The sequence below is a fragment of the Capricornis sumatraensis genome, chromosome 6, assembly GCF_032405125.1.
Source record: "Capricornis sumatraensis isolate serow.1 chromosome 6, serow.2, whole genome shotgun sequence".
NCBI classification, from domain to species: domain Eukaryota; kingdom Metazoa; phylum Chordata; class Mammalia; order Artiodactyla; family Bovidae; genus Capricornis; species Capricornis sumatraensis.
Window position 1 is genome coordinate 91127700 of NC_091074.1, and position 144179 is coordinate 91271878.

A 144179-nucleotide genomic window follows, 5' to 3' on the forward strand; every position below is an offset into this window, starting at 1 on the left:
ACCAGTCAATCCTAAAGGAAATTAACCCTGAATATTCATTGGAAGGACTGTTACAGAAGCTGAAGCTCCAATACTTTGGCCACCTGATGCAAAGAGTAGACTCATTGGAAAAGACCCTGATGCTGGAAAAGATTGAGGGTAAGAGCAGAAGGGGGCGGCAGAAGATGAGATGGTTGGATGGCATCACTGACTCAATGGATATGAGTTTGAGCAAACTCAGGGAGATAGTAGTAGACAGAGAGGAGCCTGGCGTGCTGCAGTTCATGTGGTTGCAAAGAGTTGGACATGACTTAGTGACTGAACAACAAATGATGGTAAAAAGTCAAGCCAGAAAGATCTTCATATCTGGGTAAATGATGGGTACCTGAATCTAGATTTTTCTCTACATATACTATACATCTACTTCTCAAACATAAAATCACCAAGTAGCACACACCAAAAATCCCACACATAGCCCATACCTTCAACATTACTAGTACACCGAGAATAACATGACCTTCATATTACCTGAAAATAGAGAAATAAAGACCAAATTTCAGGTGAATCCCACCATCACCTCAAGCCTGTGAATGCTGAGTAGAGAGATGGAGACTTAAGTGACCCACAAAAAAGTAAGAGACAAAAGTAAAAGGTACATGAAGTATAGGCAAAATCACCCCAGAAAAGCCTAACAGTAAGGGTCAAAAATACTGAACCCATGTCTGGACTTGGTAATTCAAAGTGCCAGCTGCTGCAGAGGGGTTTCGCCTGAGCAGCCCTGGAAGTGGAAGCCTTGAAATAGAGAAAATTAAAGATCATGAAAAAAACAAAAGAGAAACAGGATGTTTAGCAGACACAATGGCTATGACCCTGTATTCAATGACATCCTGGTAGTCGCTTGAAATGCACTGTGGAGCACGGAGGGAGTATGCACACCTCAATAACTAACAAATGCTACAAATCAGGCTGCTGATCCTTCTGGAGATCTGATTGTTAAACATTTATCAGCACACTGTTGCACCAAGTTATCCCCTTTCTCTACCACCACCATCACAACTGCCAAGAAAATCATCCATTAAAGAAAATGCATTTCAATAAACTGACATAAGAAGGCACTGCAGGAACCCTGCCCACAAAATGCTAATAAATTAGAAAAAAAAATCAAACTGGTTTCCTATGAAACAATTACAAAAAGAAAACAGAAAATGTACATCATAAGATATGAGTTGATAAAAATCCTCCCCCCACCCACTGCCAAAACCATTCATAAAGCAGAAAGAAACAACACAATCCTGCAAACTGAATTAAGTATCCCAAAGCAAATATATGGAGATAGAATTTTATTAATCTTAGAAATCATAAATTAAGAAACTAAGAACATAAATGGATGTAAGACAGAAATAAATGCAATATAAACTGATTAAATTCAAGAGATATATTGGGGAAAAGACTCACTTACCTCAGAAATTAAGAATAAATTACAAATTTCAGCAAGGGACACTAAGGAAAGCAAAACAAACAATCAAGAGAAAGTGAAACAAGTAAGTTAAAAGTGTCTATGAGAAAGTGGCTGAAATGGAAGGCAGACAAAAAAGGTCCAAATATGAATAATTGTAGTCCCTGAAGAAGCAAGCAAAATATTGGAATGGGATTAGTATTTAAATGTATATTCCAAGATAACTTTCTGGAAATAAAAGAAAAATTCAATCAATATATAGAGTAGCCTACTATGTAACTCTGAAAGTCGATGAGAGACAATGACATATCTTTGTTAAACTATTAGACTTTAGGATCATTTCAGTTCAGTTCAGTTGCTCAGTCATGTCTGACTCTTTGAGACCCCATGAATCACAGCACGCCAGGCCTCCCTGTCCATCACCAATTCCCAGAGTCCACTCAGACTCATGTCCATCGAGTCAGTGATGCCATCCAGACATCTTATCCTCTGTCGTCCCCTTCTCCTCCTGCCCCCAATCCCTCCCAGCATCAGAGTCTTTTCCAATGAGTCAACTCTTCGCATGAGGTGGCCAAAGTACTGGAGTTTCAGCTTCAACATCATTCCCTCCCAAGAAATCCCAGGGCTGATCTCCTTTAGGATGGACTGGTTGGATCTCCTTGCAGTCCAAGGGACTCTCAAGAGTTCAAAAGCGCCACAGTCCAAAAGCATCAATTCTTTGGTGCTCAGCTTTCTTCACAGTCCAACTCTCACATCCATACATGACCACTGGAAAAACCATAGCCTTGACTAGATGGACCTTTGCTGGCAAAGTAATGTCTCTGCTTTTGAATATGCTATCTAAGTTGGTCATAAGTTTTCTTCCAAGGAGTAAGCATTTTAATTTCATGGCTGCAGTCACCATCTGCAGTGATTTGGGAGCCCAGAAAAATAAAGTCTGACACTGTTTCCACTGTTTCTCCATCTATTTCCGATGAAGTGATGGGACCGGATGCCATGATCTTCGTTTTCTGAATGTTGAGCTTTAAGCCAACTTTTTCACTCTCCACTTTCACTTTCATCAAGAGGCTTTTGAGTTCCTCTTCACTTTCTGCCATAAGGGTGATGTCATCTGCATATCTGAGGTTATTGATATTTCTCCCGGCAATCTTGATTCCAGCTTGTGCTTCTTCCAGCCCAGCGTTTCTCATGATGTACTCTGCATAGAAGTTAAATAAGCAGGGTGACAATATACAGCCTTGACATACTCCTTTTCCTGTTTGACTTTAGGATAAAGGAAAGAAATTCTTAGAGCCTCCAGGCAAAAAGATCCAGTTACTCACAGGAAAAATGTTAGGCATGTCATCAGCTTCCCCTGAGACTCACACAGATTAAGACAGCAGTGAAGCAGCATGTTCATGAAACTCAAGGAAAGTGCTAGTCAAGAATTTTATATCCATCTGTGCTATTTAAACCATGCATGGAATATTGTACATGTTTTCTTTCTGAAGAATAGGCTAGAGAATGAGCTTCATTCAGCAAAATAACCAATGGTGAGTCAGAGTTTGGTGATAGACAGGGAGGCCTGGCATGCTGTGGTTTATGGGGTTGCAAAGAGTCGGACACGACTGAGCAACTGAACTGAACTGAACTGAGCCTTTTATGTAGTTAATTGTAGAGTTAGGAGTAAAAAGGGGGAGGGAACATAAGAGGAAAGCATATAAAAATTATTTTTTCTGATAAAGTAGAGAGAATACAACTGAAAAATGGAGGACACAGGACAAATGTAAGGGAAAGCATAATAAGACCATTGCTTTTTGTGATAACTGGGAGTCAAATGATACCATTGATGGGTTGGATAATAAAAGGTTCAGTAGGAAAAAAGGAGCCAGGGAACTATAATATATATATTATATAATATATATATATATATCACAAAGGGAATAACTAGAACAAAAAAATTCTTAAATACAGAAAGAAACTTTAAAATGAATATAAATGATTTTCTAAACAGTAAAAGAGGCATAGGAAATAAAATATAATATACACTCTAATTATAAAATAGTGTGACAAAATTGAGACCAAACACATGTCATATTGTGAAGGTGCTCTAATTTGTCTATATATATGAAAAGATCTTCAAATTGTCTTATAACATAACCAACTCTATGCTGTGATCAAAAGACACACCTAAAGCATAGTGATTCAGAGTAAAAATAAAGAAATGGACAAAGATTTACCAGGCTAATGGAAACAATAAGAATTCAAGGATTGTTATTGTGATACAAGACAAAGTGGAATTTAAGTCAAAAAGCATTAAACAAGATAAAGAGAGACAATTACTGAAGTTAAAACCATAATTCACAAAGGACTGGAACCTATATTGGAAAAGAAAATACTGTAAAGAAAATTATTGGAGCAATTGTCAAAACTACAATATGTTGGACTGTGGGACTGTATTTTAGATCAAAGTGTCTTATCAAAGTCGATTCTTAGGAAACACACTCAGAATTATTAAGATGTAAAGGTACATGATGTATACAACTTACTAGTAAATGGCTAAATGTAGTAAATCTGGGTAGAGGGTAAATGAGAAATCTTTGTATTACTTTTTGCTAAATTTGGAATTATTTTTTATGAAAGCAAATTGTATGCATTTGTTAAAACTCATCAAAAGAGGTCCACTTCAAATTTGCACATTTTACCACATATAAATTTTATTTTAAAAATTCTATGTCATAAATGAATGTTGAATTCAAATTAATTGATGTATGTTGAAGTGTTTAAGGGTGATGTCAGCAATCTTAAAACTCTTAGAAAATAAGATGGCTTGATGGAAAGTGAAAGCCGCTCAGTCGTGTTGGGCTCTTTGCAACCCAATGGACTATACAGTCCATGGAATTCTCCAGGCCAGAATACTGGAGTGGGTAGCCTTTCCCTTCTCCAGGGGATCTTTTCAACCCAGGGATCGAACCCAGGTCTCCTGTATTGCAGGTAGATTCTTTACCAGTTGAGCCACAAGGCAAGCAAGAGCAATGACTTAGATGATGACTAATGCGAAAAAAGCAATACAGCAAAATGTTAATTACAGAATGCAGGTGGTGGGTATGGGTATTAACTGTATGATTATTTCAACTTTTTCTATATGTTTGAAAATTTTCACAATAAAATGATAGAAAAGAAAGGTAAATCGGTAGTTTGATGCTATGGAGATTTTACAAATAACTAGAGGACTGATTAGATTTTCCACTTTTCAGCACTTTCTTTTTACTTGGTCTCTTTTAGAATCTAACATCTGGTCCAGTCACATAAGTCCTGGAAACACAGGGAACCACTACTTGTGTCTTACTTGAGTCCTAATGCTCCATGGATGGGCAAATTTGTTCATTAATAGAACCAGACCTCACAAATCAAACTCCAATTTCCTTTTTCTCTAACCTAGAATAAATTAGACCAAAGTTCTTCATACTTTGAATTTACTTCCTTTAAAACATACTTTGAATTTATTTCCTTTGTGGGTGCACATGCATCACACACACACACACACACACACACACACACACACACCTGTCTTCCCTGGGTAAGGCAGAGCCAGTTCCCACTGCTGTGGAAGTCTGGTTCTGGTTTATTTTTTAGGGTAAGAAAAAGGCCATTAAAATTCTCTCTGATGGTTGAGTCAGTCCTTGTAGGGGGAGGGGAGGGATGGAGACAAGGGAAGAAATTTCCTGGTAAGCAAAGCCCCACTTAAAAATTTTCCCGTTCTTTCTTTTTGTTTCTCCTTTTTTCCCTCTTGAAGCGGCTCTCTCTGGAGTCAAAGCATTTTACAAAAACAAACCACTCCAAAGCTTTCAAGTCCAGGGAAAGCTCAAGCAAAGTTAATTAACATGAAGGTTCTCACAAAAGTTAATTAACATGAAGGGACTCACAAAAGCTGTCTGTTGGCATCTGCTCGCCTCCCATGTGCAGTGGTCCCTTTGTCTGATGGCAGACTCCAGCCCAGTCTTGCCTGCTTTGCAGCATCTCCCAGGGCCCAAGCTGCCTTCATTTCTCCCAAAGCACGTCTGCATCCTTCACAAAGTTACATGATATTCTAGGAGGCTCCTTGCTTCCATGATGAATCACAGCTGCTGTGAGATCCTTGAAAAACTTCAGTTTTAAAAATGTTAGTTTGAAAAAGAAAAGAGGAAAGAAGTGTGGAGAGAGAAGGAAAGAGGGGGAAAAGCAAATGAGAAGGAAGATGATAAAATCTTTTTCAAAAAAGTGCTTTGTAACAGAAAGATGATTTTTTTGTAGACAAATTAAAAAATATAGATACACACAAAATATGTCACCCAAAACAATAATAATATGATGAAATAACAATATAATAATTAATAATGCAACATATTAATTAATAATATACAACTATCAAATAATATTACATTAATTTTGACAGGCAATATTGAATGCTATTTGCTATTGAATAATATAATGAAAATGTTCACCTTCCTCCAACTTTGCCTCTGTTCTCATACAAAGATACTTTTTTTCAGAAACAAGATTATAATATACCAACTTTTTGTAACCTGTTTTTTAATTGATTGATAGATCATGAACTTTTTCAGTGTTGGTAGCTATTGGTCTCTGCAGGCCCTCAAGCATTTTTCTGAATTCTCAGATAATCAAATTGTCGCAAATAAATATGTATATAGGTTTTGCTATATCATTTATCAGCCCTCTAATGCATATACAGCTAAATATACTATATGTGTGGTATTTATTGAACAAGCCATGGGGAAAAAGGTTATATCTCTAAAGAAGGGCTTACTATATATGGATTCTTCCTTAGGAAGAACTGTACATTTTTTCAGATTTACATATTTTGAAGTTATGTATCATTTACCTAGAAATTTGATACTGGAAATGTTTGTTAGAAATGCTGATTTGATTTCCTTGAGAGACTTTAAAATGTCCATTTACAACTTCCTGTTGGATATGAGTCACACTGCTGCTGCTGCTGCTGCTAAGTCACTCAGTTGTGTCCAACTCTTAGCGACCCCATGGACTGTAGCCTACCAGGCTCCTCCGTCCATGGAATATTCCAGGCAAGAACACTGGAGTGGGGTGCCATTGCCTTCTCTGATGAGTCATACTCAGTTCAGTTCAGTTCAGTCGCTCAGTCGTGTCCGACCCTTTGCGACCCCATGAATCGCAGCACGCCAGGCCTCCCTGTCCATCACCAACTCCCGGAGGTCACCCAGACTCGCATCCAACGAGTCAGCGATGCCATCCAGCCATCTCATCCTCTGTCATCCCCTTCTCCTCCTGCCCCCAATCCCTCCCAGCATCAGAATCTTTTCCAATGAGTCAACTCTTCACATGAGGTGGCCAAAGTACTGGAGTTTCAGCTTCAGCATCATTCCTTCCAAGGAAATCCCAGGGTTGATGTCCTTCAGAATGGACTGGTTGGATCTCCTTGCAGTCCAAGGGACTCTCAAGAGTCTTCTCCAACACCACAGTTCAAAAGCATCAATTCTTCGGCACTCAGCCTTCTTCACAATCCAACTCTCGCATCCATACATGACTACTGGAAAAACCACAGCTTTGACTAGACGGACCTTAGTCGGCAAAGTATCTCTGCTTTTGAATATGCTATCTAGGTTGGTCATAACTTTTATTCCAAGGAGTAAGCATCTTTTAATTTCATGGCTGCAGTCACCATCTGCAGTGATTTTGGAGCCCAAAGAAATAAAGTCTGACACTGTTTCAACTATTTCTCCATCTATTTCCCATGAAGTGATGGGACTGGATGCCATGATCTTCACTTTCTGAATGTTGAGCTTTAAGCCAACGTTTTCACTCTCCTCTTTCACTTTCATCAAGAGGCTTTTTAGTTCTTTTTCACTTTCTGCCATAAGGGTGGTGTCATCAGCATATCTGAGGTTATTGATATATCTCCCGGCAATCTTGATTCCAGCTTGTGCTTCTTCCAGCCCAGCGTTCCTCATGATGTACTCTGCATAGAAGTTAAATAAGCAGGGTGACAATATACAGCCTTGACATACTCCTTTTCCTATTTGGAAGCAATCTGTTGTTCCATGTCCAGTTCGAACTGTTGCTTCCTGGCCTGCATACAGATTTCTCAAGAGGCAGGTCAGGTGGTCTGGTACTCCCATCTCTTTCAGAATTTTCCACAGTTTATTGTGATCCACACAGTCAAAGGCTTTGGCATAGTCAATAAAGCAGAAATAGATGTTTTTCTGGGACTCTCTTGCTTTTTCCATGATCCAGTGGATGTTGGCAATTTGATCTTTGGTTCCTCTGCCTTTTCGAAAACCAGCTTGAAAGTCAGGGAGTTCACGGTTCATGTATTGCTGAAGCCTGGCTTGGAGAATTTTGAGCACTACTTTACTAGCGTGTGAGATGAGTGCAATTGTGCAGTAGTTTGAGCATTATTTGGCATTGCCTTTCTTTGGGATTGGAATGAAAACTGACCTTTTCCAGTCCTGTGGCCACTGCTGAGTATTCCAAATTTGCTGGCATATTGAGTGCAGCACTTTCACAGCATCATCTTTCAGGATTTGAAAGAGCTCAACTGGAATTCCATCACCTCCACTAGCTTTGTTTGTAGTGATGCTTTCTAAGGCCCACTTGACTTCACATTCCAGGATGTCTGGCTCTAGATGAGTCATACTGACCATGTGTAAACCTTTCTTCATTCAGTAACTGCTGAAGTAGATGGTGACGGTTCTTTGATAACTTTGTGCTGCTACATAGATGTGCCTGCCCAGGTGTGTTCACTTCGATTTATTTACAAATTTTGACAAGTCGGACTGATGTAGTTAAGACACAAAGGCTGGGAATGTTTGCTTCTCATTGCACATATTTCTTATTATCATTGTCAGAAGTTTTTTTTTAATGCTTCTTATAATTCCAAGCATCACTAAGACCACTGGGCTTGATTGCCCAGTAACTGCTTTGCTGGCTTTCATAAACAGAAGTGTTTTGAAGTGACTGGCTCAGGAAGAAAAGAGTGCTATACATACTACAGCCTTCCCAAACCTGAGGTGATACGGACAGGCTAGAAACAGGGTTGATTGCTTTTATTTTCCCTGGTATAGGCTGTGTCAGAAAAGTCTTCAGGTGATGACAAAAAGTATGGAGGTAATAGGTAAATGCAAATTTAGAGACCAGAAATATTTGTAGGTAAGTCCCAGACAACAATGAACCCAAGTCTGAAAATGTAAGAAAGAGCATTCTGGATCTTGGAAAGAAGTACACTGTGGGGATTAAGAGCATGACCTGAGTTTGAATCCTGCCTTTGCTCCTCAATGGCTGAGATGGTGGTGCGCATAATTGTGGTGGACCGGTGCCCTGCATCCAATCCAAGGTGAAGAAATAAAAACACTTTCCAGACTCCTTTGCAGCTAGTGGTTAGGATGAGGTTTCATCCCACCCATTCAGGGCAGTCAGAGGAAGCAGAAGTGAATTTCAGGGCCATATTTTTGTGGTTTCTGGTGTTTCTCTTGGAAAGCATGGTTGTGGTGGCATGGTGCCAAGAACTTTCCAGTGTGCCTGGTGGCTTCTTGATCTTAAGAGGCAGAAACCCTTCTGGCATTATGTTTCTGTGGCACTGACACTGCTTTTCAAAACTCAGCCCACAGCTTTCCTCTCTGGTATTCTCAATAATTCTGTTATTATTCTCAATCATTCATTACCTTGTAATACATCTCTTTTTGCTTAAACCTGCAAAGAATGGATTCTTCTCTTTGTAATGGAGCCAACGGAGCTGCTTAAACTCTCTGAGATGGCTTCTGGTGTGTTTCCTTGACTAGGCTTAACTGCAGTCCCCAGCGTTCTATTTCCAGTGTGTTCCTGATTAGGTTTGTTCTCTTTCTAGACTTGGAGCATGAAAGGGAAGCAGTGGCCATTCTGTAGCTTGTACACACAGCTGACTCATTGGAAAAGACCCTGATGCTGGGAAAGATTGAAGGTAGAAGGAGAAGAGGACAACAGAATAAGATGGGTGGGTGACATCACCGATTCAATGGACATGAACTTGGGCAAACTCTGGGAGATGGTGAGGGACAGGGAGGCCTGGTGTGCTGCAGCCCATGAGGTAGCAAAGAGTTGGACATGACTTGGTAACTGAACAACAACACCACCACCCACCTTCTCACAGGTGTTCAATTAAACACTAACATAGGTGCTCCTGTGAAGGAATTTTGCAGATGTGGTAAAAATCCCTACTCAGTCACCTTTAAGTTCATTAAAAAGAAGGTTATCAGGGGTGGGCCTGGCCCAGTGAGTTAGAAGGTTTAGGCCTACCTCAACTTTAGAGGTTCTCTCCTGCAAACAAGTTTCTGCTCATGCCTGTGGGTTCTATCTAGCCTGCTCATGATCTTTTTTCCCTGTCTGCACAAAGAAGGACCTTGGATTTGCTCAGCCAGCTTCATAATTTCATAAGTCAATTTCCTGTAATAAATCTGTCGATCTGTCCATCCATAAATATATCATGTATCTGTCATTTATCTCTCTCTTTTACTGCCTCTGCCTCTCTGGTTGAACCCTAACTGATGCACACGCTGAGCCTCAGTTTGATTGCATCTTGGGACTTACTGTCTCGCACTAGGCTTGCTCTCTAAGGACTGCACGAGAGAGTGAATGCAAAGCACAGCACCTGGCAAGATGTTAACTATTTTGCTCCCATCCAGTTCTGGACATTGATTCATAGGGTGACTATAGCTTTACCAGATATGTAACCTCAAAAAACCAGTCCTCTCTCCCCAGAAATACCAAAATGACGGCCAGTTCAAAATGATGCTTCCTGCCTCTGAATTTCTAGGTTTTGTTTACCTCTTCCTGAAGATTAACCCCTATGTTCCTTCTAGTGTCCTTTAATCATCTGACATGGGCTTCCCTGGTGGCTCAGTGGTAAAGAATCCACCTGCAATGCAAGAGACTGCCTGCATTGCAGAAGATGTTAGTTTGCTCCCTGGGTTGGGAAGACCTCCTGGAGAATGAAACGGCAACCCACTTCAGTATTTGTGCCTAGAAAATCCCTCGGACAGAGGAGCCAGGAAGGCTACAGTCCATGGGGTCACATGAGTCAGACACGACTTAGCAACTAAACCATCACACCACCATCATCTGATATACTACATTATGCATCATTTGTTCCCGCCCTAGCTCCCACTAAAGTACTCAAAAAGATTGGGGTAGATGCCGGTTAAATTGAATCCATCTTAGATATTTTCGTAAGCTGCGTAATACTCTTTGCAAGCGAAATATGTGTGTTATTGGGATCAATGGACTCAACCTATTCTTCCTTTCTCGCTCCACCACCAACAAGTGGTGATGGGAAAAGATGAGTATATGGTTAAATTTATGGCTACTCTGAGAACCCAATGGGGCATCTCTTGGGTACTAAAGAATTAAAATCTCAGAGGTTAAGTTACTTCTTAGGATGGTCAAAATTCTCCAAGCCAGGCTTCAGCAATATGTGAAGTGTGAACTTCCAGATGTTCAAGCTGGTTTTAGAAAAGGCAGAGGAACCAGAGATCAAATTGCCAACATCCTCTGGATCATCGAAGAGCAAGAGAGTTCCAGAAAAACACCTATTTCTGCTTTATTGACTATGCCAAAGCCTTTGACTCTGTGGATCAAAATAAACTATGGAAAATTCTGAAAAAGATGGGAGTACCAGACCACCAGACCTGCCTCTTGAGAAATCTGTATGCAGGCCAGGAAGCAACAATTCGAACTGGACATGGAACAACAGACTGGTTCCAAATAGGAAAAGGAGTATGTCAAGGCTGTATATTGTCACCCTGCTTATTTAACTTCTATGCAGAGTACATCACGAGAAACGCTGGGCTGGAAGAAGCACAGGCTGGAATCAAGATTTCCAGGAGAAATATCAATAGCCTCAGATATGCAGATGACACGACCCTTATGGCAGAAAGTGAAGAGGAACTAAAAAGCCTCTTGAAAAAAGTGAAAGAGGAGAGTGAAAAAGTGGGCTTAAAGCTCAACATTCAGAAAATGAAGATCATGGCATCTGGTCCCATCACTTCAAGGGAAATAGATGGGGAAACAGTGGAAACAGTGTCAAACTTTATTTTGGGGGACTCCAAAATCACTGCAGATGGTGACTGCAGCCATAAAATTAAAATACGCTTTCTCCTTGGAAGGAAAGTTATGACCAACCTAGGTAGCAGGAATCCCTCAGAAGAAATGGAAGAGCCATCATGGTCAATAAAAGAGTCCGAAATACAGTGCTTGGATGCAGTCTCAAAAACGACAGAATGATCTCTGTTCATTTCCAAGGCAAACCATTCAATATCACGGTAATCCAAGTCTATGCCCCAACCAGTAACGCTGAAGAAGCTGAAGTTGAACAGTTCTATGAAGACCTACAAGGCCTTTTAGAACTAACACCCAAAAAGATGTCCTTTTCATTATAGAGGACTGGAATGCTAAAATAGGAAGTCAAGAAACACCTGGAGTAACAGGCAAAGTTGGCCTTGGAATGCGGAATGAAGCAGGGCAAAGACTAATAGACTCTTGCCAAGAAAATGCACTGGTCATAACAAACACCATATTCCAACAACACAAGAGGAGACTCTACACATGGACATCACCAGATGGTCAACACTGAAATCAGATTGATTATATTCTTTGCAGCCAAAGATGGAGAAGCTCTATACAGTCAACAAAAACAAGACCAGGAGCTGCCTGTGGCTCAGATCATGAACTCCTTATTACCAAATTCAGACTCAAATTGAAGAAAGTAGGGAAAACCGCTAGACCATTCAGGTATGACCTAAATCAAATCCCTTATGATTATCCAGTGGAAGTGAGAAATAGATTTAAGGGCCTAGATCTGATAGATAGAGTGCCTGATGAACTATGGAATGAGGTTCGTGACATTGTACAGGAGACAGGGATCAAGACCATCCCCATGGAAAAGAAATGCAAAAAAGCAAAATGGCTGTCTGGGGAGGCCTTACAAATAGCTGTGAAAAGAAGAGAAGTGAAAAGCAAAGGAGAAAAGGAAAGATATAAGCATCTGAATGCAGAGTTCCAAAGAATAACAAGAAGAGATAAGAAAGCCTTCTTCAGTGATCAATGCAAAGAAATAGAGGAAAAGAACAGAATGGGAAAGACTAGAGATCTCTTCAAGAAAATTAGAGATACCAAGGGAACATTTCATGCAAAGACGGGCTCGATAAAGGACAGAAATGGTATGGACCTAACAGAAGCAGAAGATATTAAGAAGAGGTGGCAAGAATACACGGAAGAACTGTACAAAAAAGATCTTCATGACCTGGATAATCACGATAGTGTGATCACTCATCTAAAGCCAGACATCTTGGAATGTGAAGTCAAGTGGGCCTTAGAAAGCATCACTACAAACAAAGCTAGTGGAGGTGATGGCATTCCAGTTGAGCTGTTTCAAATCCTGAAAGATGATGCTGTGAAAGTGCTGCACTCAATATACCAGCAAATTTGGAAAACTCAGCAGTGGCCACAGGACTGGAAAAGATCAGTTTTCTTCCAATCCCAAAGAAAGGCAATGCCAAAGAATGCTCAAACTACTGCACAGTTGCACTCATCTCACATGCTAGTAAAGTAGTGCTCAAAATTCTCCAAACCAGGCTTCAGCAATACATGAACCATGAACTCCCTGACTTTCAAGCTGGTTTTTGAAAAGGCAGAGGAACCAGAGATCAAATTGCCAACATCCACTGGATCATGGAAAAAGCAAGAGAGTTCCAGAAAAACATCTACTTCTGCTTTATTGACTGTGACAAAGCCTTTGACTGTGTGGATCACAATAAACTGTGGAAAATTCTGAACGAGATGGGAATACCAGACCACCTGACCTGTCTCTTGAGAAATCTGTATGCAGGTCAGGAAGCAACAGTTTGAACTGGACATGGAACAACAGACTGGTTCCATATAGGAAAAGGAGTATGTCAAGGCTGTATATTGTCACCCTGCTTATTTAACTTCTATGCAGAATACATCATGAGAAATGCTGGACTGGAAGAAACACAAGCTGGAATCAAGAATGCCAGGAGAAATATCAATAACCTCAGATATGCTGATGACACCACCCTTATGGCAGAAACTGAAGAGGAACTAAAAAGCCTCTTGATGAAAGTGAAAGAGGAGAGTGAAAACGTTGGCTTAAAGCTCAACATTCAGAAAACGAAGATCATGGCATCTGGTCCCATCACTTCATGGGAAATAGATGGGGAAACAGTGGAAACAGTGTCAGACTTTATTTTTGGGGTCCAAAATCACTGCAGATGGTGACTGCAGCCATGAAATTAAAAGACGCTTACTCCTTGGAAGAAAAGTTATGACCAACCTAGATAGCATATTCAAAAGCAGAGACATTACTTTGCCGACTAAAATCTGTCTAGTCAAGGCTATGGTTTTTCCTGTGGTCATGTATGGATATGAGAGTTGGACTGTGAAGAAGGCTGAGCACCAAAGAATTGATGCTTTTGAACTGTGGTGTTGGAGAAGACTCTTGAGAGTCCCTTGGACTGCAAGGAGATCCAACCAGTCCATTCTGAAGGGGATCAGCCCTGGGATTTCCTTGGAAGGAATGATGCTGAAGCTGAAACTCCAATACTTTGGCCACCTCATGCAAAGAGTTGACTCATTGGAAAAGACTCTGAAGCTGCGAGGGATTGGGGGCAGGAGGAGAAGAGGACGACAGAGGATAAGATGGCTAGATGGCATCACTGACTCAATGGGCATGAGTCTGAGTGACCTCTGGGAGTTGGTGATGGACAGGGAGGCCTGGCATGCTGCGATTCATGGGGTCGCAAAGAGTCGGACACGACTGAGTGACTGAACTGAACTGAGATAGCATATTGAAAAGCAGAGACATTACTTTGTCAACAAAGGTCCCTCTAGTCAAGGGTATGGTTTTTCCTGTGGTCGTGTATGGATGTGAGAGTTGGACTGTGAAGAAAGCTGAGCTCTGAAGAATTGATGCTTTTGAACTGTGGTGTTGGAGAAGACTCTTGAGAGTCCCTTGGACTGCAAGGAGATCCAACCAGTCTATCCTAAAGGAGATCCGTCCTGAATATTCATTGGAAGGACTGATGCTGAAGCTGAAACTTGGCCACCTGATGTGAATAACTGACTCACTGGAAAAGACCCTGATGCTGGGAAAGGTTGAAGGCGGGAGGAGAAGGGGACGACAGAAGATGAGATGGTTGGATGGCATCACCAACTTGATGGACATGAGTCTGAGCAAGCTCCAGTAGTTGATGAAGGACAGGGAAGCCTGGGGTGCTGCAGTCCATGGAGTTGCAAAGAGTCAGACATGACTGAGCAACTGAACTGAACTGATGTACACTTTCAGCGGGTGAACTGTATGATATGTGAATTATTGCTCAATCCAGCTATTAACAGTAAAGGAACCTAAAAAGTAAAGAAAATTTATTCAACAGACACATGCTATGACTTTTATGTTTCAGCCAGCAAATACACATGCTTCAAATATACCTGTCTTATGCCCAGATTCCAGGGTCTTTCCCTAATTAAATGCTCATCAACTGATGAACTCCTGCCCAGTTCATTGGCTGTCACCATTTTAAAGGTCCATATCCAGAAATGAGTTAATACAACTGTTATCGTGGGATTTGCAACTCTTCCCAGTTACGCTACTTCCTGAGCTGTTCCTCATTTCTCCCTTTGTGGGTTCCTTTGCTTCCTCTGCTCCCGACGTGGGGCACTCCCTGGCTCCACCCTCCCTTGTTTCTCTCTATCTAACCTCTTTTTTGGCAGGTGCTTATCAACTATGGTTTCTATTCCAGTGGTTCCTGGATTGACATCTTTCTGAACCTCGGGGAATAACATCTTTTCAAGTGTTTAAATAACACTGGTTCAAAAGTAAATCCATGTCCTCCCTGACTCTGTCTGCTTCCCGTCACTCCCTCATTTCACTTGCAGGCATCCATGTCCTCACAGCGGCTCACCTAGGTAGCACACCTAGTTGCCAGTCATGCTGGACTGCTCCGGCCGCACCAGACTCTGCACTCCTTCCCCAGCTGCGGGACTGTGGGTGGCTGATGTCTGGGCTCATTCCCTCATTGGGAGTTGCACTGAATGGAAGAAAGACAACTGGCCCTCAACTGTGCCGTTTTCCTGGTGGCAGCCTGCACCCAGTGACTGTTCAACGTGAGATGTGAAGCTCTGGCCTCTTTGCCATAACTTGAGCCAACTCTGAAAGGCCGCATCCGCTTGGGACCAGCTGCATGGCGGCTTGACTTCTGCCTCTGCTGGTGCTGCTTTTGCTTTCCCAGGTTGTGACTCTGGGAGCACTCCCCAGGAAAACTCTGTACACATATCTCCTTCTCTGAGTCTGCTTCTCCTGGAACTCGACCTTCAACACGGTCTGTCACTTTTGACATCCCCAGTCTCTTCTCTTTTCAATGACAATCCAAAGCCTGTCAGTGGCCTGTGAATCTGTGACTCCCACATCAAGTCCAATGTCATGGCTGAGCCTACATCATTTGGGACACAAAACCCGATTCCATTCAGCCTGAGCATAAAAAGCCTTTCCAGAACTGAAAATTTCAGGCATAGTGTTAGATACAGCTTGATCCGGGTTTGAAGTGATATAGCCAGCCTTGACTTCATCTTCTCCCTTCCTTGGCTATGCCTTCTGCCCTACTGACTCGTTTCCCAGAAAAACTCTCTACCCCTCCCACATTCCTATGGATAGACACATCTTGTGTCTGCTCTTAGAAGTTTCAGAGAAAGCTTCATAACACCTAACAGGTTCTAACTGGTTCATATTCCCATCCTTGGACCAGTCACCGTGGCCAGGAGATGATGCTCTTGTCAGACAGTCTGAGTCACTGATCCTGAACACTGGGATGAAGGCAAGTCTACTTGAAGCAAATAGAGAGTGGCGAATGGGATGCTTCCTTTGGAAGAAACTTGGTTATCCACAGAGTGATTGGATGTTGGAGAACATCAACCGTAGGTTGTTTCTATAGTTCCACTTCACAGCCACTGCAAAAGTTTCCTGTGGCTTTCCTGCTTCACCATTCTCTTTCAGCACAGTTCATCCTTCCTTCAGAGCTCGAAACCACAGACATGATCAGCTCTCTGTTCAACAGTCTTCAGGGGGGGCGTCCCTGTTTTGGTAAACAGGTAAGACCGTTTTCTTTAAGCTTGCTTTCAGGGTCACTTTCTCCCAACGTGCCTTACATGCAGTGCTTCTTCAACCTTCAGTAACTTAACAACCACCTGGAGAGCTTATTAAAATATAGGTTTCTGGGCCTCTGTTCCAGAGATGCTGACTCAGTTATGTTGAGCTGAGTCCTGTGAGTTTACATGATGAGCAATTTCTAATGTTATGCTGAAGATGCTAGTCCTGGGACCACATTTTGAAAACCATAGCTCATGGGTAGCATTTGCTCCAATGAAGCAAGCCCTTCATCTTCAGATATATTCCAACTTTCTTATCCTCTGGGACTTAGTCTCTTCCTTCTGTTGATAATGCCCTTCCCATAATCTCTGTCTGCTGAAGTTCTATCCTTCCAGGCCATATTCAAATGCCTTCTTCTTTAGGACCTCTTTCCTGATCTATCCATCCCTTGTGCCCCATTTTGATTAATTTATTCCTTTTAGAAAAATGAGTCATTGTATTATATATTATAATATTCAGTTGTTTATATCTCTTAATTTATCTAACATTTGTCTTTAAAATATAAAAAAAGTTTGTTCCTTTTTAATTTTATTCTGGATAATTATAGAAATGTTTGCCTCAAAAAATAGGAGAAAATAAAAACACAAAGTCATTTTGAGGACAATCAGGGGAATTTGAATATGAACTAGGTATTACATGATATGATGGAATTAGTGTTAATTCTGTTTAATGTAATAATAGCCAAAGTTGTTAGATTTTAAAAGTTCTTGGTTAGAGATGCTTATGAAAATATCTGCATATGAAGTGGCATATTGTCTGAGATTTGTGTTTAAATACTCCAGTAAACAACCAAAAATTGGAGGAGGATAGACAAAACCTAATTGGGGAAATAGATGAATGAATTGTTGCAATAGAGTTCATTTTATGCTATATTTGTGTGTTGGAAATTTTTCCATAGTAAAGCAAAAACAAATAACCACATATATGTGTCTTAACATTTACACACATACACACACATGTATAGAGGGAAATCAATTTTAAGGTCCTTCAGTTCAGGGATTGTGGTCATTTTTTTTTTTTCAGTACTGCACAGAATATAGAGTAGTGCCTGGATCTAGGTAGGATGCTATACCTAATAACTAGCTGTGAAAAGAACAGTAGAGGCAAACAGCAGCAGTGGAAACAGTTTCCGTAAGTAGTGCTTAAGCCTTGAGGCTCAGGAGTCCATTACTAATTCTCCTCCTTACTAGCATTGCAGTCCCTGGCAAGTTTTTTAACCTCATAGGGGTCTTAGGGTTCTCATCTGTAAAACAGAAGTAATTAGAGTAGTTACTTTGTAGAGTTCATTTCTTTAACAAATACTTTGGTTAAGGGAGAACTGTGTTCTAAGCACCCTTGTAACTGTTAGGGGTACAGTTGTTGTTGTTTGGGCACTAAGTCGTGTCTAACTCTTTGCAGCCCCATAGACTGTAGCCCACCAGGCACCTCTGTCCATGAAAATCTCCAGGCAAGAATACTGGAGTGGGTTGCCATTTTCTTCTCCAGGGGATCTTCCTGACCCAGGGATCGAACTTGCATCTCCTACATTAGGCAGATTCTTTAGCACGGAGTCATCAGGGAAGCAAAATTCCTTTCTTCAAAGAGGTAACAGTTGGCAAAATATACAGGATGTTGCTGTATTGTGCTTAATCGCTCAGTGGGGTCTGATTCTTTGTGACCCCATGAACTGTAGCCTGCCAGGCTCCTCTGTCCATGGGGATCCTCCAGGCAAGAAAACTGGAGTGGTTTGCCATGCCCTTCCCTAGGGCAGCTTCCCAACTCAGGGATCGAACCCAGGTCTCCCACATTGCAGGTGGATTCTTTACAGTCAACCACCAGGGAAGCCCAAGAATACTGGATTGGTTAGCCTATCCCTTCTCTAGGGGATCTTCCAGACCTAGGAACTGAACCAGGGTCTCCTGCATTACAGGCAGATTCTTTACCAACTGAGCTACCAGGGAGGCCCATAGAGGATGTTAGAAAATGCTAAATGCTGTGAAAAAATTAGGCAGAAAAGGGAAATGGGATGTGCTGGGGTAGGGGTGGGGATTGTATTTGCAATTTTATCCTGGATTCTTGGGCAGGGTCCCTGAATAGGTGACATTTCAACAAAAATCCGGATTTGATAGGGAGATAGTAATGTGTCTATCTGGGAGATGAATGTCCAGTCCAGGCGGAAGAGAGGGCAAGTGCAAATGTCCTGAGGCAAAACAGTGCCTGGGGTGTTTGAGAACTAGCAAGTAGCAGCATTATTTGTCTGCACAGTGGCTTTGGCGTGGAGTCATCATACGCTAAATCAGAGGCAGCACACTTTTTCTGTAAATGGTCATATAGCAAATAGTTTTGGATTTGTGGGCCACGTAGTTTCCATCACAATTACTCAACTTTGCCATTGCAGCATGAAAGCAGGCACAGACAATACGCAAATGAATGAACATGTCTGAGTTCAATAAAACTTTATTTACAAAACAAGTGGTGTCTGGATTGGGTCTGCAGGCCGCGGTTTGCTGACTCTTGCTCTAAATACATCTTTCACTCTAAGATTTTGGAAAATGAAAGGAAGATGAAAAAAGAAACACGTAAAACAAAGGTACTGTTTCTTTATAATTCGTCTTCTAACTTTGGTTTTAGAGCACCACCACGTCTGTCAAAAAATTCCTTTGGTGTATGGTGTGGAAGTCCTTTCATGGCCTCAGCTCTGTTCGTATCTTCTAATTCAGGCTTTGCCTTTTCCTCTTCTCTTAATTCATCTTCATAATTTCTAATTTCTCTGCTGCTTCACTCCCTTCCTCACTGCCCTAGCCTTCTCTCTTCCTCAAGTTTTCCATTTTTATTTGCATTTTAGCACTCTTTCTGTTCATTTTCAGTCCCTCTTTCAGTTCAGTTCAGTTCAGTCGCTCAGTCGTGTCCGACTCTTTGAGACTGCAGCACGCCAGGCCTCCCTGTCCATTACCAACTCCGGGAGTTCACTCAGACTCACATCCATCGAGTCAGTGATGCCATCCAGCCATCTCATCCTCTGTCGTCCCCTTCTCCTCCTGCCCCCAATCCCTCCCAGCGTCAGAGTCTTTTCCAATGAGTCAACTCTTCGCATGAGGTGGCCAAAGTACTGGAGTTTCAGCTTTAGCATCATTCCTTCCAAAGAAATCCAAGGGCTGATCCCCTTCAGAATGGACTGGTGGGATCTCCTTGCAGTCCAAGGGACTCTCAAGAGTCTTCTCCAACACCACAGTTCAAAAGCATCAATTCTTCGGTGCTCAGCCTTCTTCACAGTCCAACTCTCACATCCATACATGACCACAGGAAAAACCATAGCCTTGACTAGATGGACCTTAGTTGGCAAAGTAATATCTCTGCTTTTGAATATGCTGTCTAGGTTGGTCATAACTTTTCTTCCAAGGAGTAAGCGTCTTTTAATTTCATGGCTGCAGTCACCATCTGCAGTGATTTTGGAGCCCCCAAAATAAAGTCTGACACTGTTTCCCTATTTATTTATTTCCCATGAAGTGATGGTACCGGATGCCATGATCTTCATTTTCTGAATGTTGAGCTTTAAGCCAACTTTTTCACTCTCCTCTTTCACTTTCATCAAGAGGCTTTTTAATTCCTCTTCACTTTCTGCCATAAGGGTGGTGTCATTTGCATATCTGAGGTTATTGATATTTCTCCCAGCAATCTTGATTCCAGCTTTTGTTTCTTCCAGTCCAGCATTTCTCATGATGTACTCAGTTCAGTTCAGTCGCTCAGTCGTGTTCGACTCTTTGCAACCCCATGAATCGCAGCACGCCAGGCCTCCCTGTCCATCACCAACTCCCGGAGTTCACTCAGACTCACATCCATCGAGTCCATGATGCTATCCAGCCATCTCATCCTCGGTTGTCCCCTTCTCCTCCTGCCCCCAATCCCTCTCAGCATCAGAGTCTTTTCCAATGAGTCAACTCTTCTCATGAGGTGGCCAAAGTACTGATGTATTCTGCATAGAAGTTAAATAAGCAGGGTGACAATATACAGCCTTGACATACTCCTTTTCCTATTTGGAACCAGTCTGTTGTTCCATGTCCAGTTCTAACTGTTGCTTCCTGACCTGCATACAGATTTCTCAAGAGGCAGGTCAGGTGGTCTGGTATTCCCATCTCGTTCAGAATTTTCCACAGCTTCTTGTGATCCACACAGTCACAGGCTTTGGCATAGTCAATAAAGCAGAAATAGATGTTTTTCTGGAACTCTCTTGCTTTTTCCATGATCCAGCGGATGTTGGCAATTTGATCTCTGGTTCCTCTGCCTTTTCGAAAACCAGCTTGAACATCAGGAAGTAAGTTCACAGTTCACGTATTGCTGAAGCCTGGCTTGGAGAATTTTGAGCATTACTTTACTAGCATGTGAGATGACTGCAATTGTGCGGTAGTTTGAGCATTATTTGGCATTGCCTTTCTTTGGGATTGGAATGAAAACTGACCTTTTCCAGTCCTGTGGCCACTGCTGAGTTTTCCAAATTTGCTGGCATATTGAGTGCAGCACTTTCACAGCATCATCTTTCAGGATTTGAAACAGCTCTACTGGAATTCCATCACCTCCACTAGCTTTGTTTGTAGTGATGCTTTCTAAAGATCTTCACGACCCAGATAATCAGTCCCTCTTCGTGTCATATTTAATGGGTTTGTTCGGTGAAATACATTAGGACCTGAAACATACTGAGCAAGAAACCGTGGTTTTATTGCTAATATCACTGCTACCCAGGGTGGAGCTCCACTGTTAGCATCTGTACTTTGGATAGACTTCTGTTGCCCTTGATGGTGAGAGTCTGACTCCACTGAGTGTTTGAGGGAACACGCCTTCTTATGGGAGGGAGAATGAGAGTAAAGAGGAGTAAATTTGGAAGGGGTCAAAAGTTGACAGGTCAGGGCTTACCCAGTGGCTCAGTTGTAAAGAATCCTCCTGTAGTGCAGGAGCCACAGGAGATGCCGGTTTGATCCCTCAGTTGGTAAGATCCCCTGGCAAATGGCAACCCACTCCATTATTCTTGCCTGGGAAAAATACCATGGACAGAGGAGCCTAGTCAGCTGCAGTCCATAGGGTTACAAAGAGCTAGACTTAGGGACTGAGCATAAGCATGAGCAAAGTTGATGGGCCAGGACTTCCTATGTATGTGCATATGTTTGGGCAAGTACGTGGAAACACTATCTGTGTTTTGCAGTCCAGGGTGGATGCAGGCTATGCCCTCAGCAGTGGAAGAATACAGGCATCCTCCCTTGCTTACACTTTGAAAAGTCTACCGTAACTGAGTGTGCCTTATGATTACAAGCGATTAGAGACCATCAGTAAATGAACTATGAGATTTCAATCATGAAATGCAAACTCTCTTGTGAAATGCAATCCTAGTTTCACATATTAATTGCTTCTAATTACAGAGGAATATTTTAGCCAGTTAGCTTTTGGAATTTAAGTGTAATCAGAAGGATAATTCAAAGATTTGCTAATTGCTTCCCCAATTGCAGCTGCTTACATTTAGTGCAGACATATCCTCTGTGTGCATGGTTATGCATGTGCCCATAGGGACTGAGAGGCCCAGAACTCCTCTTTTACAGTTGTGTGGACAGCAGTCACCCATCCCTTTGAAATTATCATGTGAAAGAAATGCAGGTAGAATGAGGGCAATAAGAGAGAATAAGAATGTTAGATGTTCTAAATCTGACTTGACGGCTGAAGGTCTTGGTTTGTGTTAGGCGTGTCATGATGTCTCCAGATTTCTTGGATACAAGACGACTATGGACTCATATAGCTTTAGTCTTCCGCATGTGCTTGTGTGTGTGTTCAGTTGCTTCAGTTGTGTCCAACTCTTTGCAACCCTATGGACTATAGCCTGCCAGGCTCCTCTGTCCATGGGATTTTCCAGGCAAGAATTCTGGAGTGGTCGCTGTGCCCTCTTCCAGGGGATCTTCCCGACACAGGGACTGGAACTGAGTCTCCTGCATTGCAGGTGGATTCTTTACCACTGAGCCACAGGGGAAGCCCTGGTCTTCCATGATTCATGGCCGACTCCCAAGATTCATGATAACCTGTCATGATTTCATGGAAGGTGGGATCTGTACAGGAAAAGATAAAGCATCCGCTGGTAGAAGGGCCAAGTGAGATTATCAACACTGCAGCAGTCAGAATATGAATGTTATGGTCTGGCAACTGCTCTTGTAGACTATGGGTGTTTGACCACCTCTTGACAATTTTTTCCACCCAATCTTTTTCATACCCCTCCCTTATTCTCATGGTTTTTCCTATAGGATTTGCCTCACTTTCTGGACATCTGAGTGTGTCCCTCTTTTCTCTTCTCTCTCTTCTAATTACGGAGGTAGCTCTTTTCTCTCTCAACTCATAGCAGAGGGCCTCCTGCTTTTCTCTGTTCCTGCCTCATCTTGCTCCTTCTCTTGCTCAAAGGAGACTCTCAACAGGAGTCTACCTACCCATGCTACTGACTGAATTTTGTAATTAGAAAGATTATTCTTTTGGCATCTCAAGCTAAATGCTGCAATCATCATTATTATATAACAACTCACCAGTCAGAACTTGCTCATCAATTTCTCTTCCTTCTATATCTTTTTTCTTCATATAGAAAAAAAAGCTTTTCTTTTTTTTTCTCCCACCCCTCTTTCCACAAAATACAAGCTGTTGTACATTGTGTACAGAGATGGTGCTGTTGACAGAGGTATTTCATGGGCTTACTTCAGTGTGAACTCTTATTTGGCTTTGTTTTTTGCCCTGTTGGTAGCTTACATCACACTTCTATACACTCAACCCTGTGGATAGGAAGGAGATGAAGAGAACACTTTCCAGGGAAAAAAAGGATGTCAAGGGATTTAACTGACTTTGAGAAAGATGTGTTTGTGGTTGCTTCTTCTTGACTCTGCTTGCTGGGGTGTCTCATTCTCAGGGCAAATGCTGCCTCGACAATATGGTTCCCTTCACAGCATCTTGGCTGAAAGTTCTCATTACTTTTGTCCAAAGAAAGGAAATCCCTAAGGAGAAGGCATAAATCAATGATAATAACACTCTGCCATGTAGAATTTATTGCTTTGGCCACATCAAGCTGAGTTTGGGGTATCTCTATTGGTCACTTCTTTCTGTAGCAGAGTTCCCTGGGTCCCTCTGTTTTCCTGAGGTCCACCATGTTCCCAACAGACCAGAATGTCCTTGCAAGATCCTTATTATGGCAGTTATTGTAATTTCCTATCAGGAAACCTATGTAGAAAAGATGTCAAACATGCCTTCCATAGTGACAACGTGAACAATTTAACAGATTTGTGTTCAAGGCATGTTCTCATTAGGTGCAGGCTTCATTAAAAGTAATTAAAACTTGGCAAATATTCTTTTTGGATGATTAATAGGCCATCTCCACTTCTCCTTTTGGGAGGTCAGTTGCCAGTTACCAAAAATGAAACACCTGCCTTTACATCAACGTGGCTGCTGCTCGAAATTTAGCAGCATGCAGCATTCCCGAAGCTGTTAAATATGTCTGTCGTGCCAAAAAAAATGGGGCCTTATGTTTACCTAAGTCCTGAATAAATACGGTGGATTTGGGGACACAAATCTGATTAAATATTAGGCCAATATGAAAAACTAAGTTAGCTGACTTAGGTATATATAATTTATAAAGAATATAAAATTAGATGGCAGTGAACAGTCATTTTAGTGGTATAAAAAAACACATTGAAAAGAAAGTGTCTCTCAATTTGAATCCCAATTAATGTAATTAGTCTTTTACAAGCTCAGTTTCAGGGAGTACAGATTCCCCATGACTTCTGAATGAACCAAGTGAGCATTTTGTATTAACCTTACCCCTGAGGTAGGAAGATGAGATTATATGATAGAAAACGCTGCTTAATACTTTATGATTTTTTCCCTCCCCAGGTAAAGTATCCATTAGAGAGGACATGGTATTATTCCTTGGTCAGTTCACTGCACACCTGAAAACCTCTCCCTAGTTGCTCTCACGTTTCATACATGAGAGGGCCCATGTTGCCTTGGAGGCCAAAAGGTGGTGATTGAACCAGACTCAGTGTGAGGTCCAGAGGTGGTTTCTGATTCTTTCAGTTGACTCTTCCTGTCCCCTCTGGTCCAGACCTCTTCACAACCATTGTTTTCAACCTTCAGAAGTCTGTGAGGGACATGCATTTATATACAGATAAGGCCACAGAGGCCCTGAAGTTTCAAATGACTTGCCCAAGTCACAGTCGGTCAGCTGGAGCCCTCTCGGTGGGAAGGGTGGACGAGGGTCTGGCCTGGCGTGGACCTCTCCCTTCCCCTGGCCTGTTAGGTTATCGGCCCATGGCTGAGGCAGAGCACTGAAAAGGGAATTCCTCTCTCGACTCTCAGGCACAAAGGCAGAGTTCACAGGCCTCCACTCTCCCACAGACGAACATGTGTTTTTGTGGAAAGACCACACAGAGTCGGGATCTCTACGCTGCTTCCAGATCTGGCCTGCACTGGCCCATGTAGCCCGAGTCAAATTATAGAACCAAGGCCACATTCAGCTGGAAGGAATTTAGAGATCGCCTCTGCTGGTGCATCAGAACCACCAGGACAGCTTATGAAAGCAGATTCCTGGGCTTCAGTCCCAAGACTCTGACTCAGTAGGTCTGGGGTGGCCCTGAAGATCTGCTTTTCTAGTAAACTTCCAAAGCATGTGAGTGCCGCAGATCCAGGCACCCCATGTGAGCAACACTGGGCTATGGTAACCTCAAGATAGGTCAGCAAATGTTTTCTTAAGGGCCAGTTAGTAAATATTTTAGGCTTAGCAGGCCACATGGTCTGTGCTGCAACTATTCAGCTCTGCTGATGTAGCTGGTAAGTGGCAGTGGACAATCTCTACATGCGTGGGTGTGTCTGTCTTCTGATAAATCTTTATATAAACAGGCGGCCCACAGGCTGTAGCCTGCTGACTTCTCACCATACGCTGATAGTAACTTGAGTTCTTCCCACCACTCCCTGCTTTCAGCTGTAAAATGAGGATGCTATTTCTAGTCTTACTTTTCTCCAGCCCTATGATGAAGAAAAATGGGTTGCAAAGAGTTGGGTACGACTTAGCGATTGAACAAGAACATGACGAAGACAGGGTATAATCATCTGATAAATACTCAGAAAAAATATTTTGTATCATGTTCAATCAGTCCTATATTGTTAGCTATACTGTTTTTAAATACGATACCTTCCTTTAATAATCACTAAATTGGATTTATAAATATTCCCAAAAGGCTAAGAGATGACAGTTGGGATCATTTTGAAGGCTAATTTAGGAGTTTTCCTGGTGACAGAAAATAAAAATGTAGAACTCCTCCTATGTCAATAATTTCTCCATGAAGGACAAAAAATGAGTATTTAATGAGGTTAGTCAGACAAAAACAACAAAGTTTATGATGACCTGACATGCTGCCTCTGTAAGATATTCTAATTAAAAAACATTCCATAAACAAAGACATAACCAACAAGTTATATTATTTTTTATTCATGTTAGAATTTCTATCAGTGTTTGAACATTAATATTTAGAGAGTTTGTACATTTTTGCCTTCCGAGGTTTAAAATGAGAACCACACTAGGTCACAAATTGTAACTAATACAACACATTCCACAACTGCAAGAATATTCACTCAATCTCACTCTCTTAACACTGTTAAGACATTTTCTTTTCCTTGCTGTACTTTACAATGAAAAGTGTGCCCCACTCATGTCTCAGCAAAGTTCCAGACATTATGGATTCATCACATATAAATTCTTTAAAAATATACTTCTGTCAAAAGACTTGATGACTACTATGTACACTACAAAAATAAATTTTCATATAAATAAATTATATGGCATACTTTTATCTTTGTAATTGAAATGACACAAACCCATTCCTGCCAAAATTGGCAGACAATGAGACCCAGTTTGAATATTTCCTTTAAACTCCTTACACTAAAACCTACCGTGAGTCCTTAATGAAAATGTTATATACTCTGAACTATTTAACATTAGTAAGCACTCTATACAAATAAAAATTCTGTTCAAAAGTAAAACATAGCTGTAATAGTGTTTCCAATAGAAATAAAATCCCTGCATTTTTCTGTTATAAACTGGCATGACAAATACTGTAGGAAAACATTCTTATGATACAAAATTATAAATATCAGCAAAAATTTAAAAAAAAATTAAAACATCCAAAATGAACAAACAAGACAGACAAAATAAAACTATTTTATAAAAGAGAGAAATCCTGGTTGCCTGCCAGCCCCCGAGTTCTCCCTTTGCCAATGTGACTATTGGAGAGAGTTCTATGCTGTGCAGAAAGCAGGGGCCAGGCAAGCAGTCACGCACCACACAAGCTGGGCTCAGGAAAGGAGCGAGGCATGCCTAGAGCCAGAGGGAAGCAGACCTCTGAATTCTGCATCATCTCTCTCCTGAACGTAGGATATATGTTTTCTGAGCAGAGCCTAGTGTTAGGTAGATAGACAGTGTAGCTGACAGAGGCACCAAACAGTAGCAGTGGGGCCACTGGGGCCCCTGGTGTATTAACACATACATCTGCAGCCATAGTCTTGTGGTGAGTTTTAGAGTCTGAGGTCACTACACTGCTGGTACTACTGGGGGCTGTTGCCTTTCGATGAACATTTTCCATGTAAAACAGGAGGCATAATCGGAGTTGCCATTTGTGCACTCCTACAGTAGCTTAGTCTGGGTACCAAGTGCTTCCCAACACTTGCTGGTCTCTGGCTAAGAGCCTAGGAAGACCAAACCTCAGAGCAAGGCAACAGAATTGATATGGAAGCAAATCTTTTAAAATAATGCCTGGTTGAGAGACATGTCTCTATATACATTCTTCACTGGGCGGGGGAGGGTGGTATGCAATTAGCATCTTCCTAGTCTTCAATAAATGTACTAATGATGGTGAGAGGAAGGAGATGAGTTACTTTAGGAAGCGTGCACCTATAATGTTAGTATTAACATGTGGAGAATCATCCTTCTGAAGCTCATATCCTATAGAATTTCTGACTCCATATCACCATATTGGATGTTCACTATATAAAGAGGATGCAAACAAATCCAGAAAGCCCCAAGCAACTGTGCAATTTAGCAAGAGAGGGAGTTTAAATTGTAGGGACTCAAAACATCACCTCTGGGCTAATTGTAGACCCAGAATTAAGAGGTCATTGTCTCCAAAAGACTTCTAATCCACTTGGGTGGTGGTGGTGGTGGTGGTGGTGGTGGTGGTGGTGGTGGTGGTGTGTGTGTGTGTGTGTGTGTGTGTGTGTGTGTGTGTGTGCGCTATGTGTTGGTTCCAAGAGAGGTATAATGAAGGCTGCATACTTAGAGGATATGCTCACAGCCCAGCTGAGGCTCCCCACTAGGGAAGTTTTCTAGGTTTTAATACCAATGAAGATGAAGAGGTGTGAGCTCTGTACCCTGAGGTTCCAACATACACCACAATGGTCCATGCAAAGGAACTCATCTCCTCTGAAGCATGAGCTGGAGTGTCTGGATGGCAGCCAATGATCTGAAGAGATGCCCTGAACTTGAAGCGAATCTGGCAAAAGGATAAGGCGATGTTTAGGGCTAGCCCTCCACCACCACTAGCACTAGAAAAATCCTGACTCTTCGGCCTAAGGCAGAGCCCACCAAAGGTTACAGACAGCAAAAAGAAACAAAAAAAAAAAAAGAAAAAAAATCACAGTACAGTACATTAGGAAATCACACACGTTTTCATACACACAGCCAAACAGGAGAATCGCACCCAACTACACCTAGAGAAGCCACTGGGGTTAACGTGCTTTCTTCATATCTGCTCATTAAACAACAACAAAATTATCACGCATAGCGTGTTTGGAAGTTAACAGTAACATTTCATACTACCACAGGGTTGTGATATGCAAATTTAAAATATTTTAAACAGAAACCTTTACAAAATAATCCTATTACATAAGCAATATTTGCATAGAATTATACAGGTAAATTATACAATATTTAAGCAGCAGCAACATATGCTGAAATTTAAGACTAAGTTAAGCTTGGCTGTGGCACAGAGACCAATGTACACACAGGGAGGGGCCCCTTTGTGATCCCCCCACTGCCCACTCTGGAGGCAGGAGTGGAGAAACCCCAGTAAATCACACTACTTTACATCCATTCCTTCGTATATTACATATGTGTACACCTCTTAAATATTTATAGAAATATTTCACAAAATAATACAATCAGTTACAGTAACGATGAACTGCTCTCTGGCACAGCACACCCTTCTAATTCCGCGTTTCTCTTCAAGCAGTTCTGGTGGGGTGGGGTAGGGGTAGGGAGGGGCTTCCAATCTTTGGCCTCTTTGCTTCAGATTTTACTCACCCTTTAAAAGAAAAAAGGAAGTCAAATAAAGTAACAGGTCTATGAGTTCATATTTATAAAGCACAAACACAGGCAAAATGAGTCTGAGGTATAGAAATCAGGATGGTGGGGGCTGGGGTGAGGGCATGAGGGGCTTCCAGGGGCAGATTAGGATCCCTTCCTTGATCTGGGGGCTGGGGACAGGGATGTGGTCATTTTGTGATGTGCATTCATCAGACATTAGAAGACTGGAAAATAGGCGAAGGGGCAGCTGAGATGCACCAACACCCTCCCCCCTCCACAAGCTTACAGTAAGCGAAGTGAGAAGTGAAGTTGCTCAGTCACGTGCGACTCTTTGCAATTCCATGGACTGCAGCCTACCAGGCTCCTCCATTCGTGGAATTTTCCAGGCAAGCGTACTGGAGTGGGTTGCCATTTCCTTCTCCAGGGGATCTTCCCGACCAGGGGTTTGAACCCAGGTCTCCCGCATTGCAGACAGACACTTTATCCTCTGAGCCATCAGGGAAGCCCAGTAAGGGACAGACCCGATTTAGAATTTCACTGATTCTCCAAGGATGACTAAGCTTGAATAGGAAGCCCTGTCTGTGGGTTAAGAGGTCACTGTTTGTGACACAGGGGCCCCAGGAGGTTGCTCTGTCTGCAGCCCTCTAAGTCTCCGAGAGCATGTGTGCCCAGTTGTGTCCAACTTTGGGACCCTATGGTCTGTAGCCCACCAGGCTCCTCTGTTCATGGAGTTTTCCAAGCAAGAAAACTGCAGTGGGTTGCCATTTCCTATTCCACGGGATCTTCCCCACCCAGAGATCAAACCCACGTCTCCATGGAAGCCGAGGGATCACTGAAGAGCCCCGCCCCCCTGCCCGCCGACCCCGCCCACCTCAGTTGGAGCTGCTGCCCTGGCGTCTCTCCTCACATTCCACGTCCTGCAGCTCAATGACCTCCACCTTGGGTTCCCTCCTCTCACACCGGACATTAAAAGGCACATGGGGGTCCTCAAATAGCCCGTGATCAGTCTCGGGGTAGTCCTCGTAGCCTGGGCAAAGCCCGCTTCGGGGGTTCCGACTGGGCCCAGGCCCAGGGGCGGGGGGAGGATGCACGGCAACAGTCACGGATGCCGAGGCCGTCACGGTGGTAATGGGCTGGCAGTAGCTGGGCATGGAGCTGCCCATGGCAGTGAACGCTGGGTTGTGATGCCGAGGGTTGTGAGAACGGGCTCCCCGGGGGCCCGTGCGGTCCCTATTGCTAGGGCCAGAATGCCCTTCAGTAGAAATTTCGAAAGCGTCTCTGCGCGGTTTATAGGGAGGTGGCCTCAAGCATTCTCTGGGGGTTTCTCTTCTGGGCTGCTGTCCTGGCTGTCCAGGTGACAGGGTCCTTGAGTCCAGCTGGGGCTGCTGTCGAGGATTTGAGAGTGGGTGATGCCTCGGTTCAGGATGGACCACCTGCAGAGGGCAAGGGCAGGTTGAAACAGGCCCAGTGCTAACCCCAGGCTGGGCGCCACCCCCTGCTGTTCCAGCCCCCTCTTCTTTCTTGGCTCTGGATCCTGCCTGGCCACCCACACACAGCTCTTTCTGAACTAGAGCTCAGTCAACCCCACAAGTGGCTGGGAGTGCCCCGGGGAGCTAACAAGGGCCTTCTACCCACAGATGACAAACCCATTCTCTTTGAACCTCAACAACGTGGCAGAGGAGCGCTCTACTTGGACCCTGCGTGTAGGCTTTCTCTGGCACAGCTGGCTGGATGCATCGGGCTGCAGCCCATAAATGCAGGGCTGTGGTCTAAGCATCCAGCTGCCTCCCTCCCACAGTCTGCCACCCCACCCTGCTGGGTTGAGTCAGATCTGGAGTTCCTCCTCTTCTAAAACTGCCAAATGCCTGGCCCTGCCTCACCCACACGCAGGACGTTGCCAGGACTGTCTATACCTACACTGTTGAATACGGCTATTTACATTTAAGTTAACTGAAATTAAAATTTCAGCCCCTTAGTCACACTAGCCACATTTCAAGTGCTCAACAGCCACATGTGGGCAGTGGCTGCTGCCCGGGAGAGTGCAGGCAGAGAGAGCATTTGCATTGTCATAGAAAGTTCTATGGGGCAGCACTGCTCTGTCCTGTTGTTAGGAATCTGGTTTCTGGGTCTCTATACAAAGCACGGAGCAACACAGTGGCCACATCAATCAAAAGGACCGTGACCAACTTCAAAGTCGTTCAGCTTGTACCTATTTTTAGGCTCCCGCTGAACAAAACCAGATTCACACTGCAGCTCAGCAGGCATCGTCACGGGGGGTAAGAGGAGGAAAATTTAGGTTATTTGGTTGGCCTCTCTCTCTTTCATGGAAGGGCAGCTCCGGCCTGGGACTGGAATACCCATTTCCTGGAGGGACAGCAGGAGGCCCCCAGTTGGAGAAACATTAGCCTTAGAACCTTCCTTGGGTTTTGTGTGCTGTGCTCCAGGCCTGGGGGGCTGAGAACATCCTAGGGAGTACAGAGAGGGGAGAATGTAGCTGGGGCTCTCAGAGCCTCTGAGAAGAGGCTCCTGGGCTGCTCATGGTTTTCCTGAATTACTTAAGGTTGGTTCTCAGCTTCTCTGCTCCTTCCAGCCACCTAGAATGCGCGCTTGGAGCCATAAAAGCTTCCGGTAAAGTCTCAGACAATAGTGACTGAAGTAATTTTATACTAAGGGCAATTAAAGGTAACAGAGGTGGAAGGGAAAAAAATAACTTCTGTGGCAATAAAAATACCATTATATTTTAAAATAAGTATCATCCTACAATGTATGTAACTTTAAAATAAGGGTGGGAGGGTGGGTAGGGAAGCAAGGTATGCTTTACCTCTGGTTCTTAAACAAGATATATGGTGATGGATGCTTTGTGTAGTCTCCATTACTGGCCCCTGCCCTTTTCAATCCGTAGATACAACCATATGAAATTAACATTTCTATAGTATGATTCCACCTAACCTATACTTTTTTTTTGGCATCCTGTGCTTTGCTGTTCAGAGCAGGCAGAGGCCGCCTCCTGGGGTGACTTATGACTTACAGTGGAGCGGGCGAAGACAGGGTTTTCTGTGGCTTCCACGATCACTTGGTGGGCAGGGCCCCCAACACCCTGCTGGGCCTCGTAGTGCCGCAGCTCCTCACTGATGCCTGACACTGTCGTCTGAGAACTGTACTCCGAGTCAGAGGAATCAGACCCGTTGTTTGTGTGACCGGCGGGTACAGCAAACCGGACCACGCTGGGGGGTGGCTCAGGAGAAGGTGTGGGCAGCCGGTTCAGCCCATTGGCTGGAGACACCTATTTAAGGGGATTCCGTATGTCAGGTGTTATCATCCATTTACCCGGTGGCTACACTCAAGGTTCAAAGCACAGTACTGTTTAGGGGTCGCTGCTCTCCCTCACTTCCCCATCCTGGCCCCCCACACTACTCTGTATTCACTTAGCCCAATCCTTGCCACATAGAGGACCCTTGGGCATGACAGATAGAGCAAAAGGACTGCCCTCTGCTTTCACAAACTAGAAAGGCAGGTTATGCCCTTTTCATTCCTGTTCAAACCCAGATATTCATCTTGAGTGGAAAATGCTTTATTGATAGAGACCTATAACACTTAGGTTGCCAATCACCAGGTTTCAAAAAACCAAAATAAAAGCAACCTAAACCAAACCAAACCAACACAACATCCTCCAACACTAATAAACTGAAGATAAAAAAGTCTATAGTTATTGAGTTGTTTGCTGAAAAAGTAAACAACCAGAAAATGGGGATAAACCTAAATATCTAAATTAAGACTGACACCAGGAAAAACAGCATACAGATGGCCCGTGGGCTGCACGTGACGCCAGCAACGATTACTGACCTCAGGATACGGTCCGAAGAAGGACAAAAGCACTGGCAGCAAAACTAGTCCATTGAGAACACCCAGGATTGTTAGGATCGCCAGGACAGCAAAGAAGTACCTTAACGATGAAAGGGAAACAGGAACATTTACCATGGCAAGTGAATTAAGGGACCCTTCATGTGCCCAAATGTCAGAGCCCAAAATGAACAAAACCCACACCAATGAAAAGGCTGTTACAAAACTTCAGTTCAAACCCAGCACAGGATTACTTTCGTTTTTCTTTCACCCTTCTGACTTTGAGGACTGCATTCCGCAACCCAAAGTGTTAGTTCATGAAGGGAAGGAAAAAAAAAAATTAGGTTGTTAATTTGCTGAAATCTCATGGCATGTCATGTTATTTATGAATGTGTTACACAAACACAAAAATATGGAATGTGAACTGAATGGCTGAGCAGACTGAAAGCACAAATACAATGCAGAGGGGCCCCGTTCACGAAAACCCAGCAGAAGCAAACAAATGAAGTGAAGGGTGTAGAATTTAAACAATTTAGCCCAGGAGGAAAAGCAGCCCACTTCTGCAGGCAGCTAATCCACTGTGAAATGCTTCTGCATCTTAGAGCAGAATCTCTAATTAAGTCTCCAGTGTATCAGGTAAGGCTTTCCCTGGGCTTTCATTAACCACAACTTTCTGCCTAGAATTCTGTGAGTTCCAGTTTTACCAAATAGCTCCAACTGCGACCTTTTTAGAACACTGGAACCAGCTTTCCGCAAAGAAAACACTGCCCATTCTGTGGTTGCTGGGGCATTTTCGGGGGAGGGCGGTCCACAATGACGGGTTGCTCTGCTGGCCAATCTTTTGTTGAACAATTTAGCATCTCTGAATACTCTTGTTTTGCGTCAGCCAATTCAGACATAAAGGCCGCAGCACCATGAAGAAGAGGAGAGTGCACAAGTGGCCCTGCTTTCCCACCATTGAGGGCTAAGGTCTGGGATCCTTCACGAATACCAAGGTGAACCTGTCAGCCAGGGAGGGTGGCTGGCGGATGTTCCACACAGCTGGAGGCAGAAAGCTACACACAAGCATGCGTTTCTGTAACTATCGGTTTCTAGGGTAATTTTGCTGGAAGGGGGCTGGGGTGGGGGAGAGCTCAGGATGTTCTGGGAAGAGGGAGGGCAAGATATCTATATGTTAATGGTTCTCTTGATCATAAAACGGAACAGGCTCCAAACTTCGCTGTGCCTATATAAGTTTCGCTCTTAGATGAAAGGAGAGAGAATCTCTATAAAAATACAAATACCTCGCAGCTATTGTAAACACTAGAAACTTCTGAGCTGCATTAGTAAAACCAAGCAGCCGATGTCTTGCACTAATGTAAACTGCTGGAACTTTAGGTTGAGGCATATATCAGCAGCAGGCATTAAGACATTTGCATCCCATCCATCTAACGGTAGAATAAACAGACCAATTAGATTTCTGACGGCTTCGTGTATACAATGTCTGCTCATTTAGTCAACCTCAGTGAGGGCTTTATCAGGTTAATCCATCCAGTTCTAGAAAATGGGAAGCCCTTTTAAGTGCTTGAAATAAGAGCCCTGCTATCTCTGGGAGAGAACAAGAAGCCATGGGTTAGATGAGAGAGTTGGGATCCTGCCCTCCACCCAGGTCCCAGATAGTTGCTCTAATCAGGCTAAGTTTCTTCTCTGTTGCTCCCTTGGCATCCCCCCACAAGGCTGAGTTAGATCCTCTGAGATCCCATCACACTCTGTTTCCCATGGTTTTGAATTGCTTGCGACCTTGTCTCTGCCCCCCATAGACCATAGCTATGTAGAGGGGGACAAGGACAAGGTTACTGCTGTGCTGTTGTGTGAAATGGCACTTATGAGGTGTTCACCATACAGTGCTGAATGAGAAATTACACAAAAGAATCTCTCTTGGAAGTAGCGTTTCTACATCATAGAGAAACAACTACTAATGCTCAAATAAAGGAAAAGTCAACATCAAATTAAGAGCTCAAAACAAAGCCTAGACCAAAACCTTCTTCTAGTTTAGGTATATATACCTACCTGATACTGGCCAATGAGGTGTACTAATTGGCTTGCTAATGGACCGATCCTCTATGCTGAGAGGATCAGCAACAGGGCCATCATCTGGGAGCTGGCTAATAACTCAGACTCCGCTCCCCACCCCCGATGAAGTCTGATCTGCATTTACAGAGAGCCCCGATGATTCACGAGCACACTATAGTTTGAGAAGTACTGGTCTACACCTCTCCACTCACTCTCCACCCAAAAGACAGTGAGCCGACCCTGGCACTCATTCTAGGAAGGCTGCATCTCCATAATGATGCCAAGGACCTATCGTCTTTCCTAATAAAGAAACTTTGGCTACAATTTAAAATCCTTAAGATCCTCTTTTTTTCACTTGGAATTGAAAGTCCTATTACAACATACACACCAGGAAAGCCGGTTTAGATTCTCTCTCCAGATTACCAAAGTGTGCCTAACAATCCAGTCATTTCTCACATTCTATTCTACTTGACTATGGTCCTAATTCTGGACTATCTTTTACTTATTGATGATTCTGCCCTCGACCCTCCACAGACCAGCAGGGTTACATCTAAGAGCAGGTGTTTAAAAAAGCTGTGGAGGCTCTTCAGAGAAGAAAATGGTCTCTCCCTGTAGTTCTCGAATTCTTTTTTCAAGAGGAAAACTCGCTCTCCTTTTATACTTCACAAAGTCAAGTCCTTAAATAAATTCACCAGAAACTGCTTGCCATGAAATCCAAATAGAAAGATGTATCCGAATGAGGCTTGGATTTTAAAAATTTGACACCAAAGTCACACAGTAAATGCTTCTTAAATCTTAGTGGGAACTTGAACATGCAATCAAGGGATGCTGTCTTCACTTCTTAAAAGAATAAAATTTCTGAACATTTTAGGTATCTCCATGTTTTCCTTTCTACAGTTTTGAAGGACAATGGAAGGTCAAATCTAGTCAGTCAAAGGGAACCAGGTCATTTCCTTCTGTTGATATTTCTAACCTTAATGCCAAGAGCTGGGATGTGGTGTCAAGCTGTACAGCTGCCTTTGTTTCTAGCCCCAAACCCGCCATCTTTTGTCCTCAGGATATTCCCCAAAACAGCTCTAGAAGACAGCCTGTTCTTATGCCTCTCAGCGTGTGCATGCATGCTCAGCGTGTCCGACTCTTTGCAACCCCACAGACTACAGCCTGCCAGGCTCCTCTGTCCATGGAATTTTCCAAGCAAGGAATACTGGAGTGGGTTGCTATTTCCTACTCCCAGGAATCTTCCCGATCCAGGGATCAAACCCAAGTCTCTTGCAGCATCTGCATTGGCAGTTGGATGCTTTACCACTGTGCCACCTTGGAGTTAATAAACTCAAGAGAAAGTGGGGTCACAGATGGTGACAATCACTTTACAATATGTGTATCAAAATATCATGTTGCACCCCTTAAATATATTCAATTTTTGTCAATTATTCCTCAGTAAAGCTGTGGCGGGGGCAGGCTCAGCAGGGAGTAGAGTCCCAATGAAGACAAGGTGCAATCGCCCAGAGACAAAAGGAAATAAGTTACAGAGAACACATTAGAAAACAAGGCTTACCTGACAATGAAATCAAATTCAGATCCTGCAAGCATCAGCACTCCCAGTAGAGTGGAAACGGCACCATCGAGAACAGGCGCAAACATGTGCTCCAGGGCAAGCACAGCCCTGCGGTTCTTGTCACCAATGGCTGTTAGAAAGGCCTGCGAAATGAGAGTTCGGGTGATCAGATTCCTGGATCTCATTTAGTCAATGGCCAGCTTCGTCTTAAATGCTATAAGCCGGTTTCATCTGACTCCACTGTACCCCTCAGATCTTACTGTCTAGCTATTGGAATGTTTAATTGGGGTTGCTCAACTTGGCTAAATCTAGGCTTACATTAAATTGACCTGTTAATAATAATGGATTGTATTTGGTGTTTATGTAAATCTTGAACAACAACAAAGATGGAAAGCATATTTACTTTAAATTTAAAAATGATGCCAAAACTATATTAAAATGAGCAAAATGTTCCCTTCCTTTTACTGTTACTCACCTTGAGTTCACTCCCCATGTGAGTGATCTAACATTATTCACATGGGAGATGTCTAGCTATGACAACAGCATTCTCCTGATTTTTTGAAAGGTCAAGATCTTACTTTAAAAATGGGCTTAACATCGAGGTGCATATTTCCTCATGGTTATACTGAGGTTAGAATTTCTGTCACTGTGTTCAGACTAATATGTTCGTAGGACATGTAAGTACTATTAACATATCACAAGAAATTCAATCAAGCCTGTTCTAAATATGGGTGGACATGGCCCAACTCTTTTGTGTTCTCTAGGTCTTCTAGGTCAAGGTATTGTTGATACCAAATGGAAACCTTATGTAGGTCTTCGTGTATCACACTACTGGCTTGAGAGTATGACCGAAGACCATTTTAATGTGGGTTAGTTACTGTTACACCCTATCTGTTCCCCGCAGTGGGACCTAACAGGGAGGGCTGAGCCTGGCACAAGCTTGCTCTCTGAAAGTGCAAGCTGCTCTGGGATGTGCTGAGAAGAGGGCCTGGAGCCCTTGCAGGTGGCATATGTGTCCTGGGGAAACACACGTCCATTAAGGACTGCTTAATGGATGAAGAAATAAAACTACACAGAAGTGTACCGAGGTGTATGACTTTTCTCTCAAGTGGGGTCTATGTAAGTGATGCTCTTTCAGAGTTGAGGAGACTTTAGGGTCAAAGTAGTTATCTTTTTCTCCTGAGAGGAAGGCACTAAAACAGTCTGGAACCATGCTGTCTGTGCTGTATTTGGGCCATGAGGCCATAAGGGCCAGAACTGAGTTGATCTTCTTGCATACAACTTATGCTACTGGAAAAATAAACTGCCAGATACCCACTGATCCCTTGATGACTTTCACATACAGGATGTGGTAAGAATGCCATGCCCTGTGTGTGGACAGTCTCTTGATGAAGACTTGGGCTAGTATCACAAAGCCAAGTTGGCTCTTGAGACTCCTTAAATTCTCAGGATTAAATCTTGCATGAGGAGTAGAGGTGTTCCTTCATTGTTTATTCAGCACTGGTATGGATATTTATGTTCCTACTGCCTCAGAGACCCAGGGTGCTGTAACAGTTTAAGAAAAGATATTAAGCATTTCCACCACAAAAATCTGATCTAGGACCACCCTTGTCTGTAATGATAGCCACCAAAAAACAGTGGTTTTCATTCACATCAGAATTAATTGATTTGTGGATTTTTAACTCACATATAAATTTTTCCTATTTTTAAAAGAAATGATATTATAAATAGTGTTTTCTAAGTTCTAAGCTCTTCTTTTTAAAAATCCCCTCTCCTTCTTCCCAGCTCAACTGAGGAAAGTAATCTGGGTAGGCTCAAAATTTAGAGAACTGTTTCTATACTATCACCTTTTTATCATACACGGGGGGAAGAACAGGCTAACTGCAACAAAACACTCTTTCTGAAATACAAAAGTTTATAATCCCTAAGTAGCATAAATATGGCCCTGAAAGAGGACAACAGAAAGTAGCAGACACCCATGTGTAGACACCCATAGGCCACGTGCTGAGCCCAATGCTGGAGATTGCAGAAGCAAGGCTGAAAGTAATCTGATCCAAGTCCAGTGCTAGGCTTCCTGGCCAAGCCTTCCAAACATCAGTATTTATTCAGTCAATAAGTATTTACTGAATGCCAATGTAAACCTCAGGTCTTAGGCTACAAACACAAGTGTGGATGGAGCATAATTTACACATCACTGTGGGGCTTTTAAATAATTCTCTGATAAACGTATACGACGGACTTGTCTCATGCATTAGACTCCTCCTGAAGTTTACCCTCCTTTTTCACAAGACTGGGCCCACAGAGAGAGGGGAAAGATTCCTATGGAGAGCAACACTAGTTTTTTTATGTTCTGTTGTCATGAATTTGGAGGCTGGGAGGTTGAAGGAACTGGGGTGGGGGGTGGTGCTCAGATGGGGAGTTCATTAGCCCCAGGGTATTTCCTTAGCTGCCAGTTCACCTCACCCTCAACTATGCCTGCCCACCATGCCTGTGAGTGTGGTCTCATGTTATTCCCGCTTTATTACTGTGGTTTTAAAGATTGTATGTATTTGTGTACACACATACTTATATAACATCTGTCTAGGAACAGCTCACACCTTTAGGACCCGTGACACAGCTGACAACGACAAATAAGCAGAATCCTGGGCCCACTTGGACACACCAAGGACACTGTCTACTGCTGACACGGCCCGGCTAACTTCCACCTTCGATGACCTGCTTCTTAGATTCCCTCAGAGGGAGAGGAGTCCAGCTGAACGGCAGCCACTCCTGGGGAATGTCTGTGCTCCCAAGCTTTCTGCTGTGATATGTGTCAGATGTGCTCTTTGGTGGTGGAGAAAATGAAAAGGTTCCCAACTTGTAAACTAAAAGAGCTTGCAGAGAAGGCAACCTATCTCCCATACCAGAGCGACATGAACAGTGAATTCCACTCCAATGCCGACGGAAGCAATCAAGATGACCACAGGCACAGCACTCAGCTTGATTCCAATGAGGCCCATCATGCCGAAGAGCTCAACTGTCATCAAAGCCAAGACTGTCACCTTTAAAAAAACACAGAGGATGAGTGGCTGGGCACAAACACACTCTGGGTGTTGCAAAAATTCTTTCCAAACTATTTCATGAGTGTGATCTATAAAGAGTTATACAGATACGTCCTTATTGCTGGCTACAAATTTAATATGGTTTAAAACAAGGTGTTTCCTCCTGTTTTGATCTTAACCATCAGAGACCATCCTTCAACTTGTAACTGAGCTGAAACTTTTTTTGGTTGCCTTGCCCTCCATCCTAAAGAAAGTTGATAGGACAGGCTGAATAAATATTCTTTTACGTAGAAGTCACTTTGCTTTTGTTTGGAGAGCCTGTGGGCTGAGTGAGGATGACTTAGGAGAAAGGGGACGTATGGTCAGCTGATGCGGGTCAGGTTACAGCCCCTTCACTATGAAGAAATGTGGAGTCACTGGGGTGGACAAAGCAAACAGGGAAAAGCTTTTATTTGCCATTCTTTCATCTGCCTTGTAAAAATTTCTAGGGAGATGGAAAGAATCCGTTGAGGTAGACTTTGGAGTTTTTTGGGCCAAAGAGGAGAAAATACAAATAAAACAATAAACTTTACAAGGGAAGGAGAGAATGATCTTTCCTTCTGGGGGTGGGGGACAGCAGGCAGTGAAGGGCGAGCAGACAAGCACAATAAAAGTTCCCTTTGCTTTCTTTTAATAAGCTAATGAAAGATGGATAACATCAATTGTTTAAGTACCATGAAAACTCCTACAGACTAAACATTTACCTTTAAACATACCTGCTGTACAGACTTATGGTGCAGAAACAAGACCTGGTCTCTGTTTTTATAATTTTGGCATTTTGAAGGCTATACCACAGTTCATGGAATTTAAACACTGCCATGATTTTATTAGACTCTACATGAAACTAGCTTCAAACCTGCAAGCATTATAGTTGGTGAAAGAATGTTAAAAAAAAAAAAGATTGGCAATACTTTATCATTTCTCCCTAAGAGTTAAAACAAATACACCACACAAAACCATGTCTAAAATGATTTATCCATATACCACCGTCCAAACTTCTCTAACTATCTCTCCATTTAGAAGAATCTTCTCTATATTTGGTATGGGTGTCATAACAAAATGACACTTGAATTAAAAAACAAAACAATTAGTTATGCTTTGAATGTTTGTATCAATATGCACTCAGCTCTATTATGGAAAGTGTGCTCAAAAACTCCTCTATCTTCACCTAAAAAGTTTAATGCTATAGGAGAAGGGACATAAGATTAAGGCCATTAAAGACTCTACCTAAGCATGAACCTCGCCACCTCCAGTAGAATAAATACAGTATGGATGATGCAATCTATACCCTCCTCCCGAGGCCCAGACATAAACAAAACTTCCCGGCTGCAGAAAGAGCTATGCTGAAAGGAATTTGACTTCCACAAAGACCCTCAGAATAAACTCACAATGATCCCTGCCGTCCAGGGGTTCAGGAGGAAGACGGCGCACACCAGGAACGTGCAGGCCAGCACCACGCTGATGGACAGGAGGAGCCAGTGGCGGAGGCCGATGTACTGCTCCCAGAAGAGGAAGGGGTAGCCGTTGGGATAGCTGGAGAGCCCCAGGCTCGTGTAGTTATTGCAGATGGTTCTGACTTTTTCAATGGCTTCAACGAAGTCCGAGGTGTCACGCAGGCCGTTGAGGTAGAAAGGGAACTGAGCATATTCAATGGGCTCTGCTGCAGGGACTGCACAGAAAAGACAACAGGGAGAGGGCCCAGGAGTCAGGGGCTTCCGGCAACACTGAGAGAGGCAAACAGGCTTCATCTGAAGGTGGAAAAAAGGCAGCAAGTGTCCCACCGTTTGCCTCCCAGACGTGAGTCCCCAGATTCTCCATAAGTGCAATGAGAAGAGAAAGAACTCAGCAAGAAAGTCTGCTTACTCCTCTTCTTTCAATGTGAGGGACAAACAATACCAGCGACAGTCTTGATAGTCTTAAGGTCTTGACAGTTTCAGTCTTTGGTTTAAAAAATTTTAAAAGATAATCAACTTTTGATTTTGGCGGGGGGACATTGCAGGTGGAGGAGGAGACTGTGATCTATGTATTGATTTACCCTTAGATTTTAATCTTCTAGAAGCAGTCATTGTTTGTAATGGGTCTAAACCACTTAAGAATTCAATTGTGGTAACATTTTCTTCTGTTCAACTGACACAAGTGAAAACACTAAGTTCAAACCATTTTACTTAATCACGAGAACAAAATAACTCGAAAGTCATGCTTTACTGAGAAAAATGCTTAACTTATCCTTTTAGTGATCTTACACACTTAAACCTTCCATGCTTCTTTTTTAACGCAATGCTAAGTCTTCAGCAGCAGGGGAAGAAATCCTCACACAACAAGCATTTAGTTACTGCCGTTGTGTGTTCCAGACCCTTTGGGGTCATTCAGCTGACTTGCTAAACATGATTTGCCCTATTATAATCTCAACTATAAATTTTCATTAAGACAAGCCTTGGCTGCTTGCCACAAGGCTCTGAGGTTTAGATACAGGGAAGCACAACCCGCCTGCTCTCCGGCCATGTTCGCAAAGGGACCTGTCTTCTTTCTCACGTCCATCCTCAGCCTCATATCCAAGGTATAAGCAACTAATATCTCTAACATAAATGCAAATTAAATCCATCCAGAACCACCTTTCAAAGTTGGGGCTGAGAGGTGAAAGGAAGAGGACGCCGTTGTATACACACTTTTCTGCTCCGGTTTAAACAGCTTTGACAGAGTACAGGTGCTTGGTGGCTTATAGGAATGACTCAACTTGCCAAAAATCCCTTCAACACCAGAGTTGACAAAGTTAAGATAAACATATAATCCCCAGTGATAAAACTCTGCAATAGTAAAACAACACTCAACCTGGAGGCGTCCCCAAATTTCACATGGAACAGCTGGCATTAAAGAGAGATGCCTGGTGGATGTTTTAGAGTCAAAGGCACAAGGAGAGATTAGAGACTCTTATTTCTCAGTGTGATAGAGCATGAGTTGTATTCGATTACACATCCTCATCTGTCTCCCAGAGTTTGAAACTAAAAGAAATACATTGTTCTGTTTACACTTTTGAACCCTAATTGGTGTCAACGGATGAGGGCTATAACTGAGCTTGGAAGTACAGGGTGCAAGGAGCCCTCACCAGCTTGGAGGTCCAGTGGAGGGCTACTTACTTCTCAGCCTGGTTTCTGGCATGTAGTCGGCTTTGTCATGAACCCACTCAGGACGGTGAGGCCGGATGTTGGCTTGGGAGGCGGCATAAGCCACAGGGTCGTTGCTGACCCAAGCAGTCAGGTAGATGTAGAAAGCACTGGGGTTAATGATGCCATCTGCATCCACCAGGCGCCGTTTAGTCAGCTGCAAAATGGGTAGAACAGGAGGCTTTCAGAGTGGGGGCTTGGGGTCAACACACTCCTGCCTCCAGAGAAGCAGAGCCTGCATCAGCATTTGCAACAAAGAACAGAATGTCTGTTTGCAAGTGCAGAAAATCCCATCAGAACACCTTTGGTTCCTTTTAAAATGCACTTATCAGAGAATGCAATAATCGGCATGTTTATAACACACATACACACACACACACAGTTCGGCAGATGGCCCAGGAATTGACTGAACCAATTAAATCTGAACGCTAAAAAGAGTGTCTGCAGCCAAGGCAGAGAATGAACAATCTGGAGAAACATATTTATAGGAGGGGAAGGGGGAAAAAAAACCTGGCAAGAATCCCCATACACGTCTGTGTGCAGTTAACCTCTGCTGTTAACACTGAAGGAAATGCCACCCAGTAAATGGAGGAGAGCTATAAAAATAAAACAACATCTGTATAAATTTTGCTAACACTAGCCTCCTATGACCTGTGTATTCAAAAGAGGTCCATCGCCAGAAAGTAGAAGGGATGGGCGCACAACCTGGGTCTTTCTGGGAGTCTTAGTCTGAGCGAGGTGGTCACATTTAGCATATGTGCCACGTCCTAAGAGGAAGCCGAATAAATACTATGCTCCCTCTAGAGCTGGTCTGCAGGCCTTGTATAGGTGAAACACATCCAGAGACAAACACACAGACACGCATGTACATATGCATATATTTTTTCCTGTTTACTTCCGATGGAGACCTGGTTCCAACGCTTTTCATCTTTAACAAAATGAAAAACACCAGTGACAGAAGTTAATAGGGAAAGAGTAAAGGAAGAAAGTGGAGGAGAGGGAGAGAACTAAATTTCAGGGATCTGGATTCAATTAATCCACAGGATATGTAACAACTGTATGTCTTCAAGCCGTCTCTGGAATTACATAGTACAGCTCACACGGCCTCCGTGCACACAGCACGGTTTTCTCCCTCCCAGGCAGAGGAAATGATGTCTGGCGGCCTGGCCCAATCACATGTGTTCCACGGTGCCCCTGGTCCCTAAAACCAATCCAGCCCCCAGCATCCCCCTGCCATCTCTCAGACAGACTCCTCTGCCTGCATCCTTGTCAAACCGGACAGCATACCGCATGCGGCCATAAAGCACTAAGTTCACACTCCATAATAACTCTGAACAATGTACTTTGTAAATCTGTCACCTTTAATGCCAGCAAAAATGGGGAGACAATAAACAGAGCGGCTGGGAAGATCATTAGCATGACGGTTTTCTGCCTGAAGGTGAAGCAAGTAAGCTACAAAGAGTGGGAGGAGGACCAGGGGAAGCTACGAGTGGGACTGGACTCCTCTGCAATGTGAAGGGTCCAAATGCCCTCACCAGCATGCCCAAGGAATCAGAGGGGATATGCTGGAATCCAAGTGTCACAGCCAAGAGGCAAATGCAACTGGAGAATATGATTACCAAACAGGGACAGCTCTTCTTTCGGCGGGGGTGAGCACAACAGTGAGTCCACGGAGAGTCCAAAGATCTGCCTTTCCATCTGCCTCACTCATGACAGAGCAATCTGTCTGTCCTCCTCTACCCCTCATGCCACAGTGACCCAAAGGAATCAAACGTAACAAATCCTCCCATCCTGCTAGTAATCTCTCCTAACCCATCCATCACCCCAACTTCTACTCTTGCAAATTTTCTGCTACCCAACTGACTCACCTTTCCAAGTTTGACTATAACCAAGACTGACATGGTGACAAGGACTAGAATTCAAAAGAGAACAATGCAACACAGTATGTCTAACATCTGAAAGAATCTGCACGGCCTCAACTATACTTTGTTCTGACAACTGCTCTGAAGGTAAGTAACACACTTGTCCCCATTCAACAGATGAGCAAGGTGAGGCACTCTGGTTTGCCGGCACCTACACAATTATCCAGTGGGATAACAAGTCCCAAAGCCCTGCTCAACAACTCTCTCTGAAGCTCCCAAGGTATAAGGCAGTGAGAGTACCTGACTGATGTCAATGGGCTTATCACGGCTGCCGGTTTGTACCAGGAGTTTGTAGGCAAGGACCCCATCATCCGATCCATTTTTGTAATTGTTTGGCATGATTTTTCCGGTTTCCCAGTCACTGTCAAATGCATCCTGAAGTCCTAGAAAAGGCAAATGTGTGTAATATATTATAACTCTTAACCAGATTGATCCTGGGCCTAATGGGGTGGACTGACGACAGGAGGGTGTTTGCCATCAACTCCAAGCACCCTGTATTCTGCTTATTCTTGATTTCACGTGATACTCGTGTTTCGTGAATGAACTTCAGGATGCTGATAATCACTGCTTCAAAAGGCAGAAGGGAGGGGATAATCATTTCTAGGAAACAAATACACACGTTTTAACCCAAAACTCCCCCCTCTTCTCCCCCAGATCACAAGAAAGCAAGAGAAAGCTGGGTGAAGAAGATACACTAGGCTGAAACACTGTTTTGTGACACATTAGGTACTAAGCCATGGGTTCTTCAATACAACCAGAAATTCCATTCAGAGCTGGAAAAACACATTCAAACCCCCAACTTCAAACAGCAACTGAGTTGCTTCTCCAGCCCAGGGTGAGTGAACATGATTCTGTCAATTTGTTCCATCTGTTCGACTTGTGGAGCTAACACAAGCTGTGGGATCGGCTGCCAGGTTGTGTAAAGATCACAGCCAACACCTATTCACTCTCGACTGTTCTCTTCCTCTTTGCCACCCTTCCTTGAAGAGGGGGTGTGAAGGAGGGGGAGGACGGAGCTTGTGTGCGTGTGTGTGCAGGGAAATACCTCACAGGGTAAATTTGGATCAGATTGAGAACAGGAAGCCACAGGCCAATACAAGGGGGCTCTGTGAGAACAGATGACAAACCGCAAGGCCGGGGAGGGGGAAGGAAAGAGCTTTGTGGGCTTGGGGGATGGGTGAGCCCACCAGCCCACCACACACAGCTGCGCTTGGCCTCTGTAATCAAAACCATCATTACAGACCTGACGGTTTGGCTACAGCTGTAAAGAGATAAGCGTGCTGGAAGAGAAAACAGGGCTCTGGTGACCCGGCCTTAGGCGCTGAGCAACTGCTGGCTCACACAGTCTCCGCTGACACCCTCACCCCTTTCATTGCCCTGCACCCCCAAATCACCTCCCACGTAGAACTCCAGAGTCCCAGCCCCTAAGCAGCCACATCTTTTGAACAAGCTGCACATGCACAAGGTTAGACGTGGTCAGTAGGAATGGAGGGAGGGTCTTCAGTCACTTCAAAGTCACCTGCCCCCCACTCCTCCCAACACACAGAACTGGTTCTGTTTTTTGTGTTCAAAATGGGGGTTGAAGTTGAGGGAAGAGCAAAGCACAGACCCTCTCTCGCGCTCTCTGTCCCCCTCTGTCTGATCTTCTCTAAACCTTTGCTGTGGGCATTGTTTTCACAGGAACAATTTGGGGATGAGGCCCGCAGGCTCCCTGGTGAAAGGAGGCCCTGTTTGGGGAGTGTGGAGCGGCTGCAAGGCTGGGTGGGGAGACCACCAGGAATGGCTGTGCTCCCCTTGCACACAGACTGTTTTTCATAGCGAGGCATGCACACAACCCTCACTATTGAACAGATGTTATTTTATTACCTAAAGCCTTTTTTTTTTTTTGGTTTTTGAAAAAAACAAACAGGAGAGAAAAAAACCACCTCTACCCCAGAACCCCCCAGAAAAGAGGCCTGTTCTGGTTTCCTCACCATAATAGAATTTTCATCACTTTGTGGCTTCCATGGCACTTTAACCCTTTCCTCTTGACCTGCTAATCCTGAGGAGCAGCTCAGGCTTATAGCGAGTGCGGGGCTGTCTAAGCATTTTACACTGATTACCTCTCATTTAATTCTTAAAACCTCATGAGTTTTTAAGCCTGCTAGTATTATTTTACAGATGAGAAAACTGAGGCTTAGGACAGTGAAGTGACATAAGCAAAGTCACACAGCAGCTAAGTGCTAGAGTTAACCTTTGAAGAGGCAGCCTCTTCCAGAGTCGGCTTGAACCACAGATGCTCTGAACTGCCCTGAATGCACTGCAGTGCCCAGGAAGCATTTGTTGGAGCCTCAAGAATAAGAGAGTAGAGCTAACATGGGCACCGATGATATAAAGTGGCAAACAGGGGGCCCCAAAAATCTGAGTGCTGTTGTCGGATATTTATACTCCTTTGAGTCTTCAGAGTATAAAGACAAAGAGACAAAGAAAGGGTTTGATTTGGGGAGGTCACCCCCACTGGCTATTTAGTTCAACTCATCAGTGACGCTGCTGGCCCCTACTCGCCATTCACTCTACTGGGGCTTCAGGATGAATGAGAAATAATCACTGACTTCACAGAAAAACTAAGTTCTTTCATAATTAGTATATTATTTTCTAACTAATTATCAAAAAACTCAAGTAATAAGTTTTGGCCTAAGTGCACACACATTATACAATCTTGACACAAAATAAGGAACAGGAATTTGCTTCTTCCCTTGGCTAACTCTTCATATTCCAACACATGCCCTGCAAGAAAGAACTGTGATGTTTCACTTATTTTACAGCGAAACATGAAATTTTGGCTAGAACTTTTTCATTTAAAATATTTTATATGAGAAATTATTTCCTACTGTGAAGTTTTGAGTTAATTATCCCTATTGCCAATTTTTCTCTGATACAAGAGCTTAAAAAGAAAATGTTAATCTAAATTTTATTTGTGTAATTCAGTGTGAAATATAAACAAACACCATTTGTACAATATGGTTTTATCACTAAGGCCACCTCATTTGCATATATGTTTAAAGGTGACATTTGAGATACTTTCTGTATTTCAATTATATATTGTTATGAGTAAACCCCTCCTCCCTTAAAAAAGACTGCTAGAATGTTGCTAAAGACTGATGGGATGACATGGTTTTCTAATGAGGGTCCCATTACTTATAACTACCCAAAATGTTCTGAAGGAAAGCTAATTCAAGGACAACTACTTCTTTGGAGGAAATAAATGCTCAAAGACCAAATCAACCACACAAAAGGCCCGCAAAGCATCTAGGCAGCTGGTGGTCCCAGTATCTGGCCTTCTGTGTACAGTGCTCCGCTGGACCTTGGCAGAGTCAGAGGCAGAGATCTGGTCTGGCTGGGACCCAGATCAGGGGCCATGAATGGATCTTACTTGGTCTAGATGGGTGTTGTTCACTTAGCAATGAAAAGAGGATTCAAGCACACCTTTTAAAAAGATTCTCAAGTCCAAATGTTTTAGGTCTTTAAAGGGATGAAAGCATGTGGATAATTTATAATACGCTATAAAAAGGTTAGCTTTCTGCACTGCCTGGAGACAATGCCCTGCTGCCCCCTTCCCAAGCTCCGCCTAACATGCCATACTGAGCATCCAAAGGAATGGCCAAAGACACTGGAATCAATTCCACAATAACCCTTCTTCGCTCAGATACTGGCAGTGCTCTGCAGATCTCTTTGTTATTTGTGGCAAGTTATTTGCATGTCTTTGGCCAAAGGGGGAAAAATGAAAAGCAGGGAATCTCTCAACTTTCTGGGTCCTCTTTTGATTCGTTATCCGAAAAAAAAAAAAAAAAACCCCAAAAACCCACCGCCTCCCATACTACTGTACAAAATAAGACCTGGAACAAATTTAATCTCATGAGCATGTTAAAAAACACTGTTAATCTCATATAGTCCTCTTTGCCTTCCTGAAAAAGAGGTCAAATCTGATATACACGTAAGAACAAAATTCTGGGAACAAGAGTCAAGGCTAGAATCCGTACTGAACAATTTTCAATGGAATTCACATTGTTTACCATTTCAGGCAAACTCACAGGGAAACTGGCTGCTTAATCTTTACATACAAGTGTATTGACTTAAGACCAAAAAAGGCATTTAAATCTGTATTTAAACAAGCCTAATTAAGTGGGAAATTAAGACAATCATTTGGATAACTTAAGCCAAAAAATGTTGGGGCCATAATTATTTGGGTATTTCAGTAAGAATATTTTTACTTGAATTGTGTGTATAATTATCTTGATTCTCCACTTCACTTTGCATGTGTCAACATATAATAAATGAACAGATGTTCTTAGAATTACTGAATACATTCATATTCAGTCAACAGGAGCAAATTTAGGCCCTCTTTCTCTCCAGTTTACTACTATTTCCTAGAAATGTTTTTAAGGACAAGGTAAGAAGTGAAGAAAGACATTTTGAAGCAGAATTGATTATTTATGATATACTATCAGATGCAATTGAGCATTTAAGTTTATTTCATACGCCAAGTCAAGAGATGGTCAAAATATGGAATTTTAAATTATATTCTCCAATGATGCAAACTACTGGTGTAGTAAGCTATGATCTGGCAGTAAGTCAGCCTAGAAATTTCATCAACACTTGAATTTCACTTGGTCACCAAACTAACCACCATTCCAAAAAAAAAAAAAAAGTATTAGAAGCATCCAGCTCCATATTTTATAACCTACTTTTCCATTTCCTACTGTGTACTCATAAATTCTTACAGAAGTTTCTGAATTGGCTATCTGAATTGTTTGCATTGTTTTACAGGTAAAAACCAGATTTGGGAGCTGCCCCAGAGTCTACATAAGATTTTTAAGCAATCCTTAGAACTTAATGAAACATGTCAGTGTTACATTATAATCTAACACTTGAGTAAAGTGAACAAAGAGAACCTGTGGAAATCAAACACACCAAAGACCAAAGGGTGAACGTTCACAAAGGATGAGTGCCCTCCAGCAGCATCTTACCTTGGAGCCAGTCTCTGAAGTAGTGCAGCCACATTTTGGGAAGCTGTTTATTTTCTTCCAACATGACATACTTCACATTACTGAAACTCTTATGAAGGTCATAAAGTAAGTGCTGGATATTCGGGTAATCTGCTTTCTGAGTGACTATATACATGTTGTAGAAAGAAAAGTATTTGAACTGTGCAGCAATAAAGTCATATTCTCTAGTTTCCCGAGGCACAATGTCTGTAAGATCCAGCCCATCACGCACTCGGGTGGTCCCATAAAGGCTGACCCCCAGCAGGCCCAGGAAAAGGAAGATCACCACGACCTGCAACAAAATAAGGGGCCCGAGATCAGACCCAGAAGAACATAACCGACTCTCTCTTGACAAAGATGAGCTGTTTGGTGTATACCTCACTCTTACCATAATACTGCCTGGAAATAGCATGTAGGGGTCATTTTTCCAGAGCAATAAAAACAGAAAATCATGGTAAATGCATTTTAAAACAAGCTCACAAAGAATAAAATGTTAAAAATGCAAGGAGTTGATGTAAATTTGAAAGAAACATTTGCCACATAGAGATTCATGCCTGTAGAAGATGAGCTCATTAAAATGGCCTCCAGCTTTAAATGGGCTGACTCATTAGGAGGCCTGAAATATATCACATCTGAAGAAGCAATCTAATGAATTTCAAAGGCGCCTGCTTTGTTATTTTTTGAAGAACAGAGTCTTCTGTTTTGGTAATTACCTTGGCTTTTGGTTTTAAGAGGAAAGGAGCATAGTGCTTCTCAGCAAAAGATGAAAGTGTCCACCTGGTGCAGGGGGGCTCAAGGCAGTGGAGGCTGGAGTCAGAGAACTGGGAGAGCAGGTCCCTTGTGGAGCTGGTGCTCTCGGGGCTCTGGCAGCTGAGTGTGTCCTGAGCCATGGTGACGGGCTGCACGGAGATCTCGGAGCGTGGCTCAGCAGTGGTGTAGTACACGTGCGTGTGGGGGTCATACTCTGTGCGAAGCTGCACCGTGGACTGCATGGTGATCTGGGTTTCATGGGCGAAGCTGTGGCTGCTGTAGGGGGGTGGGGGGCTGTAGCGGGTGTTATCGTGAGTCTCTGTGTAGGCCTGGGGTTCAACCTGAATCACTCTGCTGACACAGGGGCTGAAAGAGGGGGAATTATATTGTGGTGGGATACTGAAACAAGGAAACAATGCCTTCATTTTTGCCAATGACTGATACTACCTACTTTACACAGTTCTGATTTAGGAACAAAATGTTATCACTGAACTCCACAAACATCATCTGGTTTATCTATCTGGACAGAGACGTAAGTAAGTCAAAGGAGGCCAAATGGATGGTTGATCCTGAATCTGGCTGACAAAAATCAGATTACAAGCTGATGAACCTCTTTAATGCAGAATTCCTTTAAAAAAAGACTCAAAAACCAAACCACCCAAAGGGTGATATTTTTTCCAGATGGTGGTTTTAAACCATTGTTCTGCCCATAGGGATACAACACACTCCCAACGATCAGCAACACTGGTGTGTGATGAACAGTGACCACGCGTATCACAACCTCAGGGCTGTTGAGGATGCTCAAGGGAGGGGACAGACCCTGTGACTCTGACGTCCCCCTGAGAAAGCATCCTCTGTCTATCATCTCCCCTGTGTCCAGCACACTATTAACTATACTTCCTTCCAAGTGCACAGACTAAGAAGTTATCTAAACATTACCACTATGTTCCCAGCAAATAAAGGCCACAGCAGCCAGGAAACGTACCTTGTAAAACAGCAGAAAATATCCAATCTCCTGTCCTCACGTCGATACAAATCCATGCTGAGAATTGCAGGAAAAATCAGCAGAACCATTGCAAAATTGAACACCACTACTACAGCCGCCTGGGAGGAAAAAAAATGTAGAGGTCACTAACACATCTCCTCCCAGTCAGAGGACTGCTCTGAAAAAATAAAGATGCTTTAAACAACATCCTTCTTTTACTTTCTTACTGAAGTATTTAAACCGGAAATAGATGCTGGAATTTATCACTTTGCTTCTCGTCCATCACTAACAGACTATTTGACTATAATAGGAGGGACTCATCGTGATCCTTTCCATCTCTAAATAATTCCTTGAGTCCATGGGGTACAGACACAGGAACTGAACTAAACTAACATCTTCTAGCAACCTAACCGAACCAAACTGACAAAGGCAGAACAAAGAATATACCCGACATTTTACTTTAAGACAAAAAGAAACATTTTCCTCTTAGAATGCTCCGAAGAGTTCACTCAGCCCTGGTTTTACACTTAGAAATTTTATATATGAAGTGGATCGAGTATATCAAAATGTCACCTTTAAAACATGAAATAAAATTTCAAACACATCCCCTGAGGTTTTTAATAGGCACATTCCAAACAGCCTCTGGAGTAGCCTGGGGGGGTGTGTGAGCACAGTAACATAAAAGGTCAAGGAGAGTTAAGCAGAAATTCCTGTGTGTGACTCTAGTGTGCAGAATAAATAAGTGCAGATTCAAAAGTCACTCCATAACCTAGAATAAACATGGGGCTAGATTCTGTAGTGCTTTGGCAAGTCTCCTGCTGACCTAGTAAAAATTATACAATTGGGCTGTTAATAGGGGAAAGTCAGCAGAGGACAGTTGAAAGGCTCTCCCATTCAGAAAGGCACGGAAAGAAGGAGCACAATGAAAAACTGCGAGTGGAATGCTAAGCAACCAAGAAATCATCAGAAATTTGCTTGAAAAATAAAACCTCTTACGAGGTTTTTCAAAGAACTGCTTAGTTGTAAAACCATCTCAAACTGGGTAAATGTCTCAGGGTGAGAAAAGAAAACTTGATTATAAGTGGTATGAAACAATATCAGAGAACTTCGCAAATGTCTTTGGATAGTAATTTTTGAATTTATGCTTGAGGTGAAATGCAAGCCCAAGTTTTGGAGAGATGCTTTTCAGTGATTAATACTCTGTCCAGTCTACAAAACCAAAAAATAACCAAGAGTCTCCTACAAATGACCCAATCCCTCTCTTTTTAATTTGCCTTGAAAACTCATCAACTCAAAATATATGAAACATGTTAACCGGCCACTGTGATAAGGTATTTTAAAGACCTGTCTAATATGTTACAAGCAACTCACTATTTTGACTAGAGGGTTAATCTAATAGGCAAATAATTTAAAAAGTCAGGGCTCCATATTAGCTATGGAAGACACAAAGATAAATAAGACAAAAATCCTATTCTCAAGGAAAGACACAGTTAGAAACAAATTACAGTTTAGGCTGATAAATGTACTAATAAAAAGCAGGCCAGAGTTCCAGAGTGGCTCAGAGGAGGGGAAACAAGCAGCTGGGGGTACACATGGGGGTGGTCAAGAAAGGTTTCTTGGGAGATGGAGAAGACAAAAAAGGATTTTGGGAAAACCAGGGAGGAAGGATGTGTGGAGGAAATTCAATAGGTGGTGTCTGAGTTTAGGAGCTATGAAGCATTGCTAAGTTTAAAATTCTGTTAAGAGTTAGAGAAAGGGGCAGGAGTGATGGGAGGTCAGGTAGCTAAGTTACACAGGATCCATCTGATTCCTGCTGCAACCAGGAGGTGGACATTAGTATTGCTGTCATCCCTGTTATAGTAAAGACCACTGGTGCAGAGGAAGGCCACCTACTTGAGGTTCCCAGTAAATTGGACTCAGACTCAGGCTTGATGTGTCTGTCTCCGGGGACAGACATGGTGACCAGTGGGGTTGGGGGGTGGGGGTGGGGGCAGCACGGGTAGGATTCCTGACCAATCAGAACAGAGGGGAGAATGGGTCTGATTCTCAAGGGTTTTCCAGGAAACCTCAACCTTGGGGGTTGGATCCTTTCAGCTTCTCTTTTTATTACAGTCATGCTTAGATCAGGAGTATAATACAATAAGAAACTCTGGGCATCTCATTTTGAATACAAGTTCCTAGGGATGGGAGCAGAGACTGTGAAAAAAGTTCATATACACGAACATGTATACAGGTGGCCCAGATGTCGTGGCCAGAACAACACAGATGCTTTCTGCAGTGGATGGGGGATGTATCTGATACCAGCCTCATCCATCTAAGAAATGTGATGGGCATCTTGCTCCGTCTCTTTGTGGTAGAAATGGTGCAATGAAAGAAGAAACCCAAGGTGGTCTCCCATCTCAGCTTATTGTCCAACAGCTTATTAAATACACAAGCAGGGTATTTTCTGACAAGAAAGTAGTAGAACTCCAATATCCTCTAAAGAGCACGGAAATGGTAAAAACAGCCAGCAAGAATTTCTCAGTAAGAGAGGAGTGTTACCACTAGAGCAAAGAGCAGTTTAAGAAATTTTAGGTAAATCTGAAAAGCTGATTTTATACCAGCGTTTCAGGGGATGATTTTATACCATCAATCAATTCTAATTGCTGTGCTTAAAGGAAATGTCCCATTCCCCTGCAAAGCATCTATGGGTGGCCCCACTGAGACACTTGCAGAGCACAGAGGAACTGGCCTGCCTAGAGGGGCCCTCATCTAAACCCTCTTACCATCTGGAACAATAAGGCATCCTGTTTCAGGAGTTTTCATTGAAGAACAAATACCAGTTACCAGCAAAACCCTGGTGCACGGCATTGGTTCTAAAAGAATTATAGACAGTGCCACTGCTTTCTGGTATAGAGATGGCATTTGGACAGATGGTGAAGACTGACAAAGAGGTTTCTTTGGGAAAAAAAATCTATTTATCTTGACAAGGTTACACAATTGAAAAAACTTGACAGGGAAAAATTCTAAATGTCAGTTTATTACTGGACAGAATTGTTTTCGATACATCCCTTTAGATGCTTAACCTATAGCATCCTGAAAATACAAATGAATAACCAAAGTTTCAGCTTAACATGGGTACTAAAGGAAAGAGAAATTATATAATGGTCGACTTCAAATGTCAATACATTTTAAAGGGAACCAAGCATAAAATTTCTGATGGCTACTGCAAAAATCATGGCATGCTTTTTTTCCTTACATTTTCCATCCTTTTTTTTTTTTTAACGGAGAATGAACCAGTATCACAGGAGGTCATTTTTTAATAAATGGAGATTCCTAGAAGCTGTAGATGCAGTTTTCTAGATACTCCACTACCCTGGAATAGAAGTGCAAAACCAACAGCATTCAATTCATCTCATTAAGGTGCTTACCTTAGGAGAACTTAGCGAACTGGATTTTCTAAAAGACGTAAGGAAAACTCATGTAGCTTTTCAGACCACCACACCATAGGATATCATTAAAGGAGAGTATGCCTTGATGAATCATCAGTTTGTACTGAGAGAGAACAGGAGAAAATGAGAGAGAGGGACAAGAAGAAAAGAAGGAGTGTGAGGCAGCCAGAACAGCGAGGGAAAAAGCAGGCAGAGAAGGACAGAGGGAAGAGGGAGGGGCCCACAGTTAAAAGACTCTAGAGCAATTTCTCAGTGCCAGAATCTGCTGTATACAAGACAAAAGCAGGCTTTCAACAGATGCTGCATACATGTATGCCTGTGCAAAAGGCATCCTACAATTTCAGCTGTACCAAAAAAATTCATAATTAGTGGGCATCTGTTATTTACCTTTCGTATTACTGAGCAGTTAGATATATTTTCATTTTCCTTGAATTTTGGTCCCACTTTTAGATTTCATTTATTCCTCACTACTTCTATTTTTATGTATTTATAATAAAAACTTAAAGAACCTTTTTTAGTATTTCTCTTTGGGGAGTTCTGGCGGTCATAGTGATGGGCACAAAATTTTACACCAAATATTAAACAAGTGTAGTGTCCACATCTAGTAAGATCACTAGTTGCTTAGTCCTATATAGATGATTAGTGAAACAAGATTCATATCGGAAGGTTATAAAAGAGCTGAGTATGTTAATAAAAATACACATATAAACCTAATCTATGATTTGTCAATTTCTTCTCCTGGTCACAATCCTTAGAACCTTTTGGTGATTAAAAGGAGCAAAGCAGCATGAATAAAGCTGGATGGATGTAACAAAAGTTTAAAAAGTGGCAACAAAATGTTTCCTTTAAAAACCTGGCCATCTCATGAGTTACTATTGCATTGTAAGACACAGAGAGAAAGGAAAGTCACTGCTTCTTTAATCTTTCTTGGACAACAGATGAAGCTTTAAGATTCGAATTTAATTCACAAAACCTCAATAATATCCCTGAGGAAGACCATGTCACAAACTGGTCAAGTAGCCTTCTTTATCTGCTGTGTTGACCAATTTCAGGATGTCCCATGAGTTTCAAGCAGCTGAAGAGCAATGCCCATACCATAGCTGCATCCCCAGTTGAGGGAACTCTTCATTCTTACAACTCAGATGGCTCCTTGGCACAATATCTCAGAGGCCTCTAGGTGTGAAAGGGCCTGGTTTGGAAGGAGCAGAACAAAGAGGGACAAACTTGCATAAGAAAGGGAGAGGAATTCTGAGTTTTTTGGGGCAGCTTGAGAATGGGGTAGGGAACCAAAAGGAAAGAGAAAGGTAGCAAACAAGGGACCACGGAGCTCCCCCAGGCAGAGACTGGCCGGTATCTCCTCACCTGGTGAAGCATCTCACGCTCAGTTTTATGTTCGTGCCTAGCCTGGGCTACACTGCAACCTCATCCCATGTCAGTGGGTCTGCTTTGTGCAGTGGCTTTGTGTTGGGGGTTGCTTTAGGGAAATCAGGGCTTTCCTGGTGGCTCAGAAGGTAAAGAATCTGCCCGCAATGCAGGAGACCCAGGTTCAATCCCTGGGTCAGGAAGATCTCCTGGAGGAGAGCATGGCTACTCACTCCAGTATTCTTGCCTGGAGAATCCCATGGACAGAGGAGCTGGCGGGCTACAGTCCAGAGGGTCACAGAGAGTAAAACAAGATTTAGTGACTAATACTTTCTCTACTTTCATTCAGGGAAATCAAGAGAGGGTGGCCGGCAGGGGAGGGCAGTCGAGCACAGAATTTAGAAGCGGGGTGATTAAGAACTGGCTGCACCAGGGACCAATCCAAGGACTCCTGCTCATCTGCAGCAGGGGCCTCTAGGCGTCCCGCCCAGAGTGGCCTGGTACCATTTTAGTTTAAAGAAAAGGGCAACCCCCTAAGGCAGTCGGTTATGAGGATGCCTAAGCCTCAGGGCTTGAAAGGAAAGGAAAGAACCCGAGAACTTTGTCTCAAAGGGAGTGCCAGCATCACTGTTTAAAGAAGCATCCACCCCAGAAAAGAGAGCCCCAAATGCTGGCCTGCTTCTTTAATTCATGGTGGTAAAACCGTAAGCACATCAGTGGAGAAAAGGAGATGCGGGAGGCTCGCTGTGAGCACAGTGCTCACAGAACTGGTCCCTGGAGACGCACCTGCAGGGAGAACGCCCGCAGAGCGGGAATTGGGATCAACGCGGCCATGAAGAAGGCTGTGACGTTGCTGATGGAGGTGAGGGCCACGCTGGCTCCCGTGCGCTTGAGGCACTCCCCGGTCCTGTCCTGAGAAAGAGAAACCACAGTGCTGGGAGCTGCAAGGTGGGGCCTCAGACAACAAGTTGTCTGAACAATTAACAATTCAAATAAGTGGCAAAAGAAGAGAACTAGTATTTTACAATGCTTATGTGAGGGGACATCTCTGCCTTTCTCTCTAACACCAACCCTGAAAACCTATCTATCTATAGGCATGTGTTGTTCATGGTCATTTCTACCCAAAGCACAACACTGCATGATAATGATTTGAGTAAATTTTTAATATGATTAAAAAGGGGCAAGGAGAAATGAGAATAAGGTGACCAAAAAACTCAAAGAAACAAATGTGCACTCTGGAACAAGTGTCCTAAGATTCTTCTAACTTACTTATTTACAGGCAGTAATGTATCTTCTGACTTGGGACTGAAATAGTTACTGGGCCAGAGTGAGAAAAGGCAAAGGACAAACACTCAAGAACACAGAGGGATTTCTGCTCTCCTCAAAGCTTTCTTCTTTTGTTTTTCTATTACCTCAAAAGGAATTCTTTTATTCTGTCCCGTTTCACTAAATGCATGCGCCAGAAGAAAGACATCATCCACACCAACGCCAAGAGCAAGAAATGGCAAAACCTGTAGTGGAAACACAGCACAGTGACATTAGACAAACGAGGTCCAATTCTGAGAATCCTAAAGCCATTTAAAACATTGCCACCAGCACCCCTAGTAGTTGCCCAAAGGATAGCTTACATGAACTCATGAAAAACTTACTTTTATCTGATAGTTAAATCCCCATATGTAGAAGTTGTAGCTCATAGTAGATCTTGTACATTACTAAGTTCCATGTATAATAATTTTTTAAGTTAATAAATGAAACAGAATCTAACTCATTTAAAGCAGTGATTCTCAGAGCGTGAGCCCTAGACCAGCATTGATAGGAGCTGGCTAGCCACCGCTACCCTAGATGGGCTGCATTAGAAATTCTGGCAATGGGGCCCAGCAATTAGGTTGCATAAGCCCTCCAGGTGATGCTAATGCACATTCAAGATTAAAACCCACTGCTCGAATACATAATATAAATTCCACTGATAAATGAGGCACCTCTGACTAATCAACAAGCCCATTCAGACCTGCCCACTGTCAAGCGGTCTATTTAGAGACAGCACTCTCTGAGGAATGGGGCATCCAAGCGAAAAAAGCCTGGAAGACCCTATAGGTGATACGGACACACAGGAGGCCAAGTAGGCCAAGCCTGGAGAGGGGTGTTTGTCAATGAACAGTGGACGATGGCTCCTTTAGTACCTGAGTTGTTGCAGCATTAAAGGAAATCCCGATCAATGAGCACAGGCCCAATCCTGCAGCCACTGACAGTGCAACCAACAGGACGCCAGCCAGCCCCACGGCACCCTGGGACTTGGAGCAGTCCCAGCGCAGCATGGTTAAACAGGCATAGGCAAGCTGCAAGCAGAACAGTTGGGGCAGGGGTTGGGGGGGAGGTGAAGGAATGAAGGGGAATTGGAGGAGGGGGGAGAGGGAGGGGGAGACACAAAACAAAAGCCAAACATTAGAATGTATAAAGATTCTAATGTTTTCCCCCACCCATCACCCCAAATCAAAAGGTAGAACTTATTAAATCCCAACAACAACAAAAATTTACATTACAGACATCACACGAAATGATACAAGTCAAAGATGGGCAAACTGCAAATGGTAATAAATGCTTTACATGACCACTTTCTAAACCGTTATGAAGCCGAGCTCTCACTGTCTTGGATGCACGTGTGTGTTAAGAGCAGTTAAAAAGCAGGGGCAGTCATGAAAAGGTAAAAACTGAAAAACAAAACCAACCCCCTCCTCCCCCGAAGAAGTGAATTGACTGTGTGTTACCATCAGTAAATAGCCGCTGGCCACTCGGATGACGCTGACATCAGAGAAGGACTTGAGGATGTCATCCAGGGTCGTCGTGGTAAAGGAAAGCACCTTCTGAGTGGAGTTCTGAGCAACACTCTGATGAACCACCTGTGGAGAAATTCCCAGATGGGATTTAAGCTGCAATGAGCTTCAAGAGCACGGACTTCAAGTGACATGTCCCCTTTGCCTAACCTCCACTACTTCTGGATGCCTTAAAAAGAGTTCTACATGATTGGTATTTGGACTTGGATTAACATGAAATGACCTGGGCGCAAGACAGTGAAGGCTATTGCTAATCAAGTGAGAACGTGGAGCTGCAGTAAGCTAGTGAGCCTGTGTAATTGAAGTTCACTCTGAGAGCTCTATTTACTCTGCGTCTGAGATTGCTATTCTCCTCTCCATAACTCCACAACTGATCTGCGGGTCCATCAGTTTCCCCCTAATCCAAAACAACTCATTCTTATGGGCACTCCTCCCCCACCCCGCCCCTTTCATTTGCTGGCCACTTTTAAAAGGTCACATGCAGCTCAGTGGAGGTCACTGCTTGGGAAACAAAGGCCAGCTCCTGTCACATGACCTAACCAAGGGGACTGCAGCTGTGAACAGATTCTATGCCTTGCTAATGTTTTCCAGACACCTTTTCTTGCTAACCAAGTGTTTTTTTAAACTCTGTTATGCCTCAGCTCTGGGGTTCACAACTGGTTCCTCACAATGTTTCAGGGCACTGCAGTTAGAATTAGCATCACCCAGATAGGAAGATTTTCAGTAGAAAGAAAAGGAAAAAGTTCTCATCCCACCAGATTCCCAGAATTACAATCTACTATGAAAATAAATGAGAATGTAAACAATGTTTTAAAAAACATGAAAATGAAGTACTTCGTAACTAAGGGGTTTGTACTAAGGTTCAACGGGCATCAGAACACCAGCCGTATACCTCCACATACGTCCTCTGCCAAGCCTCCAGGATGGCCGCTGCTTTGTCCTCATTCCAGTTGATGTGCGAGACATACTCATAACCCTTGAAGTGTTCATACATTTGCTTGGGAGTCATTAACTGAAACATGGTCTGCAGAGCATGGGCACTGTGATGGGGTGGAAAAGCCACAACATGAGCATCCCCGGGGAGCAGCTCTCACTGTGCAAAATCCCCACCCAGCACCCGTGACTCACCGCAGCCATCCAGTCCTACGTGAGCACGTTTCCATTAAAATGGGACCTGGATGGTTATTTTATTTAATAGATTGATGTACCATATTAAAGGTGTAACCTTACAAACCTTTTACAGATATACCCCCAAATTAAATTAATAGGCAATTTCCTTTCTCAGTTTCTATTCAATGAAACAGGAAGGGTAGGGGAGTAGATAGCTTGACCAGATATGCTGGGCTCAGCGTTGCATGCTTGCTTGTGCAGAAATCCCAGACGACGGCTCTCTCGAGGGAGAAATCTCAGACGGAGTGCCTGACACTTGACGGAGCGGAGTCCATAAGTGCACAGAGGATAATTCTCATTTAGCCGTCAATTGCTGGTCTTTCCTTTTTACAGTCTGTGACAGGGTTCAGCTCATATCACTTAACTCCACATGGTATGACCAGTCCCTCTTGCCTACTTTATATTTTCCCCAATTTTCTATGTAGTAGGTAGATCTTCTAAAACTCTATACTCACTCACTATGGTCTTGATGAAAATGATAAACCTGTTTTTGAAAGTCACCCCAGAAGGTGACTTTTTGAGCTGGTCTGGTCACTAATATTTTCTAATATTCGATTACACCAGACAGCTAGCTAGGAGAACAGTTAAGTATTAATACAAACACACTTGCAGATGTCAGAAGAGAAGTGGTCTCTGAGGAGAGAGCAGGCGGCTTGGGTCTTCCGTGCTGGATTACCTGACAAGCTTCCCAGTGCTGTTCTTCACCGTGCCACCCACAATCAGTTCCTCCTGCCAGTGCATATACTTTCTGGATAATCCATGACACCCACCATTCAAAACAAGGGCCATATCAAGAGGCTGAAATAAACAGACAGCCACATAATTACAGGAATTAGTAGGCAGGTCACATGCCTTGTTAAAATCCAGTGCATTAAGGGCTTGTTTGTTTCAGTGAGAACATTAATAACAAGGCTAATGAGAGGCGTATGGCAAATCTTACAGCAAAATTTAGCTCTTTAAACAAACTTAGTTCCACAGACCAAAAAAGTTGAGAGCAAAATCTTAAAAACAAGAGAACTAAAAATGGGGGCAAATATCAAGTTTTTCTCCCTCCCTCTCCTGAGGAGAACGCAATGGCTGTACTTACTTTGGTTGTATTTTTGTTGGGGGCTGTGGCGGGACAGTCTGGATCAGCTGGATTGAGGCAGGGCCGGTCCATGTAACCATGACCAACTTCAGCCTTATTCAGCATTTCCTCCCAGCTGTCCACTTGATAGTTTATTTTCTTTAACTCTTCTAGGAATTCCAAAGGGTCAAAGTTTGTCCACTGCAAAGGAGGCTTACCTCTGTGAAAGAAATTAGGAGGTGAGACAATGAAAAAGAGGCTTCTAAGCCCTGAGTAAAATAACCAGACTGAATCCAGATTACATCTGAATTGTACGATGCTTTGTGGGGATACGACTATAATTCTGGGACCCTGGAACAAAAATGAAATGCTCCTTTTCAGTATGCTGCTATGCTGTGCTTAGTCACTCAGTCGTATCCAACTCTTTGTGATCCTATGGACTGCAGCCCTCCAGGCTCCTTTGTCTATGGAGATTCTCCAAGCAAGAATACTGGAGTGGGTTGCCATGCCCTCCTCCAGGGGATCTTCCCAACCCAGGGATGGAACCCAGGTTATCTCCCATTGCAGGCGGATTCTTTATGGGCGGAGCCACCAGGGAAGCCCAAGAACACTGGAGTGGGCAGCCTATCCCTTTTCCAGGTGAACTTCCCGACCCAGGAATTGAACCGGGGTCTCTTGCATTGCAGGCGGATGCTTTATCAGCTAAGCTACCAGGGAATCCTCCTTTCCAGTATCCCTATATGCAAACCTATATCGGGAAAATAATTCACGAATGGACATGGCAAGCAGAAAGCTTATAAATTAACAAAAACATTAAAGAATCTTTACTTGCTTATACAGGATATTTAATACCTAAAAACAAAATTAGCCAAATGGGTGCTCCGAAGCAGAAGACTGAAACCCAAAATTCAGGGGGGAGGGGAGGTGGGGAGGAAATCACAAAGTCAAATTAGCATTTGCCAGCCTAATAAATGCTTTGTAAATGTCATCAATAAAAATATTTGATCTCCATTACCTTTAATAATCCCATACTTATGAGTGCTCTCTGACAGCCCAGCAGTCAACCCCACAAGACCCCTGCTGCCTCTGCCATCACCGCCATGAAGGACACTTCCCTCCACACTCACTTTTGAATTTGTGCTGTTGACAGACCAGAAAGGCTTTTGGCTGCCTGTTATGTGGTTCAAACCACACTGTAGCTGCTCAACCAGGCTGAAGTCATTATTCAGAATCTCCCAACCAGAAAACATAAAACCCCTTATTTCCCATCTAAAACTGTACACTGAAGGTCAGGGTATGGCCATTGCAAATTGCTTTTGCAGATATGTGCAAGCTAGAAGAGAAACAATAACCCAAGCACTAACTCTTGCATAATTAACTGAAAATGTCTACATTAATTAACAATTATTCCTTAAATGATGTGGTATACATAATATTCAACTGTGAAGCCTCCCTTACCATGGCCTTCAAAGATAGTAGGTTTCTCTCTTAAATGTCATTAATGTGATCCAAAGAAAGGTTAGCATTTCACTTAACAGGAAGATCTTAACCTTTAACATGAACCCATTAATAAATTCTCTCCTTAAAAAATAAGCTAAACCTATGTAAATGCTAGGTCTGCAAAACTGCAAACATTTTAAAGAGTTAAAAATCACACATACTCTGAAATAATTTGCATTTTATTTGCATATAAATAGGCTGGTAAAAGTGAATGAAATTTAATGATGCCTACAGAACTTTTTTTGAAAAGAGGAAAAACATTCTGCCCTCTCCCCCAGCTATTCACTCAAAACATGCACATGGAATTTCAATGTTTTTATTCAAAACTAAAATAGAATAAGCAATGATAAAGTAACATGAGAAAGATTCTAGGGTTTAGAAATCACAGAGATCAGAAAATAAGATCACACACTTACAGTAGGTATGCCGTCCCAGACTGTAACTTCGCCCCTTCCCAGAAGCAATCCAAAGGTGTAATAATTAAACAAGGGTAAAGATACTCTATTATCTGTCAAAGTTGAAAAGAACAGGCCATGCATTATGCTAATGTATACTACTGGGCTATTTGAGAATTTTTTGCAAACAAAAAGAAAATATATACCTGATCCATGTAACCTGTTTCTGTGATAAGTTCTCCAGATTTATAACACAAATGTTCCAATTTCCACTGCCTATAAAATAAAAAGCAGAGACAAATATTTCTTGTAATAAAGGAAATCTGTGCAAAATCAGAACTACAGAATGTACAGAAAGAACTCCAATTTTGATCACTTTTCAGTATCTGTCAAAATGAGCAGAGCTTTGCCAAACAGATTCAACAAGCTTACTTTAATGAATAGATAATACACAACTGTAATTAACATGTGGGGTGTTTATGTAAATGAATGCTACCAAAGTACTTGAAAAGTCTTGTTTTCTTAAGTGTTCTCCCAATAATCTTGTTTACACCATTAACCTGCTTTTCCACATACATTAAACAACTCTGGGGCAGATAATTCAGACCTGAATTGTCAGAAATTCAAAATAGGTGGGGACTAAATTAGTGAAGTTCATTGACTGGATGAGCAAGCTCTGGGAGTAGATGATGGACAGAGAAGCCTGTCATGCTGCAGTCCACGGTAATGTCCTTATTAACAGTGTTCAAAATGAATGTTTCTCCTCTTAACCACAAATGTAAACAACATTTCCAGGTAGATTGGTTTCCCACTTTACATTCTTCTATTCTTGTCCTACAGAAATTATATTAAATATACTGATCAACAAATACCTCTATTAACTATCATCTGTCTATTATAGAGTTTTGTTATCCCTAAAAGAGTGCTAAATAAACCCAGACCTTTTCCCCAAGTGTATCAGGGAAATAAGTCCAATTTGGAAAAAGAGAAAACTAGGAAACGGTAATGATGAGAATTCCAAGTAAAGAAAAACATATATAAAACTCCCTCTAGACTGCTCTATTTCATTGAGCTCCTTTTTCTCTCTTATACTAGTTACCTAAAAGGGCATTCTGGACTTTGCCCTCTTCCTTATGGAAACTTCCCATATATCTCAGCGCCTTGCTGAAATGCCACCTTTCTGCTAAGCTTTCTTTGATCAGTCCCATTGAAAGTGACCCCTTTCTCTTGAACCCCAGAACAGTGCCCTCCTTGTTGACAAGAGCACCTGCAGGAGAGACTGCCTGTGTTTGCTCCGTACCTGCTTCTCTGTATTGTCTTTCCTCTGCCTAACTATAGGCTGTCAGCTCCGAAGAGCAGTGCCCAACTCACCCAACCATCCATCCACCTACCACTCATCCATCTATACATATACTTACATTTTAATTCCACGCAGCACAACACGTACTATCTAGCACCAGTAGGTTCTCAACATCACTTATCAACTCTTTCTTACACTTGCTTGAGAAGGGCATGGCTATGCTTCAGAAAATCCACTTGGCTTAGAGTCAGAAGAAAGGGTTTGAAACCTGGCACTACTATTTGATAACTATTTGAACTCAGACAAATGCTTTAATTAATCAAATTCTAGTTTTTTCACCTAAAAAAAAATGAAATAGGTTGAATGAGGTATTCTTTAAAGTTCAGGTCAATGCATAAAAGTTCTCTGGTTCCATTGTTGTGTAAGATGGTGATTTCATTGTACAGATGCTCCCACCTTCTCCTTAAGTGTGTAAGGGACAAGCCCTCTTAAGGCAGGGTCCCGTTTTATTAGGAATGCTTTGGGTATGCTTACAGCAGCCCTGGGACACCCATTTCCAGGTTCTTTATGGGCCTCCACTTGCAAGCCCTGCAAAACTGCACTGGTTGATTGCTTCCCCGACAGCACTCCTTACAGACTGAGAGGGCTGTGCTGAGAAGAGTGAAGATGGGCTCTCGGGCCAAGTCTGCCTGACAACAGCACTAAAACCCCTCCTTCCCTTTTCCAGAGCCCTTCCAGACGTCCACGCACCTGATCTTGTTCTGGTAACCTCCTGAGAAGAAGAGCGCATATATGATCACAAACTTAGTTCACAGATGAGGAAATAAAGGTATGCCAAAGACAGATGACTTGTCCTACACTGGGGCCTGAGGACTTGATCTCCAGCTGTGTGGGTTTTACAGTCAATCCAATTAAGACCATGGAACTTGGAGGTTACAGTAGGAGGGACGAGTACAGATTTTGGTTTTACTCTCCACCCTTCATTCTCTTTGGACAATGAATATATCTACCCTGCTGCTTCCTCTTCTCTCCTAGGAGAAACTGTACTTGCTAAGCACTCAGTTTAGAGGTGTTTGATGATGGGCAGGGGCGGGGGGGAGGATAAAGTTAGGTGAATGCCAACCCAGAGGTATTTTCAGTTCTAGGAGAAGATTCAGTTTAAATTCAGCAATCCAAGCAGTTACTTAGTCAAGCAACTCCAAGTGCCTGCTCTGATTTAAGTGCTGAGGTACAAGAATGGATAAGATGTGGTCCCTACACTCTGATCTAAGTGTTGGGGTATAAGATTCGATAGGACGTAGTCCCTACACTCTGTTTAGATAGGTAAGAAAAACGACTGGTGGTTTCATTCCAGAACTCTTCTTACGCTTTTACTACATCCACAGCATTGCTAAATCAGCTACAAAGTTGAAGGGCAGTATTTTGCAAAGGTGTGTTAATCCACCTTACTCTGCCTACCTGTCCCCAGGAATTCATCACAGTACTTCAAACTATTTTTTTGTTGTTTTTGGTAACACACACCAACTGTTCACATCTGTACTGAATACAAAGTAATGAGAAGTAACTTTCTTATTCTTTGTGAATTGACAAAAATGTAACTGGTCCAGAAATATCTAAAATAGTGAAACATCTTTGGAATGGGTAGGCAGCCACCCAAATGGCTGTTTGAAGGACCATACTCATTTGGGTAGAGTGCCAAGATACTTACTGAAAATACATTGTAAAGTAATGTAATTCATATGTTAACTAAACTCTAGAGACAAATCAAGACTTTAAAAATCATTTCACTGGAAAACTATCTGAACTAACTAACACTCCAGGTGTACTTCCAGAGCAACTTTATTGACTAAAACAAAGGAGTCTAAAGGCAGCATGCTCTCCCCACCACCTTACCTGTTATACATATATACATGGACCCGGCTGGCCTGGAGCGCCGAGTCCAGGTGCTGTCGGAGCGCTTCTGTGGTCAGGACGTTAGCACCTTCTTCCTTGGGGGTCTGAATCATGAGTTGAGGATTAAACATAGCCTCTTCTCCAATCTTCTGACGAGTATAATTTAATTCACGACTTACTCGTCCACCAACTGGTAAACATGTAGAGGTTTCAATTAGAACAGCAAAATCCCCAAATTCACATTCCATTATCTCATTAAAAGGAGCAGAGTACGTGATAAATGAGCTCTGGTCATGAAGATGTATGGCTGATGTTAGAGGAGTAACGTTCACTTTATTATGATTGGCAATGTGAACTCTACCAATAACAAACATATTAAAAATACTCACTAAACCTATTAACAATGGTCCTGCCTGTCACATACGCAAACCTAATGCATGCGTGCTTTGTGCACCTTCTAACTAATACACCATATGTATAAGGGGGAGGGGGAAGGAAAACTTGAGACACCTTTTCCTTGCAGACCAGACCAAATACCCCTGTTACAATTTCTTTCACTTGTATAAACAATGTGGCCCTGCAGTGCATTTCAAGATAAATGGCTTCAATTTACACTCTTCTCCTAAATAATCTGGCAAAGGTAACAAGGAAATGTTTCTCCTTGTTGGAAAAAGAAATAAGGAAAGGTGGCAAATGTGTATTTAGCACAAAACTTGCCAGGAGAAAATAAATAATGTGATTCATGTCAGATGCACAAGGGGAAATCCCACTTGAGAGGAACCACATGGATCCGCCATGGCTGTCTTGGGAGGCCCTGGAACCTGCTCTCTCAGACTCACGTGTTCAGCATCCAGAAAGGACAGGTGTCAGGTTCTGAGTCACCTGGGGGTGGGCTGCCTGTGTTCTGGAAGCTTCCCTAGTAAGTCTGAACCCCCACCCCAGAATCTCCAGCAAGCAGCCACGGCTGGGCATGAGAAAAGCCAGCACGATGAAGCTCAAGTAACGCTGTTACTAAAAACTGCTTGTCTTCTTCCTCAGGTCCTAGGTTATACTTCAGTTAGGGCTTTAGAACATGCCGAGCTCAGGATGCTGCAACATATGGCAGAAGGGACTTTCACTTCCCAATGGGGCTGTGTGCGCAGATGGGCCGTGGGCATGGATGGGCGCTATGAGAAGAAGCTCTGAAGAGGCTGCTTTGATTCAACATGGGTAAGTCAGGGCTTTGAGGGAAGGCCCGCAGGGGCAGCAAACGTAAGAGAATCCTGGAGCACCCACACGCTCCAGTTCCTACAGGCACTGTAAGCTGAATGTTTACTGAAAAGCAGGCCTTCAGCTATCTTTCAGAAAGAACCCTCAAGGATCACCTCAGTTTTCCCACGAGGAGAAATCCCTTTTCTTCAAGTTTAGTATTCAAGGACATAAACATTTGGTTTGAGCAAGTAAATAAGTACTGGGAACAGCGGGTTGTTTAGTTCTCTTGGCATATTTTATAAACAAGAGAGCAGGATAAAAAGCAAATAATGCCCTCATTAGGAAAACTAGTCCAGATTTGCAGACTGGCAGGGTCATCTGTGCAGGTTCACGCAGATGGCCAAGGCCACCGCAGTACTCTATGAGGTGAGGTTGAACATACTGTGTGTGTTTGAGAGGGAAGAGGAAGGGGGAGGGGAGGTTAAGTGGGAAGCGGTGGTTGGGAGAAGAGAGGGGGAGAGAGAGGGAGGGGAAGAGATAGAGAAATGATCAGTTGGCTATAGAAACAACTTAGATGCTGTAGAAAATTTTGATAAATGCCCAGGGAATTATTGAGGCCCTAGCAATAAATGCAGTTAAAGACCATAGGAAAACCTAGGAAACAACTTGCAATAGAGGAAGAATTTACATAATGCCACAGGCCTTCTCAGGATCCTCCACTAAAGCTGCCTGCAGGCAGGGTCTGGCTCCTTCTGGCAGGAATCACTATGCATTATTTCAACCAATTAGCTAGTGAACTAAATTGCACTCAATCCACGTTCTCCAGAGATAGAAAAGCTGTTTGAGGCCAAAAAAAAAAAAAAAAAAAAAAAAGCCAATTACTAGTCCAGAGGTCACTTCAGAAAACCACAGAGTTGCACACCAAGGAGCTCCAAATAGCCTTTTCCAAAAAAAAGCAAGCTCAGTCCCTTCCTTTTCTCTGGACATAAGACATCAATGCCCCACACATATCAATCATTTATATTTCTACCTGCCTCCTTAAACATTGGCATAGTACATGATTTCTCATTCTGTTTACAAAGTTGTAGTACTTGCTTTACCTTTACTGAAGCTTAAAATGTCACCTGAGTTAAAACCATGCGGTAAAAACAAACAACATCAAAGTGGGACCACAGACATTCCACCCCCACCCCGGCCCCCACCCACCACCCCGGCCAAGAAGCTGCCTGTAACTATAACCAATACAGTGATGACCTGAGAGGAGTGCACACAAAAATAAAAATCGAATGCAAGATTCATGCTGCTAAGAACTTAAAACTCTTCTAGACGAACCTGATAATGGATCAATTAATTTATCACAGTTGGTTTCAGAAATGATGCTATTTCCTACAAGGTAGGAATTATATAACACCATCTTTTCAGAATTTTTAAGATGTCTATTTAACACCTACATTTTAATAAAGGGGTATACTTGTCATATCTATAGACTTTTTGCTAGTCCACTTCTTTGCTCTAGTGATAAATATGAATATTTCACTAATGTGACAACCAGTTTCAACCAATACTATTCTCACTGGCAGATTTAACAACTAGAGGTGAAGGACTGAATTCTAAAGTTTCCTCAACCGGCTATGCTATGTCCTACTTTTGAGTACTGTTAAATTATTTTTCCATATTATGTGACCTTATTTTACTTAATACTTCATCTTACACAAACAAATATGAATGTTTTTGAAAAACTATTTAGTAACTTTTTAAAAAGTTTAGTTGATACCCACTTGCTTTGATAAATAGTTGTACTATAAACCATTCAGCCAGGGGTCAAGTGCTGTGTGCTACACACCGGGGTGTGTGGTGGCTAAGACAATTCCAAGAGGCTCTCTGGCCAGTGAAGCAAAGAGGCAGTACACAAGCAAACTGATGTGTGGTAGCTTCATGGCATGACAAGTACCAAGGAGGAAATCAAGAAGGGGATGCCCTGTGAGTTACTGGGTGGTGGAGAGCAGGGGAAGGGCCAATTCAGATGGAGTTGCCAGGGAAGACCTAGAAGGAAGAACTGCTGATGTTGATGTGGAAGAGCTGGGGGAACAGCATTCTGGCCAGAAGAACCAGCAATCACAAAGTCCTCAGGTGTGCCTTGCCGCCTTGCCGTGGGGAGAGAAAGAAGACAAGAATGGCTGGAGCTTGGTGAGACCATGACCTGATCACTCACTTGGTTGCTCTGGCAGACTGAGCTCCTTCTCGGGTGAACCTGTGTCATAAACCGCACGGCGTTCACATGGTCTTACGTTAGTATTCAGTCAAAGCACCCTGGAAGAAGCTACCAGAAACAGAAGCCCCTCTGGACAGGGCAGTTTTATGGACTTACTGACTTTTGCTCCTCTAGCAAATGCCTATCCTAAAATCACAGCTCAGTGACGGTCCCTGAGATGATCCTTGTCTTCCTATCTTGGTCAGCATGCACAAGTGTGGAGCTGTGGTCTCAGGAAGCCATTTCAGGTGACCGAAATTACAGGTGTGGTATGGGGGACATGTTTTGCTCCCTTCTCTTTACCATCGTCAAGGTCAAAGTCCTTCATTATTACTTAAAAAATCTCATATTTGTGCAATACTGCATAGTCATTTTTGACTACTGAGCAGAATGACCCATAAGATCCATCATTTGTCATATAGATGTGGGGATACAGCCATGTGAACATGGTTATTACCATGCGGTGGTTTATGAATAATGTTTACCTGCTTCCCTTTGCGGGGGGAGGTTTATCTCTATTTCTTAATCCTTCTGCAAAGAACACATAAAATTAAGACTCCCATGCAACAAAAAGAGAAAAATACCAAAGCTACTTGACAAGCACCTGAATTAAAAGTAAACTCAATGCAAGAATATTATGCACCTCTATCACAGTCTGAAGTCCTCTCAATTTTTCCTTCTCCTAAACTCAACAAAGCAACAAAATAACAACTGAGCTTTTTGAACAAGACTCAGGAAAACTGATACTGAGGATCCTGGGACACAATAAAGTTTCTATGCGTGTGGTGCTTTCCATTTGCAAAGCCCTTCAACACTCATTATTTACTTATCTTTAAACATTTTGCTTAGTGCTGTGCTATGAAGGCAATGGCACCCCACTCCAGTACTCTAGCCTGGAAAATCCCATGGATGGAGGAGCCTGGAAGGCTGCAGTCCATGGGGTCACTAAGAGTTGGACATGACTGAGCAACTTCACTTTCACTTTCCACTTTCATGCATTGGAGAAGGAAATGGCAACCCACTCCAGTGTTCTTGCCTGGAGAATCCCAGCGATGGCGGAGCCTGGTGGGTTGCCATCTATGGGGTCGCACAGGGTCAGACATGACTGAAGCAGCTTAGCAGTAACAGTGCTATGCTTAGTTGCTAAGTCGTGTCTGACTCTTTGAGGACCCCATGGACTGTAGCCTGCCAGGCTCCTCTGTCCATGGGATTTCCCAGGCAAGAATGCTGGAGCAGGCTGCCATTTCTTCTCTGCTTAGTGCTACCCACCCCATCAAGCCGGAGCAAGGTAGGTGGACAGGCGATAGGAACCGAGCTCAGAAGACCTGGGTTCTGAGTCCCAGCCTTGCCACTCAAGGAGCTGAAGTTTGGGATGTAGTTGAGTCTCAGTAACCTTCTCCGTAATGTGGGGTAAAAATGACACTACTAACCTCACAGGATTGTGTGAAGACTGACAATTAGGTGAAGTTTCCCAAACCCTTAACCAGGAGCTGAGCAGCCCTCCATTAGTTTGTCTATTGAAGGGCATATATTGTCACCCATCCTTTACAGAGCAGGAAACACAGCTGCAGAGTTTGGGTGACTTGCCCAAGGTTCCCAGCTGATAGCAAAGGTGGAGTCAACCTTTAACCAACTGCCCTGCAAACCTCAGGGCTTCTGTGCACCAGCCGAGGACATGAGTTGGGGAGTGCCCAATTCCACATACCAGACCACCAATAGAGCTTTTAGAATTACACAGGATGAATAATTACTATCTTTATTTAAAGGAGAGCAATGTTACCTCTCAGATTTTTTACCACCATCAAGGAGATAGTTTTTTTTTTTTTTTCCATAGGACTCCAAGGGCAGCAGTGAACAGGCCCCATTTTCCTGTGGTCCCCAGAGAGGCTGTCTTAGAGGAGCAGAGTGATGAGGGCACACAGCTCTAAGCCTCCTGACCTACAAAGTCTACCATTTCATTTTTCAGAAATCAGAGGCTTAAACCAGTTTTTTCAAAGAAGTGGTGTACAAAGGATCACTTCTGCAAAAAAGTTCTTCATCAAGTTAGGCTGATCCTTCCCTCTCCAAATTCAACTAAGTATAATTTTCCCAGGTGAAGCAGGGCCATCAGATAGGTGGGAAACCCTTCCGCTCAGGGCTCCGGGTCAGTACCCTTCCAGTCCATGGCAGACCTCAGACGTTCCCTGTGATGTTCTGCTGGATCCTTCCTCAGCATGGGCTTTCGCACAGAGCTTAATAAACATCTGTGGCATTCATGCAAAAAGCTTTTGCCAAAAGCGTATTGTAATTCACATAAAGATGTTCTGAAGGACCAACCGAAGTGTTTTTCCCAATAAATTCCAAGTCCTTTCAGGGAGGAACTGTCCGCTGCCCACTCACCTCGGCTCACACTCAGTGTGTCGGATGAATAAATGAATGAACAGCCTCAATACAGAGCCTTGGGAACAGGCAGTCATCTGTATAAGATATTAATTCTCCCCAAAGCCTCAAAAGTCAATCAGTCAAAACAAATGACCCTTTCAGCCTGAAAAGTACCCACTCAGAGTCCAATTAAGAAAATGGGGTCTGTGTATATGCAAGTGGGGCATTTGCATTTGATTAATCCCATGAATTATCTAACAGCCTCTAGACAGATTTTTTCCCCCCTTTAGTTGCTTCAGGTCCTCTTTTAAATCTTGCAATTGGTAATTGTGAGCATGAAAAAGTACAAATCTCTAAAAGAAGAGTGTAACTGTAAAATTATTAGTACCAGCTCATTTTCTAAACTGGAAAAAAATGAAGATTCAGTAATTTGGGCAATGGGCTGAAAACTTCTGGGCTGTGAGTTTCAGTCACTCTTCAACCCATCTCTTTTATTCATGACTAGCCAAATGCTTCTTAAGCTTCTAGGCTGTTGTTTTTTTTTTTTTTTCCTCCTGGTGGGATTGTGCTCTTGGGTATTGCCATGGGAAAATGCTACAGTCATATAGCCCAAAGAGAATCTGTCTTCATGAACAGAGCCCAGTGCCATGAAAACAGCAAAAACAAGACAAGAGCCGGACAGACACATTGCAACGCCTCCCCAGGGACTGCGTCGGGGGACGAGGAGGGCCAAGTGCTGTGGTAGCAGCAGCTCTGAGCATGCGCCTACTACTAGCCCCCCACACCAGCTGTTTGTGGTGCCATCTGTTCCCACCCGGGCTGCTTCCTCTGAATGGCTTTCCTGAAGCCTCCCGCTCGCCCTGTCGGACACGATCAGGTCAGCCCAGCGCTCTGCCCACACTGGACCTGCTGCGTGCACTGCCCCACCCCCCACCCAGTATTTCTTACAGGGCCACCAATTCCCAAGATGACACTGCGTCTGTCAGGAGGCCCGTTCTTCACTGGTCTCTTGCTGCTGCAGTAAATGAGGGCTGCGGTCAACCCCACCTAAGAGGGGCCGAGTGAAGTCAAGCCTGCAGAGCTCAAGATGTCCTTGGCTTCCAGCAGAATGTGGCAGAGTGGAGCCTGGCTCTATCTCTAAGTGCATACTTGCCCAGCTGTGAACTGTCCCAGGCCCTACAGTGATTTCCCCCGACTGCTCAAATGCTACTGCAGGCAGATGTAAACCCCAGGCCCATCCTTCTGCAGGAGCTGAGCAAGCCCAGGAGGGTCCGACACAGAGTGGCATGTTTGCTCAGAGGCAATGCTGGACCGGGAAGAAGAATCAGGGACCAAAGACAACCCGTTGTTATCAAGTTCTAAGTTCTCAGTTTAAGTCCTCCTAATATCTTCATTTAAAAAAATAAAAATACAAAGCAACTGAACAACAACAAAACTGAATGCCTTTGCAAAGCTGCAGGCTCTCTATCTAGCATTCAGGCTGTTGCATAACATTAACCCCAGTTCCCTTCTCCCGGGCTTCTGTGAGGCTGACATCACCTCTCTGCTCTGAACAGTCTCCTTGCCATTATCCAGCCTGAGCTTCTTTTCACTGGCCTCCTACTTGAGCAGCTTGGGGTGGGGGAGACGATATGAGTCCCCATCTTCGCACAGAGGCTCCCTGGTCCCTGTGGAATTCCATCTCCTGCACTGACCCTTCCCTCTTGCATCTGTGTGGGGAGACGCACGTCATTGGGGGCCACTTTCATGATTGTGTTGCCATCAGGATTAGCTGGATTAGGGGCCCGATGCATAAGGACCCCCTGGTGCTGTGAGGAAGTTTCATCACTAGGTCAGCATGGTGTGAACTATATTCTGTCACCACCACCACTCCCTACAGCCACCAACTGAAAAGTGGGGCTGCGGGGAGGTGGCAGAAAAAATGCTTCCAGGGCAAAACTGCCTCAACTCCTCTTAGCAATAAAGTCCCTTGGGGTACATTTCAAAGGACATGAACTACTGAAGACTGTCTCCTTTTTAAAATAAGAAACCTTCCCAATTCTTTTCCTATCCATAAAGAATTTCGTGGGTCTCCCAGTGGCAGTAGGTGGAATGTCACTGAGCAGAGCTACCAAGGGAGCATTTCTTCCAGCCCTTTGCTAAAACCAGTCAAGCAGCCTGGGAAGAGAGAGTGTTGTAACCTTACTATGCTCAAGGTGAACAAACACCTCCATGGTGGTCAATTCTCATTCTTCTAGAGATGCTTGCACTAGCTCTCCCAGGGAGGAGGGGAGGCTTCCCCATTTAATCTGAAGGAAAACACCATGGACACAAGTAGTGGATGGAATCAGGGGTGGGGCAAGCCAGGGGAAATGAGAGGATGGGGGACGAAACCAAGAGCACAACTCTTAAACTCCTTTTAAAAACTTTCACTGACAGAAAAGTTTTCTTCCCGTGAAATCATCTGGCCCATTCACCTACCCAAACCTCCCATCCTGGCCGCCACCACGCCTGTGGACCCTGCATGAAGTAAATACAATTTGTAGAGAAAGTAATGGGATTTCTGCAAGTGTGTGTGAGTGTGTGCGTGTGTTTTATAGAACAGTCCTTCTTGCACAGAACCAGGCTGTTCCATCAAAGCCGTATCTGTTATATTTCTGTCTTTCTCTTCTGTTTGGTGTATTCACCAACAAGAGAAAAGGAGGTAAGCTTTGGCGGCCCTGACCTGCAGCTGGAACACAATACTTTCGCACAGCCCTGCCGACCCCTGACATAAATTTTACACCGCAGCTGGCATTTACACACTCAGCATTACCATATGTATAGCTGCTCGGTGCTAATTATGCTAATCACCTGTCTAACTCGCTGCTGCGAAAAATGGTTGTATTTAGCAGTCCAGTGCCTACCAATGCAGCTTACTGTGTGGCTGAAATGTACATTCAGACGGCCCTGAATGGCAAGATTTTTCCACGTTGCTGGCTACATTCAGGCCTCAGAAAAATTTATTCAAGTCAACTGGTTTCGGTCCGCAACAAAAAAGTTACGAGAAAAAAGTGAGTGTGTTCTTGCCCTAACATTCTGGATCTGCTTGCAAGCAAAATGATAAATCAATTGGTGTGGGAAACAAAAAGGGAGAGAGATTTCTTTTGGAAGCCATGTGAAACTGTAGCCTATTTAAAAAAAAAAAAAAGAAAAAAAAAAGGGTCATCCTATCCCTCAAATCTCTAGAAAGAGCAGTTAATAGATATTTAGCCCTAATCCCAATTCTCTCAAATTGCAAGCTTTGTTTGCAATTAAGCAAGGTATTAAACATGTGCAGCTCTTTTCTGGATCATGTGTGGATTAAAATGATGGTATCATTTTTTTAAATTTATTACAACACTGAATGATTCTCAAGGGGGAAAATCAGGTAAGAGGAAGAATATCTTAAAAGTAGTTTGGGAAAATTCTTGTTTTATCTTTCAAAAAGTTTCTATTTAAAAAGATACTGTGTGATACTTACATCTATTTTGTGAGATTTTCTGGTTTCTCCACTGCAGGAGCAAAGGAAATCAAGGGAGGGAATGGGGGTGGGGAAGATGGGAGAATTCAGAGAAAGAAACAAGAAAAAAAGTGGTTGGGAAGGGAGGGGGGAGGAGGGCAGGAGAGAGTCAAAAAGCCTACATCTTCCTTAATCTCAAAGTTCCTCAAAGTTTTATCATGTTTCTTAAAGCAATTTTCTCAGATCATTCTACAGAATGGATTTATTAAACCAAGGTAATATTATCATAGGTTGTTTCAACAATTCCCAAGCTGAAAGTCCAAGCTGAAACCCCATTTCCTCCTAACCCACAAAACACTTTCCTATTAGTTTTTTAAAACCCTGAGTCTAGTCACTGTAAGCACTGCTTAGTATTTGATTATTTGGGTGTGCAGATCTGTCTAGCCATTACAATTTCCTTGAACTGCCCACAGCACATAAGATACATTCTACTGAAGGGATGGCCTGAAGTGCTTGCTTTCTCACCTCCAAATGATCATAAACAGTAAATTCTTTATTTAAATTTAGAAATTGGGAGCAAACTCGAAGGTCATTCATTTTGCAGTGTAACCTGGGTTACCCCACCCCCACCCCGGCTACAAAAGACCAGAACAGTCTTGTGATAAATCTTAGGTTTACACACAGAAGGTGTACCAACCAGCATAAAGAGATTGTGAAAGAAGCTGGCTTTTCCTTGCAGCAGATAATAAGGGTAAGGCTCATAGTAGCTTGAGGATGCTGCTATGAAGACAATAGCTTTCTTCCTATCAGTTCACCCCACCATTCTGTTCAATTTTATATAAATTTATCTGACCCAATGAAGCAACATTATCCAAGTCACATCTTTCTCTCTTTGGCATCCCAATTCAAGTTGCTTTCCCTTACTTGTCCAACGTATTAACTCATCTAGGTTTTTTGTAGTTTCAAATCTTGACTATGCAGCTAAAAATACAAATGATGGGATCACTACTGTGCTCACTGTAGAAGGCTTACCCCTCTCATTCCCTCTCAGTCTCTCGCTCTTCTTAAACAGGAGGTGGACCACCCTGTCTCATGGCACAGAGGAGTGTTTACATTGCAGTACTTGACTGTGTAATACATCTGGCATTTTTGGGCAGGATTCCTGAGCTAGGGGCCAGAAGCCCTTAAGCAATGATTTAAAAGGAAACAAAAAATCATGCACATTGACTTAACAAAGCCCACTTCCAGCTCCTTTTGTTTACTTTCATATATGCTTCATCAATAACTGAAGACTATCCTGGTTGCTAAATTGCAGAAGTCTACTGTTTTTCATTTATTTTAACTATAATAGATAAAGCTTGTGCTGTGGTATGGAGTTGCTTCTCACTAGCCTTGGCTCCATAGCCAGTGGTGTTTGGGGACTCACATGCAGTGTGGATCATTTGGGCCTACTCACACCTGGGTTTCTGGATTAGAAATAAGGCCCTGCCTCCACATTATAAATCTCTTCAACAACAAACTTGTCACTCATTAGCAGGTACCTGACTGCCCACCAACGAGTTTCCTTAACACATGACAGCTGTTTTTCCAACTACGCTCTAAGCCCCCAGTACAACAAAATGGTCACAGTCTTGAAGGGACTGAGGACAGGAGGCATCTTTCTGTAAACAGAACTCTTAAAACTCTCAACAGTCAAGCAGTTCCTCAATGGCAGCATTCTACTGTTTTGAAAGGCTAGTTATTTCTGTCAAACTTAAAGACATATGGAGAAAAACTGAGATATTGTAGTGAAGGAAATAACAACCCTATATCCAATTAAGAGAAAAAAAATCTAAAAAGTATTACCATAAAGCTCCTAAATGTAGAGTTTAGAAGCAAAGAGTAATAAAAATGCATATACTTTGGTGACCCTGATGATGACTGTGTATTCGAGGTAGGTTTCCACCAAGGAAATCCCAAGGAGCTTCCTCTTTCTGGGCTGCCAGAAATGCCTTCATGAGCAGAGTTGTCTGCATTCCGGGATGTCAACTGAGATTTCTCATGAGGACAGACCATCTAATGCTGCGGCATCAGTCAAAATTTGGATGTGGAAGCCTGTCCGCTTCCATCTCTATCCAGGCTACATGCTACCTTTGGTTCTGATGAGAGTTCCACCCGGGGAACACCTGGGCTGGAATGCCATGGTGTATGTTTCACTTACCATCTCAGAAACACTATGGGGCCCAATTCTTCACATTCATATGGCACATTAAGCACAGGGGACTAGGACTTGTTTCATAGTCCACACATCAGTGGACTCTAAGTGAAAGTGAAGTCGCTCAGTCATGCCCGACTCCTTGCGACCCCATGGATAGTAGCCTGCACCAAGCTCCTCTGTGCAGTGGACTCTAAAGTTACCCCAAAAGCTCATTAAAATGCCATGACTCTTCAATAGGAGAAACACATCTACTGATAAGACCCCATCAAAGAAACAGTCTTGAAACCAACCCTCATACAACCTAAGACCCCTAAAGATGCAGATGGCAGCTCTGCATCTAGCATCTCCCACAGCTGATTTGAAACAATACACTTCCTAATTCCTTCCTGTCAGTTTGTGATTAATCAGATTTACTACCATTTCAGATTTCACACTAGTAATTCCAGAGAGCCACTAGGATTGGATTCAGGCAGTTTATGAATAGGTGGGAAGACGGACAGGTGGGAGGGAGAGAGTAGAGAGGAGGGGAGAAGAGCAAAGATACAGGTGACGGAGGGAGGAAGCAGGATGGAGAAAAGGTTCTGGGAACCGATGAGCAGCAAAGCAAATAACAGTATTTTAATAATAGAATCATTCAATTATGGCAATTATTTAGGGAAGTCTCACATAGCTACAATTCTCTCAACCTTTTTTTTCAATATAGTGTCAAAATAGCGCTGGTAAAATAGTGTATTTTTGCGAAATGGTTTCTATAAAATCTGGTCTCCTTTCAAATAATTTAAACTATTTCCATACTTGTTTTAAAAGCAAAAAAAAAAAAAGTTTAAAATAAAACACTCCCCTCTTCTCAACCAGTTGAATAGATTACTCTTCAGGAGTTAAATCTGGGCAGATTCAGTCCTACTGGTGTGAACAAAGTAGGGGGGCAGCCATATAAACAGTCCCTTCCACTGCTTAACTGTGACCACCACCCCCCCCCCCCCCACAAATAAGAGAAGGAGGGCAGACAAGTTACAGCTCAGCCCGAGTGGACAGAGCTGCAGGGGTCATGGGGAGGTCAGCTTTGAAGGAGAAATCCCAATGAAATATAAACATGGCATTGTGGAAACCAGACAAATCTCCCATAGCTTGTCCAGCCAGCGTTAATCTCGCCATCAGCTGTGGAGCATAATCCAAACAAACTGATCTGGCGGTTCATACATCTGGAAGCTGTCATCTTCTGGAACCTCCAAGCAGCGTTCCACATATCTGAAACACTCCATCACCCAGCCTGACCTCTAAACTTGTCAGAGGGTCAAGAGTGGCAGGCACCAAAGAGATATAAGGATTTAGAGGGTCAGCTGCCATAGGAAGATGGCATCTGAGGCTATCTGTTATTTTTAAAGCACTTATTGTTGGGCATTTATTTTTTGATCGTTTTTCTCCAGATCTGAACGATATGCCACAATTGTTTCCACCTGCATGTATGTGCCCACTGTTAGAATCAATCAATAACTATCTAAAACACATAGTCTTCATTTTAAAAGTGCCTAGGGGACCACGGAGCAGAAAGGAGCTGTTGCCTTTTTTTCTCCTTTGTGAAATGCCAAAACCCCCAAACTGACAACCCCAGAAACCAGAAACTTGGCTGATAACCTTGGCAGTAAGAGCAGAGCCTGTGCACCGCTTGCCTGGCAGACAGGCTTCAGTCCCTCGTTGTTTCTTTGGTTCTGCTGCACAAGAGCACCTGGCGAAAAGCGGTGTGTGACAGGAACATCAGAACTGGATCATCAAGAGCCCATGTATTATGTGGGCTTCCGAAAGGAGCTGTTATTGCTGTATGAGCAAAGTCCAGTGGTATCTTTTGTTGCTTTTTGTAAAGTCACATTCATGCTAAAAACCTTCAGTCTACTGTGTTGGAAATCCAGTGAGGTCTATCTGCAAAATTAAGTTACCCAAAGGAAAAGGAAAAAAAAAGTATCCGAATATAACACTTCTCCATTCTTCTATGGCCTATCCCCACCTGTTCTCAAGTTTTCATGATGTTTTTACTTGTTACTTAATATAATTCTAAGGATAATCAAAAATTAACTATTTGTGTGAAAAAAGTTAGATACCTGGGTCAGTAAATATGGGGATGGGGAGGGAGGGTTATCTTAAAGCTTTTGCATTTATGGCAATGCTTTAGCAGTGTAATAAAAGCCTTCCATCTGCAATCTATTACCTATTATCTAAACCACTGGTTCTCAATTGGGGCAATTTTGCAACCCCCACCCCCACATTTGACAATGAATAGAAACACAATTAGCACATCCAGGAGAGTGCTACCAGCATCTAGTGGGTAAAATCCAAGGATACTATTAAACATACTACAGTGCACAGGACAGCTCCCACAACGGAGAATCATCCAGCCCCAAATGTCAATAGTGACAAACCTTGTTCTAAACTGAAAAGGTGAAGCTCCATTATCTCCTCTAACTGCCTAAGTTAGAGGCAAAAACAGCCAAGAACACTGAAGGTTTATGCTGGCAACTACAAACTCTAGAGCACTTAGAAATATCAAGCAAGCATTAAAAAAAAAAGTCCATTTGCCTTAAAAAAAAAAAAAAAGACCAAGCTATAACTTGTGTCCTCCTCTTTTGATGCTGGCCTCCAGAGATGTTAATAACCAAACACAAGACAATGTGGATTCGTTTCAAGGCTGTTATCTTTTGCAGTAAAGGAGGCAATATTTAGAGAAAAAACCAAAAAGCTCAAAAAGATAAATGAATGTTCTGTCACTGGAGAATCATGACAACAAACTCATGTCTCAGAGAGGGTTGGAGTGGAGGGGTAGATACTAAGTGAGGCAGAAGGATAGAAGCGCTAAGCAAAAATGAAAAACCAACAGAGAAATGGGCAAGATTAAAAAGAAAGCATTTTCCTTCTATGAGATCCAGGGGAAGCTCTCTGGTACCAGGGAGGGAGCTGGAGGCCAAATACACTAGTGTAAACCTTGAGGCAGGCAAAGAATGGCTAAAGGGATACCTGGCAAGTCCCCGCTGACATCACCCGCCAAACACCCTGCACACATCAGAGACCTTCCTGCTACATAGCTGGACGTTCCAAGACTCAAGGTGTCCCACCTCAAACCTGAGGTCCCAACCAAAGGTAAGCACTGGGAGTTCTCCCAGAGACCACACCCCTGTCCTCTGAGCCTTCGCCCATGCTGTTCCTTTGACCTGGAATGCCCCAGCACCAGCGCTGCCCCTAACTGACCTTGACTCAGGCCCCCTTCCTCAGGGCTGTCCCACAAGGTGCCCCTGCTATCCTGCCACTGGTCTGTGTGTCTGCTGGGTGGAAGTCCCCTGAGGACAGGGACGATGGTCTTTCATTAACATCACTCTGGAGCTTCAGGCAGTACCTGACACAGAGCAGTCACTGAGAACATGTGCTGAATGAGTATTTTTAAGTAACACTCTCTCCCTGACCTTGCTGCCACTGGCTGATGTTACTGAAACATTCCACATATTATTTCATCCACCCTCAGGACTCCATTCACAAGCAATCTAGATTTGAAATTTTTTTACTTGCAAATACTATAACCCTAAGACCCAAGCTAGCACCTAATACATATTGACAGTTTCTTAAAAAGCAATCATTGTATGAACATTGTAACTACAGAATCAAAGAATTCTTATCACCAATGCCATAAAAAACATCTTCCTTATCTAGATTATATTGGCTGCACATTGTGGCCAATGTATTCAAACCGTCTTTATAAAGCCATATTTCCTCAGCATGTTAAACAAAGCATGAAAGCCAAATCAAAGATACAGCCTATCAAGTGGATTCGTTTAATTTGCTGACTATATTAAAAAAATAACATTATTTTGGCAGATATGAGGATACTTGTAGTAAGTCTATGTGTATACACAGATATAAAGGCAAGTGAAGATATTAATACATTATCTATAAATCAATCTTATCTAGATATGAATGTACCTGTGTACAGATGTATAGTTGCTTTTGCATATATGCATGTTAATTTTTATCAACAGAAGAAATAACATTTTCCAAATTGTTCCTCAGCACTCTCTCTCCTTGAAATCTCTTATGCTTTCCTTTCTTCTGTTGCTTTTTAACTAAGAAAATATGCAACTTCCATTCACTTGGTTTCTTTAGTGTAGCAAGCACCCTTGTTCATGTCCAGAATATCTGCAGTCTCTATTAAGAAATGACTATCTAACAGACTTCTTTGCTGATAGTGATGAAGAATGTACCTAAGACACTAAAGTGCAAATTAACCTACATTCCAAGTTACTTCTCATTTTACTAAAGTTTAGGATAGCAGAGAATTCTTACTCTGAAAAGCAAATAATTCCATTATTTGCTGTTGATATAAACACTAAGCTCACTATGTCACAAACAAGACTTCCTCATTGTTACCTCTACTTTGAATTTAAATTAAAATTATAAAATGGTATGGTGGCTTCCTTGGTTGGGTTTAGTTATACTTCTGAAACTGTTACTTCTTCTACAGGGGAAGAATTGAGTATGGAATGAAGGAATGGCAAATCAAGGTCAAGGCAACAGGAGACCAGGCTGACTTAAGTCACCAGTAGGCATGGTGGACATGGAGACACAGAGGATCCATAATTTCTCACTTATAAAATAGGACAATAATTCAATCATCTAGTAAAAAAAAAATGTTACAAAGGCTATCAGGTTATAAAAATAAAGATAATAGATAGCTACTCTATTGAGTGGTAAGGCATGTGATAATAGAAATGGTAAGGGTAGTTGTTTAACAAGTGATAGTATGGAGTATATGGCCAAAGAATCAGTGAGCCACACTGAAAGTGCTAAAACAGAATGGGAAGGAAAATAGCTCAGAGGTCCAAAGTAGGCACAATGAGTCTTATCTCAGGTGTGTCATTCCCCAGCACTCTATCACTAAGCTAGAGCCCCAGCATGTTTCTCCTCCCAGGACTTGAAATGAGTTATGTAATGCACAAACACAGTTACTTCTAAAGGGAAAAGGCAGTGGCAACCCACTCCAGTACTCTTGCCTGGAAAATCCCATGGACGGAGGAGCCTGGTAGGCTGCAGTCCATGGGGTCACTAAGAGTTGGATGCAACTGAGTGACTTCACTTTCACTTTTCTCTTTCATGTATTGGAGAAGGAAATGGCAACCCACTCCAGTGTTCTTGCCTGGAGAATCCCAGGGACGGAGGTAACCCTAGTGGGCTGCCGTCTGTGGGGTCACACAGAGTTGGACAGGACTGAAGCAACTTAGCAGTTACTTCTAAAAATATTTATACAATGTTATACAATTAAGTGGGGGACTCTGATGCTGGGAAGGACTGGGGGCAGGAGAAGGGGATGACAGAGGATGAGATGGGTGGATGGCATCATGGACTCGATGGACGTGAGTCTGAGTGAACTCCGGGAGATGGTGATAGACAGGGAGGCCTGGCGTGCTTCGATTCATGGGGTCGCAAAGAGTCGGACATGACTGAGCGACTGAACTGAACTGAACTCCCTGGTGGCTCAAATGGTAAAGAATCTGCCTGCAATGCAGGAGACCTGGGTTTGATCCTGGGTTGGGAAGATGTCCTGGAGAAGGGAGTGGCTCCCCACTCCAGTATTCTTGCCTGGAGAATTCCATGGACAGAGGAGCCTGGTGGGCTACAGTCCATGAGGCCACAAAGAAATGGACACGACTGAGCTGGACTAACACACACTCACACAAATAAGTTAACGTTGTCTATCAACTTATTAAAAATCTACTGGCAAGTCTTGCTCAAAACAACAAGATATGGTCTTTTGTCATCATCATCGACACTCAACAAATTTGTTGGTCCAAGTAGCAGAGGGAAATTTACTCATTTCTTGCTCTGCCCTAGAACCTGGGGATAGCTCCCCACAGTCTAGCCAATCACATCATTTCTGAATGGTCCAGGGCCCCAGTGAGCTACTGCACCCTATCCCTGTCACACAGGGGGCCTCCACTGCTGCTGTCCACTCAGCTTGGGCCTTTGTTTGACCCCTTTTCTGAGCTTCTGCTTAGAACTCCCTCCCTCCTCTGCTCTAGGTTGCCCTAATTTGCCTCACCACCGCCATGGAAGGTTTTTTCTTTTGCCATTTAACTTTCAAATTTAATGCAAGTCTGACATTCAACTCTAATAGTTTTAAGTGTGTGAATTTGTGCACAGGGAGTGTGTCTCACATCTTCAGTGTCCCTTTCAGTGCCCAGCACTGTGCTAGGACCATTACAGATGCACAGTAAACTTGCTGTTAAGACATTATATGTGCTTAATAAAACCCTTCTTTTATCTACTAATGACAATGAGGCGCTGAGTTGAGGTAAATTACCCCATGGATTCAATCCAAAGAAAACTGTTGTATTAATTACCAAGCTACTTAAGGCAAGAATGTTTTCTGGTCTTAATTATTTGGACTATTATTTTAATTGTCACTTCTCAACTAAAGACTTCACCATATGCTTGCAAAACACTGAAAGCTGAATCTTCACAAACAAGGCAAGATTTAATATTCTCCAAGGCTAGGTCTCCAAGAGTATTCTGAAGAGGGATCAATTATGCAATCATGCATGTAACTCTTAGGCTTCCAAATTTTGTCTTAGATATCACTAGGAATGCCTCAGATATTCCGGTTTGAAGTATCTACATAATTACCTCAACCCATCTCTCCCATCTGATTATAAGAGATTCCCTAGGTAGCGTTCAAGAGTTAAATGTTTCCAAACACCAACAAAGTTACTTTCCAAAAAGAAACAAACAAAAACCTCAGAAAACAAAAACCCTCCTCCCCCCCCCCACCCAGCCCCCCCCCCCGAAAACCCCTGAATCAAACAGATTTACAAAAAGAATGTAAAATGTTTCCGTCAGCGGTGGCGGCGTATGTCTCTGTCAATGTGTGATCTATTCTAAACTTACAACCACTTGAAAAAAAAAAGACTTCAAGAACCCCCAAATTGAGAAATGTGGATAAAAGACTGGCAGAACCCTTGGAGAGCTCCCATGGCCCCTCCCTCCAAACCCGCGCTCTTAAAACACATTTTTTTTTAATTCTCTCAGCCTGCAAAACACTGCCTTCTCCCAGAATAATTCCATTTTAAAAGCCCCCACCCGCGAGGAAACATTAATCTACTTTGCAAACAAGCGTTCCAGTCTGTGCTTTACTGTTTTTTTTTCAACTCCTTTTCCCCCACCCCCCCTTTTTTTTGTACCTTGAGACAAATGTTTTTTTTCCCCAAGAGTTGAAAGCTGTCCAAAAACAGGACCACACACGCCGCCGCCTCCGCAGGCCCGCGTTGCTCCTGCCCCCCGCCCTCCGCGCGCCGGCCGCGGCCGCCGGGGGCGCGCACACTCCCTCCAGCCAGAGGGGTGGCCTCTCTCTGCCCCCACCCTCTTTTCTCTTTGGACGCCGTGGGTGGGGGTGGGGGAGGGAAGGAAGCTGAGGACACGAGCAGGGAGCGCAGACGCCTTCCTCCGGCCGCGTCTGGGCGCGCGGCGGAGGCGAGCGGCGGTGGCGGCTGGACCTGGGGGCCCCCTCGGCCGAGCGGAGTGGTCTGTCCCGCGGAGGGGGGGCCCCCCGTGCGCCCCCGCCGGCCCGCCCTCGCCACTCTCTCCCACAACACCTCGCAAAGCGCAGCTCCCGGAGTAGATTACAGCGCGGCCTTTGTCGGACGGGCCTGGCTCCTGGCCAGGCGCCCAAACAATAAACAATTCCCCCTGGTGCGGGCAGGGGGTTTTCGCTCTTCATAGAAAGGATCTAGGTGTATGCTGGCAAATATCTTTATCAATTGGAAGGAAGGGAAGGGGGTCCGGGTTGGGGGGACGAGAGGGCGCCGCGGCGGGCGCGGAGTTTCTTACCTTCCACCCACAGCTCCTCCACGTTGGTCTCGAGATTAGCTGCCTTTAATCCCACAGCGAAGGCCCCAAATATGAGGAGGCCTACAACCAAGAACTTGCCGCAGTTTTTTTGAATGTAACAACCCAGTTTAAATAAGAGTCTTTGAAACTTCGCTCTCAGCCACAGCGGCGCTTTCCGGCCAGTAGCTTTCCCCTGAGGATGAAGCAGAAGGGAGGAGTGAGCGCCCGGGAGTCGCGGGCCGCGCGTCCACGCCCGCTTGCGCGCACCCGTCCGGCATCCCGCGACGGCATGGTTGGGGGGGTGGGGTGCCCTGCGGGCTGGAACCCAGGTCGGCCAGAGGAAACGCGAGCGGCGTGGGTGGGGAGGGGGGGCTAGTCATAAATCAAAGTCAGGCTGCAGCGTGGGAGCTGCACCTCGGCCACAGCAGGGGCGCCCCCACGCGCAGCCTGCGTAGCATCCCCGAGTGACTTTAAGGCCTGGGAAGAGGGACTGCGGGAACAAGAGGAAGCCGAGGAGGCAGTGAGGAGAGACACCATTCAATACAGGAAATATTCACACCGGTCCGGGAAGGGAGGGGCTGCGTAATCCCTGCGATGGAGCCCATTTAAGAACAAGCAAACCACTGCACCCTTGCCCGCAAGTTCTGCCCCAGCCTTCACCCTTCTCGGGGTGCTCCGCCGAGGGCAGGGACTGGATACAAGAGCGCTTTGGGAACAATGTATGGCGGGCTTCCCCATTCTGATTCCCCCGCCCGACTTGGTAGTAAATTGGGATCCACGTGGTGAGCGTGGGCGCCGGAGCTCACTCGCGATGCATTTCCATGGCGTTGGGAGACGCCGTGTGAGCTGAATTAGGAAATGGGGCAGCCATCTGCAACTTACGACAATATTTGTGATCGGAAGAGGGCAGCCACATGGATCTTTCCCTCCTCTCCCTTCCCTTCTGGTTAAACGCGAAAAACAGCCGAGTGCTCAGGGAAGAGCCCAGGCCGACGCAGTCGGGGGTCCTGGCTGGGTGCTGGCTGTTCCCGGCGGCGGCGTTTCCCCGGCGTTGGCCGCAGCCCCGGCGGGCCCCTGTCTGGGCGCTTGCCTTCCCCAGATTCCACACATTTCAGCGAACCTCGTAAACACAATGAACCCGGCCGTTCCGCAGACCCGCATCGCGAATTTAAGGTGGCAATTTGTTTACAACTTCCCTTTCCCCGCACACTGAGAATAAGTGGCTCAAAAATTGGAAAAGAAGAGGGGAGATGCCCTCTTCCGAGGATAATTTTTAAGGGAGCAGAGATTTCATGCTCAACAAAAGCAAAACTGGCTGCCAAAAAACGAAACCACCTTTATTTCGGCTCCCTCCTCCCCCTCTCCTCTCTCCGCCTCTCTCCACTCCGCCTCCCCCTCCAAGATGTTAAGAAATGTGGCAGTATTACAGGGGTTTAGGCTGCAAATAGGGGCAGGGGCGCAGGAGGAGGGGGCTTAGGGGCATCGGGCAGTGCCGCGCTGCGGCGGCTCTTGAGGTGGTCCACTGTGGACCGCTTTCCAGTGCTCCGGAAAAGGCACGCTGGGGAGGGCGCGTACGTACACACACACACACACACACACACACACACAATCTCCACCCCCTGCAGACCTCCGACAGCCCTTTCCTCCCAGGACCGGAGGGAGGGTTTGAATTTTTCAATCCCCACTTGTCTTTTTCCCCCCTTGGAGGTGTGTGTGTGTGTGTGTGGCGGGGACGATTCCAAAGAGGAAGAGGAGGGAAGAGAGAGTGGGAGGAGAGGAAAGACTGAAATGCACCTTGGAAATCTGCTCCAGAGCGAAGGCGGCGTCGCAGTAGCTGGGCCGGTGCAGATAGTCCCAGTCCGGCACGGCATTGCGGCGCAGTCCCCCGGTCCGCCTGCGCCTCCCGCCACCGGCCGGCCGGCCCGGGGCCCCGCTGCAGCTGCCGCCGCCGCCGCGGTTCTGGAGCTCGGCGGCGTTACCAGCCGAGGCCATGTTGCCGCCGCCGCCGCGGGAACCGAGGCTTCCCGGGCGGCCCGGCGCGCTGCTGCCGCCGCTGCGGGCTCCCGGCGCGCCCTGGCGCTCGGCTAGCGAGGACGCTGCTGGCCGCCGGCTGTTCGGGCTGGGGCTCCGGTTGACAGACCTGCTGCTGCCGCTGCTGCTGCTCACACAGCGGGCGCTGCTGCCGCTGCGGCCGCGGCCGCTGCCGGAGAGTCAGACCCTGCGCCTTCCATTGCCACATTGCGCGGGGGTCCCGAGGTCTCTGCGGCTGCTGCTGCCCACATCCAGTTCTCCGGAGGGCGAGAGCCGGCGCGTGGAGCCAGCCTGTCCTTCGGTCGCTCGCGCGGCGCTCCTGGCTGTCCCCAACTCCCCCTACCGCCTCCCGCCCCGCGCCGCGACCCCTTCACTGCAGAAAGCGCCAGCAAATCCCCGCCGCTCCCGCCGGCCTCGCTGACTCTCTCGGCGTCTCACGGGTAGCCCGAGCGGCCGCGGAGGGTAAAGGCAGAGCCGCCGCCGCGGGGTTCGTGGGCGGCCGGCGGGTCTCAGCGCTGTCGGGCCGGGGCAGCCGCCGCCGCCGCTGCAGTTGCGGCGGTTGTTGCTGGCGGTGGCGGCTCCTGAAGCTGCTGCTCGGGCTGCTCGGGCTGCTTGCGCTCTGGCTGCTGGCTTCTCGGTGGCTGCTTGGTCCCGGACTCTGCTTTCTTGTGCTCCTCGCTGACCCGCTGGACCATTCTGCCCCAGTGCAGCGCGCCTCTCTCGCTCCCGGGACCTGGGGACTCCGCTCTGTGTGTGTGCAGCGGGCAGCGGCCGCAGCAGCTCCTTGATTCAATAGATGAGATGGAAGAAGAAAAAAAAGAACTCTCTCCATTTGGAGAAAGAGGAGGAGGAGGGGAGGGGGTGGAGGGGGAGAGAGCGAGCGAAAGAGAAAAAGGCTGGAGCTCCCGCCCCCGGGGCTGTCAGATGGCTTGGGTTTCTGCAACGCGATTGGCTCGCGGAGGGCAGAAATTACTCAGCAAACATGACTATTATTAGCTGCTTAGCAACAGCTCACCAAAGTAGAGAGACCACCCAGGTAGGCAACCCCAGTGTGTGCATCCCGGGCTTCGGGGGGAGCCTCCGAGAGCGCCAACCTTCTCGCATGCAATACTTCCATTAAGGAATGCTCCCCCTCCCTTTCTTTCTTATTCCTTTTCTTTTCAACAGTGTCTTCTTTTTGTAAGATGCTTTGCTCGTGCGCGCGCGCGCACACACACACATACACGAGTATTTGCCTCGCGATAGACACGGGGGAAAATGTAATATTTTTTAAAGCGCTTAAACAATTTCAGAAATTTCTTCAAAGAAAACCCTTTCAGAGGCACCTTGGCCTCAAGCTGCAGCAAATACTGGGAGGTCCAGCTTGAATTCCCAGGCCTGCACCAATAATGACAGGGTGGTGGATAGTGCGCCAGTGTGTGCCAGATTTTTTTTTTTCCCTTCTCTCTTTTCTTTTATAACCAAAGAGAAGACTTGGGCTCTCGCAGGGAACAACGCCTCGCATTAAGATAAACAAAATGGAAAGTTAAAGAGGAGAGTAAGGACGTTGGGAAAAGCCACCTTTTCTTAAAATTCGCTCCCCCCTCTCCGTTTTCCCTCTCTAAACCCCACAGCAGCACAGTCCAGGTTTGAAGGAGTCAGTGTTTTATAAACGTGGAATCCAGACACAGAAGCAGTCTCGTGGAGGCAGAGGCGTTTTTATTTGAATCTTTAATGCGACGTTTGTAGAGAAGAAACAACAGAATCCTTTTAACAACCGGAGAAACAGAAATGTTTTCTTTAGAAAGAGAGAAAAGCTTTCTTACTTTGGATTCATTTGGACCCTCCTCCCTTTTCATTAACTACAAGTCCCTGTTTATTTAAAATCTTTTAAACCTTTCCTCCCAAACTGGTACGCATCCTGTTATATTTAATAGTAGCGTGACATAAAGAATAAAGGCTTTGATGCAGGATTCATTTGAAACAAATTGTGCGCCGATTGCGAGGACTTGTCCGGACACTGCAGCCAGTGTCACGGAGACATCAGGGGGATTCGCTTCCCGTTGGGGCAGAAAACCTGCGAGTCGGAGGTGGATCCTGGGGTCAGAGACAAATTAAACTGCCTACACGGCTCCGATTTTTATTAAAAAAAATTTTTTTTTGGAGAGTTCTTTTCTTTTGCAAGTTCCTCCCCGAGATAGAGACCAGACCCACAAACTCTCTATTCTGTCTCATTTTAGTATTTGGTTCCCCTCACCGCCACTTTTTTTTTTTTCTTTTTTAAAAACAGTATTGAACTGCAGAGGCACTCCCTGCTGCAAGTAGCCGACTGAAGCCGTGAAATGGGGCTGTGTGGCTTTAAGATGCACACGGTGTGTGTTCATTGAAAAAAAAAAAACCACAGAAAGAAAAGGAAAGGAAAGGAAAGAAAGAAACCCAGATGGAGGGAAAGGGGGAGGAGCGGGGTAGAAGGCGGAGCCCACGCTACCACGTGACCTAAGGCCCAGTCGGCGCGCGCTCCAAGGGCCCGGAGGCCTATTGCGCGCGCGCGTGTCCGAGCGCGCCGAGCTCCGGACTCCCCACTCCTGCGCAACCCTGGTCAAGCAGGTAGGGAACTGGATGCGCTCGGCTAGCGCCAGGCGGGCTCCAAGTCTCCAGCGCTGGCTCCTGGGAGCCCAAGGGAGGCGCACGCCCCACCGGCGCGGACGGACGTGCCGGACGCGCCGTAGTACATTCCTGAAGGCGGTCCGGCCCCCTTACGTCGTCCAATGCCTGCGCGGCCTCCTCGTGGTCGGCCAATAGCTTATCGGTCGGGTCCTTTCCCATTCAGCGGCCCCGTCCCGAGAGGAACTGCTACCCGGCGCGCCGGCCACCCGGACGGCCCACGCGGCTCCCGCAGGGGCCCAGTCGGCCAGCCCTCCCCGCCGCCTTACTTCCTCTTCAGCGGCTCCCCCCTCCTTCCTTCTTTCAATCTCCCCTTTCCTTTCTCCTTCCTTTTTCACCCTCCCTTTTTTTCTCCCCCTTCTCTCCGCTTCCTACCGGCCTCACCACCTTCCCTCTAGCCTTTTCTCCTTCCTGGTTTCACTGGGAGGCCCTGCCCTCTGAATCCCAAACTGGCGAAACGCGTGCAGTACCCTGGGCTGGATGGCTCGTCCTGCAGAATAAAGAGACAAAGACAGTAGAAGTGTCTGAGGTGGTGTTCACGAGATCGGGAGGAGGACCTGAGTATCGGACCAGCGCGTAAATTCAAAACTTAAAACTCCGAAGGAGCACGTGATTTTGTGAGCGGCTCTAGGAAGGGTTGCGAAAATTCAGAAAAGACAAGCAGCGTGCATATCAAATGACAGTACGTTAATAAATAAGATCGCAGGAATATTGGGCTCGACTGAGAGCAAGCTTAATCTTTGAGCAATATCCTGGTATTTATTATGTTTGGTAAATAGCATATCGGGACACGTGATATATTATTCTGGTTTTTTTCACTGAATGGTTCTACTGACGTTTCAAGTCAAACCGTTTTGTGCGTGCCGCTGGAAATTAATTTTTAAAGGTTTTGGGGGTGGTACCCCTAAAAAGACACGTCAGTCTTATATATGAGGCTTGCTGTGTGGCAAAGGTAACTATGTAGCTATAGGCAGGGCTATGTTTTTCTTTACGAAATTCTATACAATGTTTCAGACCAAAACATTAGTTTTTACTTTATTGCAATTTCAGTATAGATTATGGAATTCTAAAATGAAATGATAAGCTATGCACACACAACAATTTCCTATTACTCCCCGCGCAGCTACATGTACACCATTTCGATGACAAAACCTCTTTCACTCGGGCTCATTTCCCTTAGTTTGACTTAATTCCTAAACTGATCTCTGGGGTTTTCAGCTCCCTTAGCCCCCTCACCCGCTGTTTGATAGGTTAACTTTTCAGTATCTCAGACAATAGTCTCGGCCTGTAAATTCTACCATGGGTTCCAGGACGGCAATCCCCAGCCTGGGCTCTAACAAGCGCTATCTTAATCTCCCCACCCCCAGTGGCCGCTTCCCCTGTGGTCTGCTTTTTTCATACACGGAGATGAATTACTTTGAGGATCTAATTGGCCTTGTTTCTGTAACGTTTTAAGAAAGGAAGAGGAGCCAGTGTAAAAGCCTGCTCGACTTGGGTGGTCAGGGCTGAGGCTGCCCCCAATTTGCCTCATTGCTGATGCATGTGAGTTCGACATTCCCAGTGATAATGTTGTTCCTAATCAATCTGCCCTTATTTACATTTGTAAGCATTGTCGGCTTTAATATGCATGCCCTGTGCAGGGCACCGCTGCGCCACACCGGGTTTGTTAACTTCAACCAGGATTCTCCAGACCTGAGAGGAGGCTGACAGGAGGAGCCAGGGCTGCAAAGGTGTCTGCTGGGAAAAATCTCTTTAGTGGCCTTTCTGCACTGAACAAGTGAGACGCTTGGTGCCTTTTCAACCAGCAGGAGTTGCTGGCCTTCTTTCTTGAGTGTCCCATTTTCCCTTTCCAAGTAAAGTCCACCTCAATGCATCAATTGTCACTTTGGTCTCTCTGTCATGATCCAAGACTTCATTGAAATTTGTAGTTTTCAAAACACATTCTTTAGACTCTTAAAATATGATTCCTTTATATCTTTTCTCTACTCCAATATTCAAATAACCATGGTCACACCACACACATCTCAAAAATGACATCTGATTATCCCAATGATGACATTGAAATAAAACATCTGCCCTTTGTGTTTGGACATTCCAGTGATAAGAAACTGTGGGAGCTGCACTTGGTGGAGTAATGAGAAACCAGGCTGGAACTTGACTTTTCATTGGTTTCTCAGATCCAACTAATTAGGTCTTTAAAATCTAATGTAATTTAGCTAATATCTGCAGAGTACAAATGAATGAAGGAGTAGATGTATTCTAGTAATTTGACCTTTGGGCCATGTTATAATTTTATCTACTGAGCTTAATACTCTTTTCCACAAATGCAAAAAATTGCAAACATTACATTAAGTCCCACAAGTATTCCTGTGGAGAGGCTGCGGTGGGGAGAGAATTGGGGATTTAAAGTGATATTCTATTTGTGGATAGAGAGCCCAGGGCGCTGGATGTGCGTGAAGGGCCAGAACCTGAGCAGTTCAAAGCAGGTACCTTGGATAAGAGTTGACTCAATTCAAGCCATTTTTTGGCTCCTTAAGAGTGCCTTATTATTTCTTCATTGGCAGCTTTTATATTTGCTTAAAGGTGATGGTAGAAAATGAGTCTAAAAGGGGGAGGGAAAAAACCAATTCAGCAGCCCCAGAGTGTAACCCCCTTAAGAATGACTCCCCTCCCCTTCTCCCTTCAACCTTCTGTTTCCTCCCGTATTTTCCCCTCCCCAGAACTGGAGGAAAGGGAACAGCTCTAGCCAACTTGTCAAAATAATGCTGCTAATTACCCCTGATCTCCTTTAATGGGAAGCTGCTCCCAATTCTACAAAAGAGTAAATGAGGGGTCTACAGCACAAACCCAGGAGCACTGGCTTTTTTGTGTGTGTGTGCTTGCAGTGAGCTTGGTGGGGGGTGAGGGGGGGGTTGGTGGTAGAGGTAGAAGGAGATGTCCTGAGAAGGTCCCAGAATTCTTCACATTTATTACTCCAGATACACATACTAATTTGGAAAAGGGACTTAGACTTTCTGTGGTGCCAAAGCGATTGGTATTCTCTTGCTGGGAATGTCAGAGAAAATGCTCAGTCTACAATGAACTTGAAAGAAAACAGCATTGACCCTTATATTTATTTCTTCCCTTGTCTATATATCTTCTTAGCCACATTACTTTAAGAGACAGAGATGTATTCTGGAAAGACCCAAACTTTGAACATTCTTCTGTCCATCTCTCTCCTCGTCTCTATCTCCTCATCTAATATATCCATATCAAACTCTGCATTTGGCAGAAGGCACACCATTCATTTCAGTGATCTCTGCCATCGGGTCTTGCATGAAAAAGAAGCTGAGCAACATGATCCCTTTGACCCACTGCTGGAGCAACAAATTTATTAGAGATATAGGCATGAGAAATGAAAGGGAAGTAAAACAATTCCAGCTTATTGTGTGTCTTTCTTTCATACTGCTAATCCGGTTTACACATCACGCCTACACGTCTCAATAGGGCTTTATACACTGTGGCAGAGGCGGGAGAAAATAAAAGGTGTGTGTGTGTGAGAGAGAGAAAGGACAAAATAGGGAAGACAGATATTTTAATCTATTCAATCTATATTGATTTGCCTCATTAGTTTTTCTATCTGTAGAAAATTGAAGATGATTTTTTTAAGTCATTTTTTCACAAAATAATTCCAAATGGTGCTAATTCCTACTCAAATAGCTTGTTACTTTATGACTAGGTTATAACCAGAAATTAGATATACTTCTCAGTGAGTTTGAAATGAAGCTAATACCCCAAATTGAGAATGGGCCCATGGGTGTCTACCTTGATTCAACATGTTAAAAGAAAAAGGTCTTAGACTCAAACGCGAAAGGCTGTGAAACACAGCCTTGTGGAAGGAAGCTGGGTGACAACTGGAACACACACAAACTCACAACTGAAAGCCCTTGTTTTACAACATGGGTACACAATGCACCTGAGGCAACAATTTATACCACCCAGAAATAATAAGTTACAGTAACAAAGGGTGACACCAAAAGGCATTGTCTTTCTTTGTAGAGGCAATTAATTGCATGTTGAACTACTGGAGCCAAAAAAAAAAAAAAAAACGAACACACAAAATGCTGAAAAAGGACTGTTGTAGGAGTTCAAGACCTCAATATCAAAGTATTACAAACTTGGAACCACCCATAGTGGGTTTTTATTATTACCTCCTGTTCTTTCATATGGTTCCTCCCTAGAGAGGAAGGAAGGCTAGAAAGGAAAGAAGATAGTCTTTTCTCCCATGTCTATGAAAACAGAGGTCTCTAGGTGTCTTCCATAGACAACAATCCATATGGTTCTTCTTGGGTGATGGAAATCGGGATCTGAAAATTTGGAGTTTATTGCTCATCCACCAAGAGGAGTCATGTTTAGCAGGAACTTAAATACCTGAAGACACAGTATATGTCACCTCCGAAGTACAGTCTCTGGAGGTCTTGTGGTCCCATGGTTGGCACCAGGTCTACATGGGTTTGGATCAGTCTGGCCCACCTCAAGGATCCCCCTCAGGCCCTACTTGGCCATCTCAGCACCGGGCTAGCCGCCCACCTCTTTAATGGTTGGCAGGCACCAGAATGCCCAATTCCATGCGTGCAAGAGTCAACACATACCTCTCCTACCCGTGGCCCCTTCCTGAACCCAGGAAAGCCCCTTTGGCCCTTATTCCCACCAACGGCGACCGGGAGAAGGATGTTTGCGCTTCGAGTTTTGATAAGGTACCTCTCTCCTAGCCCTGGGTGTCCCACCCAGAGTCCCGGCCCAGGTGCCGAGAACACTGGGTAGGGGTGCGAGAGCGTACGCCCAGCCCCTCGGGCAGACCTCCCCGAGCTCCCGGGAGACTAGAGAACTCGCCCGGGTGCGCGCGCTCCCGGCCCGCACCCTCCCCCCGGCGCTGTCACTTCGCACCAGCCCTCCATCCCCAGCGCTCTGCCTCCGCTGGCAGTCAGTAGCCACCACCAGGCTGATGAGCGGAAGCCAAGGTGGCGACCCTTTCAAGCGTGAAAATGGGATCCCAGGCGACCCCCTCCGTGAGAATTCCCCTCGGAGCCGTTCCCCGGCCGGGCCCGCCGCAGACAGCCCCCTCCCCGCCCCGCGGGGCCGGCCTCTGGGGGCGGGGGCCCGGAGCGTGCGAGCGAGCGAGCGAGCCTGGAGGCGCGGGCCGGCGCCCCTGTGCCCCGCCGGCGCAGCCCACCCAGCCCCGCGGCCCCGGCGCGCCGCCCGCCCCGCCCGCCCGCCCGCCGGTCCCCGCAATCCCGCGTTCCCGGGGCGCACGCCGCGCGAGGGCGAGGTGGCGGCGGCGGCCGAGCCGGCTGCACTCACCATAGCCGGCCGTCAAGCCCTGCCCGGAGCGCGGGTGCCGATGGCGCGGACGCTGCGCTTGGATTTCACATCAATTCCTTTTCCCCCCCGGGCCCCCCTTTCTTGGTTCTCTGCTTCTCCGTCTTCTTCCCGTCTTCCCTCGTCTCCCCCTAGTCTTGTCGCCGCGGATCTCTTTGTCTTCCCTGTCGTCGTCTTTTTCTTCGTCTTCGTCTTCTCCTCCTCCTCCTCCGTCTTTACAAAAGGAACGGAAAGTGTAAAAACCCCGGCGCGCTGGGCCGCCGGAGGCTTTCGGCGGAGTGCGGCGCGGACTCACAATTACAAGCCTGTTTCTATTAAGCAGTTCCATGGCCCTCGGCGTGGGTGGTCTGCCGCGCCATAGGCAGGACCTGTCAGGGTCACGTGACAGATCCGAAAACTTTACCCCTTTACAATAAACTCAAGGAAAGCAAAGTAAACTCGAGGAACGTGCTATCAGCACAGCCCTCCTGGGTAAACAGGCGCTCCCCTCCCCGCCTTCCCGGGAGGCGCCCCGCCGAGCGAGCTCCTCCGAGCCCCTGCCGCCCCTCCCCGCCCCCTGCGGCTCTGTCTGCGGGGGGCCGCCGGGCGGGGGGTCTCCGCTCAACATCTCGCCTTCCTCACCTAGTGCTCCCCAACCCCACACACGTTATTTGCTAACAAATAGCCACTTGCCCAAACCCCCGAGTGGGCGGTGCCGGGGGGGAGAGCAGGGAAGCTCATTTTAGCATCCCCGGCGCTCCGGGAAATGAGGGCTGCCCAGAGCGCTGCAGAGGAACACCACTTTCCTGTCTTCAGTTCTCAAAGCCCTTTCCCGCTCGCATTCCCACGGAAGCCTCGAGAAGCTGGGAGCATTCTGGTTGACAGGCCCACAGGCTGACAGGGAGGCAGAGAGCCAGGGAAGCCGCGCAGATAACAAGAGTCTCCCCGGGGAAATGTTCAGTGTACTAAGATGTATGTGGATTCGTGCAGCTTCTGTCGCAGGTCCCTGGGAAGCTGCTACTTCTGAAGTAAGACTAAAGTGGAATCCCTTGGAAACCAAGATTGGTAGCTGGCTGGGGAATCACTAATTGATATTTGCTCTTTTCCCTTCCAATTACTGTGGGTTTTGGGGTATGCCACCCAAACGCTCCCACCCACGCTGCCTTCCCAAACGAGGCCAGCTTGGGTGATTGGGCTAGACGGAAGTGCTGTGGCTCTCAGCCTCTTACCCTAAATGGAAAGTCCTATTCAGGAGAGACTCTGCTGCAATGTTTAATCTACTCAAACCTGCAGGGTAAACTGTTTCATGTTCAGACCGCTGAAAGGTGCTGTTTTAAATGTACCCGGTTTTGAATAAAGATGAATTACAGATACAGGGGGAAGGGGTAACATACTGAAACTATCGGGAGTTACCTAGCTGGTCTTCAAGAAAAGCCTGCCTTTTCTCACCTCATTCTGGGCTGACAGTGCGATTAGGGGTGGGTGGGTGTGTACACGTTCTCATTAAAACAAAATAAAACAATACCTGAAAGTCACAATGGGGCTTCTCAGTGGCACTAGTGGTAAAGAACCCCACTGTCAATGCATGAGACGCGAGAGACAGGGGTTCAGTCCCTGGGTGAGGAAGATCCCCTGGAGTAGGAAATGGCAACCCATTCCAGTATTCTTGCCTGGAAAATTCCATGGTCAGAGGAGCCGGCTGGGCTGCAGTCTATGGGTCAGAGTCAGACAGGACTGGGTACATGTGGTGTCCTCCCCCTTCCCCCCTCACCCACACAAGAGTCACAAGTCATCTCCTTACCCCAAAGATGATATACCATTCTTTAACAGGGTCATTTGAGTTTACAGGGTGTTTGTGTTTAAAATACATTAAGTAATTAAACATTGGAATACTGGGCAGCCCTGTGGATTAAGCTGGTCCAAAAAATGGTTATCATTTCATACCAGTTGACTTTAGTATAAAATGGTCTCAAATGGATATTAGCTGAACATGGGTTCTGTGTTATAATGATTGGGAAAACAAACCCACCAACATTTCCCTCTGAAAGACTACCTTTCGGTGTCATATCAAAGGATTCTGTTCATACCCTATTATAAACCTGGGTTGGGGAGAGTGGGTGGGGACAAGGAAGAAGAAGGTATAAGTACATCTACGAGTAGAGTGATCTAGCATATGAAAGAGGAAAGGGAATAAGAAAAAGAGGAAACAGCTTAGCGAACAACTTTTAAATGGCGCATAATATAAAGTTGTTAGGTAAGCTAGTTTTGCAGGGAAATTCCAGCAGAATTGTGGAGTTTGCCTTTCCCAGTTCAAATGAAGACTCTCGCGCAAGCACATTTGGCTACCTGCTCCATAAGTATGGCCAAGGCTGATAATGAGGGGTGGACCCACGTTTGGTGGGGTCTCAGGTGTATGCAGTTTGGTAAGGGGAGACAGCTTCTTCAGGAATTCCAAATTACAAACAAAATCAAGTACAGGGCCATGAAGGGGAACTGTGGGAGAAGGGGCCCTGAAGCTTCATGAGCCTGCTGTCAAGTTACCCCTTTATAATACAGAACGGAGAGGTTAGACAGAGCTGCCCAGATTTCGTGGTCTTGCCTCCACTAGTTAAGACTGAAGGTCTTAACATCATAGTTCAGTCAAATGCTTTATAGTTGGGAGCAAAGATGAGCTTGGTTTGAATGTGAACTGTTGAAGTTGGGCAGTGGTGGTTTAGTGAATCAGGGAGATAGAACCTTTGGTGTCAGAACTTGAAAGGTCAGGAAGGAGAGGAGACCACAGTGGAAATGCTCTCCCTCAATAGCAGCTTGCCCTTCCTTTCCTTCTTCGGAAATCAGGTTTTGAAAATTTTCTCAGTACTAGGCCCTCTCTTCTCTTCACTCCTAGATGTTAGAAACGTTAAATCATCAATTCTGAGACGTGTTTTCCGGGATCCAGAGCCCCATACATTGGTACCTTCTGGCATTTCTCTGAGACTCTCTGCCAGGGTAGGTGGGCTCTTTCTCATCAAGCAGTTGCCTCCACCATTCTAAAGTTGTTTGTGTTTCATCCCTTCCTACAAAGCCAGCTTCACTGCTGCCTTGTCTGATAACCCTCTTCGCATGGAGGTGTCAATGACTGTCAAGGCTTCCAGACAGCAGAGCTCAGTCGTAGCCTGCCCAATCTGATAAGCCAGTTGGCATCAAGATGTTAGTGGCTGATGAGGCCACTAGACAATACATTTGTAAGTTAACTTGGACTTTAAGAGCATGCCCAGGGGAATAAGTTGCCAAGTTGGAAATTTCAGGGCATTAAGGCAGGACCAGTTGGAGACATGTGGGGCATCTGAGGACGGAATAATGGAGGAACCTTTTGAAATAGGTCTGAAAACAGACCACATGGGCATGATCAAATTTGTTGATGGGCAAGGTCACTCCTGGCTGTTTGTCTCTGAATATTTGCTGCTACTTGAGATACAGTTGTTACCCTTGTCACACATAAACACAGACACAGGCACATGCATGCACACACATTCTTCTTTCTATGCTCCCCTCTTTCTGGTTCCACTAAATGTGGGTGCCTCAGCACTTTTACTCATCCGTCCCTGACTGCAACCTCCAGCAACTAGAGGGTTTCAGATGAATAACTGAGGGTTCAGGAGAAACATGTGTCCACATTTGAGAACGTCTCCGTCTCAGGATGAATGCTACTCTTACTCTGTCAGTCACCCTTGGTGTGGTCATTCATTAATACTGGATCAGACAAACCAAGATTTCATAAAAAGTAACTTTGCCCAATGTAGAGATTTCCATTCTAAAATGACTACCCTCTCTTCCTGTCAGGAGGATACCTACCCCAAGACAAACCAACTTACAGAATTGGGGCTTTGAGGACTGAAGGGTAAGAAGTATTTAAGGTGGTTGGTTGGAATTAGGAGACTCAATGAACAATTGAATTATAGTGGTAATTGCAATCCTGAAACAGAAAAAGAAGAATTTTTTAAACAACAATGAGAAAGTAAAACAGGATTGCAGAGCAGAAAAACCTGCAAAAACAGCTTGGAAACAAAATGGGTGTAATGAGACCTGGAGTGTCATAAACGAGCTTTGTTTGAGTGTGATCTGTTGGAGTCATAAACCAAAGACTTTTAAGGGCCACCATTACGAAATACAGAGACACATGAAGTTGTAGTATTCAAAGGTAGGACAATAACCTCAGGAGGAAAAGGAGCAGTGAAAAGAGATACCTGTGGAAACTCCTACCTCAAAAAACGAAACTGATCCAAGTTGTTTACTCTTGCAATTGATATACACGTAGAACTTTCTCTGATCAGAGGACTCCCTCTATGGAGACCTTCAGGGGCAGCCTTGCCCATGCAGAATGTGGTAAGAAATGAAATGCCAAAGAAGATTTTTAAACTATGGGAGGCAAGTGTGCCCAGGCTGGCTGGTGGTGATGGTGATGGTGTCAGTTCAGAGCCAGGGGAAACGACTTATTGCAATCAAGCAGGTCAGAAGAATTATCAAAAGGTTCCAATTGTATCTAAGAGGACTGAAAAAGATAGTAAATGTAATAAACATAAAAAATACCCTCTGTCTGGAAAGAGAACAAAATGAGATATAATCCTTCAGACCATACTGTAAAGCTACAATAATCAAAACACCATGGTATTGGCACAAGACATATAGATCATTGTAACAGAACAGAAAGCCCAGATATAAACCCACGCCCCTAAGGCCAATTAATCTATGACAAAGGAGGCAAGAATCTACAGTGGAGGAAAGAATCTGTTCAGCAAGTGGTGTTGGGAAAGCTGGACAGCTACATGCAAATCAGTGAAATTAGATTGACTACCTCATATCATATACAAAAATAAACTCAAAATGGTTTAAAGATCTAAATATAAGACATGACATCCTAAAACTCCTAGAAGAGAACACACACAGACATTTTTTTGCTATAAATCATAGTAGTATCAGTCTCCAAGGCAAATGAAATAAAAGCAAAAATAAACAAATGGAACATTATGAAACTTAAAAGCTTTTTGCACAGCAAAGTAAACCATCACAAAATGAAAAGACAATGTACGAAATGGGAGACAATATTTGCAAATGGTGCAATTTACAGGGGTTGATATCCAAATTACACAAACAGCTCAAACAACCCAGTAACAAAAAAACAAACAATGCGATAAAAAAATGAAAGAAGATCTAAATAGATATTTTCCAAACAGGACATGCAGATGGCCAACCAGCACATGGAAAGATACTCAGTATCACTTATTATTAGAGAAATGAACATAGAAACTCAATGAGGTATCACCTCACACCACTCAGAATGACCATCATCAAAAAGTCTACAAATAAATGCTAGAGAGGGTATGAAGAGAAGGGAAGCCTCTTACACTGTTGATAGAAATGTAAATTCGTGTAGCCATTATGAAGAACAGTATCAGTTCAGTTCAGTTGCTCAGTCGTGTCTGACTCTTTAGGACCCCATGAATCGCAGCATGCCAGGCCTCCCTGTCCATCACCATCTCCTGGAGTCTACTCAAACTCATGTCCATCGAGTCGGTGATGCCATCCAGCCATCTCATCCTCTGTCATCCCCTTCTACCCCTGCTCTCAATCCCTCCCAGCATCAGGGTCTTTTCCAATGAGTCAACTCTTCACATGAGGTGGCCAAAGTATTGGAGTTTCAGCTTCAGCATCAGTCCTTTCAATGAACACCCAGGACTGATCTCCTTTAGCATGGACTGGTTGGACCTCCTTGCAGTCCAAGGGACTCTCGAGGGTCTTCTTCAACACCACAGTTCAAAAGCATTAGTTCTTCGGTGCTCAGTTTTCTTCACAGTCCAACTCTCTCATCCATACATGACCACTGGAAAAACCATAGCCTTGACTAGACAGACCTTTGTTGGCAAAGTAATGTCTCTGCTTTTGAATGTGCTATGTAGGTTGGTCATAACTTTTCTTCCAAGGAGTAAGTGTCTTTTAATTTCATGGCTGCAATCACCATCTGCAGTGATTTTGGAGTCCCCCAAAATAAAATCTGACACTGTTACCACTGTTTCCCTATCTATTTCCCATGAAGTGATGGGACCAGATGCCATGATCTTTGTTTTCTGAATGTTGAGCTTTAAGCCAACTTTTTCACTCTCCTCTTTCACTTTCATCAAGAGGCATTTTAGTTTGTCTTCACTTTCTGCCATAAGGGTGGTGTCATCTGGAGGTTCCTTAAAAAACTAAAAATTGAACCATCATATGATCCAACAATTCCACTCTTGGGTATTTATCCAGAAAAGACAAAAACTCTAATTCAAAAAGATACATGCACCCACCCCAGTGTTCACAGCAGCATTATTTACAATAGCTAAGACATGGAAACAACTCTAGTGCTCATCAACAGACAATTGGCTTAAGAAGATGTGATATATTTATGTGTGTGTGTGTGTGTGTGTGTGTGTGTGTGTATAAAACTCAGCCATAAAAGAGAATGAAATGTGCCATTTGCAGCAACATGGATGGGCCTAGAGAATATTGTAATTAGTCAAGTAAGTCAGAGAAAGACAAATACCATATATCACATATATGAAGAATCTAAAAAGTAATGCAAATGAATTCTATATACAAAACAGAAACAGACTGACAAAGAAAATAAATTTATGGTTGCCAAAGGGGAGAGGGTGGCAGAAATTAGGAGTATGGGATTAAAAGATATAAACTACTTTACACAAAATAGATGAGCAGCAAGGATTTACTGTATAGCACAGGCAGTATATTCAATATTTTGTAATAACCTATAATGGAACATAATCTGAAAAAATAATTGAATCACTATGCTGTACACCTGAAAGTAAGACAATATTGTAAATCAACTATACTTCAGTTTTAAAAACAGCAACACTTAGAGTTCTGATTTTGCATTTAATAGTAACGGCACTATTGCTACAGGGATACAAAGCAAAGCTATGTCCTTGGAAAATATTTGTTTTCATGTATACTTGTATAATTTATATTCTTATTTAAGTATGAAGATTAAAAATTTACTGTCTGAAAAAAATACCCTTGGTATGACAAAAGATGCTGTTTTATACAATTAACATTGTTGCTTCTCAGAATTCATCATGCGTCTTAAAACTGGTGAGAAAAGATGTAGAACCAAACTTCACTTACTTGAGCTGCATGGTTCAAGATTTGGAGCAGTGAGCCAAATTTCCTTTCTACTCTATAAGTGAAAGAGGCCGTGTGAAGGTGAGGCTTGGTGGAGGTGGGGGGACGGTTTGAGGTGTGACAGGAGGGGCTAAGGCCTCCCTGAGCCCTGTCATTGCCCCCTGTTCTGAGGCTGCTCTGCCGCAGGTGGGCCTGCCCGTGTCTCTGAGGACCCCTCATGTATATAGACAGCAGTGCTCCTTGCACTTGTGAAACGGACCCTCTGAGGAACAAGTGCCTGGAGAGATGCGCGCTTCTGTTGCCTGAAGAGGTGCGCGCTTCTGTTGCCTGTAGAGGTGCGCGCTTCTGGTGCCTGGAGAGATGCGCGCTTCTGGTGTCTGGAGAGATGCGCGCTTCTGGTGCCTGGAGAGATGCGCGCTTCTGGTGCCTGGAGATGCGCGCTTCTGGTGTCTGGAGAGATGCGCGCTTCTGGTGTCTGGAGAGATGCGCGCTTCTGGTGCCTGGAGAGATGCGCGCTTCTGGTGCCTGGAGAGGTGCGCGCTTCTGGTGCCTGGAGAGGTGCGCGCTTCTGGTGCCTGGAGATGCGCGCTTCTGGTGCCTGGAGAGATGCACGCTTCTGGTGCCTGGAGAGATGCGCGCTTCTGGTGTCTGGAGAGATGCGCGCTTCTGGTGCCTGGAGAGATGCGCGCTTCTGGTGCCTGGAGAGATGCGCGCTTCTGGTGCCTGGAGAGGTACACGCTTCTGGTGCCTTGCAGCCTCCACGGGGAGGACACTGTACAGTGGTGCCTTCTCTGGCAACTCTGACCAGTTGTGGATGGAGGCCTCTTCAGCAGGGAGTTGGGGAGGCAGGAGCCTGGGTCTGCTTGTCCTGTTGTCTGATTCCAGGCTTGATGCCTCCGCGCCGCCCCCCCCAATCCCCCGCCCCCCCGCGCTGTACCTGTATTCGTTTTCCAGGGTTTCCATAACAGAGTTCCACAAACAGGGTGTCTTAAACAGCAGAAGTTAACTTTCTGACAGTCCTGGAGGTTAGAAGTCCAAGAAATCCAAGTTGTCAGAGTTGGTTTCTGTTGGGGCCTCTCTCCTTGTCTTGTGGATGGCCACCTTTTAGGTCTTCATGTAGACTGGGCTACATTGGTGTCTGTGTCTGAATTTCCTCTTCTTGTAAGGACACCAGTCTTATCTAGTCAAAGTCCATCATATGACCTCATTTCAACTTAATTTTCTCTTGAAAGACCTTATCTCCAAGTACAGTCATATTCTTGAGACACTGGGGCTTCAACATATCAATTTTGGGGGAAATTTTGTTCAGCCCATAACAACACCCAAATGTTGACAGGAGCTGGCTTGCATCTGAAGGGTGAGTTCCTCTCTCTGCCTGTGATGTTCAGAGGGAGGAATCAAGAGGGGCTGGAGCCAGATCCTTCTTGGCTTCTAGTACTGAGAAGACCTGGTCTGCCACCTCCCAAGAACCTGTCCACACCCTTGCAAAACTGATGCTGGTTGACACATTTCCTAGGAATGCTGATGGACTGAGAAAATGACTTTAGACACCCAGCAGAACTCCCCCTACCCCCAACACGCACACAAAGAATGAACACTGCTGGCTAATGATAAATCTGTCTTTATTTATTGCATCAAGTTCCTTCAGTCTGTGGTTTCCAAGACTGGCTGCTCATCAAAATCACCTGGGGAGTTTAAAAACAAAAACAAAGAAACAAAAATAGGTTCTTTTCTAACATTTCAGAGTTACAGATTTAGAATCCCAGCCTTGGAGAATGACATTTTTCAAAAGGATCCCCCTAGAGCAAGCATAGTAAAATGAGAATGGTAGGATCTAGGTGCACGTGTTCCCTGTAAAATTCTCCCAAATTTATTGTATGTTTGAAGTTTTTCCACAATGAAATGCCAATGATAAAAGAAGAGGATACCCAGGTGATTCTGTTGTGCAGCTAGATTGGAAGACTAAAGGGACACATGGTTAAATTACACGCATATTCTTAACATTCTTCTCTATCATGGTACTTGTCACATTACATGATTGCTGTTTTCCCACCAAATGAAAGATTTGTGAGCTTCTACTAACTTGCATAATCCTCTGTTAGGTGCTAGGAATTTGGGAATGAGAAAGAAGTCTTCCTTAAAACACCATGAAATATCCATCAAACTGTCAGAGTTTTAAAGTCTGACCATAGCCAGGGTGAGCAACACTGAAACAATGAAAACTTTTGGGCACTGCTGGTTGGAGTATAGATTGGGTTCATTGCTTTTGGAAAATAATTTGGCATTATCTAAACAGGTTGAATTCCATTCCTAGATATATCTCTAAGAAAAAAACAAGGTCCAGGATGTGCATTCATGAATGTTCACATCAGTATTGTGAACATGTCCAGGCATAACTCTGGACATGACAGAAATGTCAATCAAATTAGGAAAGATACACTGGAGAATTCCCACAATGGAATTTGACTAAGAGGTAAAAATAAATGAGCTACAGTTACCTTATAGTAATAGGGATGAATCTTACAAACATTATCTTGGGTGAAATACCTACGTCAGAAGCAAGCTTCATGGGAATGCACATATAAATTTCGTTTTTATAAAGTTCAAAATCAGTACTTATGAATAATTCATAACTTGTCACTAACCAATTCAAGGACAGTTACTTCTAGGGGTATAGGTGAAGAAATTGGGGAGTTTCAAAAACAATTCGTTACTGTTCTTTAAAATGTACATACAAGTGGTGAGTACATTTTTAAATGTATGATCAATTTCATAGGAGAAACATTTTTAAAAAGACATCAACCTAGCCCCAGCTTTCCAGGTGGGCACTGTGCACTGTGCTGTGCTTAGCTGCTCAGGTGTGTCCAACTCTTTGCAAGCCCATGGACTGTGGCCTGCCAGGCTCTTCTGTCCATGGGGATTTGCCAAGCAAGAATACTGGAATGGGTAGCCATTTCCTTCTTCAGGGGATCTTCTCAACCCAGGGATCGAACCCACATCTTCTGCGTTGCATGCGGATTCTTTACCAGCTGAGCCACCTGATAAAGAATCCACCTGCCAATGCAAAAGACTCGAGAGATGCAAATTCTATCCCTGGTTAGGGAAGATCGCCTGGTGAAGGAAATGGCTACCCACTCCAGTATTCTTGCCTGGAAAATTCCATGACAGAGGAGACTGGAGGGCTAAAGTCCATGGGGTTGCGAAGAGCCGGACACGACTGAGTGCACACACACTTCCTAGCCCTAGACAAACGGGTGGCCTGGTGGGGTGTGAAGAAGAACAAATAATACGACAGGTGCAGAAGCCACAGAGTACAGGGAGAGTGCGCCTGAGCCCCATCTCCTGAGCGCACGCAGAAGGGGAGAGGGGATGCTGAGAAAGGAAGAGACTGTTGACCAGATCAAAAGGAGAGAGAAAGGGCACTCCTTGGGAAGGGACAGCAAGATGGGGCAGCAGGGAGCCCCGAAGCAGTTGAGAGCAAATCCTGTTCTTAGAACCGAGGCCCTACTTCTGGACCTGATCCTGTCCACCCTGTGAGGGACAGCCTTCATGCTTTCTCTATATCATGACAGTGCCCTAGGCAAGGACTAGAACCCCATGTAGTCTTTTCCTAGGAAATGAAGATATATAAGCTTCCAGTCAAATCAGAAAATGTGCAAATGCACTGTTACTTTATGGGCCCAAACCTGGGTTCAAAAAAACCTGTCTTATGTAATCCCTCCATGGGATCATCATATAGTGACATTTCAGTGGTTCTTTCTGTATAAGGTGGCAATATTTGTTTACTATAAACACTATGAAGAGTTATAAATGGGAACAATATTAAAAATCCATAAAATGGAGAATTTGCCTTTTGCTGGGATGTTTTATGAAACTGTCATTCAGCTATGGATAAACTGACAGACTGCTTAAGAACTATTCAGTTACAAACAAGCGTTGGCCTGGAGGAAGTGAAGGTGAAGGCAGCTTACAAATTTCAGCTCATGATTTACTTTTACAGATGAACACTTCTCTTTAAACTTTCTGCTTTGAGACAGGCTCCCAGGCCACCCTTTACCGAGTGACCCACCCCTTTCCACGCCCCCACTTCTGCAGACATACAATTAATTCCATTTGGTTCCACCAAGTACTTCTTGATACCCTCTATTTAAGTGTTTCTAGTTCTTTCCAGCGTTTTATGTCATGGTACACATAGAAACGGTAATGTTGGTATAACACAATGGAATAAACTGAAGGAGATTTGAAGGCATCTATCTGTGGGGGGAATTAGTGGAAATTTTATATCTTCTTATAAAATTATGATATAAATAAATAAATGAAGTATTACAATGGAATATTATTCAGCTTTAAAAAAGAAGGAAATACTGCCATCTGCAACAACATGAGTGAAACTGGAGAGTATTATTCTAAATGAGATAAGCCAGACAGAAAAAGAGAAATACTGTTTAGTATTACTTATATAGAGTCATTTTTTTTTTTAAGTCAAACTTAGGGATTTCCTTGGTGGTCCAGTGGTTAAGAATCCACCTGCCAAAGCAGGGGACACAGGTTCAGTCCTCGGCTCGGGAAGACTCCACATACCGCAGGGTAACTAAACCCATGCACCACGACTACTGAAGCCTGCTTATCCTAGAGACAGTGGTCTGCAGCAGGAGGCGCCACTGCAGCGAGAAGCCCACTCACTGCAGCTAGAGAAAGCCCTCACAGCAAGGAAGAAAGAGATAAGTATCTTGCTCTAAAAAGTCAAAGCTAAAGAACCAGAGAATAGGAAAGTTGTTGTCTGGGGGCGGGGATAGGAGAAACAAGAAGGGGCTGGTAATAGGGTATAAACTTTCAATGATAAATAAGGTCTGAGGATGTAGGGTAGAGCATGGTGACTATAGTTGATAAAACTGTGTTGTATAATTGACATTTGCTAAGAGAGTAGAACTTAAACATTCTCACCAAGAAAAAAAAAAAAGAAAAAGTGAATATGTGAGATGATGGATGTGGTAATTAACTCAGTGTCTTCACAATGTATATTGTATGTGTATATATATATACAATGTATATATATATCAAAACATCATGCTGTACACTTTAAAGATCTTACTCTTTTATTTGTCAATTAGCAAAGATAAAACCCCCAGATTTACACCTGTTGAAGTTACAGTCAAAGAATCTAACAAATTCTTTGTTGGGCAAATGTTTCTTGCTTTGACAAATTTCATATTGACATGTCTTATGATAATGCAAGTGGGTTTCTAGTTTTCCATGTGTTTGTTTCCTAAGGCTGTTATAACACAGTATCACACAAAACAGTCTTAAAATAACAGAAATGTATTCTCTCAGCATTCTGGAAGCTAGAAATCAGAAGTCAAGGTGTTGGCAGTGTTGGTTCCTTCTGAGAGCCCTGAAGGAGAGTCGGTCTCAGGCCTCTCTCTTAGCTTCTGGTGATGGCTGGCAATTCTTGGCATTCCTTGGCTTGAAGAATTGTCTCTCCAGTTGCGCTCTGTCTCCCCACGATGTTTCCCCTGTGCGTCTGCTTCTGTGTCTCTTTTTCTTCTAAGGACACTAGTCGTATTGGACTAGCACAACTGCATCTTAACTAATTACATCGGCAACAACCCTACTCTAAACAAGGCCACATTCTGAGGTACTAGGGGTTAAAACCTTAATATATCTGTGGTGTGGTGGGGTGGGGTGGGGGCAGAATTCAACCCATAGCATCAGGGAACTTTTTCAAAACAAGCATTTCAAATTAACGGTGTAGCTCCAACTTGCAGAGTAGGCACACATGATTAGAATAGTCACTGTGACCAAACTCTGACACCGTTAAAGTAGTGTACCAGTTGCAAAAAGGAGAGACAGATTCATTATATGTGTAAACGGAGATTTGGGATTTCTGGAGACTGTTTTCTGCCTCCCACCTTCAATGCCAACCAGCTCCACTTCTGGATGAAACATGACCATCCCCAGCTGACTCTCAGAGCCTTCCTCACTGCCTGCACTGCCGCCAGTCAGTGACGGCCAGCACCTCTGATGCTCCACTGCACTGTCAGCACAGAGCAACATGTTCTGCAGGCCGGCGGGGACCTCAGGTGTGGACCCCATTCCACTCTACTCCAGGAGTTCCAGCAAAGGCTGCATTGAGGATGGAGAGGCTCCAGCCTCCCTGGTCATCAGGGCTGTCCTCTGGATGACAGATTTTCCCCCTTGAGGCACTCCTGACGCTTCGTTGTGCTGTGCTCAGGAGTGAACTGTAGAGCTCTGATGGTAAAGCTCTGTTCTCCTGCCTTGGCCTCCGTTCTACTTCTACATCTCTTATTGTTCCTCCCCAGCTTCCTTTGCTGGTTCCTGTTCTTCCACTTGAGGAGAGCATGGCCACCCACTCCAGTATTCTTGCCTAGAGAATCCCATGGACAGAGGAGCCTGGCAGGCTACAGTCCACGGGGTGGCGCAGAGTCGGACACGCCTGAAGCAACTAAAGCAGCAGCAGCAGCATTCTTCCACTTGGGCTTCCCTAGTGGCTCAGTGGTAAAGAATCTGCCTGTAAGGCAACACGTGATTCCACATGACGCAATGAAGATCCCGTGTGCCACAACTGAGACCCATTGCAGCCAAACAAATAAATAAATATTTTTATTAAAGAAAGAAATTAAGCTGCACCTTTGATGCTGCCTTTCTGAGGCCAATGGAACTCATCCATCTACTTCCTTTGTGCTCAGTCTCTCAGTCATGTCCAGCGCCTGCTAGGCTCCTCTTTCCATGGAATTTTCCAGGCAAGAAGACTGGAGTGGGTTACCATTTCCTACTTCAGGAGATCTACCTAACCCAGGGATTGAATCAGCATTGCCTGTATCTCCTGCATTGGCAGGGGGATTCTTTACTGCTACAGCACATGGGAAGCCCCTACTTCCTATACCTTCTACCTTTACATACATCCTTTAAGATGCAGTCAAATGGCACTTCATCAGTACACACAGAGATGGCACCAATTCTGCAGGAGAAGGTCAGAGAAACCTTCACAAATAAGGTTTTCTCTTACAAAATTTAAGTCTCTCAAATATGATTAGTCATTTTGATGTCAAATTTTATTGATTAGTATAATAAATAGTCATTTTGGTATTGCTGTTCAGTCATTCAGTCGTGTCCGACTCTGCAACTCCGTGGACTGCAGCACACCAGGCTTCCCTGTCCTTCACAGTCTCCTGGAGTATACACTAACTCATGTCCATTGAGTCAATGATGCCATCCAATCATCTAATCCGCTGTTGTCCCTTTCTCCTTCTGCCCTCAATCTAGACAAATGGTTCTCAAAGTGGGGTCCCTCAGTCAGAAACATCAGCATTACCTGGGAGATTGTTAGAAACGTGAATTCTTAGCTTCACCCCAGACCTACTAAATCAGAAGCTCTGGGATGGGGGCCCAGAAACCTGTGCTCTAGCAAGTCTTCCTGGTGATTCTTGTACCAGCTAAAATGTGAGCTCCATTAGTCTGGACTGACCAAAAGGGAAAGTGAAGATGTCATTGCCTTGTAAATTTGGCTTCTGTAGGCACAGATGGGGCTTCCCTTGGTCAAGACCTGCACTTCTCTCCTCTGTCTCCCAGGTACAGTCACTCATTTAACAGACTTACACATATTCAGGTTGGTTTCTTCCCAGCAGAAATACTAGAAAATGCTCCCTGAATGGAATGGAAATTTGTCTCAGCATCATAGTCTTGGTGTTCATGGCCCACACTCTTCATCTCCCTTTTGTTTCACAGCTAGGGCTTTCTTTGTTTCAAATTATCAGCCTCATTTGCCTTTCCTGACTTCTCATTCAATGGCAAACTAGCCAGTACCATATGGCTGCTTCTCAAGAATACAAAACTCAACATCACCAAAACTGCCTGCATTTTCCAGCCTCCAAACTATTCACCTGTATCCATCATCCTTTTGTTCATCTTATCTTCCTGAAAAGGACCTCAAGACAGATTCTGTAGACAGAACCTGGGTTCACTTATATCCTCTGACTTGCTTTCAGAGCTTTGTCTTTCTTCTCCTAGTCATAAGGAAAGTAAAAGAGTAAACTGGAATAGAGAACATAGGAATATATCCCAGTGAATATAGAAATTTAATATCTAACAAAGAAGAAGATTTAGCTTGAAAAAAATTTCATGGAAACTTTGATGGTGCCGACTTAAATAAATATCTCCACAACAAACTGTGGAAGAAAATGTAATTGCATTACATTGAAAATGTAATTGTATTCTTCTTGTTTTGGAAGAAAATGTAATTGTATTCTAATCTCAGATATTTGCAAAGATGGAATGTTTACATGTAAAAAGTAAAATAAAAATCATATAATTTAGCATGACCTCAGATTGGAGAAACCTTTTTAACAGAGGTTGTGTCTGACTCTTTGCAACCCCACGGGCTGCAGCAGGTAAGGCTTCCCTGTCTTTCACCATCTCCCAGAGTTTGCTCAAACTCAGGTCCAACGAGTTGGTGATGCCATCCAGCCATCTCATCCTCTGTCGTCCCCTTCTCCTCCTGTACTCAATCTTTCCCAGCACCAGGGTCTTTTCAAATGAGTCAGTTCTTCGCATCAGGTGGCCAAAGTATCAGAGTCTCAGCTTCAGCATCAGTCCTTCCAATGAATATTCAGGGATGATTTCCTTTAGGATTAACTGGTTGGATCTCCTTGCAGTCCAAGGGACTGTCAAGAGTCTTCTCCAGCACCACAGTTTGAAGGCATCAATTCTTAAGCGCTCAGCCTTTTTAATTGTCCAGCTCTCACATCTGTACATGACTATTGGAAAAACCACAGCTTTGACGATATGGACCTTTGTTAGGTGAAGTGATGTCTCTGCTTTTTAATATGCTGTCTAGGTTTGCCATAGCTTTTCTTCCAAGAAGCAAGCGTCTTCTAATTTCATGGCTGCAGTCACTGTCCACAGTGACTTTGGATCCCAAGAAAATAAAGTTTCTCACTGTTTACTTTGTTTCCCCACCTATTTGCCATGAAGTGATGGGATCAGATATCATGATCTTAGTTTTGTGAATGCTGTTTTATTTTTTTATTTTTTTGAATGCTGAGTTTTAAACCAGCCTTTTCACTCCCTTCTTTCACCTTCATCAATAGGCTGTTTAGTTCCTCTTTGCTTTCTGCTGTAAGTGTGGTATCATCTACATATCTGAGGTTATTGATATTTCTCCCAGTAATCTTGATTCCAGTTTGTGCTTCATCCAGCGTGGCATTTCACATAATGTACTCTGCATATAAGTTAAATAAGCAGGGTGACAATAACATTTGATGTATTCCTTTCCCAATTTGTAACCAGTTGATTGTTCCATGTTCAGTTCTAAATGTTGCTTCTTGACCTGCATAGAGGAGGCAGGTAAGGTGAGGCGAAGTCGCTCAGTCGTGTCCGACTCTCTCTGACCCCATAGACTGTAGCCTACCAGGCTCCTCTGTCCATGGGATTTTCCAGGCAAGAGTACTGGAGTGGGTTGCCATTTCCTTCTCCAGAGGATCTTCCCAACCCAGGGATCGAACCCGGGTCTCCCACATTGTAGGCAGATGCTTCACTGTCTGAGCCACCAGGGAAGCCTGGAGGCGGGTAAGGTGGTCAGGTATTCCCATCTCATTAAGAATTTTCCACAGTTTGTTGTGATCTGTGCAGCCAAAGTCTTTAGCGTAGTCAATGAAACAAAAGTAGATGTTTTTCTATAATTCTCTTGCCTTTTCTATGATCCAATGGATATTGGCAGTTTGATCTTTAACAGAGGTAGGAAGTTCATAGCCTATAAGAGAAAAAAAATATTTTAAACAAAAACAAACTAAACATATCTGAATGGTGAAAAACATATAAAAAAATACTTAACTAGAAAAATACAAGTTTTATATAGGGGAAACACTAGGAAGTGATGGACAACAGAGCAAACTGAAGAGTCTTGTCCAGGGTAGCCCGCAACTACTTAGCTCCAGCAGATGCATTGTTGCCAGATGGGGGTGTGGACACAGTGTAGCCAGAGGTTCGTCTCCTTAAATCCCCTTATACTCAGAAATTTTATAGTTCTACCTGAGTTGTCTACTGGTGTCCTAACCTTAAAATGTTGAAATAAAAATTATTGTCTCACCAAAATATTATTCCTCTCCTTCTTACTCTCTCTCTCCACACACACTCACACCCACACATGCACACACAGATAACTTTATGTAAATGGCACTTCATGTAAATGATTATTTTTTATTTTCTTATTTTGCCCAGATCACTCCCTATGCTAATTCACAAGTCACCGCTGCCTCTTCATCCAATGTCTTCTCCCTTATATTTCTCTTACATTCTTTCACCCTCCTCATTCTCACAGGAGCCCTGGCCATAAGTACATTATTTTTTCTTTTGTGACTGGCTTATTTCACTTGACATACTATCTTCAAGATTCATCTATGTTGCAACATGTGTGATAAGTTTCTTCCTTTTAAAGCCTAAATAGCATTCTGTTGTATGACTATTCCACATTTTGTTTATCCATTCATCTATTGATAGACACGTGTTGCTTTGATGTTTTGGCTATTGTAATACCTCTATAAATGTAAATGTGCAAATATCTCTTAGACTCAAAAATACTTCATGTGTTCATCTATTTTTGGGGGAGAGGGGTTAGGCCACTGTTTGCTGGTGTTAGCTCCTCCATAATAAATCCAATTTTAGAAGATAGATTCTGACTGAAACTGCGTATTCAAAGATGTTATATTTACTTTGAACACCTGGATGTTTACACTTGGAGTTAGTCTTCACAATACATAGTTAATCAGACCTTTAGACTATACTTCTGCCTACTTACCCAGAAATAGCTTCGGCAGGAATTTTACGCTATGTTGTGGATGTTAGAGTTCCACAAATAACACAGATTAAAACGAATAAGTGAGATGGCATGGAATCAGGATCCATTTTAGAAAAAATTAAGGCATTGATAAAACACTATTTTTAGCAGCCTCTGGTAGGCAGAATAATGGTCCCCCAGAGATGTCCATGGCCTTCCCAGGTGGCTCAGTGGCAAAGAATCCACCTGTAATGCAGGAGACACAGGTTTGATCCTTGGGTTTGGAAGATCCCCTGGAGAAGGAAATGGCGACCCACTCCAGTATTTTTGCCTGGAGAAGCCCATGGACAGAGGAGCCTGGTCGGCTGCAATCCATGGTCTCGCAAAGAATCAGACATGACTGAGAGACTAAACAACAACAAGAGATGTCCATCTCTTAATTCCAAGAACCTGTGAATATTTTACATTACCTGGAAAAGGAGACTTTGCCAAGGTAACTGAGTTAAGGATCTTGAAAGATGAGTTATTTACCCTAGATTATTTAGGTGGGTAGATCCAAACTAGAGTTCTTAAAAGTAAGACAGGGGCCAGGAGGAGAGGCTGAACGCCATGTAAGAAGGACTCCCCCTATCATTGCTGGCTTTAACGGAGGAAGCAGCCACAAGCTAATGATCGTGGCCAACCATAAAGGGCAGAATTTTCTCAGAGACTGCAGAAAGGAACGAAGCCTTCATGACACCTTGATTTTAGCCCAATGAGACCCACATCAGACTTCTAACCTACATAACAGTAAGATAACACATCTGTGTTGTTTTAAGCCTCTCAGTTTGTGATAGCTTGTTACAGCAGCAACAGGAATCTCATACGAGACTTCACCTTTTTCTTCCCCATTTTCCCTCTGTTCCCTGAGACCACACACAAGAGCTTAGAAAGAAAACATTTTTAAAAATGTTATTTATATTTCCTGGCTGAATATGTGAACAGTCTGGCTGAACCATTTGTACCCTCTAGTAAAGACATGACAAATAGTTGAAATTTTGAGAGCCAATCCTGATAGCCTGAAAGTAGCTGCCAATCATCTGATGTTGAAGAGAATTCTGAGCCAGCACAGGTCAAAGGGAAGGGACATGACTGACTAGTGGTGTCTGCTGTGACTGGGGAGATAGCATGTAGAACCTGTGCTTTCTACGCCTATTCTGGCCTTAGTATTCACACCCTTTTCCAATCCTTTCATTTCCTTTGTTGTTTTCCACAGGGCCCCCTGTAATGACTCGTAAGCAAAGCTCTACCTGGTCAGATTCAAACCCCAGGAATATGGGGAACTATTCCAACTGTTCCAACTGGTAGAGATACTCAGTGATGGTTGGCAGGCCACTAGACTGACCTCAAAAGATGAGGCTTACAGTGGGTGTTGTGAGTGCCTCTCCCTACCTCCCAGACTCTCTTGAGAGCAGGGAGTGCTCTTCAGGTTTCCAGCTGCTAGAATCTGCATCTCTGTGTGTGGCATGATGATATAATAAGAAATATGTATTTGGTCTTTGTCCCCAGTTCCTTCCACAAGAGCGTCTAAAACCCTTGGAATTTCCTGAGTGATAGAGGTAAGAGGAATGTGTTATAATAAGCCTCTTTCATTCATACCTAAGTTTGTACTGATGAGATGACTCTTGGTGAGCCCCTGGAGACCTGTAGGATGGGGGCTGGTTGCCAGAGGAACCAATCATGTGATTAGATCATTGAAATTTCCAGAAACCACTCCCCTCTGCCAGCCCTTGTCCTGATCTCCAGGGAGGGGAGGGGAGCTGGGGATTGAGCTCAATAACCAATGGTCAATGATTCAATAAACCTTTGGCTGCATAATGACACCTGTACAAAGTCCCTAAATGCCAGAGTTTGGGGAGCTTCTGGGTTGGTGAACTCATTCATATGCCAATGATGCCCTCCAACTCAATGGGGATAGAAGAAGCTCCTGCACTTGGGGCCCTTTTGGGCCTCTCCCCGTATACCTCTTTCTCTGGCTATTCATTTGATTCCTTTACAATAGAACTGGAAATAGTAAGTAAAGCAGTTTCTGTGAGCCATTATAACAAATTATCACACCTGAGGAAGGGGTTGTGGGAACAGAGGTGTGAGTAAGGTGGGCATCCACTGTTTGTAACTGGCTGCTGAGGTGGAGGGGCAGTCTGAGCATTTAACCTGTGGGGCCTGTGCTAACTCTGGGAAATTAGTATCAGAATTGAATGAAATTATAGGACACCCAATTGGTGTCCACAGAGAACTGGAGAACTGCTTGGTGTGGAATGTTCACACATTTGGTGTCAGAAGTGTTGTGAGCAGAAACAGATCATAGAACTGTGCCTGAGAATTCTTGTCTCCCCAGTAGCCAAATCTACACTACTGTTTATGGCCTGGGAATCAACAACCACCCTGCCCACAGTAGCTCACAGTGGGAAAGGACTGTTGCAAAATGTGGACTCACAAAGCTGGTACATCAATACCCCAGCTCCTTCAGCCTTGGGTTGGATAATTCTGAGGCTTGTGCTGTGTCCAGAATGCACCCTGTGTGCAGGATTACCCTCCTCACTGCCTATGACTACACATTTGGATTTTCTATTTCTCTGCTCCTGCTTTCTAAGCAGGCCATACATTTTCAAGTATTCAGTACTTAGAAGAAATATACGTCCATAATAAAAAGCCATGCAGCACAAATGGTATGGAACGAAGAGTAACTGTCCTAGTTCTGCTCTTGACTTCAAATCCTGTCTTCTCCAGAGACAATCATAACTTTGCAATTTTGTTTATCTCAGGATTATTTTACATACAGTTAAGTCTATATATAGTAGACTAGCATATCAAGCCTATATAGAGGTAGCATATCAAACCACTGCTCTATCTTCTACTTAAACCACAGTTTAAATCTCACCCCCAACCCCTTTTCAACAAAAAAACACAGAGTTGTCTATTTCTTAGAGTCTTTTTAGCACAGCTTAGTGCATTTTCACCAAGTCTGTGCTGATCTGAGCAGGTGATGTAATTTGATAGGCATAATCAATAATCAAAATAAAAACATTAATGATGGGGATGGCCATACCATGGGTTTTTCCTCACAGCACAAAGTCTTTACTCACTTTCATTTATTCTGACTGGGCCTTCATGAATCTTACTATTTAATGTAAACTCTGCTTAGTTCATCTCACAATTATAGCTATTTGCTGTGTGGATGAGAATGCTTTGCTATATGGATGAGAAAGCTTTAGTAGTGAAGAGTATCCTTTAAAAATGAACACAAACCACAGTACATTTGAGTTTGACTTCAGAATAGCATGTCTTTAAAGGAAGCCCCCGTGACCTGAAGAAAAAGAGATGATGGTGGCCATTGAAATGGGGGAGACACTGCAAAAACCTTAGAGGTGTCAATGACCAGGATAACAAAACCATCATTCCCATGGTCACTTTTTGGTGGTTTCCTCTGAGGGGTACTTTTAATATTCTTTCAGCTACTATCTGCTGACTGTTTCACAATGTCTATGTCAAGGGAACAAAGTTCCCTCTGCTGCTGCTGCTGCTAAGTCGCTTCAGTTGTGTCTGACTCTGTGCGACCCCAGAGACGGCAGCCCACCAGGCTCCCCCATCCCTGGGATTCTCCAGGCAAGAACACCGGAGTGGGTTGCCATTTCCTTCTCCAATGCATGAAAGTGAAAAGTGAAAGTGAAGTCGCTCAGTCATGTCTGACTCTTCGCCACCCCATGGACTGCAGCCCACCAGGCTCCTCCGTCCATAGGACTTTCTAGGCAAGAGTACTGGAGTGGGGTGCCATTGCCTTCTAGGAGAGATGTTAGGGGATTCCTTATTGGCTGGAATACGGAAGACGCTAACATTTCACACTCTAATTTGATTTTCAAGTTGTTTCAGGTGCATTTCTGCAGCAAAACTCTTTTAAAATTAATTGTTTAAGACAATGGAGCCTGCTCACATTTTTTTTTCATCCAGAGTTGTGCAAGCTGTAGTAGACAACTTTGCATGATAGAGATAACTAGCAAAACCTGGAAGGTTTGTGCCAGCTGAGCCCCTCGCTTCTCCTGCTAAACATCTGATCATGTATTTGGTATAAATGTCTCTCAAGTATCTTTGAATAGCTTTGCACTTTTAAAATAGATTAGGGACAAATGAATTTTTTCTTAGAAGTGAGTTTCCATAGAAACAAGGAACTTAGGGAGATTCTTTGAACAATCAAAAAAAAAAGAGAACTCTGAGAAGTTACAAATGTAACTTTTAAACAATTCAAGACTTTATCAAGACTAAATTAAAATGCTGTGACTTTAACGTAGGAATATGTAAGAAGTCATTACTAGAGTTTCTCAGAAGAATGGGAATTTGGTTGGTTCAAATTCACTTTCGGTGTACACAGCAGTGCTCATCAAATGAACCCCTGGATTACTGCAACAGTTTACTAAAAGATGATTATTTTAGGTAGGTAGATTTTTCTCAGTTGGAGGGAAAGTCTCTGAAAATAATTTCATGGTCTAGCTCAGTAATTCAGCAGGTCAAATTTTGTCCTCATGATCAGGGACTGGGGAACAGTAGCTTTTATGGTGTGCTTTATTGTACAATTCCCAGCTACTTCAGGAAATTCCTTTCCAACTTCAGATAACAGTTACTTTGTGCCCTGAGTACTGGGACAACCCCCTTATAATTATATTCAGGCTCGGGTGTTTCGGGTGCTGCTTTTAGTCATACACCATGGAGATTCATTAGACCTTCTTTTTCACTGAGCACTTGGCCACACGGAATGTTCATTTGGACGTTTCAGTCAAAGGCCCATAGAGCCCCGCTACTCTGCACAAAGTTGTCCTGTATTTGGTCAACTGACTGTTGAATAATTGGCACAGCTCTCAATGCCAGTGTGAAAGAACCAGTAAAGGCAAAGAGTGCAGTGCCCGACAGTTAGGAAGGATACGCTGGTCCTGCGAAAAGTCCACTGTGTGTGGAGTTGTTCCTATGTATGTATTTATTAGGGTGCAGGGAACATCCTTCTAATACAGGGTAGTGGTTCAGAACTTAGACTTTGGAGCCAGATAGGTTGTGTAGTTCATCAGTGGTTCATTAACCTTGAAGAAGTTAAATATCCTCCCTCTTCAACTGTAAATTTTTAATAATAGTACTTACCACCCAGTGCTGCTATGAGTTGGAAAATAAAGTCCTAAGTGTAAAGAGCTGAACAGAGCGAGCACTCAATAAATGAGAATTATTTCTGTATAGTTTATCACCGTGACAGATACTTTTGGTGCCGCTGCTATATTTATTCCCTTGTGCCCACCACTGCAGCCTATATTGGCCCCAGTTCCAGTATCTGTATTTTTTTTTTAAATTTTGCCAGAGGGCTTTCTCTGGTCACCAGACTGGTTCTGCTATCCTCATACAGCAGGCTGGAGGAGCTGAAGAATGAGTACCTCTGGAAGTAGCCTTCAAGCAAGGATTGACTGCTGTACAAATACCTCAGCTTTCCTGCCAGTGGGTTTGAAATAACCTCGAGCTTGGAATTCCCACTGGGATTGAATCTCATTTATTCACAGCAATGACTTTCATAATGATGGACCTTTAATTGGCTGCCTTCCTGTCCCTTTCTTCCTACTATGCATCCCCACTTGCCACTCCCAACTAAACCACTTGCACTCAGATCCTTCCCCCAGGTCACTTTTGGGGAAACATACATTAAGCCAATCACCTTCAACATGAATCAGCAACAAATAAACACTCCAGTGTATACACACCGGAGAAGGAAATGGCAACCCACTCCAGTATTCTTGCGTGAAAAATCCCACGGACAGAGGAGCTTGCAGGCCACAGTCCATGGGGTCGCAGGGAGCTGGATATGACTGAGCGACTAACATACACACACACGTATACACGTATGTTGTTTAATCTTGTGTAATAACAAAGAGGAAAGCAGAAAGACATAGTACTCATGTTTTGGGAGATACTTTTTGATTAATAATTCCAAAGCCTTCCAAATATCCAAAATAGGTATTTTATAGAAACATGCATACACATATTCATTCCTCCATTACTTCAGTAAATATTTTTTGAGTACCTACTATGTGCCCTGGTACAGATCTAGGAGATGGGGATATAATAGTGATCAAAATACAGATATACGACCACCAAACAGATATTATTTATTTATTATCTAAAGTGAAGTCGTTCAGTCATGTCTGACTCTTTGCAACACCATGGACTGTAGCTTACCAAGCTGTGAGGAGCCTCTCAGTCCATGGAGTTTTCCAGGCAAGAGTACTGGAGTGGGTTGTTATTTCCTTCTCCAGGGGATCTTCCCAACTCAGGGATTGAACCCGGGTCTCCCACACTGCAGGCAGATGCTTTACCATCTGAGCTACAGTGAAGAGCATATATTACTTATTTAATTACATACTTAATTATTTAATATAATCAGAAGTTTAATATAATTAATTATATAAATAATTTGATATTTAATACTATTATTAATATGTAATATATTTGATATATTATTTGCTATATAAAATATATGTAAATAATATATATTATATAATTTAATGTATATATATTATAAGAATATAAGAAAAAATATATTTATATTTTATGAACATTATGTATATAATATATTATATATATAATATATAAAAATACTATAATAATATATGTAGTATATAATATATAAACATAATTTCCTAAAAGCAGTAATATAATTAATAATTATATTAATTAATCACACAATTTATTAATATACATAAAGAATGTATATTATTTATCTAGTATATAAATGAATATATAATTATACAGTGAAGAATGCATATAACTATAAAGTGAGATTGTGCTCTGAGGGATAGCAGTGGAGTCCTACGAAATCACCTAATAGTGGAATCTGATCTAAGCTGAGGAAGCAATGTTTCTGCTGTGTTATAAAAGATAAGTGGAGTTCAGTTCAGTTGCCCAGTTGTGTCTGACTGAGACCCCATGGACTGCATGCAGCACACCAGACTTCTCTGTCCGTCACCAACTCCTGGAGCTTGCTCAAACTCATGTCCATCAAGGGGGGATGCCATCCAACCAACTCATTCTCTGTCATTCCTTTCTCCTCCTGCCTTCAATCTTTCCCAGAATTAGGGTCTTTTCAAATGAGTCAGTTCTTCGCATCAGGTGGCCAGAATATTGGAGTCTCAGCTTCAGCATCAGTCCTTCCAATGAATATTCAGGACTGATTTCCTTTAGGATGGACTGGTTTGATTTCCTTGCAGTCCAGGGAACTCTCAAGAATCTTCTCCAACACCACAGTTCAAAAGCATCAGTTCTTTGCTGCTGGGCTTTCTTTATAGTCCAACTCTCACATCCATACATGACAACTGGAAAAGCCACGGCTTTGAATAGACAGACCTTTGTCAGCAAAGTAATGTCTCTGCTTTTCAATATGCTGTCTAGGTTTGTCATAGCTTTTCTTCCAAGGAGTAAGTGTCTTCTAATTTCATGGCTGCAGTCACCATCTGCAGTGATTTTGGAGCCCAAGAATATAAAGTCTGTCACTGCTTCCATTGTTTCACCATCTATTTGCCATGAAGTGATGGGACAAGATGCCATGATCTTAGTTTTTTGAATGTTGAGTTTTAAGCCAACTTTTTCACTCTCCTCTTTCACTTTTATCAATAGGCTCTTTAGTTCCTCTTAACTTTCTGCCTAAGGGTGGTGTCATCTGCACATCTGAGGTTATTGATATTTCTCCCGGCAATCTTGATTCCAGCTTGTGCTTCACTCAGCCTGGCATTTCACATGATGTCCTCTGCATATAAGTTACATAGGCAGAGTGATGATATGCAGCCTTGATGTACTCCTTTCCCAATTTGGAACCAGTTTGTTGTTCCATGTCTAGTTCTAACTGTTGCTCCTTGACCTGCATACAGATTTCTCAGGAGGCAGGTAAGGTGGAGTTACCTAGGCTAAATGGATTGGCTTGGACAGTGGGGAGGTGATGATAAGAATGTTTCAGGAGGAGGGACCAGCAAGTGCAAATACCCTGATGATAAGAATGTTTCAGGTGGGAGGGAGGCAACCTACATGAGAATCTAAAAGAAGGTCTGAGCACAGAGAGCTCAGGGGACAGAGAGCCAGATGAGATTGGGGAACAAGGCTGAGGTCTTGTTGTGAAGGCTTTCTAGATCATGAAAGGAGATGTCTTTATCCTGTGAACCACAGGAAGACAATGAAGGGCTTTATATGGAAGGGAAATGTAATCAGGTTTGTGTTTTGAAAAAATAAAAATAACCATTGGTGGCAGGGTCAGAGAGAGTAAGGGAATAGATGGATAATTAGTCGGCTACAGCAGAAGTCCAGTGGAGAGACGGAAGTGCCTTAGTGGGTTGATGGGGAGAGAAAGTGACTAGATTCTAGAGATTTATGGGATATACAAAGTTGATAGGACTTGGGGATGGTGTAGCTATGGAAAGCAAGAGAGAAGGAGGTGTCAGAGATGACTCTTAGTTTTATGACTTGTGACTCTGCATGGAGAGTTGTGAGTTCACAACTGTTAACTGTTGTTGAAGGAAGAAAATAAGTTGAGAGAAGAAAGTGAGTTTGCTTTCCAACATAATAATTTTGAGCCTTTGCGTCTTCTAAATGGAGAGGTTGAGATGGCATGAGTATACAGATCTGGACACCAAGATGTTCTTTTATTATTATATAACTTGTTCTTTCCAAGATTTTAAAAATTAGATGAAATATGCAGGGTTTGTATTTGCAAGTGTATGTGTGTGTTTCTCATCCATTTACAGTATTCAGTTTAGCTCATAAAAATTTGTTGAAAATACATAAAATGGGCTTTCTCCCCAACATAGGAGATTAAGAAAGTACTTTTCTTATCCTGTATTAATTTGGGGATAATTGCAAGAAAGTATGTACTTAACCTATTATGTGTAACCTTATCTGGAAATTCTGTAATTTCTTTAAACTGGAAATATACAGAATTGGTATTTGGTGCTGTCAGTGTGAGCAGTGGAGATCCCCAACAAGTTATCTCCTTCTATGTGATTGAGTGTCCTGTGACCACTTCTCCTTATTCTGCATTTCTACCTGGACAATTCTTTCACTCCCATGAGTTAAACTACTCTTCATCTAACAGATATTTATGGTATGTACTATTCTATGTACTGGATATACAGCAGTGAATAAAACACAAAAACAATAACAAAAAATTAATACCCTTATAATGCTTGAATGTGTTAATGATTCACAAGTTCATGTTTAGCTCAGCCCTCTTTTCAGTGATTTAGACACATATATATTTAATTATTTGTGGGTCCCTCAAACATGAGATATCTAAAACCAAACTCCTATGGTTTTGTTCTATACCTGTTCTTCTGAATTCACTCTTTGTCTAACGGTTGTGCATCCATCCTATTGCCCAATCCAAAAACCTAGGAATCGTACTTAATTTCTTCTCCCTTACTCCTAAATCCTATCAGTAACCTATCTTCCTATTGCATCTAAAGTAGTTCTCAAAGCATTCTCCTCATTAGTTCCCAAGTGCCACTGCCTAATGAGATTGGCTCTCACCATCTCTTGCCTAGAGTACTGTAGGAATCACCTTCCTAGTCTCCCCAATCCTATATTGTTTCCTTTAAATCTCTCCTCTAGTCAGATGCTGGCAATCCTGATTCCAGCTTGTGCTTCATCCAGCCTGGCATTTCACATGATCTACTCTGCATATAAGTTAAATAAGCACAGTGACAATACACAGCCTTGACATACTCCTTTTCCAATTTGGAACCAGTCTGTTGTTCCATGTCTGGTTCTAACTGTTGCCTCTTGACCTGCATACAGATTTCTTAGGAGGCAGGTAAGGTGGTTTGATATTCCTGTCTCATGAAGAATTTTCCACAGTTTGTGGTGATCCACATAGTCAGATGGTAAAGCATCAGCTTACAATGCAGGAGACCTGGGTTCAATTCCTGGGTTGGGAAGATCTCCTGGAGAAGGAAATGGCAACCCAATCCAGTATTCTTGCCTCGAAAATCCCATGGACGGAGGAGTCTGGTAGGCTATAGTCCATGGGGTCGCAAAGAGTTGGACATGACTTAGCAACTTTCACACAGTCAAAGGCTTTGGCATAGTCAATAAAACAGAAGTAGATGTTTTTCTGGAATTCTCTTGTTTTGTCTATGATCCAATGGATGTTGGCAATTTGATCTCTGGTTCCTCTGCCTTTTCTAAATCTAGCTTAAACATTTGGAAGTTCATGGTTCACGTACTGTTGAAGCCTGGCTTGGAGAATTTTGAGCATTATTTTGCCAGCATGTGAGATGAGTGCAATTGTGTGGTAGTTTGAATGTTCTTTGTCATTGGGTTTCTTTGGGATGAGAATAAAAACTGACCTTTTCCAGTCCGTGGCCACTGCTGAGTTTTCCAAATTTGCTAGCATATTGAGTGCAGCACTTTAACAACATCATCTTTTAGGATTTGAAACAGCTCAACTGGAATTCTATCACCTCTGCTAGCTTTGTTTGTAGTGATGCTTCCTAAGGCCCACTTGACTTTGCATTCTGGGATGTCTGGCTCTAGGTGAGTGATCACACCATTGTGATTATCTGGGTCATGAAGATCTTTTTTGTATAGTTCTTCTGTGTATTCTTGCCACCTCTTCTTAATCTCATCTGCTTCTGTTAGATCCCTACCATTTCTGTCCTTAATTTGTGTCCATCTTTGCATGAAATATTCCCTTGCTATCTCTAATTTTCTTGAAGAGATCTCTAGTCTTTCTCATTCTATTGTTTTCCTCTGTTTCTTTGCATTGATCACTGAGGAAGGCTTTTTTTCTTAATCTTTCCTAGCTATTCTTTGGAACTCTGCATTCAAATGGGTATATCTATCCTTTTCTCCCTTGCCTTTAGAGTCTCTTCTCAGCTATTTGTAAGGCCTCCATAGACAACCATGTTGGCTTTTTGCATGTCTTTTCCTTGGGGATTGTCTTGATTCCTGCCTCCTGTACAATGTCAGGAACCTCTGTCCATAGTTCTTCAGGCACTCTGTCTATCAGATCTAATCTCTTGAATCTATTGTCACTTCCACTGTATAATTGTAAGGGATTTAAGTCATACCTGAATGGTCTAGTGGTTTACCCTACTTTCTTCAATCAAGATTGCCAGGAGAAATATCAATAACCTCAGATATACAGGTGACACCACACTTATGGCAGAAAGTTAAGAGGAACTAAAGAGCCTCTTGATGAAAGTGCAAGAGGAGAGTGAAAAAGCTGGCTTAAAACTCAACATTCAGAAAACTAAGATCGTGGCATCCGGTCCCATCAATTCATGGCAAATAAATGGTGAAACAATGGAAACAGTGACAGACTTTATTTTCTTGGGCTCCAAAATCACTGCAGATGGTGACTGCAGCCATAAAATTAGAAGACACTTACTCCTTGGAAGAAAAGCTATGACAAACCTGGATAGCATATTAAAAAGCAGAGACATTAACTTGCCAACAAAAGTCTGTCTAGTCAAAACTATGATTTTTCCAGTTGTCATGTATGGATGTGAGAGTTGGACTATAATCCCAACACCAAAGAATTGATGCTTTTGAACTGTGGTGTTGGAGAAGGTTCTTGAGAGTTCCTTTGACTGCAAGGAAATCAAACCAGTCCATCCTAAAGGAAATCAGTCCTGAATATTCATTGGAAGGACTGATGCTGAAGCTGAGACTCCAATACTTTGGCCACCTGATGCGAAGAACTGACTCATTTGAAAAGACCCTAATTCTGGGAAAGATTGAAGGCAGGAGGAGAAAGTGATGACAGAAAATGAGATGGTTGGATGGCATCACTGACTCAATGGAACATGAGTTTGAGCAAGCTCTGGGAGTTGGTGATGGACAGGGAAGCCTTGCATGCTGCAGTCCACAGGGTCGCAGAGTCAGACATGACTGAGCTACAGAACTGACTGAGACAGATGCCAGAATGGGTGATCTAAAAGAAAATCTGGCCATGTTCTTTTTTAATGACTGAAACTGCTTAGTATGTCATTGAAAGCCTTCCGTGATTGTCCTCTGCTCACCTCTCCAGTTCATCTCCTTCCATCTTCTCCTTTCTTTCATATTCAACAATACTGAGTCACCTGTAGTTCCCATTCCCCAAACATGAAAGGCCTTTCCCAGTACTCTTCCACTATCCACTCCTGCTCATCTTCTAAGTCTAGGGTCATGCAACATGTCTTCCATGAAATCATCCCTCATCCTCTAACTGCTTCCCCAAGACTAGGTGGTTTCCAGGACATTGTGTGATAGTTCCTTTACATACTGTCTTGAAATTTCCTGCCTAATGTTGAAATTGCCTGTCTTCCTCACGTTTTGAAAGCAGGAACTTTGTATTAGTCATGGGTATAACCTCAGTGCCTGCCAGAATATCTGCCACATAGAAGGCCAACAATCAATATGTGTTGAACTGTGTTGCTGAATATGTCCTATTTAGGGTACTTCTGTACTGGGGAAATTTCAAGAATATGGTGTGTGATTTTTCTTTTCTTAGAGGTGCTAGGATAATGTTGTAGGAGTCCTTTAATATAAAGTGTACTTGAAATAGAAGGAGAAATATGACTTTCTGCAGAAAAAAAACTGTTTTCTTCAGGAATAAAAGTGAGACTCACCATGAAATGCTTTGGTATCTATGAGTATCAATATACTGTAGTTTTTCTCTAAAAGAAAATTATCTTTTACAAGTGTCTCAGGGTAATAATAGCAAAAGGTATACTAAACAAGGGAGTCACAGATTATTTTAAATTCTGAAACCTTCATCTTACAGACAGGCTAACATTGTGTTGAATTTGGCATCTTCTCTTGACAATGATATGTACACAATTGAGTCTATCACCTAGTTCTTTCCTGTCTTCAACTTATTTGCCTATAACAAAGGATGAAAAAATATTCACAACTCAGAACATATGTATATTTGGATTAGCTGGCTCTTTCTGCCCCCCCCCCTTTTTTTTTTTGGTTCTTTGGAAAAATGTACTTTGATCTTTAGTGTACCACATGAAGGTCCTTTGAAAGCAGCACCTAATGGGGAAAATAAATAAGCCAAGAGCTGCTGTAACTTAAGATGTTTGCCTTGAGAACTATTGGTTTTTCTGTCAGTCTGTCAGCCTGCCTGTCTATGTGAGTGAGACTCTCCATTTTGAATGCCAGTGTTTTGTGTAAGTACCTTAGAGGTTTTGTTTTAATATCTAAACACTAGCTCCTCAGTGTTCTTGCCAATTGCTGTAGAATTCTTTCATCACTCAGCAAGGGCAAATTTTCTTTTTTGTTTCTTATTCAGCTTTGCTTACCAAGGCTTTTAAACAGCTAAAGAAGACATCTCCACAGATTAAAAAGAATGATTTTTGTCTCTTGATTGATTCTGTAAACAAACAAAAACAATCCAATTGCAAATTGATTTGGTGGAGGTGGAAACATTCAGTGTGTAGTGGATGCTGTAGTGTGCTGCCTAGATTCCCTCTTCAAGACAGGGACACTTATTCTCTGTGCTGCCAGGAATGTTGGCTGATAAAAACTCACAGCTAAGTTGCTCTTTGGGAACTGACTTCAGTCCAAGAAAGCTACATGACACAAGGCATGATGCCTCTTTGCTCTACTGCAAGTAGGAACAATTTATAAAATCTTGGTCTGCTAGCCTGAGTTTGGGATAATTCTCAAGGGCCTTGTCAGCTCATGCACTCCCCACAGTCCAATTTCTCACTCTGCCTGACTCACTTGAGTGTTACTCCTATGAGCACTACTGCATAACCCTCTTGCCCACATGTGTTAGATTCCTAGAAATCTTTCTCAGGAAATCCAACCTAAGACATAAGATATTCAACAGTATCAATTCAGGGAAATGATTGGTGTATTATAGAGTTCTTTGGAGAAACAGAACTGTTGGGAGATACATATCTTAATATATATCCTAATGTAGATCATATAATATATCATATTATATAAAATATAATGTATATGGAGTATATATATGGAGTAAGAAATGGCACCCCTCTCCAGTATTCGTTCCTGGAAAATTCCATGGACAGAGGAGCCTGGCAGGCTACAGTCCACAGGGCCGCAAAGAGTCAGACACTATTGAGCAACTGAGCACACACATATTATATATATATATGAGCATATATTGACACATGAATAACATGTGAGTTAGGGCTGCCTACACACAAGCAGTCAAAAATTCCTGTGTGATTTTTGACTCCTGCCAAACTTACTTATTAATAGCCTACCACTGACTAGAAGCCTTACCAAACACATACAGTAAATTAATACATATTTTATATGTTAAATGTATATCTACATGTATTTTATGCATTCATGACATATTTAACTTTCTCTTAATTTGGGGGGATATTTCCAGGCTGTATAGTTCACCTGTAAGTGTTTTCATATTGTTGCAAATCTCAAAAGAACTTTCCTAATATATTTACTGAAAAAAATTCCAAGTATTAAGTGGGCCTGCATATCATATCTACTACTGTGGGCAAGAATCCCTTAGAAGAAATGGAGTAGCCATCATGGTCAATAAAAGAGTCCAAAATGCAGTACTTGGATACAGTCTCAAAAATGACAGAATGATCTCTGTTCATTTCCAAGGCAACCCATTCAATATCACAGTAATCCAAGTCTATGCCCCAACTAACAATGCTGAAGAAGCTGAAGTTAAACAGTTCTATGAAGACCTATAAGACCATCTAGAACTAACACCCCAAAAAAGATGTCCTTTTCATTATAATGTACTGGAATGCAAAAGTAGGAAATCAAGAAATACCTGGAGTAACAGGCAAATTTGGCCTTGGAGTACAGAATGAAGCAGGGCAAAGGCTAACAGATTTTGCCAAGAGAATGTCATAGCAACACCCTCTTCCAACAACACAAGAGAAGACTCTACACATGGACATCGCCAGATGGTCAATACTGAAATCCGATTGATATATTCTTTGCAGCCAAAGATGGAGAAGTTCTATACAGTGAGCAAAAACAAGACCAGGAGCTGACTGTGGCTTATACCATGAACTCCTTATTGCCAAATTCAGACTTAAATTAAAGAAAGTAGGGAAAACCACTAGACTATTCAGGTATGACCTAAATCAAATCCCTTATGATTATACAGTGGAAGTGACAATAGATTCAAGGGATTAAATCTGATAGACAGAGTGCCTGAAGAACTATGGACAAAGATTCCTGACATTGTATAGGAGGCAGGAATCAAGAATATTCCCAAGGAAAAGAGATGCAAAAAGGCAACTTGGTTGTCTGAGGAGGCCTTTCAAATAGCTGTGAAAAGAAGAGAAGTGAAAGGCAAAGGAGAAAAGCAAAGATACTCATTTGAATGCAGAGTTCCAAAGAATAACAGGGGGAGATAAGAAAGCCTTCCTCGGTGATCAATCTGATCAGTGCAAAGAAATAGAGGAAAACAACAGAATGGGAAAGACTAGAGATCTCTCAAGAAAATTAGAGATACCAAGGGAACATTTCATGCAAAGATAGGCACAAATTAAGGACAGAAATGGTAGGGACCTAACAGAAGCAGATGAGATTAAGAAGAGATGACAAGAATACACAGAAGAACTATACAAAAAAGATCTTCATGACCCAGATAATCACAATGGTGTGATCACTCACCTAGAGCCAGACATCCCAGAATGCAAAGTCAGGTGGGCCTTAGGAAACATCACTACGAACAAAGCTAGTGGAGGTGATGGAATTCCATTTGAGCTATTTCAAATCCTAAAAGATGATGTTGTTAAAGTACTGCACTTAATATGCCAGCAAATTTGGAAAACTCAGCAGTGTCCACAGGACTGGAAAAGGTCAGTTTTTATTCCCACCCCAAAGAAAGGCAATACCAAAGAATGTTCAAGCTACTGCACAATTGCACTCATCTCACATGCTGGCAAAGGAATGCTCAAAATTCTCCAAGCCAGGCTTCAACAGTACGTGAACCACGGAATTCCAGATGTTCAAGCTGGATTTAGAAAAAGCAGAGGAACTAGAGATCAAATTGCCAACATCCACAGGATCATTGAGGAAGTGAGAGAGTTCTAGAGAAACATCTACTTCTGTTTTATTGACTATACCAAAGCCTTTGGCTGTGTGGATCACAACAAACTGTGGAAAATTCTTCAAGAGATGGGAATACCAGAGCACCTGACCTGCCTCCTGAGAAATCTGTATGCAGGTCAAGAAGCGACAGTTAGAACTGGACATGGAACAATGGACTGGTTCCAAGTAGGAAAAGGAGTATGTCAAGGTTGTATATTGTCACCCTGCTTATTTAACTTATATTCAGATTACACCATGTGAAATGCTGGACTAGATGAAGCACAAGCTGGAATCAAGATTGCCAGGAGAAATATCAATAACCTCAGATATGCAGGGGACACCATCCTTATGGCAGAAAGTGAAGAGGAACTAAAGAGCCTCTTGAAAGTGAAAGAGGAGAGTGAAAAGTTGGCTTAAAACTCGACATTCAGAAAACTAAGGTCATGGCATCTGGTCCTGTCAATTCATGGAAAATAGATGGGGAAACAGTGAAAACAGTGAGAGACTTCATTTTCTTGGGCTCCAAAATCACTGCAGATGGTGACTGCAGCCATAAAGTTAGAAGACTGTTACTCCTTGGAAGAGAAGTTATGACCAACCTAGACATCATATTAAAAAGGAGAGACATTACTTTGCCAACAAAGGTCTGTCTACTCAAAGCTATAGTGTTTCCAGTAGTCATGTATGGATGTGGGAGTTGGACTACAAAGAAAGCTGAACACTGAAGAATTGATGCCTTTGAACTGTGGTGTTGGAGAAGACTCTTGAGAGTCCCTTGGACTGCAAGGAGATCCAACCAGTCCATCCTAAAGGAAATCAGTCCTGAATATTCATTGGAAGGACTGATGCTGAAGCTGAGACTCTGATACTTTGGCCACCTGATGCGAAGAACTGACTCATTTGAAAAGACCCTGATGCTGGGAAAGATTGAGTACAGGAGGAGAAGGGGACGACAGAGGATGAGATGGTTGGATGGCATCACCAACTCAATGGACATGAGTTTGAGTAAACAGCAAGTGTTGGTGTTGGACAGGGAAGCCTAGTCTGCTGCAGTCCACGGGGTCACAAAGAGTCAGACAGAACTGAGTAACTGAACTGAACTGAACTGTGCAGTTCAAATCTGTATTGATCAAGGGTCAACTGTGCATCTGCATATATATATATCTCATACACATTACATATATGAAATAAATATCCTCTATTTATTTATCATCTAAATATACTTCGTGTCTGGATTAGAGGATGGATAAGCAGGAACCAGGAAGACTGTGAGGGTGTACAGGGTTTCTTTTGGGGACATAAGATATGCTAAGATTAGATGTGGTGATGTAATTCAGTTTAACTTTGAATCGGATTAAGTGCCACATCAAGTACAATTGCTTTTTTCATCTTGGATTTTTGGAATGTTTGAACACGAATGTTGCCTTGGAAACAGTCTGGTAGCTTTCTGACTGGGAGATCATGGATTGAGATTGTAGGCAACCCTGTTGACTGGCTGGGAAGATGAGGGTTGAAAAGTCAGAGAAGGAAGTATTGTCAGTTTTAAGGTTGTTCTCTCACAAAAGCACTTTACACTTTGAATTTTCTCCAGCTCTTTCACTTCTCTATGTAGGTACACAGAGCAGAAGCAGATAAAATCTTATGGGGAGAGCTGCATAGCATGGTGAGCAACACACAGCCTGTTGGTATGTTAAGAATATCTTTGGTTTCCAGTATCCTTCTCAATCCAGCACTTGAGCTGATTGATCTTTGCTGTATCGACATACTGGACTAATGTGTTCAGAGAGGAGTCTACTATAGCAAATGCTTATTGAGCACCGTACTATATGCCAGGTACAATTCTAGGTGCTGTGGATTTGTGGTGAACCACTTTGATAATGAATTTTAGATTCCACATTCATTCATCCAAAACCGTGTATTGAGTACCCATTGTTTTTCATGGCTAGGTTCCAACTTACGATGAAAATTCAAAAATAAAATTGCAGCTACAGAGGAATCATGTTTTAATGAATTGTGGAGTTAAATAAAGCCAGATGGGCAATCCCAACTTCACTCCCTCCTAGTTATGTGACTTTGGAAAAATATTTAAGCCTAGGAACCTCAGTTTTCTCAGCTGTAGAAGGTGAAGAGAGAATGGAGAAACTACCTATGTAAAATTTATCCTATCCTGTAAAATCTATTGAGATAACACATCTCACTGAATATGGAGCTCAACGTCTCACCTTTAGTATCTAAAAACAAGTATTCAGTTCAGTTCAGTTCAGTCGCTCAGTCGTGTCCAACTCTTAATTCCCTTCGAATTTCTAGCTCACTTCCATGGATTTAAATTATAGTTTATGTAGAAATCCATTTGAGTAACACTCTAATAATTCATCTTCCTCATTTATAGGTGAAAAACTTGGGTCTACATATCTTACCCAATGTTGCATAACAAGTTAATGTGAAATCAGCACTGAATGCCAGCCATCTCAATTCCAGGCTCAGTGCTTTTCTATCATATCACAGTAACTTCAGTGATTTGTTTGTTTTCTGTCATTTTTGCTTGCATTTTCAGTAGGGTTTAGCATTATATTTAAATCTGGAGATTTCACTGTGAATCTCAGAATGTGTTAAAAATGTCACCCTCAAGAGAATGATATATAGATTAGATGGTCAGGTGTTGATAATTTTAGAAGCTAATTCTAAAAAATTCTAGATTCATGGGGATTTTTTACACTACTCCTTTCACTTTTTGTGTATGTTTGAAATTTTCCATAATAAAAAAGCTAAGAAAATATCTTCCAAATCTTATGCCAATACCAATTCTGGAAAACCCCTACTTCTACCACTTGTCTATCCCAAGAAGTTTTCGTTTCATTTTTGTTCATTCTTCATTTTCAGTCTTCAGTTGATTCTCAATCCCTGAGAGGTTTTGTATCCCATTCCCAAAGGAACTCAGATTTTCATTTTAAGGCTGGGTGTTTAGAATGTCAGGGCCACTCTCTAATAGACAGCCTCCTTGGCCACACTCAATGAGTCACCTTGAAACAGAGGCCGCTGGATGTTGCTCATTGTGGCTGCTTCTCATAGGGGGCAAAGCCATGCTCCATACTGTTCTCCGCTGTGGCTGTACCAATTTACATTCACAACAGGGTAGGAGGGTTTCCTTTTCTCCATACCCTCTCCAGTATTTATTTGTAGACTTTTTGATGATGGTTATTCTAACTAGTGTGGTTTTGATTTGCATTTCTCTAGTAATTTGCAATGTTGAACATCTTTTCATGTGCCTGTTGGCCCTCTGTATCAGACCTTGCAATCACTGAACAGTTAGTCATGCCTGAGTACTGAGTATAACCTGTTGACTCAAGTTGTGCAGAAGCAGATGGAAAGCAAAGGCAGACGAGTGTGTATTCACAGAGGATCTCCAAAGTGGCCTGGCAGCAGTAGCAAAGCTAAGATAATCGCGTGAAGGAGGTGCTTAACTAACTGCTAAGTCACTTCAGTCGTGTCCGACTCTGTGCGACCCAGAGATGGCAGCCCACCAGGCTCCCCCATCCCTGGGATTCTCCAGGCAAGAACACTGGAGTGGGTTGCCATTTCCTTCTCCAATGCATGAAAGTGAAAAGTGAAAGTGAAGTCACTCAGTTGCATCCAACTCTTAGTGACCCCATGGACTGCAGCCTACCAGGCTCCTCTGTCCATGGGATTTTCCAGGCAAGAGTACTGGAGTGGGTTGCCACTAGCACGATAAAAGGACACCTTGGCTATTATCTCCGAGCCCACACCCATACCTCCACAGGAGATGTGAATTTCCTGGTCTGGTGTGAGCATCTGAGCCTGGAGGAGAACCCAAGTCACTGATTCTTCCACTCAGTGCCCTTTCAGCTACCAGTGTTTCTCCACCTTCGCTGCATGTTAGAATCCCCTGGGGATCTTTTAAAAAAGCAGATGCTCTGGCACCAGCTCAAACCCATTAGATCAAAATCTCTGAGATAGGGGCTTGGGTGAAATTTTTTTTTTCAAGTTCTCAGGTTATTCAAATGTGCAGCCAAGGTCCCAAACTGCTGTGCCATACTGAGTTGTTGCCTCTTTTCTTCCAATAAGATTTTTGATCTGCTAGTCATGTCACACCTGCTCCCTTCATTTCACCAGTCTCCATCTAGGTACTTGCTCTCTGGCTTGCTGCCACTTATGTTTCTGAATGACTGCATCCCTGCTTCTTCCCAGAGAAGTGTTCAGAGGCCGAACACCCACCACTTATTGTGGGCCCTTATTGTCTCCAAAAGTGCTCCTTGCATGATTTGAATGGTGGCTCCCCAAAAGATATATCATGTCCTGGAATGTGACCTTATTTGTAAAGACAGTCTTTGCAGATGTAATTAAGTGAAGGTTCTCCAAAGGCTATCACTCTAGGCCCTAAATCCATCAATAAGTGATCCTTATGAGAGATACACACGGAGAAGAAAAAGGCCCCATGAGGACAGAGGCAAAGACTGCTATCCACATATAACCAACAGATATCCAGGGCTACCAGAAGCTGGAAGAGGCATGGGAGGATTCTTCCCATTAGCGTTTAGAGACACCCTACTGACACCTTGATTTCAGACCTTGAGCCTCCAGAACTGTGAGAGAATATCTTTTTTGTTTTAACCCATCCCTAGGTTTCTTGCATTGTTGGCAGATTCTTTACCAACTGGGCCACTAGGGAAGCCCAAGAATACTGGAGGGGGTAGCCAAACCCTTCTCCAGGGCATCTTCCAGACCCAGGAATTGAACTAGGGTCTCCTGCATTGCAGGCAGATTCTTTACCAACTGAGCTACCAGAGACTGAGGAGTCTGGTGGGCTATGGTTCTTGGGGTCTCAAAGAGTTGGGACATGGCTAAAGTGATTGAGTATGTTCCCTTATTCCATCTAGAAAGTTTTGGGGGTATGTACAAGGGCAATGGCTGGATGGCATCACCGATTCAATGGACATGAGTCTGAGTGAACTCTGGGAGTGGGTGATGGACAGGGAGGCCTGGCGTGCTGCGATTCATGGGGTTGCAAAGAGTTGGACACGACTGAGCGACTGAATTGAACAAGGGCAATGCACTTTCTTCCTCTCTCCCTTCCAGCCTTTTCCTCTATCCAAACTAAACAGCACCCATCAAAAACCATCTCATAGCAGCCACATCTCAACATCTTCTAATAATTTTATAGGTTTTCATTTTTTCATATCCTGCTTCTTTTAAAATGAACCACATTTAGCCTGGTTATTGTACACAACCGAAACAATTTAGAAGAATAAGTTTTGCCTTCACCTGTTACTTCCTGCCATCCAACTTCCCATATACACCTACTGTGTATGTGTGCTAAGTTATTTCAGTCATGAATGACTCCATGTGACTCTATGGACAGTAGCCTGCCACGTTCATCTGTCCATGGGATTCTCTAGGCAAGAATACTGCAGTGAGTTGCCTTCTCCAGAGAATATTCATTCCCACCCCAGGGACTGAATGGTGTCTCTTATGTCTTCTGCACTGGCAGGCAGATATTTTACCACTAGCACCACCTGGGAACCCCCATACACCTACAGTAAGCACTGTGAATCAAGAACACTCTGGTGAATATCCCGCCAGCCATCTTTCCAGGCAGATATTGAAAGCGATGACTGGCTCAGATGGCAAATGTAAACTATGACACTGTTGGAAATAGCACTGCACTTGTTGAAGCAGGCAGGGTGGGTTGCTTAGAGCCCATGGACTATTTCTCAAAAATCTCTCTGAACACAGGCTGCAAGGAACAAAGACACATTGAAAGCCACTATCTCAGCCCTCTGGAGGTCTGGCCTTGCAGGGTAAGGTGGAGACCAGGGCAAGGGAAGCATGGGACATTTAAGGAGGCACTTGCTCTCAGGGTTGTGCACACCTTAAGAAAGCTTCTGGTTAGTTGATGAAGATCCCAATCGATGGCAGAGGAGGAGTCCTGGCTCTCTTTACTTGTGGCTTCTGGGTCTCTCTGAAGGAGGAAGGAGCTATAGCAGTTATTTCTGGTATGTACATCAGTAAGTCAGTTAAAGCCTGACTTTAAACCCTCCAATGTCTTCCCATTTTGCTTACAGTGAAAGCCAAAGCATCCTTGCTGGCCACACACGGTCTGCCCACCCCCCCCCCCCCACCCCGCTCCACAGACTCTTCCTCTCTCATCCATCCCTCCATCAGTATTCCCTGCACTTACCCTACCCATCACATGGTCCTCCCTCCTTTTCCTCAAACTCTCCAAGTGTGGTCTATCTCAGGACCTTTGCAAACTTGCTGTCCTCTCTGTTTGCAATGCTCTTCCTCCAGGGATCCAGGAGTTTCACTAGCTCAGTTCCTCCAGATCTCTTCTCAGAAGTCACCTAACCAGAAATGACTTCCCTAACTGTGTTGCAATAACAGTGCTCCTAGTCAACGCCACCACTCACTGTTCCCCTTGGGCGACTTCCTTTTCCTCTGATTGTCACCTGGCTCTGTGGTCTCAGATGGACTACCATGGGTTTTGTGAGAAACGGTACAAAAACAAGCCAGATGCTTTCTCCCACTGCCTTCACTGTGGGATGCCTGCTGAGTGCAGGAGCCGCTGTGTTGGTGTTTGTTCCTGTATGAAGAGCCCCACAGACATGCCTTTTGGAAACTGGGCATCCCTGAGAGCACTGGCTTGTGTCTTTGTGGACTTTTTATTCCAAGGTGCTAATTAGCATCTGCAGGGTTGCCTTTTTCTCTTTGGCTTCCAGGAAGTTTGGGGCCAGATTTGAAATTGAACTATAACAACTTCGTGACACTTGAATGTCTTTCTTTCTGGTTGGGATTTTCCAGACTTACATACATTTCCCCACCCCGATTGTTTGTTCCGCTTTGCTATGTTCTGTGCTATAGTTTGTTCTTTTGTGTGATCCAGGGATGAGGTGGGAGAGAAATGAGCTGATTATTGAGGGCGCAGATGAATCCACCAGTGCAGAGAAGACGAGACTCCTGCATTGACGGCACTGCGGGAATGAGCGGGTGGGACTGTGGCCCGGCAGGCCCTTCTGGAAACTTAATACTGCCTGGGACGGAAGGAAAAAGACGGGTGGAAACAAGGAGCACAGTCAAGTCCTGAGGTCAAGTTTTTGCTCACAAAGTTGTGACTTATAATATGAATAATATGTTTCCGTAAATTTGCAGAATTTTTGAGCTGAGAGGAACTGTTGGTAAATCCAAATATTTTCTTGTAAAACTGAGGAAACTGAAGACCAAGCAATTTACTTAAAGTCCAAAACTATTTATTGGCAGAGATGAGATGAGAGTCCTTTTCTCTCTCCTCCTGGCCCAAAGCTTTTTCCATGATACCACCCACAAAGTTGCAGTTCTTCCCACTTTGTGTATTAAGAATTTTTCATTTGAGATCCTTGGAACACGTGTTAAGAGGTTATGCCTGCATACATATAATTCCTTTTCCTCTGTGGACTTTCCAAATTCAATAAAGTAATGGAAGGGAAGTGCCCCCTGATGGTGTTCCTCAAAGCCCACCCTGATTTTAATGCTTGGGCTCAGAAGCACACTTGTTCCTGTGGGCTGTGGATGGAGGGTGAATGTTAAATCACAGGGGGCACTTGTGGGCAACAAGAACAGAAAACAGGGCTTGGGTGACTTGGGGCTGGATGTGGGCCACTTAAGTGAATTCCAGGTGACCAGGTAAGATCAGCAGAGTAGGGTGTACAGGGGGAGCTGCCTGCTGGGTCCAGGGAAAGAAAGACAGGGTTTCCAGAGGTGCCCCAAACATGGCTGGTTTCCGTCAACATGGGAGGAATCCTCAGCCTAGGTGCTCAAAAGTTCACGGAATCTGAAGTGAAGAGCAAGTTACAAAGAGAGAACAGGAAGCCCCTGCTGCCTGAAGAATCACTAGTCTACAAGGAGTTGGAACACAACAAAACACAGCACCGGCTTCTCTGGTAAGTGGCACCAAGGATTAGGACCTAACTTTGTGAGGAAAATTGTTCTGATGAATGGATGTATTTGGCTAGTTCCAGCTAAGTGGTTTTCAATAGTGACTTCAGCCTAGAGCACTACAAAGCTGAGCTGTGGCTTCCGGGTGGCATAGCAGGCTTTTTTTTTTTTAACCAGCCAGTCAAGCACAGAGCCCAGGGGGTGGGTGGGTGTGGGGAGGCCCTTGGGAGAAGTTTAGGGACTGGGAGCTACTGCTGCCTGGAGAGAAAGCTCTGTAAAGTTTATTGTCAAAAATCCCAGGAAATATTGGGCCTGCTCATTCCATCTTCTTGCATGGCTTGGGTGTGTCTCCTTAGGAGACCAGAGCCCTTTCAGGGCCCAGCTGTACTGGACAGGAGCTTCTACAGATTTAAGGCCCACAGCAGCACAACATTTTCTGTATTGCACATTACAACGTGATGGCCCCTATGATGACAAATAACCAACAAAGATCCCAACAATGACTCTGCTGCTGCTGCTGCTGCTAAGTCGCTTCAGTCATGTCCAACTCTGTGCGACCCCATAGACAGCAGCCCACCAGGCTCCCCCATCCCTGGGATTCTCTAGGCAAGAATACTGGAGTGGGTTGCCATTTCCTTCTTCAATGTAGGAAAGTGAAAAGTCAAAGTGACGTCACTCAGTCATGTCTTAGTGACCCCATGGACTGCAGCCTACCAGGCTCCTCCATCCATGGATTTTCCAGGCAAGAGTATTGGACTGGGGTGCCATTACCTTCTCCAACAATGACTCTACAGCCACTCTTTTAAAAGCTAAGAAAAGTGATCAAAGGTAGTTAAGAAGATTTGTAATGGTCAGTCTTCTCATGAGACACAGCTGTGACCTTACAGACACTGAAATGCAATTCTGAGCTTCACTCCCAGTTTGTTTTGAAGGTTACATAAACTGTTGCTGGTTTTTTGGACTGTCTTTGTATATATATTCCCTACAATGGGTACCAGGCCTAATCAATAGAGGGCTTGAAGGAATAAACCAGCTGGTCAAGTTACAGCACTAAACTGGGAATCAGAGTAAGCTTTCTGACTACCCCTTAACACTCTCACCAGCTATGAGGGAGAACTGTCCAAAAAAGATCTTCACGACCCAGATAATCATGATGGTGTGATCACTCACCTAGGGCCAAATATCCTAGAATGTGAAGTCAAGTGGGTCTTAGGAAGCATCACTACAAGCAAAGCTAGTGGAAGTTATGGAATTCCAGTCGAGCTATTTCAAGTCCTAAAAGATGATGCTGTGAAAGTGTTGCACTCAATATGCCAGCAAATTTGGACAGCTCAGCAGTAGCCACGGGACTGGAAAAAGTCAGTTTTCATTCCAACCCCAAAGAAAGGCAATGCCAAAGAATGCTCAAACTACTGCACAATTGCACTCATCTCACATGCTAGCAAAATAATGCTTAAAATTCTCCAAGCCAGGCTTCAATAGTATGTGAACTGTGAACTTTCAGATGTTCAAGCTGGATTTAGAAAAGGCAGAGAAACCAAAGATCAAATTGCCAACATCCATTGGATCATTGAAAAAGTGAGAGAGTTCCAGAGAAACATCTACTTCTGCTTTATTGACTATGCCAAAGCCTTTGACTGTGTGGATCACAATAAACTGTGGAAGATTCTTCAGATGGGAACACCAGACCACCTTACCTACCCCTGAAAAATCTGTATGCAGGTCAGGAAGCAACAGTTAGAACTGGACATGGAACAACAGACTTGTTCCAAATTAGGAAAGGAGTACATCAAGGCTGTATATTGTCATCCTGCTTATTTAATTTATATAGAGTACATCATGAGAAATGCTGGACTGGATGAAGCACAAGCTGGAATCAAGATTGCCGGGAGAAATATCAACAACCTCAGATATGCAGACGACACCACCCTTGTGGCAGAAAGTGAAGAACTAAAGAGCCTCTTGATGAAAGTGAAAGAGAAGAGTGAAAAAGTTGGCTTAAAGCTCAACATTCAGAAAACTAAGGTCATGGCATCTGGTCCCATCACTTCATGGCAAATAGATGGGGAAACAGTGGAAACTGTGAAAGACTTTATTTTTGGGGGCTCCAAAATCACTGCAGATGGTGACTGCAGCCATGAAATTAAAAGATGCTTACTTCTTGAAAGAAAAATTATGACCAACCTAGACAGCATATTAAAAAGCAGAGACACATTACTTTGCCAACAAAGGTCCATCTAGTCAAAGCTATGGTTTTTCCAGTAGTATGTATGGAGGTGAGAGCTGGACTGTGAAGAAAGCTGAGTGCCAAAGAATTGATGCTTTTGAACTGTGGTGTTGGAGAAGACTCTTGAGATTCCCTTGGACAACAAGGAAATCCGGCCAGTCCATTCTAAAGAAATCAGTCCTGAATATTCATTGGAAGGACTGATGCTGAAGCTGAAACTCCAGTACTGTGGCCACCTGATGCGAAGAACTGACTCATTGGAAAAGACCCTGATGCTGGGAAAGATTGAAGGTGGGAGGAAAAGGGGACAACAGAGGATGAGATGGTTGGATGGCATCATCGACTCAATGGACATGAGTTTGAGTAGACTCCCAGAGTTGGTAATGGACAGGGAAGCCTGGCTTGGTACATGGGGTTGCAAAGAGTGGGATATGACTGAGTGACTCAGCTGAACTGAACTGAGCTATAAGGTTGCTAATCTTCATTTCTCCAAGCCAGGCCTGAGGACGGTGTATGTCAGGATCTCTCAAGTTCTTTATTAACAGTGTGCAGCTTCCTGGGCCTGAGACACACTCATTGCATCACACCATCTTGGATGTGGGACCAAGAACCTGTATTTTTAATACCCAATTCTTATTCTTATTTAGTCTGCTTAAAAGTAGACACTTTTGTAACTATCACCTTGGTCAAGAAAGAAGTTTACCAGCAATATAGAGACTGCCCCCCGCAACTTATGTCTCTTCCTTTCCCCAAAGGTAACTGCTATCCAGATTTTATGACAATCACTTTTTTGCTGTCTCTTTGCATCTGCATTTAAGAATATATTGTGTTGGTTTTGTCTGTTTTTTCAAATTCTATATAAGTGAAATCATACAGGATGTAGCCTTTGCACCTGCCTTTTTTTTTTTTTTTTGCCTTCTCCCCATTATGTTTATGAAATTTGTTCTTTGGTTGTAGCTGTGTTATATTGTATGACTAAAGCAGGATTAATTTATCTAGTCTACTGTCGGTGGACACTAGGTGGTTTCCAGTTTGGGACTGTTATGAATAATGCTGCTCTGAACATTCCTGCACATATTTCTGTGGGTTATACAGTAAGAGTGGAATTTCTGGGTATCTTATCTCTAAAGCTGGTAGATAATGCAAGCTATTTTACAAAACTGGTTACTGCAAGTCCAACTTTAAGAACTGTTATCTATATTTTTGCAGGCAGGACCCAGTCATAGGTGTAGAGATGTGGATGTGGTCTGCTGAGTGGTGTGGAAGGGTGGCTCTGGCTACTGTGAGGAGAATGGGTTGTAAGAGGCCAAGTCACGGAGCAGGGAGGTCAGTTAGGAGCCTACTGTTGGGTGGAAACAACCTCAGAGTGAGCCTTATGTATGATTAATTGTCATGCTGCTGCTAAGTCGCTTCAGTCGTGTCCAACTCTGTGCGACCCCATAGACGGCAGCCCACCAGGCTCCCCCGTCCCTGGGATTCTCCAGCCAAGAACACTGGAGTGGGTTGCCATTTCCTTCTCCAATGCATGAAAGTGAAAAGTGAAAGTGAAGTCGCTCAGTCCTGTCTGACTCTTCGCGACCCCATAGACTGCAGCCCACAAGGCTCCTCAGTCTGTGGGATTTTCCAGGCAAGTACTGGAGTGGGGCGCCATTGCCTTCTCTGATTAATTGTCATAGCCTCCCCCTAAATTATGGAGGTAATGGCTAGATTTGTTTTCAACTGGAGTGGTATTGATAAGTTGGATTCCTTCTTTGTTGATTATTGCTAGATCCTCCTGAATTTATACCCAAAGTGATTACTTGATCTATCCAGAAATGAAGACACATATTCATAAAGACCTGCTATGTGCTACACAGTGCTGGGCTCTAGGAACACAATGGTAAACAGGACGGGGAAGACTTTGGCTTTGGGGAAGCTTAAAGTCTAGTGCATGAGAGAGATAAATGAGAAAAGACATGTAAATATATAAATTGTGAGATGTTCCATAGAAAAAGAACAGGGTGCTGGGAGAGAAAGGGGGGCCATGGGAAGGGGGCACCTACTAGATATGAAGGATCAGGGAGGGAGGGGGAGAGAGCCTGACTTGAAAAGTGACAGCTCAGACCTGAATGAATCTGTGAAGAGTCAGTGGAAGATGTTCCAGGCAGATAAGCCCTTCTCTTGTGTGGTCTCTTAGGGAGAGAGGAACTTGGTGCATTGAAGACCTGGAAGGATTATGATGGATTATGGTGGGGGAGGGTAAGCAGAATGAGCCCGGTGAAGCAGGCAGGACCCAGGCATGGGTGTGGAGATGTGGATGTGCTCTGCTGAGTGGTGCAAAAGGGTGGCTCTGGCTACTGTGAAAAGAATGGGTTGTAGGAGGCCAGGCAAAGGAGCAGGGAGGCCAGTTAGGAGGATACTGCAGTCATCCAGGCCAGAGATGATGTTTAGCTGGACTAGGATGCTGCCAGAAGACTTGGAAGATGTGCATGAATTCAAGAAGCATGCTAGAGCTGGAACTGAGAAGTCTGGTGAACAAGAATAGTGATTCCTAGGTCTGGCCTGTGTAACGGGTGGAGAGTTTACCAAGATGAGGAAATCTCTTCTATGGACATCAAATTCCTTTTATAGCACTTAGACCTACCCACATCCTCCTCTAGTTCCAAAGTCTTTCTATGTTCAATGCCAAAATGAAAGAAGTCTCCTAGTTTTTGTTAACAAAGTAAAACAACAACAACAGCAACAACAAAACCCCTTTTAGTTATATTTATTTTATGCTGAATTTATTCTGGCCTTAAGTTTCATTTCTTCAAGAGAAAAATCAAATAAATAACCTAACTCTACACCTAAAGCAATTAGAAAAGGAAGAAATGAAGAACCCCAGGGTTAGTAGAAGGAAAGAAATAATAAAAATTAGGGCAGAAATAAGTGAAAATGAAAAAGAAACAAAGGAGACCATAGCAAAAATCAAAAAAGCTAAAAGCTGGTTCTATGAGAAGATAAATAAAATAGACAAACCATTAGCCAGACTCATCAAGAAAAAAAGGGAGAAGAATCAAATCAACAAAATTAGAAATGAAAATGGAGAAATCACAATAAACAACACAGAAATACAAAGGATCATCAGAGACTACTATCAGCAATTATATGCCAATAAAATGGACAACTTGGAAGAAATGGATACATTCTTAGAAAAGTATAACTTTTCAGAACTGAACCAGGAAGAAACAGAAAATCTTAACAGACCCATCACAAGCACAGAAATAAAAACTGTAATCAGAAATCTTCCAGCAAACAAAAGCCCAGGACCAGATGGCTTCACAGCTGAATTCTACCAAAAATTTAGAGAAGAGCTAACACCTATCCTACTCAAACTCTTCCAGAAAATTGCAGAGGAACGTAAACTTCCAAACTCATTCTATGAGGCCACCATCACCCTAATACCAAAACCAGACAAAGATGCCACAAAAAAAGAAACCTACAGGCCAATATCAGTGATGAACATAGATGCAAAAATCCTTAACAAAATTCTAGCAATCAGAATCCAACAACATATTAAAAAGATCATACCAAGTGGGCTTTATCCCAGGGATGCAAGGATTCTTCAATATCCACAAATCAATCAATGTGATACATGACATTAACAAATAGAAAGATAAAAACCATATGATTATCTCAATAGATGCAGAGAAAGCCTTTGACAAAATTCAGCATCCATTTATGATAAAAACCCTCCAAAAAGCAGGCATAGAGGGAACATACCTCAGCATAATAAAAGCCATATATAATAAACCCACAGCAAACATTATCCTCAATGGTGAAAAATTGAAAGAATTTCCCCTAAAGTCAGGAACAAGACAAGGATGCCCACTCTCACCACTACTATTCAACATAGTTATGGAAGTTTTAGCCACAGCAATCAGAGCAGGAAAGAAATAAAAGGAATCCAGATTGGAAAAGAAGTAAAACTCTCACTGTTTGCAGATGATATGGTCCTCTACATAGAAAACCCTAAAGATTCCACCAGAAAATTACTAGAGCTAATCAATGAATATAGTAAATCTGTAGGATATGAAGTTAACACACAGAAATTCCTCACGTTCCTATACACTATCAATGAGAAAACAGAGAAATTAAGGAAACAATTCCATTAACCATTGCAATGAAAAGAATAAAATACTTACGAATATATATACCTAAAGAAACAAAAGACCTATATATATAAAACTATAAAACACTGATGAAAGAAATCAAAGATGACACAAATAGATGGAGAAATATACCATGTTCATGGATTGGAAGAATCAATATAGTGAAAATGAGTATACTACCCAAAGCAATCTATAGATTCAATGCAATCCCTATCAAGCTACCAACAGTATTTTTTAG

General features: G+C 43.5%; 1 protein-coding gene across 3 annotated transcripts; it reads right to left on the reverse strand.

Moving 5' to 3' along the window:
- Window positions 1–29852: 29852 nt before the first annotated feature.
- On the reverse strand, window positions 29853–95977 carry PTCH1 (patched 1). 3 transcript variants are annotated; one of them, XM_068974087.1, is made up of 23 exons: window positions 95788–95977; window positions 85618–85812; window positions 66298–66487; window positions 63311–63380; window positions 63126–63217; window positions 61231–61429; window positions 60820–60941; window positions 59866–60013; window positions 58908–59039; window positions 58323–58478; window positions 57555–57653; window positions 56929–57054; window positions 51350–51468; window positions 50328–50730; window positions 49597–49906; window positions 44831–44973; window positions 42642–42825; window positions 40896–41176; window positions 39331–39468; window positions 36428–36570; window positions 32824–32923; window positions 32009–32263; window positions 29853–30413 (listed from the first exon to the last, which is right to left on the reverse strand). In XM_068974087.1, the coding sequence occupies exons 1-23, from the start codon at window positions 95975–95977 to the stop codon at window positions 29853–29855; spliced, it is 4356 nt and encodes a 1451-aa protein (XP_068830188.1). The 3 variants fall into 3 exon arrangements, with proteins under 3 accessions (XP_068830188.1, XP_068830186.1, XP_068830189.1); XM_068974085.1 differs by lacking the exon at window positions 95788–95977 and adding an exon at window positions 87412–87609 and having other exon boundaries at window positions 85618–85810; XM_068974088.1 differs by lacking the exons at window positions 58323–58478; window positions 95788–95977 and adding an exon at window positions 87412–87609 and having other exon boundaries at window positions 85618–85810.
- Window positions 95978–144179: the final 48202 nt, after the last annotated feature.

What these genes read in the sequence shown, in the direction of transcription:
- PTCH1 (XM_068974085.1), bottom strand. Translation starts at nt 87,609, where the DNA reads ATGGCCTCGGCTGGTAACGCCGCCGAGCTCCAGAACCGCGGCGGCGGC. An exon ending in GGCAGAGGACGTATGTGGAG is followed by an intron (nt 59,040 to 59,865) that starts GTATACGGCTGG and finishes ATTTCTCCACAG; the next exon opens with GTGGTTCATCAGAGTGTTGC. An exon ending in ATTTTCTGCTGTTTTACAAG is followed by an intron (nt 50,731 to 51,349) that starts GTACGTTTCCTG and finishes CCCCTCTTTCAG; the next exon opens with CCCCTGTGTCAGCAGAGTGA.